Source organism: Urocitellus parryii, chromosome 1 (assembly GCF_045843805.1).
Source record: "Urocitellus parryii isolate mUroPar1 chromosome 1, mUroPar1.hap1, whole genome shotgun sequence".
In the NCBI taxonomy this organism is placed as follows: Eukaryota; Metazoa; Chordata; class Mammalia; order Rodentia; family Sciuridae; genus Urocitellus; species Urocitellus parryii.
In genome coordinates, this window is record NC_135531.1 from 41,034,516 (window position 1) to 41,178,694 (window position 144,179).

General features: G+C 36.8%; 2 protein-coding genes across 2 annotated transcripts; one reads left to right on the forward strand and one right to left on the reverse strand.

Moving 5' to 3' along the window:
- Positions 1–7,144: 7,144 nt before the first annotated feature.
- On the forward strand, positions 7,145–103,266 carry Itga2 (integrin subunit alpha 2). Its single transcript, XM_026385944.2, has 30 exons — positions 7,145–7,214; positions 38,511–38,631; positions 52,460–52,569; positions 55,512–55,603; positions 58,952–59,066; positions 59,219–59,346; positions 62,085–62,233; positions 65,518–65,668; positions 65,953–66,118; positions 68,337–68,413; positions 70,060–70,198; positions 71,276–71,421; positions 73,274–73,417; positions 76,893–77,096; positions 77,668–77,804; positions 80,023–80,162; positions 83,218–83,369; positions 85,476–85,586; positions 85,797–85,879; positions 86,292–86,433; positions 87,703–87,795; positions 88,356–88,432; positions 88,511–88,594; positions 92,447–92,549; positions 93,818–93,928; positions 94,913–95,017; positions 96,728–96,841; positions 99,992–100,081; positions 102,487–102,603; positions 103,186–103,266. Exons 1-30 carry the CDS (start codon positions 7,145–7,147, stop codon positions 103,264–103,266), a joined length of 3,552 nt encoding a protein of 1,183 aa, XP_026241729.2.
- A 3,655-nt stretch (positions 103,267–106,921) lies between these two features.
- Positions 106,922–118,514, reverse strand: Mocs2 (molybdenum cofactor synthesis 2). The gene is given in 5 exon segments (XM_026385940.2): positions 106,922–111,262; positions 113,444–113,567; positions 114,439–114,589; positions 115,210–115,337; positions 118,417–118,514. Coding segments are annotated over 5 exon segments (570 nt in total). The 3' UTR covers positions 106,922–111,193.
- Positions 118,515–144,179: the final 25,665 nt, after the last annotated feature.

The following is a 144,179-nucleotide window of genomic DNA, read 5'->3' on the forward strand; positions in this document are numbered from 1 at the left end:
CTCATTTGTATGCAGAGACTGGTAAATACTCAGTTTACAAAGATATGAAAGTCACTATCTCTGGGATTATGTCATGGGACACAACAAGAAGAAAATAAACTGTGTTGTCATAGCTTACCATGGGGAAACTTCCATTCTCCTTAATTGTAAGCCTTAAAATATCTTCATTTACCTGCAAATCTAGAGTATTTGGATGGTACAAGCTACTTTTCATATAACTGTGCATTATAAATGGTTCATAATGAACCTAAAGAAAATGTGCCCAGAAGTTCTTTCATCCTAGTGGATAGCAAAGACTTCCATATTCACTAATCCTATGCAACATATGATTTTAGCTCAAGCAAGACTTTGAAGACAATGTTTGATAAAAAAGATTTCAAAGTCATTGAAAACAGCCATTGAGAATAAACCGTTCCAGTTTTCACCTTGGTGCTTAGTTTATAAACATACACAAGGAAGATGATAAATAAATATATAAGTGAACAAATATGTTTTAAAGTGATTATTTTAAGATTCACAACTTAAGCCAAGTGAAGGATCTTGGTAGAAATTATAAGAATTTTTGAGAGATAAAAAGTCTGGAAGAAAATTATGCAGGAAAGCTGGGATTAAATATTATACCATGAAATAATCCAAAATTTGTGACTCAAGAAGAGCTATTGCTTTTTCATGTAACATAGTAAAGGCGTAGAAGTAGAAAAGATTTACATGTTGATTAAGATTAAAATTCCTGGCAGAAGTGAAGTTCAGGATCTTTTGAGCTTCTCCCAGACTCACTGAGCTCATTCTTTTGATGTGTAAAAATATCTCACTGGTCTGCCAGTCAAATAAATGCTAATGGTAATATTGGCTCTGTTTGACTTTTTTGATGTTAAACATTTGAAATGCTTTTTCCATCTAAAAAACTCCAATCTTAATGGTAGCATCAAAATTAATTCAAAAAATAAGAGTTAATGTCACCCATGAGATGCACTAAAAGTTAAATAACAAAATGGCTGAGAGAGAAGTCTTGGTGTCAGAACAGAATTAAAATCACCTACAGAATCAAAGATTGTGCATTCTCAGTAGAAGATTTTAAGGCAAAAAAAAAAAATCATCTTGAGTGGTTTTATGAGTGTGTCAAACTGAAAAAGATCCTTTCCTGAGTTAAAGTTAAGTCTCACAGAATCCAGAGATAGGCCATGGAAAACTAAAAGCATTTACAGGATGAAGTAAGGCCATGGAAATGATAAGTAATTAAAGAAGTCACTCTACAGAGCAGAACAGAGCAGGTAGGCAGAGAGGCAAAGCCAAGAATTCACATTATCCTAAAGGAGCACAAAGTGGTTTTGCTCTTGTCTTTCCATTTCCTCTTTAGTACCTGACTCAAAAAAATTTCTTTATAATTTTTAAGTTCACTATTCTTTGACTTGAGCTAGTTGAAGTAGGATTAATTTTTTCCCCTTGAATTAATCTCTAACTGAAACATCCAAGTTTTCCAGAGAAAGCAGACATAAGCAGCCTTGATTCATCATCTGACACATTTCTTTAAAAAAAAAATTTAAAGTACATATGGAACAATGTTTCCCTTTCATTGAGCTTTTCCATGTTCTAAGCCATAAACTTCTTAAATTCTTTTCTCGGGTTTACCTTAAAGGAAGACATTAGGTGTTAGCTGAACAAATGCATTTATTTATTGGTAGAAGAGTTATTGGTTATCAGCTCAGTGTCAGGCCTTGTTTTAGGAGCTGTGAGTTAAAGAAGTTAATGAGACATATTCATTGCCCTTAAAGATTTCCCACAGGAGAGAGCACTGTTCAAGGAATATAGTCCAGTTCAAGGAAGAGAAGCCTGCTCACACTAGATTAAGAGAAAAAGAGAAGCTCTTAAGAGGATACAGGGAGGCATCATAGAATTAAAAGTAGGAAGGGCAGCTAAGGCTCCGAAATAACTGGAAACAGAAAATAGAAGAGACAAAGACCCCAAAACAATCTCAATCTCTTTTTATCACCCTGACCTCAGTTCCTTGTTAAGAAAAGAAAGCCTCTCATCTCTGTATCTCTACATCCTATAAATAACTGCAGATTGGCTCTTTCCATACTCATTAAAGAAAACTGATTGCCCCAGGAGAACACAAATTCTTAGCCCATGTGGTCAGCAAAGACTCTAGCATTTCTAAATCCTGAATACAATTTCTTGGAAGAAAGAACCTGATAGATTCAGTCTGGATCAGGTGACTCCCCCAGTCAGTGGGAGGTGCGGTTATATGACTCAATAACTACCAGAGACAAGTTGCGGGGGACTCTGAGAAAGCACCATGGGTAGACCTGGCAGATTTCTTGACATACATTTAAGAGATAAGAATAGTCAACCCCAGGGGGAGCTAGAATAGAAGCATGAATGAAATTTGTAGATGGGGGACATAGAATTGTATTTTTGTTTTTCATTTGTTTGTTATAAATGGAAGCTCTCTTTTACTTTGGAATATTTTATGACTCAGCCAGTACCTGAAGGCCTGTGGGTGCGTGGAGCTTAGTGGATTCTGAGCTTTCCTCAGTCATGTCTTACATTTATTCAAAAATAATTCAGGAGTCACTGGTTACTTCATTTCTAGTTTTCCAGGACTTACATAGAATTTCACATTCACTATCCTTTTTTTAGGTCTAAGGAGAAAAATGTGAAACTGTTAGGAAATTCCCTTCATAGTAGTAACTATTTAATAGGAATTTATTATTGACCAAGTATAGATTAGACTCGTGATTCAAATAAGGTTTCAGAGATTTAGTGTTTAAATGAGAAGATGGATTATACCCATATAACTAAATTTATCATACCATAATACATTTTAAAAAGATTATTTGGGGGAACAAAAGTTAGGGGAATCAAGAGGTGGGCAAATAATATACAATTTAACGAGAGCCCTAAAGTAGAATTTGAAGGAATGAAGTACAAGAAGAAGCCACTGTAATTTGTGTGGGGGGAGCACTGTTAAGGAATTAGCAAGGAAAAATGGGAAAGTGGCCAGTGAATAGGTGAATTGGGCTTGTTATGGCTTGGTGGCCCCATAAAGCTCACGTGTGAGACAGTGCAAGAAAGTTCAGAGGAGAAGTGATTGGGTTGTGGGAGTCTTAACACAATCAGTTACCAATCAGTTACCACTCAGTTAATCCCAGAAGTGGTAGGGTATAGCCTGGAGGAGGTGGAAATTTGGGGTGGTGTTGGCTATGGGCTATATATTTGCATCTGACACATGGAGACCTCTCTCTCTGCTTCCTGATCATCTGCTTTCCTCTGCCACATTCTTTTACCATGAGGTTGTACCTCATCTCGAACCCCAAGGAATGGAGCTGACCTTCTATGGACTGAGACTTCTGAAACTGTGAGCCTTCAAATAAGCCATTTCTCCTGTACAGTTGTTCAAGTCGGGTCTTTCAATGAAAGCAGTGAAAAAGCTGACTAAAACAAGCCTACACCTTGTATGCCAGAGGAATGCATTGACAGAGACTGCAGAAGTAGGTTAGGGCTCCACTGGGATCTTAAGTGCTAAGATGCTTGAATTGATCCTAGAGACAGCCAAAGATTTCCAGAAGATCAATCCTGCATTTTAGAAAGAAAATTGTGATAAGAGGTGCCAAAGGAAGACTGGAGATGGGAGGGGAATAACCGTAGAAAGATTATGTAGAATGTCATTCTGAAATATCGAAAAAGACCAGGGAAAAGAGGGTGCCACAGAGAGCCATGGCAGAGACCAAGGATAATATGTGTGGTGGCAGCTGGCCTGCTGATGGCCCTGTGAGGAAAGAAGAAGTTTCTTGTTTAGTGATTGTCACATGGGAATAAAATAAGCAAAGACCAGCAGGACATGAAAATAAAAGAGATCAGAAAGGGATTCTGGGAAAGACTGACCTAACAAAATTCCTAAGAGCTAAGAGAAGGAACAGATTGAAGGCCCTTGCTCCATGCCTGAGTGCTTTCAGAATATGGTCTCTGGTCTCTCAAGACCCTTTCAAGGCTCAATGATGTCAAAATTATTTTCATAACAATATAGACGCATTATTTGCCTTTTTCACTAAGCAGACATTTGCCCTGAGGATGTAAGCATAATGAGGGGTACTGGAAATCATACTTTTTGTGCTAGTCACTCAGACAAAAGTGGGGGTGGTCAGTAGGCTAATATCTTTTAATGCCACAAAGTATAAAAAGTTATTGATATGGTTTCTTATCCCACATTGAAACTAGTATTTTGGCAACAAATATTTGTTGAGCTTTGGTGTAATATTAGAGATTCATCTATATTGTCCACTGTTTTCCCAAATATACATCTTTCCGACTCTATATTAATCTGTATGATTTGATCCAAACTACATATCACAACATAATGAATGCCAAAACATATATGAAAATCAATATGTCTATTTTTAAGACATATATTAGAAAGATTGACAAAAATGTAGAACAACGCACTCTTTTCATGTATTATTTTATTTTAGGAAATATGGTTTTTATAAAACTATGATATTTATGTTAACATGTAATGGGCTCATTGCTATTTAAAAAATCAATTAATACATAAATATCTGAAAATTATCTGTTTTAATGTCTCACAGGATAAACATCAATAGAAATAATTCACAGAAGCAATTATTTTTTAATTGTTTGAAGTGTCTAATGCATCACTATGACCAAAACACCTGACCAAAAAAAAAAAAAAAAAAAAAAACTTAGAGAAGGCGAAGTTGATTTTGGTTCATAGTATCAGAGTTTCAATCCATGGTAGGCTGACTCCATTGCTCTGGATCCAAGAAGAGGCAGAACATCATGGCACAAAGGTGTGATGGAGAAACACTGCTCCACTATTGGCCACCAGGAAGCAGGAGTGGAGGAAAGAGACACATGAAAGGTGACCCTTCCAGGGCACTCACCTAGGGACCCACCTCCTCCAGCCACCTGCCTATAGTTAACACTCAGTCCATTCAAACTAGGATGGACCAGATGGGTTATAGCTCCCATAATCTAATCATTGCATCTCTGAATATTTCTTCATTAACACAAGAACTTTCCAGGAATACCTCATACCAAACCATAATACCTCCTTTAGCCTTCCTTACTTCTTGTACAGAATGTGGTGTAAAACTCAACTATACCTAGGCAGGTTAGCTCCAAGGTGTGTGAAGCAGGGGTTCACAAACTGTGTTGTCTGAGGGACCCTTTCTGCTTTTTAAATTCATGGGAGGCAGGAATTTGTCCCTTTATTTTCTAAGAGTTATGCTTGCTCTGGAAAAATATAGCTCTAGATCTATTTTGTATTTCATGGCAGTATAATGTGAATATGTCCCGTTCTGAGATCAAAAACAAAGAAGGGTTCATTTGGGTTTCCAGCACCCAGAGACAAAGAACATTAAAGGAACCATCCTGCCTCCCAAACAAGGGTCTGTTCCAAACACTTACTCACATTTCAGTGAGTCAGAAGGAAACAGACAGATATTCATCTCCCTGAAACCTGGCTGACTTCCCACAAGACGTCTGTGAGGAGCTGAGATTGTGTGTCAGGGGCCACCTAAGAGCTCTCAGGTGGTAGCTGGCATCTTAGTAAGCAAGTAAGTACCACAGACAGGGGGAAAAAAAACCCACCTTTACTGCCAGTCAGGATTAGTAAGTAACATTAGTAAGTGACAGATTAGAAAACAGGAAAGGAAAGGATCTGAGGCTATGTATTTTTGGGTTCAAAGGTGAGGAATTAATACTCATGATCGTAAGCAGTAGCATCTGATGAATATCAGTTTAATACTTTAATAATTCAAGACTTCACCCCCTATTGTGATTATTTTTTTATTTAAAAAGCATTTTATTTTTATCAAATAATTAAGACCTTCCTACCTGGAACCACTTTGCTTCTGGTGGTAGTATCCCATTCTTCTTATAGTATTGCCCCACAAAGATTTGAAATGGTGTTAATAAAAATGATTAGGTAAATAACTCTAATTTATGAGAACATTTGGTTACTTCACAAAACGTAGTTACTGGAAGAATTCTGTTTTCATCAGTGTGCTGGGAATTTATGGGTGGACTTTTAGGAAGAAAAAGAGATTTAGAGATAAAAAGTGAATATTCTATTTCTTAGGTTTGTAAGTGAAATATCTCAGATACAGTTATAGAACGTTCTCATTCCAGGCCTGAGACTGAAAGAATGGAAGAAAACAGTCATGGTGTAACATAGAGGAAGAGCCATCAGTTCATATATGGGTTCTCACCCTTCCTTTTTGTCTTGAAATAAATCATTTAACTCAGTAATCGATTCAGCTCGTTATCTCGGGAGAAATGAATGGTGATATTCTCATTCTCTCTCTCTCTCTCTCTCTCTCTCTCTCTCTCTCTCTCTCTCTCTCTCTCTCTCTCACACACACACACACACACACACACACACACACACACACACACACCTTTGTGGCATTCCAGCTGCAGGTCTAACTTAAATAGCACCTGGGATAATCATAACTTGAGAGCAGATCTTTCCCGATGAGTTAGTTTCTAACCTGGTCATTCTGCACTTATTTTCGTCCCGTTCTCCACCCACTTGGAGAAGGCAGAAAGCCACACACCACTCAGCCCACAGTAACTGTAGGTGAACTGTAGGTGTAGGGTTAGAGGTTTCCTCCTGGTAAGACTGAGAGCCACAGAGGGCTGCAGAGGGTGTGGGGTGGTCCTGGGGATCTGGAGGGTTCTCTGATGGGCTGACAAGTCGTCAGGGGGGCGGGTCAGCGCGAGGACTGGCGCTCTTCAGTGGGATGTGCAAAGCGGGTCTTGTCCAGGGCAGAAAAAGGCGCTGGGTCCCCATTCCCACTTCCAGGATGGCAAGGCTGGGGGATGTAGGGGAATCAAGGTGTGGTGCTGGGGGTGTGGAGAAGCGGAGGTGTAGCCTGCGGGGCCACTGGGCTGGGACTTGGCGGGGCGTGGCAGGGGCAGATCCGGCGTTGGCCAAAGCGGGAGGGGCGGGCCGGGGCGGGTCCTTTCGCTGCAGGAACTGCCAGGCAACTTTCCCCTGCTCTTACCCTGGCAAGTCGAGAAGCCCTCGGACAGCTTCTGCAGTCTCCCGGTTCTCCTGTCCCTGGATCGAGAGTATTCTCTGCAAACTCAGAGCATCTACAGTCCCCAGAGCAGACCCAGGATGCGGCCAGGACAGGCAGGGGGCGCGCCGCTGCCGCTGCCGCTGAGGCTGGTGTTAGCGCTCAGTCAAGGTAAGTCTGCAGTTTGGGGCTGTTCGGCTGCAGGACACCCTCACGGGCCTGGCGGTGTGAGTGAGGGGTTATGTGGGGCCAGGGAGTTAGCAGCGTGAGTCGCGGCTGTGATTCCACGTGGACCTGGGCTCCCAGCCATCAGGAGCTGCTTGGAGAGATACACCCTTATCCCACTCCACCTCACAATTGGGGTCGTGAGACATATTTCACCCTGTCACGAACCTTCTGAAGAAGCACCAAAGTCATCTTCCTGACCACTTTGGTTTGGGGAACACACACACACACACAAATTAGGGTTTTGTGGGTGGTCCGAAGACCGCGCATCCTGCAGCCCAACTTCCCCTGTTAGTCAGGTACCACACCTTCCCAGGACCAGGGGAATAAGGAATCCAGTACAGAACAGCAGCCAGGAGCTCCCTAGCGCGATGCCAGTTAGGTCAGCAGAAGACTCCAAAATGCTTATTTTTCAACCCAAGAGTGTGAATAATTCCCCCATTTCTTACTTCAGAACGCAGTGCTGGTGTTTCTTTCCATTGGAGACACAGAAAAACACCAAGTGCTTCTTAAATACTTGGCAGAGGGAATTTCTTCCTTCCCTTCTGCCTTCCTCTCATTGTTGTAACATCATCAGTGCAAAGAATGTAAACTTAGACCAGGTTTTTCCACTTTCTTATCTTGAACCCCGCAAGGCTAGAAAAAAGTGAGAGAAGAAGCACCAACTTCAGTGCGGTGGGAATAGGGGCCACTCATCGCCCTGACTTCTTTTACACTAAGTAGGGAAATGAAGGCGGGGATGCTGAGCCTCTGTGAGAACATGGTGGATAATTTGTCCTGACTTTTTTCCAGAGCCTAGTATGTACCTAAATGTAAGAACTTTAGTTTACTTGAAGGGAGAAGGAATCATAATTGTATCTTATAGTTTGGAAAATTACAAAACAAACAAATGTGGTCTCTGATTTTCAAGTGTTTTCACAAAGAAGGTAAATATTTCCTTAACTATCCTTTGATGCTGACCTTCTGCCAGTCATGAACTTTATGGTGGAAGAAACTTAGTCCAACAAAGTTGTATTCTACATTGAGAATTGGTCCCTGGAACACTACACCTTCTGAACAGTAATATAAATATAAACCAGAGCTTTTCATCTCTCTTCAATTACCAGTATTAAAAGAAGCTAAGGAAACATAACATCATTTTGAAATGTCGAGGCTTGTTCTGTAAAGAGTAGTGAAAAACTTTAGAGGAATGTATTGCTGCAAGGCATAGAGTCAGGAACAGAGATTATAACCTGTGGTTAGCTAATAAGTCAAGCAGAGGTGATTTAAAATGACATCTGTTAAAATATTCAGTGTATTTATTTGTTCCCTCCCACTGCTCCAGTCATTTGAATACTCAAGGAACAAGCTTTTTCATGATTTGAAATGATTATAATAAAGCTTTGTCATTTGTGATATAAATTAAGATTCTTAGGAAAGTAGCATTGTTTTTTTGGTACTTTGGGTATCTGAGGTTAATATAAATAATTAAAATCTCTTGGCCAGACAAAATTATTATGGCATTGACCTCTATATCAACTAGGTGACGAACATTCTTCATCACACCACATATGTGCAATTGTGTAATATAAACACATACCAAATTAAAATTCCATAGGTATGTGTCTATTCATCTTAGATTGTCTCCAGTATACACACAAACTACTTTACAAATATATGATCTGAGAATCTCATTTTACACTTATATTTCAATCTGCTTCCATAAACCTGCTCACAAGTGCTTAAGAGAAAGTTGTATTATTTATTAATCATACTAAGTCCCATATTCATCACTTTGGATTGTTCACAGGCAGGTTGAGGGTAGAAAAGAGACCCCAGGAGGCCAAGATAATCTGAAAACTAATAAAGTCCTAGAGAAAAGCAACTGTAACTGAATGAGTGAAGTCACATTTTCTCCAGTGTGTTAACAGCTCATTCCTTCCACCTGGATGCTGGATCACATTTTACTGCCTCTAGTAGGGTCTGAGCAGTTAGCCCTCTCTAATGTAGATCTTTAAATTCTCTCAAGAATGTAAATTCCCTTCAATCTGTAAATATTCTAATTTCTTTCATAGTAAAAAAAAAAAGAAAGTCTTTCTCCTCCTCCTCCTCCTCCTCCTCCTCCTCTTCCTCTTCTTCTTCTTCTTTTGCCTTACTGGAGATGGAACTCAGGGCCTCAAGCACATGCACACTAGGCAAGTGTACTACCACTGAGTTACATTCCTAATCCTGTATTTCATTTTACTTTAAGACAGGGTCTCACTAGATTACCTAGGTTTGCCTGGAATTTACAAACCTTTTCCCTCAGCCTTCTGAATAGTTGGGATTACAAGCATGCACCCCTGCACTCAGCTTCCTTTTAAGATTGAATTTCCTCCTGAAACACCCTCTACCTCTCTGACTTTGGTTCTCTTTGTTTTTTCTTCTCTTTTCTTGTACATTTTCTTTGTCTTCTGCAGAGACTCATCCATGTGCCCCTTATCTGGGTAGTGTTTGCAGAGCTCCACCTAGGAACCTCTTTTTTTTTTTATTAGTTGCTCAAGACAATACAATGATCTTGACATATCATACATTTGATTCAAATAGGGCATGAATTCTCATTTTTCCATGTGTACAGATTGCAGGATCACATTGGTTATACATCCATGTGTATACATACAGCAATCCTAGTGTCAGATGTATTCTGCTGCCCTCCCTATCCCCCCCCTCGCCTCCCCTCCCCTCTCATCACTATTCTCTACCCATTCTACTGTGACACTTATCTCACCTCTTCTTCATTGTATTGCTGCTTGCTGGGTCAGCACCATGCCCAAGTCAGGATCTCCAGCCACACTCCTCTCCCAAATTCCAGATTAGTATTTCCATCAACCCCCCCAAGTTTTCTGTCCACCTGTCCTGTAAACATGTCAGACTCAACATTGCCTAAATTGAATTCATCACCTGTCCTTCAATGTTCTCCTGTGTTGTCTACTAAGGTTTAATGGTAGTACTGTCTTGCAGAGACCCCAGAAATTTGTCCCCATGTTTTCAATCTCACAATCAACTTTGAGATTCTGTTGGTTCTTCCACCAATCATCTAACTTCAGCCACCAACACAGTTCTGGCCCTCTTCTTGTGATATCTGGACAACTGGGGCTTTTAAACTGACTTTCTTATTTTACTTTCTTATACTTCCAGTTCCTTCTCCTCATTATCACCAGTGTTGTCTTTTAAAACACTTATCTGTGTCCAATCATTCCACACTTGATGACTTTCCCTCTGACATAGGGTAAAGTTCAAATATTTTTGGCATGTCATTAAAAGTCCTTCGCTGTCTGAATGCAACCTACCTACTGTCTACTCCTTCCTGCACAAAAACACACACTGGTACACACTACATACATGTATACACACATATACTCCAAAGCCTTATACATACATCTGTATGCACCATTGTGTATTCTAACTACACCTGATTCATCCATGTTTGGTGTTAGAGAAGTATTCATGGATTGGGGCTCAAGATTCTATATTTAAAAGCCATTACTCATGTATTGCTGATGCACAGTCATATTTGGAAATGACTGTCTACATATATTATCACTGCCCTCCCCCTACTTCCTAACAAATTAAAATTCCAGTGTTTCCTGTACCACCCTGTGAGCTGGCCACCAAGACAGGTAGATTTCAACACCAGGAGTCAATGACTACATCACTTTAAATTAATCCATTCTAAAACAGATGATGACTGTTCTCTTTTCATGTGCTAAAAGCCTTGAGCATATTAAAAGAAAGAAGCTTTTTAATGTAAAGAGATGATCTTCTAATGATGGAATTTTAGATATCCAGCAAAATAAAGACAAATGTTCAGTCAGTATGTAAAAACTAAAAAAAAAATTTCAGGAGAAATATTTAAGGCCCAAATCACCTAATATCATGCAAATGTAATCACCAGAGCCACAAGCTTTAGTCTTAATTACCTTCCCTATGCAAATTAGGATATTCCTAAAAGATTCAGCACAGCACAAAAGAAGAAGAACTTTGTAAGTTTGTACCTTTCATCAAGGTGCCAGAGACTTTGTCCTGATTCTTCCAGTTGTCATGGTGATGAGTGCTTTTCCAGGAAGAATGCACAGAAGAATCCCTCTGAAGAGAAGAGTTCTTATATCACAAGTCCTGGGACAATGAATTCTGTGTATGACAGTGATTTCTCTGCCCCTTCTGATGATTCACAGAGGCTGAACTCCATAAAACTAATATTTGATCTTATCTTTATGAAGCACCTACTTTACCAGAAGCGGTGTGGTAGGCTCAGTGTCAAAAGAGAGAAAATCTGAAACATGGTACAGAGGGGTTCCAATCTATTTTCAAACAGATCCAAACATGGGGAAAGGAAATTGTCTCAGCCCTGAAGAATGCCTAACCAATTTCTGTCCCCATCATCCTCCTTTGCAGCAGAATTCCATTTATCTAGCTTTTACCTTCTTCTGCCCAACTAGAAGACTCAGAAGAGATAGTGGGTGATTGCCTTGAGCCAATCTGGTGGCACAACACCACTCACCATCTGATGCAGACAATCAGCTTACCATGCAATGTTGGTTAATGAGATATGGGGGCTGGGATCTGCTGTAAGACTTCTGAAGAAAATTTTTCATGTACAAGAGAGATATTGGTTAAGAAACATTGTCAGGTGCAGATGTAAAGTTCAGAGCAGCTATTTTGCAATGTTGATGTCTGTTAACTTTAAAGATAAAGACAATGTATTATGGGTAGCCTCATGAAAAGAAGGAGAGAAAGAGTCCCTGATTTGTCTTTGAACTTATAAATTATTTAAATTTAAGACCATCTTTCTCTTCAGTGTCTTTAATTTTTATATAACTTAAAAGTTATCTTAATATAACTTAAGTTACAGCATAATAAACATCATATGTTTGCATATAATTAATCAGTGATACAGAACTCAGCGTTCAGTTTAGAGGATGGAGATAGAGCATTGTGATACACTGGTATGTCAAGCCTCTGGAGTCTGGAGCGGGGTGCTCATTAGAATATAGGTCTGCTTTGAAAGATCTTAGCAATTGTGAAATCCAATGCTCCATCATTTAAAATGCCTGCAAGTGATCTTAGAGTAATTTAACTAGCAGCAGGATGCAAGTCACCTGGTTCCTGGGTCAGACACTTAGGTTCTTAAATGGGAAACTGACACCATAAAAGCAGAAGGTCCTTATACCCAGAACAGAGTACTCAGGGTGTTCACTGAGAATGAAAAATGAAAGGTAAGGAGCCACCAGGCTATGAGACCTTTAAACATGACAAGGAGTCTGAGTTTTACCCTCTGGACAATGGGGAGATTTTGAAGGGCCTTGAGCAGGGGAGTGGCATGAACAGATTTGCTGCTGGGGTTAATCACTCTGGTAGCAGGGAGGAGGGCAGATGGATCCAGGCCATACAGAAGGCACCAAGACTATTTAGGAAAGAACTGGTTTTATAGTGTTTAGTGAGATAAAAGATAAATGTAAAAAATTCTCAGCAGCAGTAGGGAACCAAAGTAGGGGACTAACTGGAAAGGTGTTAAGGAAGAAACATAGACAGGACTTGATGACAGGAAGCAGATGCATAAGTCTCTGATGTAGAAATCTCAATTAGACATAGTGCCATTTATGGGGCAAGAAGTGTTGGAGGAGACCAAGTAGGAGGAAAAAGATGATCAGGTTTGTCAGCACAGGTTGAGTTGAGAGATCCAGTTACAACTGGAGTAGACAAAAGAGTGAAATGGGGACAGAGATTTAGGGATCATCCACCTCTAGAGAATAATAGAAAACATGGCATTGATGAGTCAAGTGAAGAGACTGGACCAGGTCTCTGGCCACAATCCAGGAACTATTAGAGGGTCAGGTGAGAAAAAAAGGGATGCAAAAGGAGCAGGGAAAAAAGAGCTAGAGAAGTAGAAAGACACAGCCATATGTGGGTACCACAGAAATATTTGGAGAAAGAAAATTTGGTCAACGGGGTCTTCACAGAAGTCAAACCTGGACAAGGGCAATCTCCATGAAGTGCAAAAAATAGCAACCAGAATGGAGTGAGTGGGCAAATGGAAGCAGTAAATGTAGACAGTGTAGTAAACTTTGGTAGTAAAAGGGAGAAAGGATTAACATGAGGGAAGAGATGGGAATAGCTACCTTTAAACAATTAAACAAACACACATGGAGAGACTTGTGTCAAAATTATCATAGTGAGATTTTTAATGTCTATTTTTATGGTGCTACATCATATACTTGTAGTTGTTTAAAATTACATTGAGGCATCTATAAGAGGCAGAGGACCATAACATAAGAGAAACTGAGGGCAGATGAGGCACCTTTTATGTCTATGGAAAGAATATTAACAGAGAAAGGGAGAGGGAGAAATATTGATGACCAGAAACAACAGCCCTGACCAAAAGGAGGCCCTGACTAGAGGCAAAGTAGGTTCTAGCATATAAACTGGAGAGGTCATGTTAGATGATAAAAGAAAGCGGTGCTGATTCCAGTGTGCTAAGAGGAAATGGAAGCATAATTATGGAAAAGTAAAGAAAACTTTGGGCCATTGGTTGGACTAGGGACATAACTCAGTAGTAGAGTGCTTGCCTAGTATGCAAAAGACTCTGGGTTCCACCCCTACCCCAAAAAGAAGAGCTCTGAGAAAAGGAACCTCCCACACTCCAATGAGGTTGCTTGGAGGAGCATTCTGTATATTTTGAGGAGCGTTTTTGTTTCTTTTAGGACAGAGTTCCCACACTACTATAGGCGCAATTAATATGCTGCTTTTAGGGTGTGTGATATAGAGTGACATTCCAATTCTGATGTCAGGATTGATATCATTGCTTCAGTCAGATTTCCTTAAAAAAAAAGTTCTTTAGAGGTATAGATTCATATTTCTTTAGTTAATCTTTTAATTTCTTATTTTTATCTGCTATAATAAAACCCTCCTAAATTATCCTTTTAGTAATCAGTCTCGTATATCAGAGAGAGTTAGTGCTGTCTTTGGAAGGTTTTATGAGTAAAATAGTAAAGCCCTTTATTCTGTGTAACTCATGGCTTTTTTAAAGCATTTTAAAGCAATGTCACTTAATCATATAAATTAGAAAAGAAATGGATGTCTACTCTTAATTTTGTTAGAGTTCAAAATGATTGTATTCAAGTGTTCTATCCATTCTATGCCTGATGATTCTTGTATATGTAAATTACATTTACTAACTTTTACAAATTTAAACAGCATATATTGTTAATGTTTCACCTCCACAGGATATTGAAACTGTTAATAATTTTCCAATATATTTCATTTCCTTTGAGTCATTTGTCTCTTCTGTTGTCCAAATAGTCAATAGAAACTGTATAATTTTGTCAGCAAAGACTTGGGGATTAATCTACATTTTGAAAGGGTGACTGCAATTCTTCCTTTTATTGGTTTAAAGTGACTAGAGACAGTTTTTCCTACAGAAGCCATACATACTTGAGATCACTGAAAGGCTTTCTGTATAAAAATGAGGTTAATGTTTAAACAGAGCAATGGAAATAAAAGAGCGTTAGACACTGTATTGTCAGTGTTAGAGATTATTTCATCGTGTTTTGAAAAGCAGGAGCAAAGCTATTGCATTGATTGGGTGCCTTGAACATTGTCAGTTGTCATTCTCCCTGATTCAATTGAAGGTGGCCTTTGTTTGTCTTTGTGCAAGCCTGATCACATTTCCATGGATACCATGTAGAAATGCAGACTGAACACAAACCAGCTCCTGGTCAGCTCACTTGGACAACTCTATTCCAAATTGTTTGTCAGTTATGTTCAGTTTCTTTAACCACATTGCTTCCTGGATGCTTGACAGAAGATGAAACTTCTTGAGTTTTATCTCCCCTTCTAAGTCATATTTTGAATACTAATGCATAAAATAGATATTCTATAAAAATCCACTTAGTTTTCTATGTACTTGTTAACATTGTTCCCTGGGTGGGAAAAAAGAAAAACTTAACCCAGGAAACTGGAATATTCTTATGTGATCCTTATTTTTCTTTCAACATAAGGTAATAAATAGTCCTGATTTAAAAAAAAAAAACAATATAAAATGCTCAGTTGGTAGAATCCTTGCCTCGCATGCATAAGGCCCTGGGTTCAATCCCCAGCACCTCAAAATAAATAAATAAATAGACATGGTTAAGTAATTTATGCAAATGTCATGGTAATTAAGAAATTTCTTTATTATTAAAGTGTTTACTTTTTGCCCTGCAGATACATACTGGTGTCATTATTTGTTATTTTTTCTTGTGGTTCAATGAGATTCCAGTGTGTTATGACTCAAGTGAACTCTTTTTAAGAATCCCACCCCACAATAGCATGCATCCACTTCTCTTATTCTGAAATGCTCTAGCTCCCAACTCCCATTCTGCACATCACTTAAATCTCAATTTTGTTGAGGTTCATGCACACTGGGAAGGATCCCTATCCCCTAATCCAAATTTAGGTGGATCCTTTCCCAGCAGTGGTCACATTCTATTTTGATAGCCTGGTTTTTCTTCCTATAGATTGCAGACACTATGAGAACAAATTCATATCTTCTTTATCCAGGCAAAGTGCCCTTGGTACTGTTGTTTTGAATGAATGATGAATGCATGAGCCATAAATGACTGCTACAGGATTAAAGGCACAACTTATGAATAAGTGCCAAACTGAAAAATTTCTAGTCTTTTCCAATCAGCATATGCAAAATCACAGTTTGCAAGTTTATCTGAATTTGCTAAAATATTCCCTTAATTGATAAATCAGTTTTCCTTTTTTTGACAGAGTTTGTTTGCTTTTAACACATTTCTCCTTGTCTCAAAATGTCTAACTAGCTCCACTGACTAACAATATTAATAAAAGTATTAGAATAGTGAAGACATACATTTTTTTCAAACACCCTTTCCTAATCTCTTTTTTTCTTCTCATAAAACAGCACCATTACTCATCTTTGGACTGCTTCTTTCTGTCACTGAATATATTCTGTAAGATCATGTCCTCCTACTTATCACTGTATTCCCAGAGCCCAGCATACAGTAAATACTCAGAAAATCATGGGTTTTTAAAAAGAAACATAGAGAAAAATAGAATTTAGGTAAAATTTAGAAACTTTTCATTGTAAAATATAACATGTACAGAAAAATGCATCAAGAAATAACTGTACAGTTTATCAGGGCTTGGGTTTGATTTTTGCCTCCACTTAAAATTAATGTTTGCTTGCTATGTTTCATATGTGTTGGCAGAAGACACAAGACTCCTGGATGAGGGACCAAGGTCTCTGTCTCTTTTTTTAAAATGTATTTATTTATTTTTATTTATTTATTTTTCTGTAGTTGTAGATGGACAGCATGCCTTTATTTGTTTTGTTTATTTTTATGTGGTGACAAGGATGGAACTCAGTTCCTCACACATTCTAGGCAAGTGCTCTGCCACTGAGCTACAAACTAGCCCCAGGACCAAGGTCTTTCTTACTCATGAGACAGCAAACAATATAAGCAGCAGCATATTTATGTTTGTCACAGAGGGACAATACAGAGGGCCCAGATGGATGTCAACATACACAGGAGATTTCATTAGTTAAATTTCAGGAAAGAAACACTGAGCTTGGTGAACTGGCTGTTTTATAGCAAGCAGTCAACAATCCTTCTCTTTTTCTCACAGGGAGACATTACCTCATCCCTCAAAGTGGCTTAAACAGAACCCTGAGAAGTTGCATGGCAGAGTGCCAGGTGGCTGGGGATGTAGCTCAGTGGCGAAGCCCTTATCTGACATGCAGGAGACCCTGGGTTTAAATCCAAGTATGCCAAAAAAAAAAAAAAAAAAAGAAGAAGAAGAAGGAAAAAAAAGAAAGAAAGAGAAAAAAAGAAAACAAATAAAAAGAAAGGGGGTGGGGACAGTGGTCTCTCTTGCATCTTCTACATACTCACATACTCAGCAGAAGTGTGAGTATGTGACATAGCCACAAGTGTCTTCCACCACAGCTTACAAGTTGTTATTTTAAAAAATTTGTATAACCACAACTCAGGAAAAAAAAATGACAGCACCCCAGATGTCCTCTACCTAATTTTTCCCATGAACAAATCATTCCCTCCTCACTTTTTTGGCAATCATTTATTTGCTATTTTTTTCACTTGTACTAGGTATGTATACATTTTTTTTGTGAACTCTGGTTGCTCCATTTTGTTAGGTTTTAAAGACACACACATACAGAGTACATATTCTTCTGTGTCTGACTTTTGTTAACATTGTGTTGGTGGGATTAATCTGTTGTGTGTACGTGTAGCACTTTTGTTTTTGCTACTTCACAGTATTCTATTGTATTCTATTGTATGACTTTATTGCAATTTATTTATCCATTCATTCTAATTGGTGGATATTTGAGTAGTTTTCATTATAATCTAGTATAAGTTGTCTTGCTCTGAGTGTTTTTGTAACCATCTTTGGTAAACGTGAGGACATATTTCAACTGGGATATATCTAGGAGTTCAATTGCTAGGCCATAGGGAATACAAATATTCTTCCTTCGTAAATTCTGACAATTTTCCAAATTCTTGTACTAAATTAGTGCTATCAGTAGTGTATGGGCAGTCCTGTTGCTCCAGTTTACCTCTATCTTAGGTGATGTAGGAGTTTTAAAATTTAGCCATTTGGTTTGTGTGTGTGTGTGTGTGTGTGTGTGTGTGTGTGTGTGTGAGAGAGAGAGAGAGAGAGAGAGAGAGAGAGAGAGAGAGAGAGAGAGAGAATCTCATGATAATTATAATCAGCATTTTTTAATGCTATTGTAGTTTAGAATATTTTCATGTTTATTAGGCATCCAGATTTCCTTTTCTGTGGAATATTTAATATAGCCAGACACAAATGAATACAAGAGTTCAATGGGGTTCCTGCCTCTGTTGATTTGCAGTGGTAGTTCTTTCCATATTCTGAATATGAGCCAGTTGTGCATGTTGCAAGCACTTCTTCTTATTAGGAACAATTTAATCTTTCAATGATGCATGGTGATAAAATTTTTAACATTAATGTATTCAAATGTATCAAGTTTTTGTTTTAAGTATTATGTTCAAGGAATAGTTCTCTAACTCGAGGCCATAAAGATTTCCTCCTGTATCACCAAAAACATACTTACATTGTATTTTAGTTAGACTTGTGTTTTCTTGCAACTGATTTTTAAGAATGAAATGAGGTAAGAGTCAAAGATCTTCTTATGTTCTATATAGAAAGCTAATTAATGCAATTTATAAAGAAAAAAATAGTTCATTCTGCCATGCTATCTTGATCATAAATCAAGTGTCATATATGCTTTCATCTGTTTCTAGTCTCTCTGGTGTGTTCCACTATCAGCCTTTCTTAATTACAGTAGATTCCTTAGGTTTGTAATAAATTCTAAGAACTTCTCCACTTTTCCCCTTTAAAAGTGTCTTATCCTTTGCATTTTAATATAAATTTTGGGATAAGCTTGTTAACATTCATGACTTTTAAAATCTCAAAATGTTTAAAAATATTAATTTCATCAACTCTATAAATTAATGTTGGGGGAATTTACATACTTAGAATATTAAGTATTTCTATCCATGAATCTGATAATCTTTCCATTTATTTAGGTCTTCCTTAATTTCTTTCAGTGATAATTTGTAGTTTTCTGTGCAGACAACTCAACTAGCATCTTTATAGATTTATTTCTAGGAATGTAATACCTTTTGAAGTTACTATAAACAATGGATCTAAACTTTTCTAAATAAAATTTAATTGCTGGTACTTTGAAATGCAAGTTTCATTATTTTATATATAGCAGACTTGTTAATCTTATTTCTTCTAATATTTTTTAATCTTCTTGGATTTTCCATATACTTTATCATATCATCTATAAATTAGCAGAGCATTATTTCTTCTTTCCCCAACTTTTTACCTTTTATTTTCATTTTCTTGCTGCACTGAACCACCAAAGATGCCAGCACTGTGTAGAATACTGAATTAAAAAGGTGAAAGGTGCAGAGGTGCATGTCTGTTATCCCAGTGGCTCAAGAGGCTGGGGCAGGAGGATTGTGAGTTCAAAGCCAGCCTCAGCAACTCATCAAGGCCCTTAGCAACTCAGGGATACCCTGTCTCTAAATGAAATACAAAAAAAAGGTTGAGGGCATGAGAACCAAAAAGCAAAAGACAATAGTAGGCATCCTTATCATGCTTAGAATCTTTAGTACAAAATATGATGTTTGTAGTGGGCTATCACCATCTATCCTAGCTGGCGACCTATGCTGTGTTCACAAATCTGACTATTCCAATAACTTAAGAAAACAGCAAAGAAAGCATGCGAACACACAGAAGTACCTTTTCAAAATATCTTTTCAAAATCTGGGATAGCTCTCCCACCTTAGAGGTCTGTGGAAAGACAGAGAGAGCTACTGAAATTCTTTATTCTTATATAGGGGACACACAAGGGGAGGTTCCATGGAACATTCTATCCCAAAAAGGGCAAAGGGGTAGGATTACAAAGAAACAGGTGAGTGTAACTCAACCCCATGGGGTAACACCTATTTCTGGAACCACGCCTCATTATCTGAAGGGAAGTAAAGCCCAAGTTATTGTAGGGTGCAATGATTATTCAGTATCTCTTGCTCAGGACTTAAGGGCATGTATTTGCAGAGTGGCTCCTGACGTGTGCTGTTCATGGATACATTTTTATCACATAGTTTTACTTTTTTTGTTTGTTTCCCAGGAGAATTTTTTTAAAGTGATAATGGAACATTGACTTTTATAAATATTTCCTGCATTTATTGATGATCATATAAATTTTCTCCTGTAATCTATTAATATGGTTCCTTACATTGATTTTCAGATGTGAATACAAGATTGTATTCATGTGACACACGCAGCTTCATCAACAGCTTTTGACAGGTTGCTGGATTTTGACTAGAATTCTTATCTTCACGTTTATGGTGAATTAGCCTGTAATCATCTTTTCTGTAGTCTATTATTTGTGTTACTTTTCACATATGTTGCCTCTCTACCCTGGTGCCTGCTCATCTTTGCTGAACTTTAGATTAGAAAAAAATTATTTGAGAAAATAATTTGAAGCATTGGATGATCTCTCTCTAAGGAAAATGCTTTCATTTCCTTCTACTGAAGCAACGTTCTAGAAATGCTAGTAATTCTCCTCTCAGTTTCCCACAGTTTCAGGGCTGGACATTTCATAGGCTGTCTGGTCATCGCCCTCAAGGACTGGTTTACTTCTAGTTCACTTGTCATCTGAGGGACTGTGGTTTGTGTATGGACTTTAATCATGAAGAAGTTTATCAGGTATCCCCTTTCAGTTAGGTCTTGGGTTTCAGCTTTTCATTTCTGTTTGAGGATTGGAAAATTCCTTTCTCCCCACCCCTCACCAAGGCAAAAAGTGATACAACAGCCTGAGTCTCTTCTTTGAATTTCTTTCTTCTCCTGTTGTAGGAAGAGTGCTTAAATGTGAGAGAATTGATTCAAACAGCTAACCCCTTTATTACCAAAAGAGAAAATCCAGAGTAGCATTTTAAGGGTCTCCTGTTAAAAAGCAAATATTGATTTTTAATTTTCCAAATTCCTTATATACTATCTATTGATGTGACATGTTAACTGATGCAAGAGTAGACTTTTTTTTTTTTTTTTTTTTTTTTAAGCCATGAGAATTTAACCCAGGGGCACTTAACCCTGAATGACATCCCCAGCCCTTGTTGTTTTTGTCATTTTGAGACAGGGTCTCATTAAGTTGCTGAGGGCCTCGCTAATTTGCTGAGGCCGACCTTGAATTTGCTGCCCTCCTATCTCAGCCTCCCTCCTGAGCCACGGGAATTACAGGTGGACACCACTGTACCCAGCTAAAATAATGCTCATATTGATCAGTATTGTAAAATTTCAATTTTATAGTAGAAAATGTTTTTACTTAACAAAATTTAACTCACCTTTAATTTTGTAAATCTATCTATTTGCTTATATTAATTATTCTCTTTTCTTTAACTGTAAAGTGTCTATTGAAATGATAAATTTGATTAATAATTTCAATTTATAGAAGTTATTCTTTATAAAGCTATTTTTTCCATGTTGATAGAGAAATGATACATACTAACATTTATCTGAACAAAATATATTTCCTTATTTTGATATTTAGAAGTATGAATGTAAATTTTTCTTAGAGATATTCACGATTTGCATGCAAAGGTATACTTTGCTTTTCTCACTTAATATGCCATATATATATTTTTTCCATTTGGGTTTCACATTTATAACTTTACATTGATACATCCTGCTGTGTTGCTGTTAACTATTGTCCCATTGTTAGATATTTGGGCTGTTTCCTGTGGGATATCCCCCCCCAACTGTAAATATTGTGGCTATAAAAAATCATTGTACAAGAAGATTTTTTTCTTTTTCCTTTTGGATGCTTTCCAGAAGGGTACTATTATTGTGTCAAGGATTATGTGTATTTTTTTAGTTCTTATAGCATATAGAACAGTGTAAACAGCACAGCCCTCTGTAATGTGAGAATTTACTCATTTCACCAGCATTACATTTTCATTTACTTTTTGCAGTTAGATGGATGTAAAGCAATGATACATATTTATTTATTTTTTTATTCATGCATCATTTATTTTTTGAATAATAATATTAAAATGCTTATCTTTTGAAAAGTATTTATAGATGAACATCAAGAATGTAGGCTTAAGATCCTAGAATTTAAGTCTAGAGGAAACCTCAAGAGATCATCTCGTTCTGTGTTCCTCCTCATTATTTATAATAACTGGCTTGTGAGATGACTGAAGCCCAGGCTGTCAACCTGATGTCTGTCATTTTGGGAAGCCCTTTGGATCAACCTCTAAAAATCTTGCAGACCTCCCTCTCTCTCCTTTCTTTTATATGCTAAATACGTTCCATTTCCATTTGAGGAATGGCAGTCTTTGCACTTCCTTGTGTTAGAACCCCATAGGGGGAAAGGGAAAACATTCTATTCCTCAGAGCCCTTGATTTTGAATAACTGAATCTGTACCTGGCTCTGGTTAGATAACCAGATGAGTGCAGCAAATCATCCCAAAGCTTGGTGGCTTCATAATGACTTGTTGTTTATTATCTCTCATTGTTGTTTGGACTGGGACCTTAAGAATGGTTGGGCCAGGTCCTTCTAGCTCTAGGGCTCCTGAGTGGTGTCCCCAGAGGGTAGACAGATTTCCTTCCTCTATTCAGGTGGTATCCTCCAGTCTCTCAGTCATGGTGCCGTCAGAGAAGGCTGACTTCTTGTGTGGTGACTCTCGGGCCAAGTGTTACAAAAAGAAAAGGAAAAAATTGCTTGGCCTTACCTAAACTTGACTCAGAGATCACACAATTGCAGATGTCCCACCTAGATTCCAGGGAAGATTCTGCCTCTTGACTAAAGGATATAAAAATATTCCCAGACATTTTTTAAAACCACTACAGGAAATTGAACAATTTAATAGTCCTTACAGGACTACCCACGGGTTAACCTAGGATTTAAACATTGACATTATTGACATCGGAGGCTTGACCATTTCTTCTGGGGCCAGTTAGAGGGGTCTAGTCTGTACATTGTAGGATATTGTACAGCATCCCTGGCCTTTACCCTCTAGATGTCAGCACCCCAATGTGACAACCAAAACCTACATCCTGACATGAGCAAAATGAACAAAATTCCTCTCAGTTGAAACAATGACACAAAACAAACACATATTAAGCACATTTAATGTTCGTGGCAACATAGAATTCAGCTCTGAAGAGTAAGTTAAATGCCATCATTTTTCTAGCTCACTTTAAATAAATCACAAGCAAATTATTCCCTACCTTGTTGGGTCACTAGAAGTATCAATGGAACTATGAAAAGTATTTTTCAGATTGTAAAAGCATTCATAATGTTATTTTTTTTTAAATCCACATACTGGGTGTTCATCAATTTTTATCATCATTCATTTATTTAAGGAACTTTTTAAGATGGAGTGCCTGTAAGATGACACTGAGTGTCAGCACTGGAGAATGATAGGATCTAAGGCACCCCCTGTAGGAGTTCACCTTTCCATTTCCAACATCACCTGTAAAGGGCAACAGTAGCACCTACATCTTTGTCTTATTTTTTTTCTTCTCAGTACAGAAGATTGAGCCCAGGGGTGCACGACTTCTGAGCTACATCCCCAACCCTTTTTATTTTTCATTTTGAGACAGGGTCTCACCATGTCCAGACTGGCCTTGAACTTGTGATCCACTGACCTCAACCTTTTGAGTCACTGGGATTACAAATGGATTCCACAGTGACCGGCTCCTGTATCTTAATTGAATGTGAAGATGGATACTTAAAGCAAAGACTTTTTAAAGAAAATTACTTTTTTTTTTCACTACTACATTAAAAAATAGTTGTAGGAATCGTTTTGTGCTTTTGCTTTTTTCACTTTCTAAAAGTGCTTACAGCTGTAAATCAAACATTTGAGAGCTTAACCCTGTATGTGGTATGTGACCCTTTTCAAAGAGTCTATAGTTTCTAAGTTTAGATGCATTTTTTTTTTTTTGTGAAGGGAAGTGCTTTCTACCTGCATTATTGTCCCCTCAGCCAGAGACAATGCTATTGAAAATGAGACTTCCTGTGGTTATCTATGTGTTCAAATGATCTTATGTGACCTATGACCATTTCCGTTACCATACATATCCTGGGTAATGATTAGCTGCACTGTAGAGTTGGGAGTTTGTTTGCTCAGTTCCAGAATCAGAGTCTGAATAATCCCATTTCCTGTTAGGCTTCCTGGAGGGTCCATGGACTGATAATATTTTCTTGGCTTTTATGGTGTGCCTTTTGTGTGCCTCAGCAAAAGCAGCAATGCTGTCCTCCTATTCAATACACAGCAGTCATCAGAAATGTAAACAGAGTCTATTCAGGATATGCTTTCTATACTAGCAGTGGAAGTAGGATCTCTAATTGGCAAGCCTTATTAAACTTCTCAAGAAGTGTGTTATCCTCTGTAGCACATAATTATATTAAGGGCAAAAAATAGTCTGTTGTTATTTAGTGAGTGCCTGTCATTTTTTATGCACCTGGTTGAGAATGTCATATGCATTACCTGATAATGAGGAGGGAGCCACACACATATCTGTTTTGAAGATAAGAAAGCAATGACTTATATAGAATGAGAAACTTGCCTAAGGTCAAATCTCAGAGGCCAAGCTCTTAGATATTACATTGTACTGTTGCCCTTGCTTGATAAATAGATTTTTGGTTAAAAAAATGCTGTATTTCCATCTCCTGTATACTTCCACCCCCATCATCCCCCTATATAGTCAGTTTTCTTTTTAGGGTTCTCCTAGAGCTAGATAAAAGAAGTTTAATGTCTTCTAAAATTTTAAATAGAAAATAAGCTGTAAGTATATTTACATGTATATGTGTGCATCATATACATATAAATGTGCAGAATACATTTATTTATATTATATATGTATTTATAATTTTATACTTATACATATATAGTGTACATTTATTAACACATGTATTGAGCCATCTGTCTTTCTTTGTATCTGCACAGTATTCTACATTCAAACATCTTTCCTTTGTACCAGCCCAGAACTTTATTTAAATCATACATATATATCTTACTGTATAGTGGAACTGTGAAATAATTAATTTCCCTACTTGTTCAGTAATTACTACTGAATTGTGAAGCATTGTGCCTGATGCTATTCTGAGTACTGAGCATTGTGGCTGTGTTAGTCAGATTTCCTTCACTGTGACAAAATACTGGAGAAAATTAAGTTAAAGAAGGAAAAATTTATTTTGGCTCATACTTTTCAAAGTCACTTGGCTCTTGTTTCTGGGTTTCTGGTGAGGTAGAACATCACTGAAGGGAGCATATGCATGATGGAGCACAGCTGCTCACCTCATAGCAGCCAGGAAGCAGAAAATGTGGAGGGGGAGGGGCCAGGAACAAAACATGGCCTTCAAGGGCATGCCCCCACGACCTACTTCCTCTAACTAGGCCCCAACTCCTGAAGTTCTTGCTGCCTTTCAATATCCCATTGTATGGATCCATTAATGGATTAATCCATTCATGAGGTCAGAGCTCTCATAAACCAATCACCTCCCAAGGACCCTCCTCTCAACACTGCTGCAATGGGGACCAAGACTCCAAGAAATGACCTTTTGGGGGACATTTGAGATCCAAACTACAAAAGTGGCCGTTAACAGAACAGACACAGCCCCTACTCTTAGAGACAAATACATACTTACCATGAAAGAAGTGAAGCTTAAGTTTCAGGGACCTCACTGTGCAGGTCCTCTATACACAGCCCAATACTTTTATCAAATTTGCAAAAGCTATGATCGTTGTTTATTTTTCACCCTGATATATTTCAACAAAAAAGACATCCATAGTAAACTAATTGATCGATTTAGTCAATTCCAGATTTCTGGATTAATCCCTGTTGAAGAAAACTTGAGGTGCCTTGAATACTATAGCTCCTGTATAAAACTGGGAAATGATCCTTAATATTGTCTTGACATTGAAAATATGGAGGTGTGAAAATGAAAGGAATATTTCTTAACTGAAAGTAACCATTTTAAAATTTAATTTATCATGCTAGAAAAAAAATGCATTGTCTTATTCTTTTAAGAGAATATAATGTTATAAAATTGTGGTCATGTGAAGGGGATCAAAAGCTGTAAGAAAGAAGGATACAGAAGAAGTGTTCTAGGCAATTAGTGAAATATGGGATTTTTAAATTTGTCAGCTTTTGAAAATGAGTAATTTGCAAAACATTGCTTTTCTCACTTTAAGTAAATAGTTAATTTTATACCTGAATTTATTAAGCTATTTAATTTTTTAAAAATTTTACATAAGAAGTCTTTCTTCTTCAAACTTCAGAAGCTTCCATTCCTACAATACTTGGGCCCTCCTATGGATTTTAATGGGAAGGCTGTCAATAAAAAACAAATGTATGACTTAAGGTAGTGATGGGTGCTCTATTAAGAAAATAAACATAGTAAAGGGGACAGAGAATGACAGGGTTGAGGGGGAGAGATATTTTTATGCAGGGTTCTATTGCAGAATGAAGAATTATAATACACGAGGTGATGCAAAATGATATTTATTATCTTAGTTTCTGAAGGTCAAGAGTCTTGACCTGGCTTCATGGGGTCCATTAGTTCAGAGTTTCTTGCAAGGCTGCCATGATCATGTTGGTGAGTGCAGGGTCTCATCCATTGCTGGACTGGGAGGGGGCTCCCTTTTCTGCTTACTCAGATGGTTGGTAGAATTACTTTCTCCCAGGCTGTTTGACTGAGGCCCTCCCTTCCTTGCTTTCTCTCAACTGGAAGCTGCTCTGTTTCCTTGCCCTGTGGGCCTCTCCTCTTCATCCAGCCCAGTAAGGAAGAGCATACAGTGGCAAGATGGATGCTGCAATCTTATGTAACATCCCTGCTATTTGTTTTTATTTTTTGAATCTTAAAAATCTATCAGATAATATTGGATCCTGCCTTCTCCAAAAAGGAAGATATTACACAAAAACGTAATTATCTGGAAATGTGAATCACTAGGGGGTGCCCTGCGGTATGCCTACCCCAGGTCAGGGAGGAGGCATCTCTAACAGGTTAACTTATGAGAGGAGTTGGAACGCAGTGAAAATGAATATTCATATCTCTGGGAAAAATTCAAGGGAATCAGGTACAAAGGGCCTGAAGTCAGTGTGTGTTGGAGGAGGAGCCATAACTGTAGCTGAGTGAACCAAAAGGTAGAGTCGGACTGGTGAAGGGAGGGTGATCATGCAACTATGGAGGCAAATCTTATACCTGAGAGCAGCAGAGTAACAATTCCAGGTAGTACACTACTGTAAGAGATGAAGTGGAAAGTATCAAGGGAGTTGGAAGAAAGGTGTGAGCAGGCCCAGATGGGCCACAGGTTTGTGCAGAAATGGCCTGCAAGCAGAGATATAGCAGAAGAAATACTAATGCTAATCACACCTATTTCTTCCATGTGTTGCCTGAAGACAAATAAAACATAGCTTGTTAATTAGCAAGTTGGACAACAGGAACTGACTTGCTAACTGTGCAAAAGTGGCATTTTGAGAAAGAGAGAGAGAGGAAGGGTTTTCTTCTTTTACATAGAAGGAATTTAGGATGAAGTGGAAAAATAGAAAGTGAATCCAAGAGATGGTATTGCTCGTCATTTTCCTGGTAACTCTTGGGCCAACATTCTTTCTCCTGTATTTCACTGTCTCTTTCTCAGCCACAGAGAGCCAATGGGTCTGCCAAAAAGCAGCTCACCCTCCACCCTCTTTATGTAGGAAAAAAAAAGAATCTATTGAGTTGTTAGGAGGTTCTAAGTCATGGTAAATGGATGTAAGAAACAAATACAGAGGGCTTTTTGAGACATTTATTGCCTTCAAGATCGAATTATTGAAATGTGAAATGGCCTTGAAATGACCTAACTATGTGCCACAGTAATCTCTGACTGAATGCAATCTGGCTCCCTCGCACTGTGCTGTCTCTCTCTCTCTTCTCTCTCTCTCTCTCTCTCTCTCTCTCTCTCTCTCACACACACACACACACACACACACACACACACACACACAGACTTCTTTTTCCACACAAAATATGAACCTTAAGTTAAACAACTAGAACTTGTACATACCTCTCCTTGTATTTATATAAGTGCATGTATGTATTGACAGAATTATCTTTTGAAAGCTGGATTATTATTTTTTTAAAGAGAGAGAGAGAGAGAATTTTTTTTAATATTTATTTTTTAGTTCTCCGCCGACACAACATCTTTGTTTGTATGTGGTGCAGAGGATCGAACCCCGGCCGCACGCATGCCAGGCAAGTGTGCTACCGCTTGAGCCACATCCCCAGCCCTGAAAGCTGGATTATTAAGTTGAAATTCTGGTAAATCTGATTTCCCTCCATATTGGCTGTCTAGGGTTGCCATAAAAAAACGTGACAGACTAGGTGCCTTAGCCAACAGAAATTTGTTTTTACTGTGGTGGAAGTCTGCAGTCCAAGATCAAGGTGCTTTGGAGATTAGTTCCTAGTGGAGGCTCTCTTGCTGGCACGTAGATGGCCACATTTCCTCTGTGTCCTCCCAAGGCCTTTCCTCGGAGCCTGTGCTGAGATTGAGGTATCTCTGGAGTCCTCTTATAAGGAAACTGGCTGTGTTGGATTAGTTAGGGCTTCACTTTTATGACCTCATTCAACCTTAATTACTTTCTTGTAGCCTCTGTCTCCAAATAGAGCCATTTTGGAGGGTAGAGCTTCAGTATATGAATTTTGAGAGGAATAACTCAATTAATAACATTGCCTTAGACAAAAAAAATATTTATTTAAGAGTTTATGTCCAACTGTGAAAGTGATGCTTACATTTCTTTGATATGAACATAGAGTAATTGTCAATTAATTATACATTCATGCTGAGGTTGTGCTCAGTGGTAGAATGCTTGACTCACATGTGTGGAGCATGGGTTCAATCTCAGCACCACATATAAATAAATTAATAAAATAAATGTCCATCAACAACTAAAAATATTTTTTTAAATTATACATTTATTCACTAAAAATATTGTTTGCAAATCATGAAGCAGTATATTATTACAGTCTGTCTCTTTGCCTCTTAAAACCAAGGTAAGATTTCATTCAAATTCTTGTATCCCTGTAAGAAAATATAATGCATTCCCAAGATTTTTCTGAACACCCAGGAAGTATATATTTTCATTGTTATTTGACTCCAGCTTCCTGACTGTGGGTATTTGTTTTATACTCTGTTAAGTCTGGTATTTGCTCTTACCCTGTGTGCAAGCTCACCCTTTAGCCTGTTACTGTGTTATAGATGTTGAGAGATGGAACAAGATTTGTAAGTCAGAGAAGAACTTTTTCACTCACAGCCCAGCAAGTATCATGAGTCTACTTAGGCTGGGTCCCTTTGCCCCACTGTAATCTCATAGTCATTGCATAAGGAGGCACAGATGGACCTGTGCACATACAAGGTTGCACTGTAGGAAAGATACGGTGAGCTTGGTGAATCTGCTATGTTATTGCAAGGGTCAGCCAGCCTGCTCTCTGTCCTGGGGGAGATACTGACTAATCAGTCCCTCAGTGTTGCTCACTATAAACCCAACCCTAAGAAAGGGCCCAGATAGAGAGAAGTCAGGATTTTACATTCTCAACATAGCTATAGTATTGGGTTGAATGGTGACCTTGTCAAAAAATGTCATCACCATGGTCCCTAAAATTTATGACCATATTTGGAGAGAGGTCTTTGTAGAATGCCTTGAGGAGATTATTGACAGAAACTTGAGTGAGTGTTCCAGCTGTTTCTATTGAGGATTTGGAAGAAAATACAAAAAAGTGCTACTCGAAACTGGAGGAAATGTAATTCTCATTGTATAGTAGCAGAAATTTGGGTGTCATTATTTCCTATAGTTGTGTGGAAAGCACACAACTCTCAAGCAATAGACTTGGATATTTAGTTGAGCAGATTTCCAAACAAAATGTTGAAGGTATAAACTTCTTTTTCTTTACAAAATGTAGCAAAATGTGATAGAAAAGTGGCAACCTGAAGAAGGATCAGTTAAACCAAAGGAACCAGTCTATCATCAGCCTTGATGATCTGGAAAATTTTCAACCTATTCAGATGGAACAAAGAATGGTTGCATCCTTCCAAACTTTACATGTTGAAGTCTCTGGTGTGATAATATTTGGAGGTGAAGACTTTAGGAATTAGTCTCTTTATAAGAAGGTAGAGGGCTAGCTAGCTCTCTTTTGCCTTGGGAGGATACAACTAGAAACTGGTCATCTTTAAACTCAAAGAGGACTCTCACCAGAATCCGACGACATTAGAACCCGAACTCAGAGTTCCAGCCTTCAGAATTTTGAGAAATAACTTTATGTTGCTTGTATGCCACATAGTCTGTGGTACTTTGTTTTAGTAGCCCAAACTAAAACAGTATCAGGAGATTCACTGTTAGGAAAGCATGCCTAAAAAGGCCCATGGTGTGGGTGAACAAGCTTTTGCTGAACAGATTGGGTATGCGATTCATGAATCCTCTCAACCACCTCAGCACAGGCCAGGAATAGAGATGAGGTTATCCAGGAAAGATTTATGGAAAACTCCTTTATACAGTGGCACAGGTCTCCATGACATATATTGGAGACCTACAAGGATTTTAAGAATGTTGCCTTAGCAGAAACACTGCACATTAAACTAAGGGAGATACAGCTGCTTTGGACCCAGAGGACAGAGCCATGAACAACAGAGATTTCTCCTCAGAAAGTTAAAGAGAAAATTCTAATGGAATTTTATGTCCTAGGTGTCAAACTTCTTTGAGATTGGAGACTTCTTTTTTCCTTCCAATTCCTGTCTTTTACATTAAAATTCTCTAAGATGTGCCTGCCACACTATTCCATTTTGGAAGTAGGTAACTTGTTCTTCAGGTTTTCAAAACCACAAATAGAGAGGAATTTTGCCCCAGGACAGATCACCTGAAATCTCATTCATATCTAAGTTCAGAACTTTTAAATTAATAATATTTAGATGAGTTTTGAGGCTCAGTCAGACTTGGTTCTGGAATGGGTGTGTGTATGTATATATATATATATATATATATATATATATATATATATATATTGTTGTTGTTGTTGTTGTTGTAGATAGACACAATACCTTTATTTTATTTTATTTATTTTTACACAGCGCTGAGGATCAAACCCAGTGCCTCATACATGTGAGGCAAGTGCTCTGCCTCCCAGCCCTGGGTTGAGATTCTTAAAGAAGTGAAGATAATATGTTTTGCATGTAACATGGATGTGAATTTGGTTTGGGGGAGGGTGGTCAGCAGAGTGTAGTGGGATTATTGGTGGTTTCTTAAAAGATATATCCACATCATAATCACTAGAACTAGTGAGTGTTACCTTATTTGGAGAAAGAGTCTTTGCCTATGTGATTAAGTGAAGGTTCTTGAGATGAGAACATGCTGGGTGGCCTGGGTAGCCAACAGAATGTGTCCTGACAAGAGTGAGTCAGAGAGACATTTGACACACAAATAGAGAAGGAGATGATGTGACCACAAGACACAGAGTGTTACAGACATGAGGTTAAGGAACACTCATTGTCCCCAGAAGCAAGAAGAGGCAAGAAATAGATTGTCCCCTGGAGTCTCCAGAGAGAGCATGGCCTTGAGAAAACTTTGACTGCAGATTTTTTGATATCCAGAAATGTGAGAATAAAATTTTGTTTAAGCCATTTACTTTGTGGTAATTTGCTGCAGTAGCCACAGGAAACAACCATGTTCATTAAAATGTGTACAGGGCAAAAGACCCATGGAGGTCTCTCCTGATGCTAAGCCTCCTGTAGTTCATTCTTACTGACTGAGAGCTGGCATGTTCAACTTCCCCACAAAATCCCGCATACCAGGCCTTTGTGAATGTGGATAGGAGAGAGAGGAGGCAAGTCAATCTTACAAATGCAAACTCCAGTGTGAGGCAGCCTGTTTCTATGAATTTTCAACCACACCCTGTGCTGCTGACCCTCATTTATTTCCTTCCTATCTTCATTGTTCTCTTTGCTTCCCCCAAAGTCCTGTTCAGTTTTCTCTTTAGCAGCCTTGCCTCTTTATCTGATGAGAACATGCTGGGTAGCCTTTACCTCTGTTTAGCAAGGAATTTTCCAATCAAAGAGAATATAAATATAAAAATATACATGTTAAATATTCCCCACATAAAAGAGTGATCAATTTTATCCATGTAATATTGTTTAAAAGAATGTTAAGAGATCCAGAGTAGTAGCATACATATGTGAGACAGGGTGAGGGAGAGGGAATGATAGTAAAGGAGGAAGGCAAGAAAGAACCAGGAAATCCAGGAGTCAGAGAATCTCAGAATTAAGAACAAGAAACAGAGTTGTAGAAGCATGATCTCCCAAGATAAGACTATGGTTCCATCCATCCAGACACAAAAGATATAGAATGGAAGAATTTGCTCACTACAAGTGCAAGTAATAACTATGATTGCAATTGAAATTTATAAAAAGCTGTCAATCCTAATGTTATGCTCAGTTTTATGACTCATCTGCATGGATTCCGTGAGAAGCTTAGAGAAGAGATGGTATCTTATAATTATCATCCCTACTGTAAGAACAGAGTCTACTAGGTAGTAAATAGTAAATGCTTGTTAACTCAATAAAAAGTGAATAAATGAGAAAATAAAGTCTGCTTAACAAATATGTATGCATGTGCATATGCATTGTGTATGTTTAAATTAATCTACTTTGTATTATAGACAGTTATGAGCAGAGTGAAGAAAATCATAGAATCATGGAAGAAATACCACAATATCAGACAAACATGGACAAGTTCACACAAATAACATATTAGAAACATAGACTTTTGGGGCTGGGGATGTGGCTCAAGCGGTAGCGCGCTCGCCTGGCGTTCGTGCGGCCCGAGTTCGATCCTCAGCACCACATACCAACAAAGATGTTGTGTCCGCCGAGAACTAAAAAATAAATATTAAAAATTCTATTAAAAATTCTCTCTCTCTCTCTCTCTCTCTCTCTCTCTTTCTCGCCTTTAAAAAAAAAAAAGAAACATAGACTTTCATAGAATTGAAGTGTTATCATGTGGCCATTTTAGACATTTATAACCATTGCCCTTTCAAGTGCATAAATAGAGATATTTTGATTCTTTGTACTTGTCTAGCAAAAGAAATTTAGTCAAATCTAACCCAGTGAACTAGAGATTCATTTCACATATTTTAAATGGTATTTGAGGAGTGTGATCAAAAGATTAGCCAATGTAAATGAGTTTGAAGTGAAGTTGCTTATATTGATAGTTCTACTAATCTAGAATAGAAGTAATTTCTTTTTTACTTATTTTTTTTTATCCTGGAAAAATATAATACACTAATAGAAAATTTGAAAGCAGCAAATTATACTCACAATTGTACTGCTTGTTATGTTAGTATTTTATAGATTTTTCAGTTTTTATTCTATTCTGAATATCATTTTTATATTTTGTTTTCATTATTTTCTTCCTACTGTACAGTCTTCACAATTACTGTTTTACAATGACAGTGTAGAATTCCATCTAGTTTGTATGCTATGATTTGCCTGTTCAATCTCTTCCTATTGAACATTCAATACATTTTAATTATTGTTATTAAGAACTAACTTTAGACTACTAAAAATCATCAAAGTCATTTAGCATGCATAAAATGTGTTTTCTTTGGGCACCAAAGACTGAGAGATAATATAAAATCCTGATTAACAAAATAGTTCTTCTGTGGCTTACTCTCCTACTTCAAAGACAGTGAAGCCTATTCCTAAACACTGCTTTTTCATTCTTTGGGAGTAGTGAATATTCTCCTGGATTCTGAACATGATGTGGTCCCCTGAGTCCTGGTCACTGCTGCACTTGCTCTGGGCATGAAGTCTTGATGCATAGGTGGTTCTCCTCTGGCCCTGCTCCTGCCAATACTTCTGCAGCTTCTTGGGTCCAGTCTCCTCAGACAGGGGAGCACCATGCTCCAACTCTTGACACTCAGAGCTCACAATTCATAGAGATCAGGGCCTTAGCATTCTTAGGTTTCTGTTGACTATATAAAGGAGATAATTTTCCCCTGAAATACCAGTGTATACCTTCAAGAAGGGGCCAAAGTGCAATCTGACGAACCCTTGTTCAAAGCACTGCTCTCTTCCTAAGTCCATCTCTCACTTTTAGTCTTTACCCTCTTCTCTTCACCAGAATTTATTCCCATACATGTCCCTGAATCCTTCTGCATGAACCCATTCTGTGAAAAGCTCTCCCCGTTTGTCCTTCAGTGAACACAGATATCTCTATATTGGCATTGACCACATAGATTAGACCCTCCTTCTGCTAGTCTTTACTACCAACGTGTTTCCTTAAGCTTTGGGAATGATATGGGAGTCAATAAACTTCCCTGCTAAATTTTTGTTCTTGAATACAGGTTAACGCATTTTTGTTTTATACATTTATTTGTTTATATTTTCATTTTCGAAGCACATTCTTTTTTTCATTCTGAGTTTTACTATGTCTTGAGAACAAAACTAGATTAACTATATCCAATCCACAGGCATATATTTCTATTTTGATTATAACTTAAAAATGGATTCCAGAATAAAGCAAGACAGTAGATTCTACATTTGCAGAAACTAATTCTTAAATGACTAGAGTTTCTTAAAAAACCCTATTTCAGAGATGGTCAGGAACCTTCAAAGAAGGAGGTCCTCTAAAATGTTTAAATGAGTAAAAGAAAAAAAAATACTCTGCATAAACTACTTTGTACTTAACTCTATGGTTTCCCTATGAATACTAAAACAGCAATATTAATCAAGGATGAAACAGTATCCAATTTTCATTGTGAAAGTAGGAGAAATTAATTAACTCTCCAGGAGACACATGTTTATATTTGCAGTAAGTTTTGGTGGGATTTACCAGAATACTTTAGCTTGGTTACTAGAAACAAATGTATAGCAAGGAAACCTTTGATAAAAACTTGGAATCTGTGACTCCATTACTGCATTCACATGAGGATAAATAGGGAAGACTTACAATCTGGTAATAATATGCTCCTGGCAGGGCAGAGTTCAAGCCTGTCTGAAATGCACTGAATCTAATGGAGAACAGAAGTGTTTACTGAATCTAATGAAGCCCTTGAAGCCTTGCTTTGCCAAACTTTTGACCATCCCCACACCTATGCCTGCTCCCCAGGATGCTCCTTGTGTCTGAAATCACAGAATTGTAGTGATTTCCAATTCATCCTTCAAGAGCCAGACTAATTGCCACCTCTACCGTGAAGCCTTCAAACTTAAACTGCCCTTTGTCCCAGCCTTTGACTCAGTATACCTCTGCATTTTATACTCATCACACTATGATATAGCTATTTTTTTCTAATCAAATTACAAGAATGAAAGATCAAAGAGTGTAGAAATATTGTCCTTTTTGTTCATTTCTTTCTAGATACGGTACCCTTGGGACCTAAAAAACAATTCCTAGCACAAAGGAGCTACATAAGTACTTGTTGAACCATCCATTTCTTAGTATGTATAGACATATAGGTATGGCTGGAAGGAAGGAAACAAGATCAAACATAACTTGTATGATCCACATGGTCCAATTAGCACTGGGATTGTGAAGAATAGATGTTCAGTTTGATGAATACTTCATATAAAAGTATTAAATTTGTGTAATTGACTAGGTATCATATGCTAAGTGTGGAATGTTGACATAGACATTAAACTGTAAATATTTTTGGAGAGAAATAAGTTGATGAGTTGAGATTGTCCAAATTTACCAAAAGAAGCAGGGATTTATAGCAAGAAAGAAGAGGTTGAGGATCAGCAGACTGAAGGAATAGGAATAAGAATGACATGTTTTGTGAAGAAAATAAGCAGACCATTTATGAATGGAAACTCTAAACAACAGGTTGGAAAAGATGAGCCCAACCAAGACTCAATGCTCAGCCATCAGTTGTGTGGTATTGAGCAAGAAAGACATTTAACCTTCATGAGTTCCACTTTCCTTATTTGTAACTTGGTGATATAACTAGGCTTTGCTGTTATGCAAAGTTATTGTGGAGGTCAAATGAGTCAGGATGATTCTGACACTGGCAAGACATAAGCACTAAGAAATAGTGGGATAGAAATTGGAATATACATTATGGTTTAGACTATAGATTATAGAGGAAAAAAACATTGGGAGGAAATGTATTCAAATTAATTGCACTTAAGAAGAAGGTTAGGACTCTGAACTTTCTCTTCTCCAATTTTCTCTGTATTCCAAAGCATCATTGAGAAATATATATTAATTAAAAATTGTTATATTTGATAAATAATATCTTAGAGGATGAGAAAATCACAGAGAATTTTAAAAAACAAGGTCTCATCATTCAAGGAGCTAGCATTTTAGCAAGTAGAGCTAGACACAAAACAATGTAGATATGTAAGACAATTTCATATAATAATTTTTAGAATAATTGTATATTTATGAAGCAGAGTGTTGTGCTAGATAGAGGGGTCAGGGAAGACTTATCTGAGCAAAGACCTACATGGTGAACAGGTGCCAAAATCTAAATGCTGAGTTGGGAGTATGTTATAGACTATGGGACAAGCAGTTGCAAATGTTGTGAGCAAAATAAGTTAGATGTATTCAAAGAAAAAAAAATATATATATTACATATACATTAATTATATATAATAAAATTAGACTATCAGATGATAAAATGGCCTCCAGTTTCCTTATTTGTGTCAATTGATAATAATAAAAATATACATATAATATTATACATGTACTACTTATATGTGCTGCATAACAACATTTTGGTCAACAATGGACCAGTAGCATTTCTCAAAAGATAGGCCTGTTGTTAAGTGAGGCATGACTGTGTATACAGTATGTAAATGATAACACTTAGCTGATAGATGATAAAATGAACTCCATGATGATTTCATGGCATTACATTATTTGCCAACATCCACTTAATGGGGGAAAACTGGAGTCACTGAATATACAGTCATATATGTTCTTTCTACCACTAAATATTTCAAAAGTATGTTTGGCATCATCTCAGCAAGTTTTTACTAGTATGTTTGACAGTGGTTAAGTACTCAAATAGTATTTATAGAGTTCCGTACAATGGGGTGAAAATAAATTGTTGATTGGAAACATCAGTATTCTAAATGTCAATTCTGATTTTCTGCTTTATGTGCTGTTATTTTCTTTTGTATTTTATTTCCTCAAAATGAAAAGAAGCAGTGGTACCTTTGGGAAAATATATGTTGGGGATAAAATTTGTAAATGTTGAGCTGTGTAGATTTCACTGTGAGGTATTTGAAAATTAGTATTTGTACTTTTTTCCTGGCAACACATACTTCTAAGAAATAATGAGCCAAGCTTTCTTGAGGGAGCAAATCCCTGATAGAGTGATTTGGGCACTTAGAGAGGCACATTGACTGCTTTAAGTCCCCAGAGCTTCATCATTGACTTCATTTTTCCTTTGAAGCACTCTACAGAATCTGCTTCCAGAAGTTTTGAGGTACAATGGACAGCAGGTCATTTTCTTCCAGCCTTTCAGTGCCTAGAACAATAGACTTCTGAAATGCTGTGCCCTTTCAGTGTTGTCCAGATTATGGGCTATTCCTTTGTGAAAATACTATTATTAATGGAAGTTTGATGTTAATTTTAAAGAGTCCACTCTGTCTTCTGTGTCTGCAAAGATAAATGCTGACCCTAAGCCACATGAAACATATTCCATCTCCATTTAAAGCATTCATATCCACAAAACCTTTTTTCTATAGAAGGGAACACTGTCAGCATTAATGCTGTTCGTGTCAGAGAGGAAACATAATACACCTCACTCTTTCCCTTGTTCCCCTTTCCATCAGAAACACAACTTTAAAAAAAAAAAAAAAACCATCAAGGTGTTATTCTCCCAAAGTGTTATTCTCCTTGGCTTGTGTGTGTGTGTGTGTGTGTGTGTGTGTGTGTGTGTGTGTGTGTTTAATGGCTGTCATTTCTTGATCATTCAGACAGAAGCATCAAAAAGCAAAACTACTTTTGACAGTTCCCATTGGGATAAAAAAGATATGACACCTACTCCTACATTTATTATCCTCCAAAATGATCTATTCTGAAAGAAAATGACACAAATGACACAATTTTCAAGGAGGTATGATTTTTCTACCTCCTTTGATACAGCCAGCATTGCCTTTCAACAGATATTTCATCTGGAGACCATGTCAGGATCTCTAGGGGAATCCAGAAGAGATAAAATATGTCCTTCAGGTTCTGCACTTTGAGTATTATTGTGTTGGAGGACAAATGGAATTCAAATTACTTAAGAGTCCTTAGAGGTATTACAGTAGATTAAGCATTCAGGATCATGAATTAGTTCATTTTATGCCCAGTACTTGCATTTAGGATTATCATTCTCCAGCTATGAGGCACACTTACCTCTTAGAACCTCAGAAATCTCCATAAAAGAAAGGTAATATTGGTAACCATTTCCTAAATTTCTCTGATGATAGTAAGATTATGCATATGAGATATTTAGTGTGGTTTTTAGGACCTTGAGTAAATATTTCAGGCATAGGTATTACTTCTTGATAAATACTGAGAATTTATTTAAATTTAAATAAGGAGAATAACTATAAGCTCAATTTTTTTCAAGTGGGCTTCAACAATTATATTGCACAGATTTTAACAAATTGTTAATATGGACTATGTTTTCATTTTTCTTAATAGGCATTTTAAGTTGTTGCTTGGCATACAATGTTGGTCTCCCAGAAGCAAAAATATTTTCCGGTCCTTCAAGTGAGCAGTTTGGCTATGCAGTGCAGCAGTTTATAAATCCAAAAGGCAACTGGTAAGAATATTCTTTTCTTTATGATTTGAATTAAAATACTATGTAAATTTAATATTTGATTCCAATTCTTATTAAAACGAGTATATGATTAGAAAAGTAATGGATAGCCCACAAATACTTTTAAATGAAGGATCTATCTTTGAGAGTGACAATTACAGATTGATAATTAGTGGGATGGCATAATGATATTTTTTAAAAATACCTGGATAGAAAATTTTCTCTAAATATTTCATAGTAAATTTATAATACCAGTGTTGAGCATTGGATAGATCATAGATATTATCTTCATTTCCTATTCTATAATTCATCTTTTAAAATAATGAGCTATCTAATACTATGTTGGGGTCATTTCTAGGTGGTAGAATTTCTCCCTAAATTTTCTCCTTTACGTGACTTTGTCCACTTGCTTCATTCTAAGTTAGTCTTCCTCATGCCATGTTGTAAAGAATACTCACAAATAATTTTAGAAAGTTTACAAAGGTGTCTTTCTATAGTGTATTTAGGGCTTTTGTTTTTGCTCCCAAGCACCCCCTTCCAGTCTTTTAATGCCAGGTAAGGGTTACATTTATAAAACATAGTTTCTCTCCTTGATGCAAAACAACCACCTTCATAGAAATAGAAAGAAATATATATCCCCATTTGCCAGTTCAAGCTTCCCATAATAGCAAAGTAGATCAACTCAGGGGAAATCAGATTTTGAATAAAGTTTTTCCTCTGCCTGAATTGATGCCCACTTATGAACAGAGTAATCTCAGCAGGCAGAGTGGCGTCTGATAGAAAGCTTATCTCCCTGGAGCTTCAGTTTCTGATCACCCTCTAAAACACTTTATATATAGGGAATGCTATTGGCTTATCAAATAAGAGCTACAATGTATAGCCTTTTGCATGTGAACTTATATTTGATGTTGTAAACAACTGAATTCAAATAAATAGTTTAAATTCAAGTTGTTTGCATGTTGGGGTCTGCCTGACTGTGTCATGAGGAAGCAAAATGAAATTAACATGAGAGAGGAGAAGTGTATTTCAGAAGGCAAGTTGGAAGAGGTGAATGGTGAGGTAGATTTAAGTGATGGTGATGAAGAGGCTGCAGGTGAATGTTAACTAATAGGAAGAGACTTGGAAAGCAAAGTATGCTGGAGATAGTGTGTCAATCAAATTGAAGGATAAGAATGGTTAAGTTGGAAAGATTAGTAATTGATTATTTAATCATTTGGAATATGACAGAGAGTTGCATCTCAACCAACTACTAGATTTTGCTTTGACAATCATAAAGCAGTAAGAAGGCTAGAAAGATGATATGGTCAGTGTATTGATCTTGGAATATAGCAAATGAAGTTGCTAATAACCTGCAATTTTACATGCCCAATCCTGTTCCCTTCTGCAGAATCCCATAATCCAATCCAGTCAACATCTTCACTTTAATACCTAATAGACACATCACACTTAAGTAAGAAAACAAAACTATTTAATTTTTTGTGCCAGCTAAAGAGACCACAACACTTTGATTCCTTTCTCTCTCTCATCCTACCTCATCCATAACTGAATCCTGTTCACCCATTACCAAAATGCATGAATGTCTGGCCATTGCCAACCATCTCTCCTGCTGCTAACATGATGGAAGCCAGCACTAGCTTCTGCAGATTCTACTGTAACAACTTCTGGACCTGTCTCCTGCTTCCTTCTCACCCCTCTTTATTCCACACTTCTTTCTACAGCCAGTGTGAACTTATGTTTGTGTTTTTTTTTTTCAACTTCATTAGAAAGAATTAAAATTCCTTAAAGTTCCCTTCATGATCTGGTTATCTAACCGGAATCTCACTCCCTGTCCCCAATGCCAATTAATGCCAATTTAATAATAAGGATATGGTTTTGATAAAAAGGAAAAAGAAGGTTTATTGCTTTGCTAGCAAAGGAGAAACACAGGGGACTCCTGTCCCAAAGGCTGTGACTCTCCCAGGGTGCTTTGATGGTGTGTTAGGATTCACTTGTTAATTTGTCACTTCCTCTGGCGGACATCTCTTCCTGTGGAGCATAGATAATTCAGGGTGATCTTGTTCTCCACCCCCAAGTTAGGGACAGCGAGAGGGAGAAAAGGAAAAGGGAAAAAAAATGTCCCTTTTAAAAATAAGCCTCAGAACTGTATTCAAAGGTGAAGTGGAGGACTGCTACAGTGCCAGCCTGCCTTTCCTACGTTTTCTTCAGCCTTTGCTCCCTGTTTCCTATGCTTTGTGGGCTGTCTTTTGTTCCTTCAATACACAAAGATCATTCCTGCTCCAAAACTTCTGCACCTCCTTCTCTTGCCTGGAGAAGTTTCCCTCCAAGATCTTCATGAGCTGGTTGGTTCTCATCTCTCAGTCTCAGTTGAGGCAACTGCTCCTCAGAAAACTGTCAGAGTACACCTATGTATTTAGCACTTTCCCACACTTCAAAAGTGTGGCTGGTCTGAGGACAGCCTGGCATTGAGTTTGAGGTGATTCTTCGTCCCTGGGACAGGGAAGCTCTAAGAATAAAAGCCAGCATCATTAACAGATATTATCAGAGATAATAAGCCCATCATGGATTATAAGGGAACCAAACCACGGGCCAAGTAGTAGGATGGAAATTGAGTAAGACCAGAAGGGACAAAGAGTTAAGAAGAACTTTTCCAGTTCTGGGAAAGTAAGAGGCAGCCATCTCTCCTTTCCCTCTGAAGGTTTCTTGCTAACCATTCAAGACCTGGTTAAAAGACAAGCCTGTTAGGAGTTTATAGTGAGATTCTGGTGCAACAGGATGATGGCAAAAGCCAGGAAAACAGATATTTCTAAACCGTGCCTTGGCTATCCTAGAGCACTCCGAGGGATAGAAAAACACAGGACAATGGCTACTGGGAGACAAGGATCCCCTCTGCCATCGGCAGGGCTAGTGCTTTTACTTCTAGAATGGAGCTTTCTGGTAAGGTTCGACATTAAGCCTCTATCTAATTACCAGCTGGTGTGAGCATATCCCACCACACAAGAGGGGGAGAAGGGCAAGCAGCTGTCTGTCCTGAAGGGCTGAACCACATGGAGGTGAGAAGATGGGAGGAAAGAACCAGAGCTGACAGGCCTGTGAGTCCGTTCACTGATCTGGTCTGGAGACAAAGAAAGAGGCCAAACCACAGGGCACAAGCTTCTAATTCACTGTGGACTGACACTATGGGAGGTGCAGAAATATAGACCCTGACTTTGAGGAAGACAGGAATAATACAGAAGACAGAACTTAGTCCCAACCCCTTGTATCAATAGTGCTGGTGTTATTTTGGTATCCCTAGCTACATTAATTTAATAAGGCCACATACACCAAAGGGACAAGGTTTCCTCAGGATCCGTGTTATTAGCCCTGCCCTGCCAGCATTCCTTGTCCCGAGGGCAGAGCTGGGGCCAGGATCTAGGTCAGGGGGTGATGCCGTTCCAGCACTGGAGCGGGCCACTGCTAGGACAGGCAGCACTCGGAATGCCCAAGGAAAATAATGTGAAATTTGGAGTCCAGAATTGTCTGTTTGTTTTGACAATTGGCACTGTTCCCTTCCCCACTGTTAATTTATGACAATTGCTCAGACATTATGGAAGTAGCAGATGTGAAAAGGACTGTGTAAATATTAACTTTTCTTCTGATACTAATCAGGTTAACTTTGGGCACAGAAAGGGGGATTACCATGAATTCCTTTAATAAACTATGTGTCTTTCTTCCCAGAATGTTTGCATATTATACGTGAACAGTGCAAGGGTACACACACACACACACACACACACACACACACACACACACACACACATCTTTATTTTCTTTGCTCTCCTGTTGCCTGTTTTGAGCTGTGATTTTGCTTCCCTTTTTCCTTTGCCTTTATAAACTGTCTTGAGCCCCAACTCTGTCTCTCAGCCCCTTTCTTCCCTCTAATGACTCGCTTAAGGCTCTAGTTTTAAGTTTTTTTTAAATCACACTCCGTTGTGTCTAAAAACTAAAATTTTAATTGTTTTGTGTCCTGTGTTTCTAAGAATTTATAGGCATATTTTAGATCAAGATCTACCAGATTTATTTTAACAAAATAATCTTGACTCTTTTACTAGTTTGGTTTATTAGGTTTTATTACACAGTGAACTTCTACTCTAGAAATGAAAATAGTTGTGACATGGGTTTGGTCATTCTTGAGCCCTTTCAACAGTTTCAAGTGAGCTGGATAATATTAAAAGCAAGATGACCTCCAAAACTGAGCCTAGGAGCAGCCCCCTGGCTGTAGGTAAAACTGTGGTCTGGTCCTCTTTCAGGTTAGGCAGAGGCTACCATGCCTCCCCACCCCCAACTCCTGCCCCCAGCCCTTACTTTACATACAGGATGTTCCAAGGAGAATGATGCAATTGTATCACAAACAATCTACAAAGGATTGTGATATGTTTAAAATCATTTCCTGGAGCTTTTGGTGATACACACTGTTTCAGTCTGTGTAATCTGAAGGCTGGTCCCAGGAAGAAGCTGAGTTCATTATGACTCAAAAGCCACTGAAAACTACAATCACTGGTGTAATGAGGACTGACTGAGAACTAGGGGTATTTCCAGATGAAGAAGTGCATTTTTCTTGTTCTGGCACAGACTGGTGCTTTCTAGTTCCTTAAAAAGAAAGGAGAAATATAATGGATGTGTGTCATGGAAAAACAAGACAAAAATCCAGCTATGTATGGACTCACATTATAGTTTTAACTTTTGAATTGAGACAAGGTTAATAAAGTTCTGTATGTAATACATGTAATACATAGTCTTCCACAAATATGTCTAGAAGAGAATTTAAAATAAAACATGTTCAATTTTATAGCAAACATCAAATATTATGTCATTTGTTATCTTGATAATAATAGTACCTAATATTTATTGAGCACTCTTTCTTGGCAAACATAACACTCATAATGACACTAGGAGCTTATAAAATTATTATTCCTTTTGCAAAATAAGGGCTTATGAAGTTTAGGTTGTTTGCTTAAGATTACAGAGCTAAGAAGTAATAAAGGTAAAGTAAATTAATGCACAACATAAAAAAAGATGTGCCCAATGAACACATTTTTGTTTTTGTAGGTATCCAAGGAAATGACAGAATGTCACTGGCATATATAAATAATATCTAAATTATCTAAATATCTAAATCAACTTCATACTGTAAGATAGAGTTTCAGAATTTTGTATTAACAATTCTGTTACTCAACTTATCTCATTAGTCTTCCACCAGCTTTACTGCTAGGTGTTGCTTGGGCAAGGATGCTGGTTACCAGGTGCATTTGTACTCTCAGAAACATGCAAGTCCAGGTCCAGAGCAGGAGAGTTTTTCCTCATCTTCCTCATCACTCACTGGGCGACTTTGGAAAAGTCACACAACCTCTGTAAAGTACAAGAATGCCTTCTTTACCAAATGGGAATATTATAAGCACATTTTGCAAGAATAAAAGTGAAGCACTTCAACAACAAAATCCTCCGCACATATATGAGCTACTCTTTTCAGCACTATGTAAAACAGAAAGAAAATCAGTTTTTTTGTAACTAGCTCCTCCTGTCTCTTCTCACCCTTTGCCCCTCAGCCATTTCTCATCTGTCATGGATTGGCTTCCATGAATATTGGATCTGTAATAGTCCATTTATTCTTGGCCAAGAATGCTATTTGATCCCCTTTCCAAAATAACCATGTCTTTGTCTTTCAATGTGACCTTTAAATATTAGCCAATTACATCCTTACCTTTCTTCCCAAAGAGATACAATCCTCTTGGCATCAGATTGTCTTAGCAGTCCCATTTAACATGTTTACTTCACTTAATCACAGGGTTTGCTTTTATTTTAAATCCATAACATATATATTCCCATTAAACTTTAGTTATTTTTTTACTAACATAACTTATTCCAATTTTTTATTCTACAAAGGCATTGGTATTCTGAGTAGAATATATTCTCATAATTTTAAGTTTGAAAAAATATTATCATTTTTAATAAATGATTATTATGCTATTACTATGTAATTAAACCACCACTCAAAACCATCCATATTGGTATACAAAATAGCAAGTCTCCTATCAACAGTAATTTTCACTTACCTGGCAACAGGTGTAGGGTAAATGAAGAAGCAAGTACCTTTCAGAACATAGGCCCCATGAACCACCCTACATTGGTTCACCTATACTTAGTGCATATTTAGCACACCACGCATTTATTTACAATATACTTGCTGATTATTTTTTCACAAACTTTAAATAATATTAATGAATAACTTTTAAAATGCGTTGGGCTAGTCACCATAAATTTAAAAATCTATAGCAGAGAAAAACACATTAAATATTCCTTGCTTTGACTTCCTTCTCCCTCCCTTCATTCTGAACACAAGTTTGTGTGTGCACCTACAAACACAACACTCGTACACACCCATGTTGTGAATTGTATTTGGAAGAGAGTGGCTGCAGAATTCTGGAGCATGTCAATGATCTGTGAAAATCCTCCATGCCCATTAGTTGTATAAGTTTAAACTTTCCTCTGTAGTGATGTATGAATGCCTGTTTCTAGAATAAGGTTCATGACAAGGGAGAAGGGGACTTACACACACACCCTCTGGTGTATGCTGACCTAAAACATTCCATCTATCTAAGTCCATCTAAAGAGGAATCGAGGACATGCTAAGTGGCACAGGTGGAAACTACTTGTTAATTTTTTGATAACCCAAATGATGAGGAAAACAATGAGTACGTCTTCTCTGGAAGACTTTTAAGTAGACATTTTATGGTAGCAATAATCAGGGATTTGAAATGAAGCAGCACTGTTACCTACCTGGGTTTTGTAGCCACGAAATCACTTGGAGTCAGTTTCATTTTATGACAGCAGAAATAGTTATAACACTTCACCTCACAGAGTATTTACAAGCAGCATCAAAGGAGAGAATGCACATAAAAAGTGCTTTATAAACTGTAATGCTTTATAAACGATGTTGTTGCTATTCCAATTTTTATCATGGATTAAAAACAACCGTCTGTCAAAGCACCTTGTTGAAAGGTACTGACTCATGGGTTTTGATTTCTGAAATGTGGTGGTCTTCAAATCAAACCTCTCTCCCCAGGATAGGCCCAAGAATGATAATTTGTATCATCACAGTGCTTTATAGTGATCAGTCCAGCTTTTGATTTTAACTTCAAGAAAACTGCATATTAGATGTGTTGACATAATAATCAGTTTTTATGGATTCAATTGGCTTCCAAGGCAAAAGCCCATTTTCAGGTTTTTTATGAGGCAAAACAATAGCTGAAAATGCTTTATCAGTAATAAGTGTGGTGGATTCTGCATGGAGACCCTGAAAGACCTCCAGGGTGTAGCCATCCATTCTATAAGAAGGTGATTGACAGCCTAGGTCTGAGGCTTTTTTTTTTTTTTTTTTTTTTTTTTGGTACTGGAGATTGAACTCAGGGGCACTTAACCACTGAGCCACATCCCCATCCCTTTTTTTGTATTTTATTTAGAGACAGGGGCTCACTAAGTTGCTTAGGGCCTCGCTAAGTTGCTGCGGCTGGCTTTGAACTCACAATCCTCCTGCCTGACTCAAAATGATGCTGTAAATACTAAAACTGCTTTTCAACAAATGCCAAAGAGTTAAACTATTAAAATTGTAGTAGCAATATTTTCTAACGAAGACGCAAAAGGTGAACTCTCTTTACCCCATTCTCATTCTTTATAGATGAATTCTTTACAAAGTCCTTTCATATTTACTATTAAGAAACAGTAGCCACCTAGGTCTTAATGGACACTGTGTTGGCAAATTTATAGTTATGCTGTAGGCCTGAGACCTCTGACATTAATTCAAATTAGTTATCTGCTGTAGACTTCTAAGCTGATGTAAAATATCCCCTTGAATGTCTGACAGACATCTCAAAATTAAAATATCTCCCAGTGAACTCCTGGGAGTTCCCTTCCAAAATCTTGCTCTGCTGATAATGTTTCCTTCATCTGATGGTCATGGCTCATTCTTTTTAGTTTCTCAGACAAAACTCTTAGGATCATCCTTGACTCACTCTCTCTTTCTTTCTTTCTTTCTCTTTTCTTTCCTTCCTTTGTTTCTTTCTTTCCTTATTTACTTACTTAAGTTATTTACTTACTTAATTTTCAATTCAAAGAACAACCCTACTTGTCTTCCTTTCACAATTTATCTTAAATAATGCCACTTCCACCAGCCTGCAGAAGCCCTCCAGCATCTCTGGCCTACAGTAGTACAGTCCCCTTCTAGATACTTCACTTGCTGCTCCTTTGCTCCAAAATGATCATGTTCAACAGAGCAGCCTTCAAAATCCCCCAGCTTGGTCTGTGTCTGATCACATGACTGCTCTACTCACAACCCTGCAAAGGCTTTCTCATTTCACTCAGAGCAAAAGCTGAGGCTTCTAATTACTTATGATCTCTATATGGTCTGGCCCCATGACAACCCGATTCCATCTCATTTTATGCCTCTGTTCCAACCACAGGACTTTTGCACTTGTCATTCTCACAGCCTGAAGTACTCCTTCATTTCTCTTATGGCCATTCCTTTACCTCCTTCAAATCTTTACTTTAATGTCCCCTTCTCAGGGAGCCCTTCCCTGGCCATTTTCATGAAGATTACACCATTCTTCACCCTATACTCATAGTTTTTCCATTCTTATCCCCCTCCCAAAAGCACCAAAGTCAAGACCACACATAATTTATTTACTTATTAGATTTACGGGCTAACTTCTCTAACTAGCATATAAGTCCATGAGGCCAACAATAATTTATTCACTAATATATCCCTACTGCCTAGAATCGAGTGTGGCCCATAGTAAGTCTGGCTCCCATGTATAGCCTCACAGGCTGCATACTGCACAAGGTGAAGTTACTCAGTTTACATAAGAATAGTGCCCCTGGAGTTATATGACATATCAACCCCATAGGAAATCAATAAAAATTGTTTGACTTGAATAAAACAAAATGTTTTGCCATACTATTTTAAGTACACCTCTGTAAGTAATCTCTAAAAAATGTCTAGTATTGAAGGAACACTTGGCGAGTTTAGGGACCCATAGACCAAAGAAAGATATTTATAACAGCTCTTGGATTGTAGGTTTAAAACTACCCTACCTATACCACCATAAATACCACTTACCAACCAAACAAAGTATTTTGAATTCCACTGGAGGTGGGCAAATTGGCTATGTTTGGGGAGTCTATATAATCACTATTTTCCTACAAGATAATTGAACAGTTAGTGTTATTTAAAGTAGTCTTGGAAGAATTCCCAGTTTCACTGTAGGAAAAGAGTTCATATCTTGGGATTGGGTTTTGTTTTAAGAATCAGCACACAGGAACCATTCATTCAGCTCTTTTGTGTGGTTGAGATTAAATTCATTGCTTCAAAGAAGTTTTGCCTTATTTCAACAGAGTTTACCCACCAACACATCCTACTCCTCGCCGTTCTAACATTCTGTCCTGATGCATCTATTCCTGCTACAGCTGATTGCGTAAACATTTACAGATACTTATACCAGACTCCCCCATTTCCTGCCTGTTCATTCAAGAATGCTGCAATTCCCTGGCAGTGGCCTCAGGCAGTGTCATAGTCTCCTCCTTAGAATGAGTTGTGAGACACCAGACTTCACCAAGGCCTCACGGTGGGAAGAGGAGACTCTGCTGGGACCTTTCAGTGAAGGGTGTGTCCGGTGGCTTTGGAAACCTCCAGAGTCACGACCATGACATGGAGGCTGCTTTTATTTATTTATCTTTTTAATTAATTAATTAATTTTAATTAGGTATATATGACAGCTGAATGCATTTTGATTCATTGTGCACAATTGCAGCACAACTTTTCATTTCTCTGGTTGTACAGCATGTAGCGTCACACCACATGTATCTAGGGTAATGATGTCCACTTCATTCCACCGTCTTTCCTGCCCCCATGCACCATCCCCAACCCTCCCTCCCCTTTGCCCAAAGTTCCTCCATATTTTCCATGCACCCTCCACCCCATTGTGTATCAGCATCCACTTATCAGAAAGAATATCCGGCCTTTGTTTTTTGGGGATTGGCTTACTTCACTTAGCATGATATTCTCCACTCCATCCATTTACCTGCTAATGCCATCATTTAGATGCCCTTCAATAGATGAATGGATAAAGAAATTGTGGTATATATACACAATGGAATGTTACTCAGCATTAAAAGAGAATAAATTTATGGAGGCTACTTTTAATGGGCTACATAATATTTAAGGGACGAGTTGTATATGGGGACACCCTTGATCTTTAATAGTCACTGGAATAGCCTGGTTTTCCACTGTTTCCTGTGGTCCTGTGTTAAGAGTTTATGGTACCATGATACTATCAGAAATTTATTCCTACTTATTTGAATTCTTTCAGAGAATTTCAAGAGCTTTCCCGTCCTCCTTGCTAAATGGTACACATTGTACAAATTCTTGCCTTTCTCATAGTCCTGTCTGATTAACTTAAAAGGGCCATGATTCTCATAGTGGAGTGGCGATGTCATAGCCTCTGGAAGTTCAAGGTTACCAGATCCTGAGTTTCTGGGTGAGGTGGGGAGAGGTGAGAAGGGCAGTACCCAGGAAATGCTTGGTGCACAGGAAACAGCCAATGCAGTATAAGTCACCAGTGGAGCAGTCTTACTGCTGAGGCCCTTAGGAACAAAATGCTTAAGTCTCCCATCAGAAACACTTGACTTTTGTTTCTCAGTGTGTGTCTCTTTGGCTGTGGTGAGGACGGTGGAAAGGTAGTCACCTGAATTATCACATTTGTTATTTTCAGAATGTATCCTGTCTTTATCTGCCACTATGCTGATGAGCCCTCACAGGGTGGCCCTAGCAGGTATCTGGTCTACAACCCCCTTCTATTTCACACAGCCACATATTCAGGCTCAATAAGTGTGGCCTGACTGTCCTTCCTGGTTTCTACTCCATGCTAAGTTCTAGAATCCAGCTCCTCTGTTTAGATTGGCTTCCCTCTCTGGGCCCTCTGTCAGGCCTCCATGCAGCCAAGAGAAAGAAGAGCCTAAAACATTACGAATTTGGGCTTCAGAACTGGGCATACTTGGCTCCCACTAGCCATTTGATCATGAATAAGTTGCTTGTCTCTTCCTGTCTCAGTGGTTGCACCCATAAAATGGAGATATAATTTCAGACTAACTTTGCAGACTAAATCAAATAATGTGTGGAAAGCCTTGCACCCACTACAAAATGTTGTCAAATTTGCTGTAATTAATAGGAAGTCCCAGGATCCCAAGGGGCAGAGTCACACTTCTTTCTATAAGTTGCTATTTTCTTCCCTACACATACATCATAGTCAGCTTTTGTCAAAAACAAAAACAAAAAACTCAACTTTGCTGCATAGTAGATATGTGGAAGCCGAATCAGGAACAGCTATCAGAACAGTAATGCTGTGTACCTTCCACTTGACTGGGTTGATTTTTTTTCACCTCTTTTTAAAAATGTTTTGACTTCACTTTGGGGGGAAAAATGTCATCACCTGAATTATCACCCTTGCTATTTCTGGAATATATCCTGTCCTTAACTGTCATGGCAAATTGTAGCCTGGGCCCCACCATGTGATGAGCTCTCACAGGGTGGACCTGGCACATAGAAAAGAGAGAGAGAGAGAGAGAGAGAGAGAGAGAGAGAGAGAGAGAGATAAGATGTAAATTACAACAGAATTAAGAATTTTCTATTTTACCTCAACCAACACAAAGTTCCTAATAGTGGAAAATCATTTATTTATTGGTATATTTTTTCATTCATTGGATCCCACGGTAGTTATTCAGTCCTATAGTCACAGAATGCCCAACCCTCTGTACCTTTCATTTCTGACGAGGGATTTAATTCTCAGAATTGGAGGGGCCAGAAGGACATCCTGGAGGAAGTAGTGTCTAATAAGAGACCTAACTAATGAGTAGAACTTACCAGGCAGGAGACAGCATGTGCAAAGGTTTGGAAACAAGAGAGAACCTGATGTGGAGGACCTGAATTCAATATGCCTAAAACATCAGAGCTTCAGGAGGTGCAGGGAAGATACAGGGTTGGAGAAGAAAGCAGGAGGCCATTCTCTCTCCTCCTTACACTTCAGCATATACCCAGCACACAGTCAGAGGAACGCTGTGCAGCTCCACCATCAACGGACCCTGAGGAAGTATACTGCTCTGCTGGAAAAGAGTTTTCACAGCGCAGAGACTTTATGAGATTCCTGGTTTCCTCCAAATGGTCATGACTTTGAAGAACACCAGATATGCTCACACATGCATTCCAAGCCCTGCCACCGAGTCCCTTCCTTCACCAAAGTAAATGTGGAAATTTGATAACATCCAGCATGAAGATTTCTATCTTTCTCAAAAATCTTAAAACTATATGCCTGGGACTGTTGTAATCTTGACCATGGGTAATATTTTAATAGATAAATTATGCAAAATTGTTTCCTCAGAAGACAAAAATGTTTCAGTTCTAACCTAATCAAATTTAACTGAATTGAAGTATCCAAGAATGTTCTGTTATTTTATGAGATGAGCAAAGCAAGAAGCTTATGACCAAACTGAAGCTCTAACCCTTGAATGTTTTTTTTTTTTTTTGCATCCTTTGACCATTCAAAAATGTATTCCACAAGGGATCTAAGTCTTATCTTTCAGTTCATCCATATGATATTTTACTTGTCATGTATTTTGAGCAGGTTTACTAGCTTTTTGAAAAAAAAAAACAACTTCTATAGCACTTAGGATGGGACCATGTTTAAATGTTACTGACAAATTATTCAGAAGGCTCATGAAAGAATTTAAATTTCATAGATAACCTAATTCTTCCCAGCTTTGACAAAAACAAAAACACTGAAGCAAATTATGCTTTCTTAGTAACTAAATGAACAATTAACCTGTTATAGTTTTCTAAATATCAAAATATTACATGGGCTCTTTCTGTCCAATTATCTGTTGTCAGAAACATCAGGTGAGGGTTTCTGGAGGGAAACACATACTCTCTAGTTGGAGAAGCTCTGCAGGAAGTGAAACTAACCAAAGGAAGGATGTGAGCACCAGCTTCATCCTGCATTCTAGATATACACACTTTGTTAGAGTAGACCCCCATGATACATTTGTTCTGTGTTTTTGCTAAATATCCCATTATAAATAAACATTGTCACCTAGATAATTCCTTATCTCCCTAAATCAGCTAACATACAACAGAGCTTAGGGTGTGTAAAAATTCAACCAATGTTAGTTGCTCTTAGATTTTAACATGACTTCATTCTTGAGAGCTCTGCTATCTGATATGGCTGCTTCTATCACCTGTGGCTGTTTGGTATTTAAATATTACTTGTCCATATTGAGATGTGCTCCAAATAGAGAATGCACACTGAACATCAAAGACTTAGCAAGGGGGAAAAAAAAGAACAAAAAATAACTCATTCATAATTTTTTATAGTGACATGTACATATTGGGTTAAGTAAAATAGAGCATTAATTTCACTTGATTTTTAAAAATCCTATTATCATACTACTACCAAAAAGTTTGAAATGACCTATGAGCTCACATTTTGTGGCTTGCATTATGTGTCTCTTGGAGAGCTCCCCTCTGGAGAGACCTCCCAGGTGAGTCTTACAGCAACCATATTACACACATTCATTAAGGATCTTGAGTGGCTAAGAAGAAAGAAAGCATCTCAAATTATAGCGAACGTGAATCTTTATAAAAATTAAAATTAAGTGGTTTTATTTTTGTTTTGTTTTTGCTGATTTGTGGTCAGTTTTATCTGTAAGAAAATAAATGTGTTATGATTACTGAAAAACAAAACCCTGTTTCTAGGTTACTGGTTGGTTCACCCTGGAGTGGTTTTCCTAAGAACCGAATGGGAGATGTGTACAAATGCCCTGTTGACCTGTCCACTGCTACCTGCGAAAAACTGAATTTGCAAAGTAAGTTGTAATTAGCAAAGTTATTCTCCATAAACAGAAAAATATTCATCATAGACTCAACTGAAAAATGACAGCAAAAACAATCATTGTTCTGCCTTAAAGAGAAGTGGGCAGCTTTAGACCTTTATCTCTTCAGTCAGTTAAGGCCCAACTGAATCCAAATTTCCAAAACAGTTTGAAGACCTGATTTAACAGTATGCATCCAAAATGTACAAGCACCTCCTGGATCATTTATCCCAGACCATAGGCAAGTTTCCTTCAATATTTAGGATTATATTGCTGATTACTTTCGGAAATCTGAGACTCTTCATATCTCTTTCCCTCCTCTTTCCAAAACAAGCCATTCAATATGGAAACATCAGTTCTAGGGTTGATGGGAACTTCTAAGAAAAACCTTGTTGTTATTTATGTCTAAGTGATTGCATTCTAATAGAAAACTCATAATATGGAATTATTTGTTGTTTTAACTCTCCATATCGCATAATATTAAAAAAAACACTAAAAATGCAAGGCTACAAAAGTAAATGAGTGGGCTGGGGATATAGCTCAGTTCGTGCTTAAGGCCCTGGGTTCAATCCCCAGTACCATGAAAATAAATAAAAAATAAATGTAAATGACTGATATTTCCAGACAATAGTTTCTGAAGCAAGTAAAAGCCATTCAATTTGATCATGATCGTGTTAACAGCAGCATCAAAACAAACAAAAACAGCACAGAGGAACATAGAGTTGTCCTGGAGGATTAAGGGATGAAATGAGAAAATAAAGTGTTATGAAAACCAAGGGAAAAAAGTTTCAAAAATAGCAAGTAAGATTGAAAAGCAAGGGTGGGTGGGTTTCTTACACATCTGTGTTTATCTAATTTCTAGTGTAATTTATAGAACATAGTAGGGACTTCAATGAACATATCTCCAGTGGAGTGGGAGGGGTATCAGTGGTGTCAACACTCCAGAAGTAAAAAAGGACTGAGGACTCAGGAAACACTTTCAGCTTACTTAAGGAGGTCGTGACTGGTGATGATCAGGGATCTCCAAGCATTTTGAACACTTGCCATACTTGTATTTTTTAATAATCAAAATATATACATTATTAGTGAGTTTTAAAATATTTTATTACATAGTTAAATAGTTTAAGTATATCACCTTTAATGTGTCATATCACCCTTTACCCTTAACTTTGGAACACTTAGCCCTGATGTGTATGTTTAATATGCTTTCAAGCTACACACATGTGCTACATATTATCTTAATAATGCATTTGCCTAAAAAATACATTTAAAGCATAAAAATATATATTCAAAAATTTCACTATTTTCTTTCTGTACTACAGCAAATTAATTATATTTTGTGTGCCTCCTTCACCTGGACTATAAATCCAGCAGCATTGAGGGGAGAAACAGATAAAGAATTAAGGAGTGGATGAGTAGTAGACCAGGACCAGGTGTAAGTTAACCTGCTTTTCAAGAGGTGAACACAGAAGGATCACTGGGAAAAGCAGTTCTACAAGATAGTAAGATTGAAAGATCCTTGTAGTAAAAAAGAGACGCTCTTATTTATAGGAGAGTGTCAGGAGGTAGCAAAAGGGAAATGATTATTATTTAGAAATATAGTTAATTGAGTGGGATAAATGGTACTTGGGGAAATGAGTCTTAGAATGTTTTCTTCTCTAAGCAGGAGGGAAAAAGTAGGAGTTCTAGGATGATTCTGTGTAAGGATGAAGAAAAATGGAAGTTACCCTGCAGGTGTGATTCCTCCTCTCTGTAGTAGACATGTTATTCACTGAGAGTGGCAGGATGGGGCTTGAAGTTGGAGGCTCCAGAAGATAGGAGAGGCTTTGCAACAGTCACCTGGGAAAGAAGGAAGGAATCCCGTCGGGAGCCGCTCTGGATAGGAGCTATGTGCACACCTTTAAGTCCTGAGTAAAGGGGTACTGAACAGTTATTGCACCCCGCAATACATTGGACTTCACCTCTGCTCCAATAATGAGGTGCGGCTCCAGGAGTTGGGGTCACCAGGTGGGGTTGAGTTACACCCACCTATTCCTTTGTAATCCTACTCCTTGACCTTTTTTGGATAGAATGTTCCATGGAATAGCGCCCCCAATAAAAGGTGAGCTTCAGAACGTGCCCCCTCTCTCTCTCTCATCAGCCTCTCTTGTCTTTCTCTTGCCCCACTTTGTGGGAGCCTGAGGCCAGGAGCTGGGGAAATCGTCCTGAATCTCAGAAAAGGTATTCCATGTCTGTGTGGTCTTTTTGTGTCACCCCAAATTCACTCGAGTGACTTTGGTTCAGTAGGGTGCGCTGGACAAGGGCTACAGAATCCAACTAAGATTAAATGAAAGTGGTAAAAATGGCTTAGCCAAGATTGGAGAACATAAGCAATGGACATTATTATAGACCATTGCAAAGTTCAGTATTTCAAAACTGGATCCAACAGGTGACACCTTAGTTCAGAGAGAAGAGGTTAGAGAGATTCATTTATTATTTTACCTGTCTCACGGTTTTCTTTAAAAATTCACCCACTCCTTTGAGCCAAATTCTATCAAATGGCATTCTCTGATAACACTTTAAGGATATTTTAACAATCCAGAAATTAAAAAAATAAATAAATAAAAGCATCAGATGGAGCCCACTTGACTTTGGAAAGGTAGAGTTGGCACATGAACAAATGATATCCTTGCATGTATTTTGTTTAGTCAGAAGATTGTTTGTAAAACACTTGGATTTAAAAGGCCCTCCCTGATAGCCTTCAGTCTCACACACTAAAATGAGCTGTCAGAGCTCCAAAGGATTCTCATTTCCTACACTTCATTACATAACACAAACTCTGGACATATAATACTAAATCCAATACTACATGTAAACATGGGTGTGTCTTTTTTAAATAATCTTAAGTAAATGTAAAGATTTAATCACTTTTTTAAAAATCTCTTTCCCTCTAAAAGCTTCAACAAGAATTCCAAATGTTACTGAGATAAAAACCAACATGAACCTCGGCTTGACCCTCAAACGGAACATGGGAACTGGAGGGTTTCTTGTAAGTATTTACTTCTCAGATCCTCTTTCCTCTTGAAAAAGTTTGTAGTCAGTGTCTTCTCACATCCCCCACCATCAAGTCAAGTCTTCAGATTTAAACAGCAGAGCTTGCTTTTGGATCAGTTATGCTAATTGAATATCCAGTGCAAATAACTGTCTGTTGATGTGTGAACCTCTTAGATAGTCAACAAAACCATTATCACAGGATGTTTGTGTTTTTTTTTTTTTTAAAAAGGATTTTCCCCCCTTGATTCCTTACCCTTGGTATATATGCTTAGTACTCAAAGATAACATCAAAATCCCACGTCTCATTTCTGCTTTCTAAAAGAACCTTCAAGTTGAGTGCTATTAATTCAGAGAGTAGGTTTCAAAGCTAATGAATATTTTTGTTTTCAATCGTTTACTATTGGTTGGCTCATCTGATAATATTTAAAGAATGGTACACTTTTTGTCATATTTTATGTCTTATTTGGTTTCTAAAATGCTATGAAAAATATAACTTATCAGTAAAATAAAATGTCATTTTAGGGCTGGGGCTGTAGCTCAGTGGCAGAGTGCTTGCCTAGCATGCATGAGGCACTGGATTTGATCCTCAGCACATCATAAAAATAAATAAATAAGGGATCTGGGGTTGTGGCTCAGTGGTAGAGTGCTTGGCTAGCATGTGTGACTGAGTTCAATGCTCAACACTTCATATAAATAAATAAAGGTCCATCACCTCCTAATAAAATATTTTACAATAAACAAACAAACAAAAAAAGAAGGCATCCTGTCCATCTACAACTACCAATTTTTTTAAAAAAATGTCTTTTTAAACAAGTGGTCTGATGACAACTAACTAGTTAATAACTTTAATATACCAAAGGGAAAAAAAACCTATCAAGTGACTTTAAAGAGTTAATATTAAAGAAAAACTCGAAGAAAATGGAAATTTTCTTTAATGGAAATTTTTTGAAGGAGAGAATTTCTGAGCTTAGAACTAATGAAGAAATAACAGAAAATTGTTGAAAATTTTAACTATATAAAAATTTAAAATAACACATACAAAAAAAGTAGAAAGGAAAATAAAAAGTCAATCTTATTTGAAATTTCTGCTTTCTCATATAAGGATAACCTACTTGCTTAGCCCAGTTAAAGTTGGTTTTGAAAGCCTAATTTAAATTTACATTAATATTTTTAATGCCATAACTTGCTAACTTAAAAGCCTGCTTTATACTTGTATTATTCTAAAAATGTAACCAATTTTGAACAATGTCATTCTATTTGTAATGATAGATATTAGTTCTCTACCATCTTTGCTACCACTAAATAAATTAAATGTTGCTTATAATAATGTATTACAACTGTACATAAATAATATTTCAGTGCATCTCCATGGTTTATGATATTCTAAAATCTTTATCATATGGCTGTTTTCATATTTTTGTTTCTTTGTTTTTCAGGTTGAGTTAGTCAGAAAGAGGAACATATTGAGAATCAGGGATTATAGAATGTGCTTCAAATTTTTTAAAAAAATTTTTCATCTCTGATTCCAGATAAAGTAAAAGTGAAAGATAATCTAAGAGAGTAATCGAACAGTCATTGTAAAAACCAGCAATGCAGAGATGCAGAGAGAGAGGAGGAGAGAGAAGGGAGCGACAAAGAAAGAAAGAGACAAGATTGATCAAAGTTTTTCTTATATACCTGATAGGTCAAAATTATAAGAAACTCTTCAGAATTACATGGAGAAAAACTGACGATAGTCACTTTTTTTTTAAACTTCTTAAATTCTGGGCTTAAAGCAAGAATGTTCTGGCATTAACAATTGGCATATTTTAATTTCAACTTCTTATACTGTTTTCCAGTGCTCATGAAAGAAAAAAAAAATCCGTTCTTGAGTACATCATAAGCTATTTTGCAAGGTGATTTTTAAAAAATGCTTTAGAATGCAGATAAGAATCAATAATTGGTGTCTGTTATTTCATAAATTAGTCAGAAACATTGATAATGACTTTTTTCTAACAAGTTGGCAAAATGAATCAGTTTTATAGAAGGAAAACTATGCCTTATTCATTGAGTATGAAATATGATCACAGCTGCTTCTATTATGCTACGAACAGTTAAACTGGGTCAAATAAATTTCCTTTTGTTTTTCCAATTGCTTCTTCAATTGCTTCTGTTCAGTTTTAATAAATGATCCTCCCATAATATCAACACTTTGCATAAACTTTACATATCACCCACAGCTTTACATAATACTAAATTTTGTAAAAATTTTTAGGTTCTTGGCTACACTTCTCATTTCTTCTTTTCTCCTTTTTCATCTGCTGATTTTAATATTATTTAATATAATGTTTCCCATATGCTCTAATCATGATTGAATCAGAAGTTCCTGGCATTTATTAAAGGTCTGATGCAAAGGAGAGAATGGGGATTCTGTTGATGGAGATTTTAGGAACTGAAATGTGGATGATAAGGGCAAGGAGACAGTGTCAGTCAGCTTTGGTGACAAAATAAATTAGAAAATGGAAATAAGGAATTTGAGAAGATCTAAAAGTAAATAAATACTTAAGAGCAAAGGAAAAAAAAATCACCTTTCAGTCCTTAAACCTCATTTGTGTTTGGTTAACAGAGTGTTTGTTTTTTTTTTTAATTGTGAATTTTCATGCAAAAATTTCCCTCTATGACTCTCAGGAAAACAGAAAACTCTCTTTCACAGCAATGATGGGAGGACACAGTAGCAAGCCTGTCTCTGGATATAAGAAATAGGTTCTTCATGGTTTCAGTTGTCTCTACCTGGCCCAGCCACTCCTCCAGGGTTTCCACCTGGCTCTCAGAGGCACTTGGGTTTATGGTTTCTGTACTTTGATTGGAAGGGATAGGAGTAAATTGATGATCCATCATTCACACTAAAGATGCTAGCCAACAGGTACAGAGTGCTTGCTATTTCCCTGCACTGTAAAGTGTTTTAAATCTGCAGACCATACTCTTCAAACAACCTAGACAGAAGATAGGTTATGCTAATTTTATAGATGAGGCCCAAGTAACTGAGACATAAAAAATCAACTTTGCACTACTGATTCTAGGTGTTCTCTAGCATAGTTGGGGGACCTCTTGGGCTCCCCTTCACTGACACCTGCCCCTGACAGTACCAATAATTCTTCTTCTTACTGAGCTGCCACTGGACACAGAAGGTCTGCCACTTTCTTCTCCATCACTTCTGCCCTCTCCAGTTTTTCACCTGTTAAAGAACTGAAAATCCCCAGAATCTTGGAAAAGAATAGAAACAATTCCTTAGTTCCAAAATGGGGCAGTAGAAGGTTAGCATTTTCCATGTGTTTCCATTTATGATTTTCTCATTTCTTTGAAGACATGTGGTCCCCTGTGGGCACAGCAGTGTGGAAATCAATATTATACTACTGGTGTGTGTTCTGACGTCAGTCCTGATTTTCAGCTCTCAGCCAGCTTCTCACCTGCAGTTCAGAGTAAGTTATAAACGTGTGAAGGATCTGAACAAGGCTTTTCATTTAGAGGAGGGGGGAGGTTATCAAGTCCTACCCAATCCCTCCATAAGTCTAATTTCTACATGGCTGTGAAACTTGACTTATCTATGGAAATCTTCTTCTATCTTTTCTAGCCTGCCCTTCCTTAATAGATGTTGTGGTTGTGTGTGATGAATCAAACAGTATTTATCCATGGGATGCAGTAAAGAATTTTTTGGAAAAATTTGTGCAAGGCCTAGATATAGGCCCCAAGAAGACACAGGTATGCATATCAGTAAACTAACCCATAGCTTTCTTTATGAGAGAAGAATGATAAATATGAAGTCTTAATTTTTGCATTTGCCAAATCCCCATATTAAATGCATTAAATGTTAATCTTGAAAGTTAATTGAAATTTAAACTACTCTAAGTTATTCTTCTCCCTATCACTCTGTCCAATGCTGTTGACCTTAGAGTTTTGTGACACAGGTATCAAGACTTTGGGAAGTAACATTTTATTCTCTTTCAGTGGCCTATTTTAACCTCTGAATACATGCATATGTCTTATTTCTTCATGTCTGTATTAATAATGAATTTCTTATATTTATTCCTTGCTGTATATTCCTTGAATTATGGAAATTTTAGAAATGAGTCACTAAGGGCAATTCTACCATCTCTTATTTTATATTCTTTTATTGTTTTCTAGTCTAGCCAGGATTTTTTTTTTGAAACATAAAACCAAGTCTTTTCAATATTTTGATATAGCTCTCTATGTCTTCAGAAGTTTTTAATTTGCTTTTACATCTTCTCAGGGCAGGCAACCCAAATTCAGGAGCAGAAGTTTCATGATCTTATAAGGAGACTGAAAAGCATTTATGTTAAAAGTGCTACTTATAATTTCAGCTACTCAGGAAGCCGAGGCAAGCTTATCCCTTAACCCTAGGAGTTTTAAAAAAGTTTCATTTCTGTTTTTTCTTTTTCTTCTTTTTTTTTCCCCTCATTTTTGTTTGGATCTTCTGTTCATTCTAGTTTTAACTGCACAGTGAACCAACCTCAGCAGAGAGCTGTTCACATAGTTACCAGTTATGTTCTTGGGTTGCATCTGATACCCCAATATCCAACATCTAGTAAAAATTTTGAAATATTTTCCTCTATAGGCATTGCATCTGTTTTTATTGAAATCTGCTTTTTCACTTCCCTATGTAGCATTATAAAATATTGATGTTACTTTATACCACCAAGAGGACATTAATGCCTGCTGAGACCTTGGAAGTTTCATTGTGGGCTTTTACCAGAAATTTGTGTTAACCTAGACTAAGTATAGCACAGATTCCTGGAGAGAAACACTGTCAAAGTCTCATATGAATGCATCTTGCCTCAGATGCATTCAAAGTCTCAATGAATCTTATTCCTCTCTAGGAGAGGTATAACCCAGTCTCGTTTCTCACAAATGAAATTGGGCCTTTCTATAATATCTAAAATACAACATGTTTTTTAATCCCCTTCCCTATTCTCACTTAGAATGTTGGGGCTGTCGAGAGGGTTACTGCGCCACCATCAACCTCTCATATCAGACTTTGAAATCCTCCATTATTTTTTATCCTTCCCTTCCTTTCAAACCATACATCCTTTTCCTAAAGAATGAGGTCCAAGATTATATTTATCATCATGCTCATGGGGCCCAGCATACCCTCTCCCAGGCAAAAATCCCTGATTGAACTCAGAAATCCAGGCCTCCCTCCTTCTATCTTCCTTACATACTGACCTCAGAGAGTCTTTCAGGGAGCCTCTTTCCACTGATCCCTATTTCTCTGATTTCTATTTCTTGTTCATAAAACCCCATCTTTCAGTTTAGATAGTGATTCCAATGCCTGAAAATGAGGACATTAATAGAAGTGTGTGACCTCCTTGAACCCAAAGATTGAAAACAATGTCCCCAAACATCTCGTTCAGAAGTCTCCTTTCTTTCATCTCTCTCCAATAAGATTCTCCCTAATGGTATTTTCCCTTGAAATCAGCCCAAAATTCTCTGTTCCATATGCATAGCCAACAACTTTCCCCCAGATGTGTCAAAACTGAAATCCAGTGCAGTAAATAAATCTAAATTGACTCCATACCTTAGGGGTACACTAACTTATCTTGTATTCAACTCTGATTTTTTTAATAGCATGATTATCCTAAATGATGTAGTGTTGCCTTGTCTATGATTGCTTATAGTTGTTTGCAAGTCTATGTCTGCTGATAATTACAAAGTTTGTTTCTATTTTAATCTTCCTGTTTTAACATTATTCTAATATTCATCCATATTAATAGCATAGGGTCATGCATTAAAAATCTTTATGGTTTGTCACCAACTATCCTAGTTGGTGACCTAATGCTGGGTCCACAAAATCTGACTATTCCAATAACTCAAGAAACGACAAAGAAAGCATGCAACCACACAGAAATACCCCTTTCAATATTCCAGAGATGGCTCTGTGACCTTATGGAAAAGAGAGAGAGAAAGAGAGAGAGCCACCAGAATTCTTTATTCTTATATAGGGAACACACAAGGGGAAGTTCCATGGAACATTCTATCCCCAAAAGGGCAAAGGGATATGACTACAAAGGAATAGGTGAGAGTAGCTCAACCCTCGCAGGTGATGCATACACTGGAGCCAGGCCTTGCTATCCAAGCTGGGACAAAGCTCAAGTCACTATGAAATATGGTGATTGGCTCTAGAGCCTCCTGATTCAAGACTGGAGGGCATGGTCATTCAGAGTGGCTCCCCATAATGGTTAAATCTAGATAACCAAGTCATAATCCACAGCACATTCTGTTGCTTGGCAATCAGTAAAACTGTTATACACAGATATCATTCCATCCAAAGAAAAATAACTGCCAAGAAAAAAATTTGAAGTGGTTCCCTTAAGCCACGGATACATGTCTAAATGCATTTTTTAAACTTTTATTATACTGGTCATATAGAAATTGTTTATTATGTGATGACAGTCCATTAATAAAATTTTGCTCTTTTGAAGGTGGGGTTAATTCAATATGCCAACCGTCCAAGAGTTGTGTTTAACCTGAATACTTTTGCAACCAAAGATGAAATGATTGCAGCAACATCCCAGACATTCCAGTATGGTGGGGACCTCACAAACACCTTCAAAGCAATTCAGTTTGCAAGGTAAGTTTTATTGCCAAAACACCACTATTCTGACAATATAAAAGTGCTGAGAAGTAAGAAAAAGGAAATAAAAGACAAAAGAAGAGTAATATGTCTGGAACCCACACTTAAATCGGGCTAATAAACAAAAGTCCCCGCATTCTATAATTTGAATACTTTAAGAAGACATTTAGAAAATGTCTTAAAAAAATCTTTGACTCTGAGATTTTTTTTTTCTGGTACCAAGGATTGAACTCAAGGGTATTTGATCACTGAGCCACATCCCCAGCCCTATTTTAGAAATAGGTTCTCACTGAGTTGCTTGGCACCTTGCTTTTGCTGAGGCTGACTTTGAATCCCCCTGCCTCAGCTTCCCGAGCCACTGGGATTACAAGCATGTACCATAAGGCCCAGCTCATTTCTGGGGATTTTTATAAGATGATTTTTCATGAATTAAATTTTTATTTAAAATTTTATTCTGTTATTAAATGTTATTTTATTATTAAAATTTAAATTTTGCAACGATTAAACTTTTATTTTATAATTTTTCATGAATTAAATGAAACAAGATCTTAGCTTCAAATGCCAGCATCATTATTTGTTAATATGTATCATAAATTTTTACTAATTAAGTTTATGAAGCACTTCATGCAAATTAACAAGAGCTGTAGAGTCTTAAACATATGAACCAAATCACATGGTTCATTATATATATATAAAATAATCTGTGGGAAGTATGGGTTTTACACTATGCAGTGTTTTTCTCATTCTTATGTCAGTTTCTATATTTTTCCAGGTCCATGACCTTCACCTTTACTGATTTAATCAGATCCCTTTACAAAAATCCTAAGTACTGCCCTGTTGTTAAAAAAAAAAAAAAAAAGAGAGAGAGAGAGAGAACAATACCCATGCCTTTCCTTAAGCCTCCTTCCTGCCCTTTCATCTTGTGCATAGCTTCTTCCTGATACCAGAATTCCATTTAAACAGGGTCTGTACCCTCTCCTTCCACTTTCTTGAAACCTAGCTCTTCCCCTAGCTATGCAGGCCTCTAAGCTACCCCTCAAGCCTCATCCTCTTGGATTCCCTTGAGTATGTGATAAGGATGAACCTACTCTACTGTTCTGAAACACTTGTCATGACGTGGCCAATATCTGGATCCCTGACAACTTTTTGTGAACAACTTTTGCCTAGTCACTGGCTTATTTTTCTTCTTTAAGCAGAGCCCTTCCTTCCGTATAGCCCTTCCTCTTAGGAATTGTGTCCCCTCCTGTGGTGTCAGCATCAGCTCTCTTGATGTCACCCCACTACTGAGCAGTCATTCCTGAATTTTCCTCCCAAAGCCACATGGGCATCAGGCTGATGCTGAATATCTTTATTTGGAGTGTCAACTCACTTATCAAATTCAGCATGTGCTAAACTGGTCATTCCTTCCCCAGAACTCCTCGTGACTCTGTCTTTTTGATTCATGTCACAGTCTATTTGCTCAGTCACTCAAAAACTTGTTGTTTTTCTGTATTCTTTCTATTCCTTCTTAGATCAAACGTCTGGTCAGTCACCACATCCTGTCATTTCTATTTCTGCACTTCCCATTACATCTGTCCTTTCTTTTCTTTTCTTCCCCCACCCCCTCTGTGTGTTTATTTTAGTTGCTGCTTCTAGTAGTGGGTGACTCCCTTTATCTATCTCAAAGTCAGATTCCCTATAAGGGAAGATAGGATTGATGGGTTTAATTTTTCTTGTCTCTATTAAGATGTCCTGTAGGGCCAGGTCATCTCGTCAACTGCTGGCCAGTCAATAGGGTCAGCTGCCATAAGGTCAAGTGCCTTTTCTGATCCAGACTGAGGGGAAGAACTTGGTTGATACAAAATGGCCTCGTTAGAGTTAGAAACTGCTGAGGGTCCCTATTTTCATCAAGAAATACAGGTGTGGCACTTTTCCATGGGAGGCAACCAGGGCCTTGAAAAACTGTCCTCTCCAAGATAATGGTCACTGTCTACTCAGATGAAACTTGTACAGTTTAATCAGCTTTTCAAAACTTGGGTTTTCTTCCCTGTGCCACCATTATTTCTGTAGCTAAGAGAATTTAATCCTCCTATTGCTAGAAGAATCACCCAGTTTTCTGTACCACTCAAACTATAATTACCTCTGTTTCTCTCCCCTTTCTCTCTCTGTCTCTGTCTCTCTCTTTCCCTCTCTCTCTTTCTTTAAAACACTGACGCTTTTTTGCATTAATTTTGTTGTCCTGTTTCCTTCAACTTATTTCACTGTCTGTCATTGCAATTTGTTGTCACAGGCATTGCAGGTCATCAAAACTAAACAAGGCCCAGTTTCTCTTCTTAAAATCTTCACTCATACTTGTGATCTAGACTATGTCCTAGACGATATACTTCACTCAAAAAGGTTGGATGTGAAAAACTATAATTCAAATTTATCTAGCTGAAAACTATGGAACCGTTTTGTACTTTTTTATATTCTATGAAATAGAGTACACAAAATATTTTAGGAAATAAAATGATAAGCTTCATTTTACATACCAATAACTTGAAGAACTTCTTACACATTCAGGTAAAAATATGCAGCACACATTGAATATGTAAATTTGAAGATGGAAGAGATGAATTGAGGACAGATACAGGTGTTAAAGTATCATTAGATAAATGGTAGTTTATCCAAAGGAGTAGGTAAAATTATGTAGAAAAAAATGTGTAACAATATGGTCCATTTGACAGAGAGAAATAGATTATTGAACAGCTAGTTAATCACTTAAAAACAAAATAAAGCTGAAAACCTGCCTTGCTCCTTGCATCAAAATGGATTTCATGTTGACCAAAAATTTAAATCTAAGAAAATGGAACCATTTTAAACAATTATAGAAGTTGAGTGATTTAGTTGGGTGCCATGATGCACACCTGTAATCCCAGCAGCTCAGGAGGCTGAGACAGGAGGATCTCAAGATTAAAGCCAGCCTTAGCAAAAGAGACGCTACGGTAAGCAACTCAGTGAGACCCTGTCTCTAAATAAAATACAAAATAGGGCTGGGGATGTGGCTCAGTGGTTGAGTGCCTCTGAGTTGAATCAATTTCTAGTACCAGAAAAAAAAAAAAGCTTTATACATGAGTAGTCTGTAAAATACCATGTCAAATATGAAAAATACAAAGAAAAGGGTTAATGGATTAAAACTGAAAAAGATCAATGAGCTGAGGAAATTATTTGAAATACATATAGGCTGGATTTTAATTTTAAACCAGAGGTCTACATATTAACTTCATCTTTTGATAACGAGTCTTTAATTTTATTGGCCACAGAGATTTTGCTTATTCAGCAGCTTCTGGTGGACGATCAAGAGCTACCAAAGTAATGGTGGTTGTGACTGATGGGGAGTCCCATGATGGTTCAATGCTGAAGGACGTGATTGAGCAATGCAACAACGACAATATACTGAGATTTGGCATAGCAGTAGGTGGCTTTTCTTTTCATGTGTTTTGTAGTTGATGGATAAATGTTCCTTTATAACAGCATTTTCTTATTGACTGTTCAAAGTTTATTATTGAAAAAAGTTTTTACTGTCTCTCTGCTCCTTGCTGATTTTCTGTCTTGTCGACTAAATAAATGGGTGTGGAAATGTTGCTTGATTTACTTCTCCAGAAGGTTTTTGGTGTTGGGAAGTAGACTAGAAGGTGTTATTAGGAAATGTGGAGAACAACAGGAATGACTTTTTTCCTTCTTCCTCTATTTTCAAGGTTCTTGGGTATTTAAACAGAAATGCCCTTGATACTAAAAATTTAATAAAAGAAATCAAAGCCATTGCCAGTGTTCCAACAGAAAGATACTTTTTCAATGTGTCTAATGAAGCAGCTCTTCTAGAAAAGGCCGCGACATTAGGAGAACAAATTTTCGGCATTGAAGGTAAAAGAGCTCATTTTAAGAACTTTCTTCTAAAACTTTTTGAAATTTTTATTGTATTCACAGATTTGCATTATTAATGTCAATTAGTATAGTTTTGTAGGAAAAAAAGCTTCTATACATCAGTAAGAAAAATTTACAAATATGAACAAATACTTTATAAAGGATAGAATATAAATGATTCATAAACATAAAAAATATTCCCAACTTCAGTAATTATTTAAAAATAGAATTTCCATCACTTTTATATTTTACCTAAATGTGCACAATAATGTTTACTATTACAGAGATTATTGAGAAGTAAAGAAGCTCATACATTGTTGACAAGATGATAAATTGATGAAAAATTAGCAATATCTATTACATTCCTAAATAGTTTTATCTTTTTATATGATATTGTATAATTTTTGAAGAAACATTTTATTATGAGATCTAAAATAATTTACTTATGTGGACTTAAGAAGTCTAGTCAGTGTAGAAATATTACATATCCAGGCACTCACTTAGAACATACTTTAAATTTCGTAAAGAGTTCCACACTACCCAAATCCTGGTTCCAGATAGTTAATGCAACTCTCTGCAATAAAAAGGGTATTTTAAGGGAAAGAGAGGTGGGAATAGCAAGGATAGTAGAACAAAACAGACATTATTACTTTATGTATATATGTAACTGTGAACAATATGATTCTACAACATGTACACTCAGGAAAATGAGAAATTATATCCCATCTATATATATCAAAGTTCATAAAGCATTCTATTGTCATGTAAAACTAATTAGATCAAATTTTAAAAATTTTTAAAAAGGGTATTTTAGTGATCATCTACATATCAGGAACTACCTCCAAATCTGCATCCAAGGGGATTGCATAAATTAAAAGTTCATTGCTATATTTACATCTTGATCTCCTGATTATTTACTGGAAATTCCTAATTAAAAAAATTCTATTGCTTCTTAAATATCCTATGGTGCTTCTAAGTGACTAGTCATCATCAAAATCTCATGTTCCCTGAGATAAAAAATTACTAAGCTGTCCGTGCTGATAATTTTGTGCATTTGTAGTGGCATGAATAAGAATGACCACGATGTAATCTAAAGCTAACTAGAAATGATTTTGTACATTATCTACTACTACAGATTTTTTGAAGAGCACTCTTCTATTTTATTAAAATTACCTCTGCTCATTCTGTGTAAATCATTACTTCTTCTAAACAACACTAGGTTATGTAGTATAGTTTCTTCTCTTTATTAAAATGTTAGTCCAGGAATTTAGCTTCCTTCTTGTGAAGATTAGTGAAATGGAGCCATCTTGATCTTAACACATGGAAAATGAGCACTAGTGCTAGTGACAGGGGTAAGCACCACATGTGAACAACTTCCTCCTTGGTAAAATTCCTCCTCAATATTTAATCTTGGTTTCTGGTAGCTAACCCAAATATCTCTCAGCAGAATCTTCACCACTGGTCAATTACCTAACTCATCCAACTGCATCTGAGATATGTGTGCATTTATTGAGACATACTTAAAAGTTAAAAGTTCATTTAGTTTTTCAGCTAGTAATGAAAACTTTTTTAAAAAAACTGACATCAGGACTGGGGTTGTGGCTTAGTGGTAGAGCGCTTGCCTAGCATGTGTGAGGCACTGGGTTTAATTCTCAGCATCACATATAAATAAATAAAATGAAGGACCATTGACAATTTAAAAATATTTTTTTAAAAACTGACTTTAATTTTCACCTTGCCTCATACCCTTCCTTTGTGAAAGGGTCTTTAATATCAGGAACTTTGTAGGCATGTCATTAAATGCATTAATCTTAAGTTAAAACCAACTATGAACACTACTTTGGAGGTATTATAGATTTTCATAGTCTGTTAAAACACTTTCTTAGTCATTTCCTTTTTCCAGGATCTTCCAGCTCTTTATTTTTGGGTGAATGTTGTGTGTGTGTGTGTGTGTGTGTGTGTGAGAGAGAGAGAGAGAGAGAGAGAGAGAGAGAGAGAGAGAGAGAGAGAAGAGAAGAGAAGAGAGGAGAGAGAAAGAGAGATGCATGCACACCTATGTTTGAAAACTTGATTTAAAGGGAATTGAACCCAGTCCCTCACACATGCTAGGCAAATGTTCTACCTCTGAGCCACAACCCCAGTCCCTGAAGTCAGTTTTTTAAAACTTTTTTCATTACTAGCTGCCAATAATACAATTTTGAAACTGATTATTTCCCAGGTACTGTTCAAGGAGGAGACAACATCCAGCTGGAAATGTCACAAGTAGGATTCAGCGCGGATTACTCTCCTCAAAACGTGTGTATATAGATGACGTCAAGCCATACTGCCATTCACCCCTATGCTTTCAGACTCAATACCTTATACATGAAGTAGAAAAAAACAACCATCTAGAGACCGATGGTTCTGGTTCCTAGCCATGCTCCTTAGCTTCTTTGTGTTGCTCCTTTATCACCTCAAAAATGAAGATTAACAATGCCTCCCCTTCCCTATTTCAAAGGGATTTTCTATGGGGAGGAAGAGAGATAATATGCAAAGAAGACTTTCACTGCTCCAGAGCTCAAGCCCCATATTAATGTGAGATATTATCCCTACAGGAATGTCCTTTCAACCAATTAACAAATTCCGAGTTGCAATAGTATTTTTCTCTAAAAGCAGAGACAGAAAATAGTTGAAAGAGTTTAGGAAAGATGTGAGAGAAGATTGGAATACACCAGTGTTTTCTTAGCTCAGAGAAGCCTAGTCTTCTTTCTCAGAAGCATCTGCCTTCAAGCCTCTATTCTAATTCTATCTAGGATATGAGTAGGTAGTGAAAGGGGAAAAAATATGTGACGCCCTGAGAAATAGTCAGGATACAGTGTGAACTCAGGGGCAGACCAAGGACCAAGAACAGCTCCTTGTATGTCTAGAATAGAAAGTGTGGACTGTTTCTGGGGCACCAAATCTTAGAGATGCTGAAAGTTATTCATCTTTCCCATAGAAATAAATACAAATGAATCTATACACAGAGAATTATATAACAATTCTGTAAACCCGTCCATGCTGATCAGAGTCCTGATCAGAGTCCCTAATACTACATTCATTCACTTTCACACTCTCTAATCCTCAAAATGGCACACATTGTTTCCCTGGCTACTATTTTATGATCCGGAATCATACCTTTGATGTTTTCTAAGATCTAAGGCCAAATACTTAAATATAAAGTTTCCCGTGTTGACGAAACCTGCCTTCAGTGATGATTTATAGCTTTTGATATTCAAATTGAGCTTGATCCAATCCACAGTAGCCTGTCCCCCTCTACCCTTCCTCAGGGCTGGCCCATGTTAATTTTCCTTCCAATAGATCAACTGTCACAGCTACAGATGTCTTTTGTAGCTGTACTGTCATCCCACAGATGGGATATGGGGATTTGAGAATGAATCAAAAAGAGAGAGGAAAAAGTTAAAAGTAATAGGTCAGAAAAGGGACCCCAGGACATGCCTGAGAGAGAGGAGCATGCTCTTCCTCCTCTCAGGTCAGCACTCTGTGACTCAAGCATGTCTCATTTCCAGTTGTGAGCTTTTCCTATGAATATGTGGGACTGACATTCTACTATAATGCCTTTTTATGGGCTCATAAGGACTCAGCATTTGCAAATGTGTGTGTTTTGTGTGGATATTTTAAGATGACTAGGTACCTGTTTTATACCAGAGCTTATTACAAAAAATTTATCTATGTAACATGTCAAAAGTATGGCCCAAAATAAGATAAACCATGATAAGATTTGTTCTCCAGTGCAATTTATGAAAACAATTTTGAGGTATATCAAGATACATTAATATATTTCCTTTCATTGCATTTATTTTTCTTAAATATAAATAGCTTATTTCAATATTTGCCCTACCCTGCCTTCTCATGCATTATATGTGATTTGTTTAATGATCTTCAATTTTCAATTACTTTAGGATATTCTGATGCTAGGAGCAGTTGGAGCTTTTGACTGGAGTGGGACTATTGTCCGGGGGACATCTCATGGATATTCAATCTTTCCTAAACAAGCCTTTGACCAGATTCTGCAGGATAGAAACCACAGTTCATATTTAGGTAAGGTATAGAAGCATTTGGCTCAGCAGACTGAAGTTGCTTTCCTTTAAAACTAGCTTCTTGTTGAATCTTAGGGTCAGTCAGTTCAGCAAAGCCTCTGAAATGCCATCATATTTGTTGTTCATACATATGTTGCCTCTTTGCCAATCTGGCTTTAATTCACAACTGCTTAATAAAACATTTGCTTTGCACTCCAATCCCTATGACTGTTTAATCATTGTAATCATGGAATATGATCATGTCTCTCTAAAATATAAATAGTGGTCGGGTGCAGTGGTGCACACAGGGGCTTGGGAGGCTGAAGCAGAAGGATCACCAGTTCAAAGCCAGCCTCAGCAACTTATAGAGGCCCTAAGCAACTTAGCAAGACCCTGTCTCTAATAAAATACAAAAAAGGGCTGGGGCATGGTTAAATGCCTCCAAGTTCAATCCTCAATATCAAAACTAAATAAATTAAATAAAATAAAATAGAAATAGTTTCTAAAAGCCAATACACTAAGTGGTAGTTTTATCCTGTTTTAGAGTTTTCCGTTTTTTGTTCCTATGATAAACAACCACTGACTTAGAGGACCTACTATGGGGCAGTTCCTGGGATGGCTATTCTATCTATATAAACATTTAAATCCTTCTAAAACCACATGAGAGCCATTTTACCTCTAGGATCCTTAGAGATCCTAAACAACCTAGTGTCAAATCCACACTTTGTATCTAGAACTATCTAACTCCTGTGGCCTGTGGCCTTTCCTCTGTGTGACATTACTTTTTAACTCCATTCGCTCATTCATTCAAGGCATATTTGTTGAGTGCCACATTCATAGGTTGTCGATGAGGACAACCTTGAATCTAGAGCCAGATTTGTAGATGGAGAGAGACCCATCTATGCTGGATAGTGTGAAAAGTGGAAGGGCAAGAGCAGTTCATCTTAGAAATAGAAAGATGTGTCCTTGGTGACATACCCAGGAGCATGGGGAACTATGCTCTATATCTAATTAAAGGATCTCTGATCATCTCTACTAACTGGGCAAGCCTTATCTGGCTGAGATATTCATTGACACCCTGTGTTTCCTTCTCTCCTAGGTTATTCTGTGGCTGCAATTTCTACTGAAAAAAATGTCCACTTTGTTGCTGGTGCTCCTAGAGCAAATTACACTGGCCAGATAGTGCTGTACACTGTTAATGAGAATGGCAATGTCACAATTATCCAGGCTCACAGAGGGGACCAGGTAAATATCATTGTTTATCAGGTGAAAATAATTTTATGGACAACTGGGTACTTAGGGAATTGGGCAGGTAGAAATGAGAGCTAACATTTATTGAGTACCTCCTCTGCATTTGGCACTGTGATCTTAATTTTGTACATTCCTTACATTTTCACAGTAATACTAGAACATCTGCTCTCCACTTTGACATGGTACTGAGAGTTTAGCCGGATTTTTAAGAAAACATAATTTTAATGGTATTAAGTTACTCTCACAACTCAATCTTATCTGGCCTCAAAGCGTGTGATGTTTAGTAATATCCCAGTCCATATTTCTGACTGCCCACATGAACACTAGGTGGCTGTTGTTTAATCATGGTGGCAGGCACTATGTCTTGTGAACAAAGCCACGTGAGGAGCCAAGAGTCTAGAGGAGAAATGGTTACACAGGAACAGTAGGTTATAATAGGAACTGAACGGCACCTGAGCCTGTCGAGGTGTCCTGTTGGCCTTCATGTTCCTAAAAGGTCAAACAACTCCCTTCCATTTTCTGTTGGTGGGTGGTCATTTGGTTATTGAACCCTATGGGGAATCCTGGTGTCATGCAGGAGCAAAGGCCAGCTTATGGGCTCCTGTTTCAGTTCTGCCCTCTGGTCTTGGCCATATGTGAAATGTACATCCCTGATCCCCAGCAAACAACAGAAAGTAGTTTCCTTCCTTGAGTCAGAGAAACTAACCACAGACTTCTGTTCTCTGGAAGTAATTCTGATTTTGCTGTTGCTGTGGATTTTCTAAGAATAAGGAGACCTGCTAGGCACGATGGCTCACGTATGTAATCCTGGCAGCTCAGGAGGCTGAGGCCTGAGAATTGTGAGTCCAAAGCCAGCCTCAACAAATTTAGCGAAGCCCTAAGCAACTCAGCAAGACCCTGTCTCTAAATAAAAATATAAAAAATGCTGGGGGATGTGGCTCAGTGGTTAAACACCCCTGAGTTCAATCCCTAGTACCACACACACACACACACAAAAAAAAAAAAAAAAAATCACACACTTTTTCATCCTCTTTAGTATTTTTATAAGAAGGGTGTTGGATATTTTAAAGAAAATGTTATGGAAGCAATCTGTTTTTATTTATTTCTAATCCTTAAAGAGGTGTTCGCTTAGGCATACAATGAATATGGCTGGGTGGGATAAATATCCAAATTCCCAGCCTCTATTTTTTCACTGTATCTCCACCCAGCCCTCCTATACTTGTCAATCTGGCAGCTACTCAGCTGTCCCAGACCAACCATGGATATTTATGTCATTCATGCTTCCCCATTTCTCTCCACCTGGAAAGTCCTTAAGATGGAATTCAAATAATGCTTTATCCTTTTAAGCCTTCCTGATGTCCATACACTCCAATCACTCAACGTTTGGGGCTTGCCCGTATTACTGTATATTTTTTATGGAAGTACAATTGTTTATTCCCCTTGCTTCTACTCCTACCTTTCTCTACAGCACCCTTTACATAGTTACTAAGGATTTCTCTTATAAATGTGGCCTTTGGTTCAAGATCATTAGAAATACCAGAGACACTTATTTACAAAAATTTTTTTTTTTGGATCACATTCCAGACATTTCATCAGAAGGCTTAGTAATAAGTTTAAAGACACTTCCTTAGCGATTCTTGTGCACCCTGAGGTTTAAGAATCAAGTAGCTAGATGGTGATTTAACCTGAAGGAAAGGAATCTGCTCTCCATCTTTATATTCTAGCATCTTTCAGGTTGTAAAAGCTCCATTTCTGTGCATTTTAAATAAGTTAATTAAAGTTCAATGTGATATTCAATGTATAAGAACCCTAGAAATCCTAAGATTAATATGCTTTATTACTCCAGATTGGCTCCTATTTTGGTAGTGTGCTGTGTTCAGTTGACGTGGATAAAGACACCATTACAGATGTGCTCTTGGTCGGGGCACCAATGTACATGAATGACCTTAAGAAAGAGGAAGGAAGAGTCTACCTGTTTACTATTGTAAAGGTAAAAAATAAAACAAGCAGTTTAATTTGCTTTAATATTGACAAGTAAAAGATAATCTGCATTTTGAAAAAAAAGTTATTATTGGATGATAATTGATTTGCATGTTGAGTTTGGTTTGTATTTTATTAATTTTGAGGATGTCACCATTAAGTAATGACCTTAAAATCATGTTAAAAGGCATAATTGGAGTTTAATGCCAATTTACAAGAAAAGTCTTTGGAAACATTTCTCTTATAAAAATGAAGTCATTATAAATTAAAATCATATTTGAAATATACACACAAATGTTAGTGCATTTCCCAGGTATCTCATACATTTTTATTAGTGCACTATGGATATACATAATATTGGCATTCATTTTGACATAATAATACCAACATGGGATATAGTTTTCTCCAATTCATTTCCCAGTACTTCCCCTTTCCCTCCCCTCCTCCACCCTCCCTTCCCCTTCCTCTATTCTACTGGTCTTTTTTCTATTTATTTATAGTTTTTTTTAAATTAGTGCATTAGAGATATACATAAAGGTGAAATTCACTTTGGTCAGTTTCATTCCACAATTCCTCCCTTTTCCTAAACATCCTCTCTCAGATTCAATCCCCTTCCTCTATTCCACTAGTTCCCACCCACCCCCTGTTTTTGCCCTTATTTTTGTGTAGCTTCCACATATGAAATAAAACATTTGACACTTTATTTTCTGGATCCGGCTTATTTCACATAGCATGATGTTCTCCAGCTCTATCCACTTACAAGAAAATGCCATTTCATTCTTCTTTATGGTTGAGTACAACTACATCATGTATAAATACCACATTTCCTTTATACATTTGTCTGTTGATGGACATCTGGGTTGGTTGAATAACTTGGCTATTGTGAGTTGTGCTGTTATAAACATTGATGTGGCTGTATCCCTGTAGTATGCTGATTTTAGATCTTTTGTATATATACAAGGAGGTCATATGGTGGTTCCATTCCTATAGTTGTAAGGCATCTCCATAATGCTTTCCAGAATGGTTGTACTAATTAAATGCAGTCCCACCAAAAATCTATGAGTGTACATCTTCCCCACATCCTTGCCAGCATTTATTTTTTATTTGCATTCTTGATAGTTGCCATTCTGACTACAGTGAGATGACATCTCAATATACTTTTTCTTTGCCTTTCCCTGATTGCCAGAGGTGTTGAACTTTTTATTTATATATTTGTTGGCTATTTGTGCTTATTCTTTTGATAACTGGCTCTTAGTTCTCTTGCCCATTTATTAATTGTGTTATTTGGGGTTTTGTTGGTTTTTTTTAGTTCTTTATATATTCTGGATATTAATCCCTTGTCTGAGAAGTAGTTGGCAAAGATCTTTCCCATTCTGTAGGTCCTCTCTATATGTTCTTTATTATTTCTTTTGCTTCACAGAAGCTTTTTTATTTGATACCATCCTATTTATCAATTCTTGGTTCTACTTTTTGCACTTTAGGAGTCTTGTTAAGGAAGTTGGTACCTGTGCCACCATGATGTAGTGTTGGCTCTACATTGTCTTCTAGTAGTTTCAGAGTTCTGTTCTAATTCTTAGGTCTCTGATCCACCTTGAGTCAGCTTTTGTGCAGGAAGAGGGATAGGGATTGAGATTCATTCTTCTACATATAAATATCCAGTTTTCTCAGCACCATTTGTATTTTAAAAAAAGGCTATATTTTCTCCAACATGTGTTTTTGGCACCTTGTCAAATATCAGAAGACTCTATCTATGTGGATTTTTCTCTGTGTCTTCTATTCTATTCCATTGGTCTTCTTCTCTGTTTTGGTGCCAATCAATACCATACTGTTTTTGTTACTATAGCTCTATAGTATAATTTAAGGTCCTGTATTTTGATGCTATAAGCTTCATTCTTACTCAGGATTGCTTTGGCTATTTAGGGTCTCTTATTTTCTGAATGAATTTTAGAATTATTTTTCCTAGTTCTGTGAAGAATATTATTGGTATTTTGATAGGGATTACACTGACTCTGTGTAATGCTTTTGGTGATATGGCCATTTTGATAATACTAATTCTGCCTTTCCACAAACATAAGAATTCTTTCCATCTTTTTCACTCCTGGGATTGAACCCAGGGCTTCATACTTGCTAGACATGCACACTACCACTGAGCTAAATCCCCAGCCCATTCATTCATTTTTTTATGAAAAGATAATAATAACACAACAGTGCTATTTTGTTATCAACTTGCAGTAAAGAGACAAATTGTACCAGCCACTTTAGAAAACTCCATAAAATCTTAGATGCTTTCTACATTAGTTTGTCAGGAAATTCCATTGCTTAATGAAACATTTAGGTGTATGTCCAACGCTTGGAATTTCAAATCCTTGCACATAAAATTTAGTTCAATATGACATAAAAAGCACAATTTTTCCAAATTGCAGACTGAACTCTCTAAATGCATGTATAGAAGTATAGTGGACTCAGTGAAATCAGGAAGAAAATTAAAGGCACAGTTTGGCATGGAAAATTAGACAAGTATAGAGAGAAAAAGAGAAACTGAAGTTAACATAGTCAAGATTATGCTTAGCTGTTGTGATAGTTTATCCTAGCTCATTTATTTAAATTAATGTAAAAATTAACCCTTTCATAGAAGCAATTTAAATAATTCTGATTATACCTATATAATCAGAGTGTATAATTATACATACAATAAGGGAAGCACACATCTACTTATTTGAAAATTTAATTAATCCTCAGTTTTTAAAATGTTCCTTGCTTTTCAAATATTCTGAACTATTTCATTAATTGTTAAAGATGTAAAAATCTCTTGATATGTTATCAAACTCAGTAGCAAATTCATTTCCATGAGATTACAATAGAAGAAAAAACAACACTGACCCAGTTTCATGGTTGAGGAGCATGACTTTCTTGCAAAGTCATGAAATATTTCCTTAGTTGATTACAAAATCTGAAGGAAAAATCTGTGTCTTTTACAAGGAAATGTCTTTTCCACTGGGCAGAATTACTTAGTGTTTCTTACAATGGAATATTAACTATTTCACTTTCCACTTCCTATCCCATTATAAGTATGCCACTGTTTTGTGACTTTTAAGTAAAACCTAAATCATCACATTTTATTTTGTTTTGCATTTACCTTAATTTCATCCCAGACATTAGATTTTTCATCAGAATGTTTTAAATTAAAAATTTGGAAACAGGTAAAGATCTTAATATGAGAGGAAAAGGAGAAAAAGGAATGAATACTTTTTTTAGGTTGTTCAGCTAAAGAGAAGTACCTCTTTTAATCTCGGTTTGTGAGCAAATATGCAGTGATATTACTTATTAAAGTTTTTATTTATTGTTGTCATCATAAATAGAAAATTTTGAATTCTAATTCAAGATATTACTTATAAGTAACATTTTGTTTTGGACATCAGTTGCTGTGAATTTTAATTACACATGTTGTGAGATTTGCTTTAATCATCCTTTATTCCCTTTTTAAGGGCATTTTGAGTCAGCATCAATTTCTAGAAGGCCCCAAGGGCTTTGAAAACGCTAGGTTTGGTTCCGCAATTGCAGCTTTGTCAGACATCAACATGGATGGCTTTAATGATGTGATCGTCGGTTCACCTTTAGAAAATCAGAATTCTGGAGCTGTGTACATTTACAATGGTCACAAGGACACCATTCGCACAAAGTATTCCCAGGTAAGACATGAGCTACCTGATGATGTATTTATATGCGATTGTCATCATGTCAAATTCTGCTCTCCGTGGATTATGTATTCTAATAGAGGAGACAATTGGAAAACAGATAAATAAGATGAAGAATTTCCAATAGTAATAAATGCCACAGAATTCAAAAAAGAAAAGAACACTGAATTAGGGAATAAAACTTCAAGTGAGAAATACCAGTTGGATAAAGGTTAACTAAGCAACATCCTTAGGCAGGCAATTTTTGTGTAAGACCTGAACAAGGCAAGCTGGGGTAGGAATCTGGACCTGAACTTGAATCAATTTATTCTCTGTCCACTGAACTTTTCACTATTTTGTGTTGGTTTGTGGTTTTATATTGTAGATGCATGCTGTTTTATTAATGGAAATGTGGGTGCAAAAGTGGTACACAGGCAAATAAGAAGTGATTGAAAAAACAGCGGAATTTTGTGGAGAATAAAGATAACCTGGAAAATGACAACATGGGGCATTAGAGGACAGAGGCTGCCATTTGTCCGGCTCCACTGTTGTGCAGTGTCATTTCATATCAAACTTGCTTTTACAGAAAATCTTGGGATCTGATGGAGCCTTTAGGAGCCATCTCCAGTTCTTTGGGAGATCCTTGGATGGCTATGGAGACTTAAATGGGGATTCCATCACTGATGTGTCCATCGGTGCTTTTGGGCAAGTGGTTCAACTCTGGTGAGTCAGTAAGTGCCAGATGCAAACGAGCTCACTGAACATGAGCTGTTGTGCTGGAATGGAGAAACGCTATGTGCATTATGTAAGATTCCGGGGAATTTGCATAGAAGAGGACTATATTTTTCCTGGGAGCAAATATATATTTGCTCCACATTAGCATCAAGTTTTTTTTCTCTACATTGTAAAACCAAACAGTGCATAGAAAAAAAACAAAGCTGTTGGACACCCTGATATTTTACCTTTCTGTTAACAGCTTTATCTCAGCTTATAGCAAGGAAGCCTCATGAACAAATTGAAAATACTGAATGTTCAGAACACACAAATAAAGTGAAACTTCTCATGTGTGATTAATAGGTGTATTTTAAAATTGTTAGTCATACAAAGGAAGCCACAGTTTAGGCTTAGCTGACCTCTCATTGACGTCCATAGGAGTTGAAGGTGAGGGGGAACAAGAATCACATTCAAAGGCCTTGTGATTCAAGGTCAAAAATAAGTGCATGGACTTGTGCAGGATTGGAATTATAAAGAAATTGATTATTCAAGAGTCCTCATTCATTCATCTCTTTTAAAAAAATGTGCTTTGAATGAATATCAAGAACACAAAAATATTAATCATTGATGTTTTTAAATTTAATGATACTTTTTGCAAAACTCAGTTGTTCTTTAAAGAATAAGTACATTTCTTTTATTGTAGAATGAAATTGTTACGTGGTAGAAATAAAACACAAGGATAATATTTGAGACAGAAAGACAAGAAAATATATTTCCAAAATAAAATTTGTTAAGGTTGTTTATAAGAAGGATGCCAAGAGTAAATGCAAGGTGTGATATAATTATATGGCTGAGTTTTAAGTGGTTTAATAAGAAATCTCTCAGTGAACATCACCCTCTACACAACCTGGTAGGCTTTATAATTTATACTTGGTAGGCTATATATTCACTATACTATGTCACTTTTTAAAATATATTTAGTGATAGTCAAACTTTTCCTTACTGAATACAATTTTGATTCTTAAAAAATATCAAGATACATTAGTCAATGAATATATGGAGATAAGAGTCAAGCTAGGTTAAGATCATTTTGTGGTCACATTCTGTAAGTTTTCAGGACTGTTTTTTCTGTTTAACTCCTAAGAATATTTTTTTAAATAAACTTACAAAATATGTAAATCAGTGACATCTGTATTGAAATAAATACTTGTTTTCTCTTAAAGAGTGCCTTAAAGAAAACATCCACTTAAGCATTTCAGATCTTATAAACTTGAGGATAAGTTGCCTTTTTTTAATTAGGTGTTTTATGACTATTCATTAGGAGGCCTAATAGACATTAACTATTGAAATGATTTTTCCATTAACTGGAGTCCTTCAGGAGGTACCTGATATTAAAAGGAAATGTTTTATATGTCTTCTTGTGATACTTTTCAAAAAAAAAAAAAAAACAGTGAACTTACTTTGTAAATAATTGAGGGTAAACACCACAGGTCACTGTGATCAAGTGTAAATTCCACTGTAGGGGAATTAGGAGACTGTGGGTTCCAACTTCTCACTAGCTAACTTGTATCAAGTAAACTGGTAAGTCCTCAAATGTCTTTTGTCTCAGACATTTCCTTTGCTAAAATGAAAATAATATTTGTCCTACCTATTTCATAAGAGTGTTGTAGGGAGCAAATTAGATCAGTGCAAGATATCAGAAAGTCTTTATCCAGGTCATAAGGTTACAGCGATCTGCTTGAGGTGACTCTACAGCCTTTTTTTGGCACTTAGCTAGTTGCTACCCTCATGACCATATGCCACATTTCAAAGAATTGCTGCTAAACTCTGAGGCAGTAAGGAAGTAGCCATGACCACATTCCTCAGCCCTGCCATCTCTACCTGCTCACCTTCTTTCTCCCCTACCATTGTGAGAAGGGTGAGTGTCACTACTTCTAGCTGATGAAAACCAAAACCATGACTTGGCTTGCAAAGAGGTTGCAGACTTCTATCCTGTGCTCATGCAGCTATTCATTGAATTTAAAAACAAATGTATGTGTGTTGTGCTGATGATGTAGTCACAATCAAAAAGTCATTGTCCCACCTTAGGTCTTTCAAATGGAAAATACTCCAGAAGTGTTCAGATGCAAGATAGAAAAAAATAAATGATGCTCGTACTGGGTTCTCTGTGTAAAGCTCATGATATGTATGCTTGGTAATAATATCTGTTTCCATTTGTATCTTTCAGGTCACAGAGTATTGCTGATGTGGCTGTGAAGGCTACATTCACACCAGAAAAAATCACTTTGTTCAGCAAGAATGCTCAGATAATCCTCAAACTCTGCTTCAGTGCAAAGTTTAGACCTACTAGGCAAAACAATCAAGTGGGTGAGTAGACCTGAAATTACCTGTACAGAGATAGGTTTATTTATGGTTTTAGTCTGTAAGCTATGCTTTGATTTGTAGGCAAAAAGAAAGAAGCATCTTTACTTGCAGACACTTAAATTGCCACCCATTTGAGGTACTTAAGAATGGTTCATTAGGCATAGAATGTTTGTTTAGCTCTTCCTTCCTCATCTCTGAAAGGTGACATTCTGCTACAGAATGTTGTAATCTCATGGCATAATTATGGCTTCTCTCAACTCTGTCCTTTGAGTTTCTCTTACCCACAATTCTCTTATTTAAATCTGCAGGCACACACAGATTTCACTGGACTGGTAGTTTTAAATGAGGGTGCCACTTGTTGGCTATGCCCTGTTCTAGATACAATATATGCAGTGAAACATGAAATGCTATTCCTATTCTTGAATAATTAATGAGCACTAAATAATGAAAGGAAGCATGGAATCTGTGCCTATTGTTTTAAATTTTCTAAACAATCCAGAGAAGCAAGTCAAGGTCTGCATGTGTTTCACCAAATAGCAGAAAATAGGAAAAGCACCATAGGCCAGTGTCAGCAGGAATTGTCATCCTCTGTCCCCTCAACTGGCCATGTCATCTTTCTAGTCCTGGCTAAGGTCCAGGATCCTCTTTGACACCCTTTCTAACCACTCCATCTCACCTCCAACTTTTATCTCAGCACCTTCTGTAGACAGCATGCAATTTAACACTTAAAACCACCTTGCTATTTCATGGGTTCTAAACCCCCTTCCATCAGATTCTGGCTCTACACTTCAGAACCTGTAGTTCCTACAGATATTTAATTAAGTGGACAACAAATAAACTAGCTTAAAGCCTGAAAATAATCAGTCAGGTTGTTTGCCATAATATAAACCAAGAAATAAATAAGGCCAGAACACAAAGCCAACATTAGATTCATATCTGGCACAACTTTCACTACCCTTAGTTCATAATCTACCAGTGTAAAGACTATTTCTTTATTTTCTGGAACTTAGACTTTGTGTAATATGACAAAACTATGCAAGACTTCATATCCATCTGGAAGTTTTCTTTCCAGGTGTTCAAACATTGACCCGACTTTGAGCTGCATAACTCACAGACCTGCCTTGGAGCATACGTCCATCTGAGTAGCCATGATAATTATATCACAAATCACTACTCTATGAACATTGTTACTATTCTGCCTAAAACATTAAATTGGAAGGTATGTTAGTTAGCAGGAATACCTGACTGCTCATCTTTCCTGCCTAAAGCAAAAATGTGTCTCAAGCATCTTCCACATTTTGACCATATTTCATCTTTTCTATTGCTTCGCATCAAAAATTCCACTGTCCGAAAATTTCCTGGGCCATTGATTGGCTGCTGAGGGTCCCTGGCTTTCATGCTGTCACTCACCTTTTCCTTTGAATCTTTCACCTTGATTCCCAAGGTTCACACTGATAAGCCAGTCGTCATTGTCTCTCACTTAATTGCTTGTCAATAATAGTGTATAAGGCAAGAATCCCATCCTCTTAATTGTGAAAAGTGAATTATAAAGCATATGGTTTATATTATTTATTACATTGGGCACATGTTCCAGTATGAGACTGTATATCAGTTTCACCCATTTGCTTTAAAAAATTAAAAGTATTAAAACATGTACAAACTTTGTCCTAACTACAGTGACCTCCCTACCATTCTTTTTTTTAATACAAATTTTTTGTTGTAGATGGACACAATACCTTTATTTTATTTATTTATTTTTTGTGGAGCTGAAGATTGAATCCAGTGCCTCACATGTGCTAGGCAAGTGCTCCACCACTGAGCCACAACCCCAGCCACCCACAATCCTTTTTTTAAATTTTCACTGCTTATTTTTAGTTAATTTTGTGTGTGTGTGTTTTAGCCATATTTTTTTATCTCATTAAGTAATTAGAGCAAGAAAAAATTATGCAGTATTGTCAATAGATACTTTAAAAGACACATAAAGATTTAATGCTTTACGAAGTATATTCAAAGCATTAAATCTTTATGTGTCTTTTAAAGTATCTATTGACAATAATGCATAAAATACTGAAAGAAATAAAATCTGATAGAGTATATCCAAATAAAATAGTTGATAATCTATGAATAGCATGAGATATTCACTCTAAATTTCCAACAGTGGACTTTAGTTGAAAGTAATAGTTCTGATAGTTTAGACACTTGGTACTATCATCAATTTTCTTACACAGTGTTTTTTTTTCATTTTTAATTCACTGAGATGATATGATTATCTTTATTTGATAGCTGAAGAAGCAGAGGTTCAAAGAGATTAAGTTGCCCATAGTGACAGAGCACAGACTATGGAATTATAATTTAAACCAAGTCTGACTTGAACCTGATTGTGGCAGTGTGGCATGTCTTTCCCCATGGAAGATTGTAGAACATGCTGGCAATGTACACATTCTTCCAGAGGACCTTAGTTAGTCCTTAAGGGGACATTTGTCCCTTAAAATGGCAGAGAAACAGAAAGAGCACAGAATTTATTTCAAAAATATCCAAGTGTTATTTCTTACCAAGTCTTAGCTGTGTAAACATAAGTGAATTATTTTATCTCACTGATTCTATATCATTATCTCAAAACTAAAATAACAATATCCATTTCCCAGATTTATTGTAAAGCTTGTATAAGGTAACATGAGAATGTGTTTAACTGTAGGCATTCAATAACTGTCCCTTTGTTTTCCCTGTCTCCACATCAAGGAGAAGGAAGCCGAGGCAGGAGGCAGTGAGTAATCAGACCAGGTTTATCTGTAGATTTACCAGTGGCAAGTCCAATGTTCTTTCCACAGCTCCCAGCCACATTTGTCTGAATAACATTTCTTTGTACCAAAGTCAGTTATCAGAGCTAGAATTAAAAAATCATATTATGCTACCCTTAGTTCATAATCTACCAGTGTAAAGACTATTTCTTTATTTTCTGGAACTTAGAGAGACTTTGTGTAATAAGAAAAAACAATGCAAGACTTTTTTTCCTTAGAAGTTTATTTATAATAACATTTCTTTATGATTTTTATCACAGCTATTATGTATAACATCACACTTGATGCAGATAGATATTCATCCAGAGTAACCTCCAGAGGTTTATTTAAAGAAAATAATGAAAGGTGCTTGCAGAAGAATATGGTAGTAAATCAAGCACAGAGTTGCTCTGAGTACATCATTCTTATACAGGTGAGGCCTCATGGTCACAAAAGTTCTAAAATGGAAATTTGTGTTAGAAAATGCTTGCCTTCCTAATTATTTCCTTTCTTGTCTAATTCTATGAACAGGAAGCATATTTCCTTGATCTTTATACTTATGGTCACATTTTATTATTATATAAATTAGTGGCATTAAATTTTATTTGGGATTATTACTAAAAGGGTTAAAAATAAGATTCTTAAAGAAATCAAAGACAGTACTTTCTTTAATGTTCAATATTGCAAATTTACAGTGGACAAAAAATTTTATTTTCATATTTTCCCATTGGGGAAAATTTTATTCATTTTAAACTACTGAAATTCCAATTCTAATTGTGTTTCCACTATTGATAGGAGAATGATGGTAAGTTAAAGATTACATGTTCTAATCTTGTGCCATAATTAATATAGTTCTCAGGGTTCTTGAAAAACTCCCAGGTAGGAAAAATGCTTCTCAGGAGAAAATTTCCAAGAGGAAATTTATTTTATATGTTTTATGAAATATCTCCCCTTAGCAACTACATAATGATATTTGAAAGCGTGATTTACTCAGGAAAACACTTTTAAAAGAACTGCTTAAGTATTCTATCCTAAACACAGTTCTCAGAGGTTAAGGCACCTAAGAATTGTCAAGGAAACTCATATTAAATCCACATTCTGGGTTCCCAACACCATAAATTGGGTTTGAAGGGGCAAAGATTATGCTGATTTAAGGGACATGCCGGCTATTCCCAATGTGGATGGATGGTATAGAGATCACACTTCAAGAAAAGCCAAGCATGAGATTTGGAAAGACATCAACTTCATGGTTAGATGAATGAAGTGCAGTCAACTTGTTTAAGTTATTATTTCATTTTAAAGTTTCTTGTCTGTGAAGGCCTGGATTTTGTTGTTGCTGTTGAAATCCTAATTATACAGATTCTTTAAAGGAAACAAAAGCTGACTTCCATTCTCTCCTGTCTGGTGTCACCTAGTGACTCAGATTATACATGTAATCCATTGTGGGGAGATGAGGACAGCCAAGCTGTTTTTCTTGAAGAAAAAAAAAAAAAGAAGTCCTATTTACTATTTGACATCAATACCATATGAGACCACCCGATATACCAAGCCTGCTGCTGACTGAGGAAGCTCAGAGTCAAGCTGTCCTCGTATCAGGATCCCAGAAAGGACTCAAAGACTTGAGAATAAGTCCTGCTGGTGAAATGCACTCAAGATAATGAACATACTGTGCCTGAGGAGAAGGGAAATTAGATTTTTAGGATTGTTTTCATTTGTATATACATAATTCTTTCTTGACAAGAACTGGAAAAGATTTGTAAGAGGATTGCTAGATGAGTTTTGCAACTGTTTTGGCATTTTACATGTTTCATCAGACAAGAAGCCTCAAAACTGGAAGGGACCCAACCCTCCTGTAATGCTGCAAATCCTCTACTCTGCATACAGAGGCAGAGCAGAGTGTGTGTACAAGGCTGACTTTAATAAGTATTGAGTGACATGTGCATCACCTTCATGTACAAGGAGCAACAGAGTTTCTAAAAGTCAGCTCAGGCCAGAGGCTAAAGAGCTTGACTTTGGGCATAGGAATCTTTATCTGGTTTTGTAGAGAAGGCTTAGATTCTGACCAAGGAAGGAAGTTTTCTTGCCCCCTCCTTAATAGCCATCCATGAGCTGGGTCATGATAAGCCCTTCCAGAAGTTTGATCTGGACACCTGGGGACTCTTTAGTCTTGAAAATAAGAATGAGAAGGACATAGACATCAGCTCAAAAGCAAGGTACTGATTTAGAAGTCATTGGAAGATTGTCATGTTATAATGACTTATGCATATATAATGAGATTATTGATGAATTCAACTAAGAATTGCTCCTTTATATTTTTACTGTAATCAAGACTCTTTAGGTTTCTTAGTAGTATGGAGGCTGACAGCAGAAGTAGGATGGAAAAGAGGAAGCAGAACCTGATCATTGAAAACAAGCATATGCTATACTACATAATCGAGTGCTGATTCTTAATCATAAACACATTTGAAGTCATTTTCTTGTTTTAAAGCTGCTGTGCCTTAACATGCTGACTCTGTGGTGTGTGTGTGTTCTGTGTTAGAAACCCTCTGATGTTTTAAATTCTTTGGATCTGCGTGTGGACATCAGTCTAGAAAATGCTGGCACTAGCCCTGCCCTGGAAGCCTATTCTGACACAGTCAAGGTCTTCAGTGTAAGTGCCACATGCCCTTTCTCCATTGAGATTGGCTAACAAAGGTTCACAGTCACTGCAGTAGTGTTTAAAAATACCCAGGACAAAGTCTGAATGACTTAATTTTCTAAAAAAAAATGCTTCAAGTTATATATATATATATATATATATATATATATATATATATCACACAAACATAGATATACATATATATATATCTTTTTTTTTCAGATCCCTTTCTATAAAGATTGTGGTGATGATGGACTTTGCATCTCTGACCTGGTTCTAGATGTCAAACAACTACCAGCTGTTCAGTATGTTCTATTTTAAAGCTCAGTATAAAATGTGTAAATGAAAGATGCAGTTGATTGTTTCATTCAAATCAATGTTTATAGAGGTTGCTTTTTTTTAACCAAAAAAATTCACACTAGTAAAGACTAAATTATAATTTCTATCATTCACAAAAGAATAGAGCATAAGAAATACAAAATTGTTGGTATTGGGATAGTTGTCCCTGCCATGTAAATAAAAGCAACAAAGAAAAAAGTCTCGTAGCTAGCATTTACTTATGTATAGTAGCATTTTTATGTGAAGATAATTTATTATTATTAAGCAACTTTCTCACTTTCCAAATAGTTTATTTCTTAAATATATGAAGTTTATGAATATTTGTCTTTTTTATTTTTAATGCCTTTTTTTCTTTTTCTTTTTCTTGACTTTTAATAGAGAACAACCCTTTATTGTCAACAATCAAAATAAAAGGTTAACATTTTCAGTAACACTGAAAAACAAAAAGGAAAGTGCCTACAACACTGGAATTGTTGCTAATTTTTCAGAAAACTTGTTTTTTGCTTCATTTTCCATGCCGGTATGTGAGGACACCCTGAGCACTGTGTTTCGCACTTGCTTTAACTGTCTTTCTTATACTCAAACCTCCCGCATCCTCTGGTAGCAGAATACAACAGTCACTAATATGGCAGTATGTAAAAATGTGGATGTGTAACCGATGTGATTCTGCAATCTGTATTTGGGGTAAAAATGGGAGTTCATAACCCACTTGATTCTAATGTATGAAATATGATATGTCAAGAGCTTTGTAATGTTGTGAACAACCAATAAAAAAAAAAAAAAAAAAAGAAGAAGCCCTGTTCCCCTGGGCGTGATCAGTCCTGAACTGTGGCTTCTAACTGGTTAAGCCACAGGAGAGCTGTCTGGCTGTGTATCTAGAGCCAATTCTGCTTTGCAGCTCCGGTCACTTTTTCCTTTACCCCGACACTTGGCAACAGTAGCCAGACACTCCTGTAACTCTTCCCGAGCCATCTGTGTGATGAGATTGCTGTGGTCCTGCACAGATGTCCTGCACTTGCTGTGAGGCATCTGAGACGCTTGGCTTAGCCAGGGCTTTGCAACACCAGGTCTTGTTGCTGCCAAGATGATGCATTCCAGCAAAGCCAGGCAATCAAGTGGACCTGATCACTAAACAGGACTGCCTTGACCAGGAGGGCCCCTTGGTCCCTCCTCTGCCCTTAAGCCATGCAAAGCAAAGAAGGAAAAGCTGTTTTCCGAGGGAGCTACTTGATTAAAGGTTTAAAAAATGGTTCAACCAATTTAAAGTTAATGTGAACTCACAATAGATTTAGAGTTCTTAGCTTATTCTGACCTTAGCATTTAATGTTCTGTGCCAAATAGCAACATTTTACTTTAAAAACAAAATGAAATGAGGAAAATTAAAAAAGAATATTTGATTGATTAAAAACATGGATAAATAACATAAATATTTTTCTCTTGAAAATATAAATTTCAAAAATATTAAGAGAATGGTATGACTAAAGATTTCTGAATATTAGATTAAAGCCTTTTGTGCTTCCAAAATATAATAACTGATTTCCTTCTTAGAGGGAAAATCCAACTTTTAATCTATTCTTTGCTTTGTCCATATATATCTTTAGAGTTAGTAGTAAAAATAGTATATTAGTTAATTGCACAGTACAAGGTTTTCAAGTCTTTAGAGACAATAATCTGTATGAATATAAACCAATCTTACTGCTAAAATGTACCTGTACATTTTTCAATATGTATGTACACATACACACATTATCAAGTAATTGATTGTCGTTATTCCCCTGGTCTTGTTCAGGCTGATGGTACAGAAGTAACATGTGAAGTTGATTCATCTCAGAAGTTTCTTTCCTGTGATGTGGGCTACCCTGCTTTGAAGAGGGAACAACAGGTACAACTTGCATGTCATCCTCAAATCCATTCCAGGCACACCTCAGCATTCATGTCAATTCACCAACATAACATCTTCTTTATTAGATATTATCATTTGATAAGCATCACAAAATAACCAGGCTTCATGCTTAGAAAAGTTTCTTAATAGCTGATTTTTTCTTTAAATTATTAATAAATGAGAGATTTTTCTACATGTAAAAATACACACACTATATCAAAAGTGCTTTTTGTCTGAATATGTTGATCAATATAGGTCAAAGCATTGAAGTCAGAGTCACAGAGATCACCTGGTGTTTGTAAACAAGTTTCATGTTTGCCCAAAGATTTGCAATTCAGACAAGTATATGAGGCTGGATAACTTCTATGTCAGTTGAAATTTAAGCTCTCCCAATTCTAAAGTAAGCAGGTTAAAGCAAGGTCAACTAAAAATATTCTTCAAATGTAAAAGCTTAAGGTGTATAAAATTCAGAATCAAACTAGAATGAGTTTACTTTATGAGGAACATTTTTTCCTGTGTATAAAGCATCATAGATTGATCAATTTTAATTTTGTGTATAGGTGACTTTTACTATTAACTTCGACTTTGACCTTCAAAACCTTCGGAATCAGGCATCTATAAGTTTCCAAACCTTAAGGTAAAACATAATGAATTGAAGATGAATGGTTTTTAGGATAGTTCTCTTTGAGTGATTTCTTCATGTTTGTTCCAATAGTGAAAGCCAGGAAGCAAACAATGCAGATAACTCAGTCAACCTCAAAATTCCTCTCCTGTATGATGCTGAAATTCACTTAACCAGGTATGTAAGAGTATATGGGTGGATAGCCTGTTGCCATTGGCACCCCCTGGTTTTTAACACACTTGGCTCGTGACTAGAGAAGCTGTCTGTATGCTCAGTCTTAACAAAAGAATTAGTTATGAGACTTAGTTTCCCCCTCATCAACTAAAAGAGAAGTCCATAGACAACTTGGTGCCTAGGAAAACTTTAAGTGATTCTTTGGGTTTATTGACTTAGAGCAGCACAGGAAGGCAGAGGACAAAGCTTTTGCCACATGCCATAGAGAAACTCCCCTGCAGGCCCTCAGAGGGAGGACAAACCTTACCAAGGTATTGAAACAGACTCTTAAGGGCTCTGAGAGCTGCCAGAAGTTTCTTCTCACTGCCTACTTCCTAATTTGCTCACGAGAAGTCAAGTTACATCTCTGCTTCTGAACACTGAAGCCCCCAAACCTATGCTTTGCACTTGGGAAGTCACAACAAATTCAGAAATGGAAACTCGGCCAAGTCCAGCTTCTGAGTGGAAAATTCCTTTGTGTGTGTGTGTGTGTGGTGGTGTTGGGGATTGAACCCGGGGCCTTGCGCATACGCATGCAAGGCAAACACTCTACCAACTGAGCTATATCCCCAGCCCATGAGTGGAAAATTCCTGACAAAAGAGATTAGGGTTTTCTTCCAACCAGGAGGAAATGAGGGATTTTCCAAAGGAAGCCATTCACGAAGAAATGCTTTTGTTCCTTTTCTTGCCTTCCCAAAGCAAGTAAACTTGAGAGCAGTGGTTAAAAGTTATAACTATCTTGAATTGTTCAGAGGAACAGCTGTCTTTGAAAGTGAGTAATATACAAATCTCACAGGTAAAAATAGGTTGACAGCACTTTAACTCACTCAGAAGTGAGTCTGGTTCATGGAACAGACCATCTGAGGTCAGTGTTTTAGGGGCATGAGCCAGAGGGATGCCCACCTCTAAGCCTGCAATCAGACTTCTCTGCCCAGTGAAGCACAGACCAGTGACCCAGGAAAAGACACGAGGCAGTGTTTCCCCAAGAAGTCCAGTGACAACAGTTTCTCTAGCTCATCACCCCAGCCCCTAAAAGCATGGAATATGCAGATTCTCTAATAAATCACTAAGCAAAAACAAAAAGGAAAATATGTCATCCTGTCTGGAGCTTGAGACGCATGAGCAAAGATGAAAAGAATGCTTCTGTATCAAGTGAATCGAGAATACACATGAGTGGGAGACTAAATTCAGTCCAAGTCATCCATCCCTGAAGAATTAATCAATAACAACAAATTTCAAAGATTCACAGTTCTTAAAATAAGATATTGAAGACAAATGCAGCCACAGAGATCAGTATTAGCACGTTGTCTGAATATTTTTCTTCTCACCTACATTGATTCTTTCTTCTACATACTTATTGTTAATAAAGACTTTTGGTCATTCCATTCTACCCATAGCCATTTTTTTTTCAGATATTTTAACATGAAATAAATATAACACTGAAATGGGACTTCACTTTTACTAATTGACAGCTATGTATTTTTATGTTGGTGATTTGGACTCCAATACATCCCAATAAATGTATAGCTAAAAGCTTAATGTGGAGAATTATAAAGAACAAAAGTTAAAGTGGCTCCTAATCCTACAACACACAAATAATTCTCCAGATGTTTTCTAGAAATAAAAACATTAAATGTCTTTAGAACAATCTAAATATTACAGGAGGATATACAATGAAATATGAAGTACACCTTCCCTCTCTCCTCAATGGCACTCTGTAGGAGACTCACAGGTGTAATTTGGAAGAGCTCCTAGGTAGAGTTTGTTTATCTACATTCCAGTAGATAGCAACCACTCTAATACTGTTTAAATATATAGTTATATTTTATAAATATGATGGATGAAAATAGGTAGTGACATTAGAATTATTTTTGGAACAAGATCCCTCTGAGCATAGCTAAATGCCGCTATAAATATATTAATCAATTAAGTAACTTAGGAAAAACAAGTGACGAATGGGCACGTGTAAGATCTCTTTAAAATTCAAAAAGCTGAGCATATTAATCAATTTATAAATTGGCCCTTTTTAGGAGCTCACACAAACATCTTCAAAAAGGCAAAGAGAATAATCCATACACACATAGCCAGCCTTTCTGTTTCAAATCCTTGTCACTTTTCCCATTTTCCATGTAAGGCTCACCAATCATTGTTTCCCCTCATATATATAACCTTGACAAATACCACATCTATTTAAATCTTCCTATGACATATTTTCCTTCTGAGATTTTTGGAAAAGCGTTTTCTAAGGCATAAAAAAGAGAAAGACAAAGTTTCAGTAGAGAAACTAAAAAAAAAAAAATCTGTCTCAGAAAATATCCAGCCCAATTTATTTTTTTTAGAAAATGGGATCAACATCTTATAATTAAGATAAACTATCCATTGGAAACAAAGGGAGAGGATCTGCATAGTGCTTTCCAGACTGTTTCTCCTGCCACCTGCTCCTTCATATTCTGCAACCTGAAGAAGTTGCCCTGGCTGGAAGCCAGCCTTAGAGACCCAGAAATAAGCACGAAGATGGGAGATGTCAAGCTTCATTCCAGTCTGAGTGCTCCCCTGGGTTTGCTCTGACCTAGACTCCACTGTGCTTGCAGCTGTTAGTTGGCAATCCTAAGCAAAAAAAAAAAAAAAAAAAAAAAAAATCAAGATCAGTCCAATACCTCTAGTCTAGTCTAATAAAAACTCTGGATCATCCATCTTGAAAGTGATTCCACTACTGGTGAAAACTGATTTGATCCACCCCAATTTAGACCTGAACCATTAGAGTTGGCTTGGAACTAGAGATGAATAGGAAGAAGAATTAATAAAGAAAATTTATGTCCTGTTTCATAGGCTCCCAGTAACGAATAATGCGGGAGCTAATACCCAATACCCCATTACTGTATTCCTGCCATCCAAATGAAAAAACCCTGGCTTATAAATACATTCATGCAATCAACAAGGATGATACTAACATATATTACCATAACTGTCAACAGCCACCTTAAGAATAGTTCAAGGATCCATTCTAAAGTAAAACTGTACTTACTTTAGAAACTTGACAAGTGATAAGCATGTAACAGAATCTCAGCAGAAAGACAATGAAGAGACTTAAAAAAAAGAGAGAATTTGTTTTAGTCTTAGAAATACACATTGGACCATAATATCATAAGCATTTATTATCATTAATACCTTTAGAAATTTTATTATAATTGTAATTGTATGTTATGTATGTATGGATTACAGAGTGATAATTCAACACATGTATACAATATGCAATGATAAAATCATGAGTGATTGACATTTCTACTTCCTTCAATTTTTTAAAGTTTTTCATTGACATGAAATAATTATACCTGTATTTATGGGGTATAGTACATTTCAATACACATATGCTTTGTGCACTTATCAAGTCAGGCTAATTATCATTTCTTCATCCTTATCATTACTTAGTTTTGAAGGTTTTAAGCTCCTTTCTTCTAGTTATTCATAAAATATATAATAGTCATTGTAGACAATAGCCACCCCACTGTGCTGCAGAACACTAGAACTTGTTCCTTCTCTCTGCTGTTTTAGTGCACTTTATCCAACCTCCTTCTATTCTCTCCCACCTCAGATCTTCCCAGCCTCCAATCAGACATAGAAAGACAAGGTCCCCATGTTCTAGCTCATATGTGGAAGCAAAAGCAATCAATCTGAAGGTGGAATAATCATTTTACTGCTTTTGTAACTAAAAGTAAACTGTTTTACTTGTAATATAAGCTACAAAAAAATTTAAATATGATGCTTCAAGACAGTATCAAAACTGAAAATACTGACTTTATAAATGTTATTCAATAGATCCACCAACATAAATTTTTATGAAGTTTACTCAGATGTGAATGTTCCTTCTATCGTGCACAATTTTGAAGATATTGGTCCAAAATTCATCTTCTCTCTTAAGGTTGGTAAGCCTATCATAAGGTTGGTAAATCAGGAAAAGGCATGGGGTGGCGGGGATGAGTCTTGGAAGAGAAGAAAGGGAAATGAAGTTGAAATACCCCCCTGGTTCTCAAACTTGAGCATGCATTAGGTTTACCTGGAGGGCTTGTTAAAACAGGCTTCATTCCCAGAATTTCTGAGTCAGTAAGTCTAGGGATGGCCTAAAAATGTGTATTTTTGACAAGTTCCCAGGTGATGCTGACACTGTTCCAGGTCCTATATACTTTGAGAGCTACTGGGATAAACAACAGATATGTAAACAAGTCTTTGTGTTTAGTTATATGTCCTGGGTAAGAGATAATGATATATCTTCAAGGTAAATATTCAATGGAAATCAATAGGATATTACTGTGGCAAACATCCTCATAATAGAATGATGTTGCCAGCTTATTCTTGGAGACCACTTCTGTTTTAGAAGCTTACAAGTATGGGTTTTGTACAGTCATTCCTGGTAGTATCTAAAAACATTTTTGAGTTAAATTCTAATGTCTATGAACAGGCAATTATATTCTAAAGACTATGATCAGTCTTATGAAAAGAAATTAAGTTGTGAAAAAAATGGCTTTCATAATAATATTATTACATGGGAGAAATTTTGGAAAGTAGAAAAGCATCCATCCTCCATCCTGAGTCAGTATCGTTTTATTTTTTGTACATTTCCTTCTAGTCTATGGCATGGCTGCAACTATCAAGTTTTTTGACTTCAAAAACAATCTATAAAAGAATCTTGATTTGTTATACAGATACTGGAATTTATAAAATATGGATGGTATTCGGTAGCCATGTTTTTTAGGAAATTTAATCAGTTCATAGTAAAAATAAAATAGCATTCATAGTGTACTGAGTATCAGCCACAGTATTAAGTGCTTTAAATATACACGTTACCATGTTTAATTTCCAGATAATTATGAGATTGGTACCGTTATTATTCCTAGGGATTTTTTTTAAAAAAATTATAGAACCAATAAGACATAAGCACTGTCCACCTAGAACAGAAACCCCACGGATGAGAACAGATGGTATACCACCGCATGCCCACGGTGTTTCTGATTATCTTTATTTCACATATAAGAAAACTGTAGCATAAGGAGCTTCCTTACCCGAAATTCTGCTACTCTGTTGCAGTTGCTTACTATATTATAGTTGTCCTCCATCAACACAGAGATTATTGATAATTTCCCTTGTGTCCATGAATCATTTCGTGACAGGAGTGTTTTCTTCCCTATGTAGGTAACAACAGGAAGTATTCCAGTGAGCATGGCATCTGTAATCATTCACATCCCTCAGTACACCAAAGAAAAGAATCCACTGATGTACCTGACTGGGGTGCACGTAGACCGGGTAAGGACCACAACATAGCCTATAAAAATGTGCACTTTTAAGATGGAGATAACCCAGGAGTTCTGGGCAGCTGTCTGACATTTTGTAGATGAGAAACAAGGAATAACCTCTCTGTATCCCAAGGGCCAATTACTTAGCAGTTAATTGCATAAAGATAGCTCTCTAACATTGGTGGGTTTTTTTCTGAAAGTTTCTCAGTGGTTCTCCCATGTAGCCTGGGCCAAGACGCATTGCTATAGCAAAACACCTTGACGTTGGCTCTCTTTGGTCCAGGCACTTAGCTGGTTTTACAGTTTTGTTCTTCCTACACTGTGCACGGGAGACTATCGGACATAAAAATCTAAAATGTTCCACAGACAAGAACCCTGAATTAAATCATTTGCAATATATTTATATTCCAAATTTATCTCATCACTTATGACCTATGTATTACCCCACTTGGCAGTACTACAACCAAATACCTGAGGCTAGGTAGCTTTTATAAAGAGAAGAGATTTATTGAACCTACAGTTCTGGAGACTCAAGGGTATGACACCAGCATCGTTCGAGAACCTCGTGGTGAATGCTAGGAGGCAGAGAGAGGGGTGGGGAGAACACTGTCAAACAGGAAACTAGACAGGGACTGGAGTTCCACAATTGCTTCTGAGGACACAACCCCATTTAGGGCCTCCTGCTGGGTCCCAACTCCTAAAGGTCCTGTCCTCTCTGAACACTGCTACCCTGGGGATCAAGTTAATGATATGAACTTTGGGGGACAAACCACCTCTAAACCAGAGCAGGCTATAAGAACCTAGACCACCTCATCAATTCACCTCAGAGGATTTGAATACTGTGGTTTTACTTTAGTGGCCACCAGAAGTCTGGCCAGGTAAGCACAGCAGCAAGGAGCCTAACCACCCTCCCTAGCAGGACGTCCCAACATGTTGAAAGGAACATCATCAACCATTTTGCTTCCTAAATCTGATTTGGTGTTCTTCCTTGTAGGCTGGTGACATCAGCTGTAAAGCAGAAATAAATCCTCTGAAACTAGGACAGACTTCTTCATCTGTGTCCTTCAAGAGTGAAAATTTCCGGCGCACGAAAGAGTTGGTGAGGACAGGGGCCCCAGCGGAGTTTCCTGCAGTGATTCAGTGTTTGCTTTGCCTGGCATCTCGGCACCTCCCTTCTCCACCAGTTCATATCTTAGACCGTCCTCATTTTGCCTTCAGTGGCATGTGAGAGTTGGGGTTTAGAGAGTACATTCTCAAAGAGAGAGGTTACTGGAATTATTAATTAGGCCATTACTTACAGAATGCACATCCAGGGCTCCTGACATCAAAAGGACACTTGTGACCATTGTGTCTCTGTGCTGCACACTTTGGGAAAGTTGCAAAGAGCTGCAAGAGTTGGGTGTGTCCTCTATAGGTGGTGTCCTTGATCCCTTTCCACATAGGCACGGATGTTTTTCATTGAGCTTCTTCTAAGTTTGCTACCCTCTTTGTTTTTCAGAACTTCATCTTCTGCTCCCAACCTATGCCTTTATCTTTTGGAAAGAGATTAGTCTAGCATGGTGCTTGACATATATTAAGCATTCAAATAAGCAAACATTTAGTGAACAATATACCCTGAACAAACCACATCTCTCCAGTCTGAATAATATTGAAATTCTCCTGGTTTTCTTTATTGCAGTTGTTTTATTTTGTGAAGGATGGGAAATAAGGGAGAATGAAATTTTGTCTCTTAATGAGCACTAGACCACATACAGATTTGTGTGTGTTGTTACTTAAATGGCATTGCTACCTTTTGACCTTTGACATATACCAATATGTCATAACTGTTTATGGGTGTGTGTGTGTGTGTGTGTGGTACTGAGGATAGAGCCCAGGGCCTCCTGCATGCTCATCAAGTGGTCTACCACACAGCTACATCCCCAGACCCCTCATAATTGTTTTTTAAAATGTTTTAAGGTAGTTTAAGATTCACAGCAAAACTGATTGAAATCTACTGAACTTTCCTATATGCCCCATCCCCACATTCTCATGGCCTCCTCCACCATTGAAATCCAGAACTCAAGTGGTATATTTGTTACAATTAGTGAACCTACACTGACTCATCATTATCATCCCAAATCCATATTCCACATCAGGGTTCACTATTGGCATTGTCAAAATCCATAGTGTGGATTTTGACAGATGTATAATGACACGTATTCATGATTATAGTGTCATACAGAGAAGCTTCACTACCAAAAAGAAAAAAAAAAATCCTCTGGGCTCTGAATTCTTCCCTCTCTCTCAAACCTTGACAATCATTAATTCTTTCAAATTAAAAAACTTCAAGTCTTTCCAAATTTCAAAATCGAAGAAATTAATTTTCATTATTAGGATTAATGCCTAGATTATACTAAAATTTGTTTATGTTCAATAATTTACTTAGCTAGTACATTATTGATAAACAAGTTGGGTTTGTTGATGTTGTTGTTGTTGTCATTGTCATTGTTTTTACTCTCAGATCTAGTGGTACAATAGACAGGGTTGGTGTACTTTAAATCCACACACTTTTTCTTATCTCCTGAGGCTATCTGTAAACATAGGAAATGGCTGGACACAAAGGGTATGCAATTTTTACATTTTGAGACCTAGTTAAAAAAAAAATCCCTTGAAGAAGAGTTCCAAGTACTAATAACTCATGAGATTGTTTATTTCCCTAGATCCTTCCCAGCACTACGTTTTATCTATCTTTGTATAATTTTGGCATTTATTCTTTTTTACACCTGTATTAACACTCTCTTTTCTTTTGCTATTGACTCCAACCTGAAAGAACTGCAGAACTGCCTCCTGTAGTAATGTCACCTGCTGGCTGAAAGACCTTCACATGAAAGGAGAATATTTCATTAACGTGTCTACCAGAATTTGGAATAGGACTTTTGCAGCAGTAAGTATCAATATTACCCATTGGGTTCATAAATAACAAGGAAACATAGGCTTCATTATCAAGGAGCTATTAGGTTGATTCAAGTTTATGATAGCCACTTTACTCTGAAAGGAAGTAAGGTTCCATACCTTTCCAGTGCTCCCCCAATCTGGCTGTGCCTCAGAATGATCTGGGAGCTCATGCAATGTTCTGCTTCATGGACTCCATGCCTACCTATGATACCTACAGGAATGAAGTCTTGTTGCCCTGGTTAAAGATAGCATGTGCATTGTCTCCTTCCTCATGTGTCCCTGCATTTCCATCTTCCCAGTCTCCTTCACCACACCCATATAGAGATGCATTCGACCCTGTCTGTCTCCTTGAACTCTTAACTATTTCGTCTTAAATCATCCATAGATGAATCCAGCATAAAGGTCTGTCTCCCCATATTACAGCAGGTAATATCTGCTATCCTATTTGACTCTTCCTCTGGTAAGAGAGCCCAGTGACCACACAACTTTTTAAGTCATTTCAATCTCCAAGAAAAATTCAAAGAATGTGCCCAATGTCAGTGTCATTTTCCCCTAAGGCAGGTATGAGTCTACCTAGCAGTGTTCCAGCATGGTTTGGGGTAGCCAGAATTTCAATGTAGTATTAAAATATAAGTATGAACGGGCTTCCTTAAATCTGACTGCTGGAGTATCTAGCCATTCCTTTTGCCAACCATGGCCCTGATTGAGTTGATAAAATATAAATTAGTATGAAACCTCCTGGGGCCTGTGTGGATCTCACTGTACTTTTTTTTTTTTTTTAACAAATAAATCAGTTCCCAGAGTGCTTCCAACCAGACTCCACTCTCTGTTTTTTTCACCCTGTCATGGACTCTTCAATAATCCCCACTTCCTGATGTGGAGTTTTGTGTAAAAGATCAGACAACTGAGCTCTTCTAACTTGTGTCTGGAATCAAATATAAGCAAATATTTTCGTACAGAGACATAGTATAAAAAGGAATACTGAAATGTTAGGGAAAATACAGAATTGGGGAGTGGGGAAATGAGGAGTTTGGTTTTCTTTTTGCTTGCTCTTATGTGTTTTCTTGTTATCTGCATTTGCTTCAAAGCCCTTGGGACAATTCTAAGTCCCCTGAGATGCAACATAAGCTGTTAGCTGCACCACCTTCTAGCTGGGGCAGTATGATGCTCAGTTTACCAGTAGGTCCTTGGCTCCTTGGATTTGAGGAACAGATGTTTCAAAGCAAACCTTGCCAACTGGGAAGGAAAAGTGACTTTTGGACATCCAAATGCAGTCACGCCAGTACTGTAAAAAGTGTTTGGTTTTTCTTGAGTTTGTTTAAAGCTACACCATTTTAACTATGAGGTTTTGTTTTGTTTTGTTTTGTTTAAGTACCTTCCCAACAGTTTTCAGAAACAGTAGTTTCACTTCTGTGAGCAAATTTCTTAGAAAGTATATTATTTATTCTCCTGCAACATGGTTATGATGGCTGAACTGAGAAAATCCCCTGAAGAGGTATTCTATGTCAATTCCCACTCATATCCCTCTTTCATGAAAGGTCAAATATTTATTCTGTACCCTGTTTTCAGCTATTTCAACAGCAAAGTGGATGTCTCTCAGGCCACCTGAGAGATCCAGTCTGAAATGTAGATCTCATTTCCTCTATTAGAGCACATTAACGCACTGCCTTGTCTTGCCACCTTGTTTTCCTGATGTAATGCAAGTCAACTTTACATGTCAAGTAATTTGTCATGAAGTGGTTGCTCAGGCTTCCAAGCTGATGGGAGCACAGGCCGCCATTGTAAGAAAAGGCCTTAATGCTTGCTGGCAGGTGTGCTGCTTCCCTTTCCCAGATGTGCAAGTGTGCCTGCTTGTAGTTGTTACTCTTCCAGAAAATTGTGTTCCTGTAAGAGGGGCCTGCTTTGAAAATGCAGATATCTCAGAGTTGCAAGAAAAATTATTTCTGCTTCACAGCGACTATTCAACTAGCATTCACTTAACTGCTACTTTTTTTTTTTTTTTACGTAAACCATTATCAATACTCAATGTTTCCCCTATAACATATGTTTAAGAGACCAGTGATCAGGATTAACTTCTGATGCAATCTTCCATCTTGAGAAAATTAAGAAGAACCAAAGACCGAGCCAGTGGAAAGGAAATAAATTGCTCACTTTTTGGAATTATGTTCCCTCTTTCTGGCTCCTAGAGATAGTTTAACAAATTACCTCATGGAGTATGTTGAATCTTGTGCCCTAGTAACCAGAAAAACTGAGTCCTAGTAGCCAGAGAATGTGAAAACAGCTCTAAAATCTGAGCATTGTACTCTATTTCATATGAAGTGTCAGGCCCAAATTTTGCAGTATAGTGAGAACACATCAATAACAATATTCTTAATGAAGAATAAATTTGTTTGACTAGATTGGAGAATGAATACAAAGTTATTTATTTCATATAAGGAAGTTTCTAGTAACTTGAGCATAAAATATATGTCCTTCCTATATGCCTACCTAATATCCAGTATTGTTTGATAGAAACACTTAGATTATGAAACCTGAAACTGTTCCTTACGTTATGTAATATGCCAAAGGATCAAGTTATCTGCTGCTGACATGCATGGTTAAGTTCAAGTGTACTTTGAGACAGCATTATTTTACAGGTGCACCCAAAAGGAAAATTGTCTTCTCTTATAAATGTTGGCTTTTCATTCCATTATGTGACTTGCTCAGGTACATACATAAAAAGACTATTTGTAATTTTCTCTCATGTCCCAAGTTTCATTAAATTTTTATTAATTTTCATTAACTTTATTTCTTGACATATTAAAAACATGTATTGTAAATCCTGGCTTTTCAACCATTTTCATGTTCAAATCACACAGGGAGATGTTTTAACTGGCTCCTGTCTGGTCCCACTCACCATGATTGGGTTTAATTTGTGGTGGCAGGGCCCAATCAACCAACATTTGCAAAGTTGCCCACCAACTCCTAATGAGCAATCCCATTACATAAGGCCCATTCAAGCACACAAACATTCTTGAGTCTTCATAATTGACATTCGCTCTTGTCACTTTCTACTGGCAAATAAACAAATAATAAACATGCCAAGTTTTCTGCATTTACTGCTGTTAGGATAAAATATTTTCCTTTTTCTATTTTCCAGTCAACTTTCCAGACAGTACAGCTGACAGCAGCTGCAAAAATTGACACCCATAACCCTCAGATATATGTGATCGAAGAAAACACTGTTACGGTAAGCACCACACCCCTTCCCATGATTGGCAACCTATTTCTAAAAATGCAGAATATTCATTCTTCTTATCCATGTGCATATGGAGGTATCTTACTGAAACTCTGAGAGTCTGATGATTATTATGTTGAGCTTTAGCAAAGGTGTTTGCTAAATTTCAGAGATATACATTTCCTCCTCCAGGCGCCCATGTTGGCAAGGCTGGGTTTCCTAGAAGTGATGATCCACAGAAAGGCACAACATGGGAGCTCATCTTGTTTGGGATATCAAGCTATCCTTTCTCCATGCCCACATCAGCAACACCAGTTTTCCTTTCTCCTATGTTTACACAAAACCATCTAGACCTTAGGTCATATAATCCAAGTCATGCTTATTAAATCATAAATTGTATTTTGGAATACTTCTTATAGAGAACTGTTGAAACATAGCTACTAAATAAGGTATTTATTAGAAGACTTTTTAAAATAGTATGTAATACAACCAGACACTGTCACTGTGTGGCATGTCCATTCATAGTCTTACATTCTAGAAAACTATAAATGCTCCCCTTGATACAAATGATTCTTCAGAGAAATGCATTTCCACAGAAAACAAAGGTTCTCTGTTCCAAGAGCTGGCATGGATAACTCTCCTCTGCACTGAAACTCTGGTTAGCATATGCCATTTTTAGATATAGTAGGATTTTTATGCCCAGCTAATCTTCTGGCAGAACCCTGAGCATTTTCTTCCCAAAGCTTTTGTTAGGAGTTGGAAGCCAGATCACAACTTTGCCCCCAAGGCAGCTGGACGGCTGGCCTGGGTCCATTGCTTCTGCCCACAGACTGGTGAAAAAAACAATGGCCCATGAACTCTGGGCCTCTCAATGCCTGAGATAGAGCTCACAACACTGCTGTGGCTCTCTTGTCCCAGGGGAAATGATTCCACACAATAGAGGATGCTTTTTCGCCACTGACTTAGGAACTTCAGTGAAAGTCCACACCTTCTTTTCAGAGGCCAGCCATGGAAAATTAGAAACAGAGCCAAAGGAAATGCAGACTTCAGATTCAGACTGCTATGAACTTAGCCTAGGGGGAAAGTGCTATAGATTTTTCTTAAAAGCTCACTTTAGAAAAATGCAGTGTTCAAACAATATGTAAAACTCTGCTGAAGTCTTTGTTTTTTAGAAAGCAGACTTAAGCATATTAATTGAAAATTCAAATTAACAATTTTCATGAATGTATTAGTTTCTCCTTTCTTGGTTTCCTCCCAGCAGCACTAATAAGTAACAGAGATCAACTTTTACTTGTGTCTACGAAAGTTTACTTGAATCCAAACAATAATGGGATAATTTTGGAATAATGTTTTAAGCCCAAATAATAAATCAACACATCCCTCTAGGTAAATAAGTGACTATTATATTTATTTAAATCCCAGGCCACATAAAAATCTAATATGCACAGCTTTGCACTCATGGGTCAATAGAGATCCATGGGCCCCAGGTTAGGGAACTATGGAATAGAGAACTAGGCATATGACTGTGATTATGCTGTGTACTATATGAATTTTTAGGTACTTTATTCATAAATTTGTGAAAATAAGAACCCTGATTTTAGCTTTTGAAGACACAAATGAGGAGAAATACAGTCACCAAGGCCAGTTTCCAGTTTAGCCCAACCCCTAAGTTGCATGACAAGGAGCAGCTAGCTCATCTGCCACCTTAACTTAATATTGTGATGTAAATAGATAATACCCCTTTATTTTGCTCTAAAACATAGCTAAGGGTATTTTGTGAAGGAAATTGCTGATTCTTTCACCCATTAAAAAAATTAAAAGGAAGTAGAATATGAAGTGTCACAATAAAACTCTTAGGACAGCTGTTCCCATGCAGTATGACAAAGATTGCCAGGAAAATGGTCATAAAGAGTCATAAATGCCCTCAAGGACAATTTCATCACTGCAAGGTCACCTTGAGCCCTGAGGTATTATATGTAGTCTTCCAACAACTGACACCAACCTTGACTGAGATTTAAGAGAAATCAATTAGTTTAAAAACCTGATGCCAACTTCTTCTTGTTGAATCAGGAAAGCTCAATGGATCGTTCTCTGACTCCCTGGCTCAAGGCTGCTTTCAGTTGGTGGGAATGAAAACTAAATGAAACTGAAATTCTGATTTCATAAATCATTAAGAGATCTGAGATTGTCATGCATTACGCAACCATAAAATACTGAAGCAATCAAAAAAGAGAAACTAGAATAATTTGGATTTTGCAGATTTTTCTCTAAAAACTGTCTACACACTGCTTGAGGAATGTCATCATGTCATTTCTAAAGCTGAAGACCTTCATTTACAGGATTACAGAATTGAACTAGACCATCTCCCTGTTTTCAATGCTAAAATTGAATACTCAATTGTGAACATGTATTTACAGATCCCCCTTATGATAACAAAACCTGACGAGAAAGCTGAAGTACCCACAGGAGTTATAGTAGGAAGTATAATTGCCGGAATCCTTTTGCTGTTGGCCCTGGTTGCTGTTTTGTGGAAGGTAAAAAAAAAAAAAAAAAAAATAAAAAAATCATATGTTAAAATACAGGACCTTAAAGCTTTCTGTCTTCAATTTCCTTACAAAATAGCAACTTTAAGCATTATATGGCACTGCCTCTGTCATGGGGAAAAGAAATGCAAGGCTGTTTACAGTTTCTCACTCTGTCTTTGAAAAATCTGATCTTATTTTTTTTTAACTTCCATTCATTCAGGGTGCTGAAATTTTTTTCAGCTTCAATAAGTTTACTCTGAGAAATTTAACTTTATACAATTCAATTGAACTGTCTAGAACTAAATTTCCTCACTAAAGGGGTGGGAGATACCAAATCAGCAATACGCTTTCCACACTTTCACTCTCCAGAGCCTTGGGGACTCCAAGAGGTGCATCAGAGGAAGTGGGCAGCTTAGGGGCCAAAAGTACCATTCCAAATAAGCCATGGGTAGAAAAATTATTTTTTTACTTGTGCATGTTCATTGGGTACAGTGTAATGTTACTATATGGGATATTCATGGTATAATATTCAAGTCAGGATAATGATCATACCCAAGGAATGGTAACATTTTTATTTTGTCGCCTTTACAGCTTGGCTTCTTCAAAAGAAAATATGAAAAAATGGCCAAAAATCCAGATGACATTTATGAGAACACAGAACTCAACAGCTGAACCACTCAGCAGATGCTTCTGAGGTGGGAACTGGCAGCATCCCAGCTGGGGTTTTCTGTGATGGTGAATGGGGTTCTTCTTAAGTCCGAGTTTCTTAATATTTAATAGGTGAACTAGCTTGATATTTGAAGAGAAACTGCTGGTCAGTTTGGAAGGAAGAAATTGTGGGTGGGGGCTTGGGATATAAAGGGTAAAAAACTTATTTTCTACACAGAAGAAAAAAGCAATCTTTAAACTGGCTGGTCCAGGGTTTACATTCTAATGTGTATATGTCACAAAGATGATGAAATGCTTCCAGGCATGACAAGTCTTAAATAAATTCTAATATTTTCTCAGAATTTGGGGGGTGGGGAATGCTATCTTTAAAATGATTAAGTAGCAACTCTAAAAATGGAAGTACCCAGTATATATATTATATATAATTATATATTATACAAAGATTATATCATATAGAATAATTGTATATTATCTATATATCAAATGTAATTTTGTATATTATTATATAATGTATAGTACTGTATAGTATATTATACATATTATATATAATATATATTATATTAGGTACTTCCGTGTGTGTGTGTGTGTGTGTGTGTGTGTGTGTGAAATTATCATGTTAACAAGAGGGCAAAAAAGCTAACACATTGTTTTTCAATTTATGCTGCTCATCCAAAGTTGCCAGAGAAGATACTTTTAAGTGATAATTTTACTTATAAACTCAGTAAAATATGCCATTGGTTCTTTCCAGTCTCAGACTCCAGCTGCCTCTTCAGAATCCTATCTCACTTTAATTGTCAAAACATGGCTGAATAACTAAAAGCTTAGAATATACCTCCTACAAAGAATATCTCCATTTAAATTGGAGAAGGGAACAGTGTAAAGTCCAAGGCACAAAACTTTGCTTATATAAATGATTATATTACAAATTTCTTTTCTGCAATCATTAAAAGAATTATTTATTAAATTGTAAAAACAAACATTAAAATGACCAAGTTTGAACCTGGGCTGGATGGTGTGAGCATATGAGGGACATGGGGAACTGTCCATCAAGCTCCAGCTGTAGTCCTGGGGCCATGATCCTCTTAGAGAGCAGTGGTCCTGACAGTGCCTCTGGAGATGACGCTTACCTCACCAGCTCCACATTTCAGACTTGGAATTTGTCTTTCACTTTTTATATTGAAGTGTTGCATTGTGGGTACTGGGCTTCCATCCTCTTTTCTTTTCCTTTTTTTTTTAATAACAAATGTTTGGTAACACTGTTGTCTGATGGAGGCCCAGCCTGTGCCAAAGGAAGGAGGAAATGTCCTTTCTTTTAAGATGCACAACAGTTAGTACCTAGTGAATTTTTGAAAAAGGAGCAATTTCTTTAGCATCCTTCCTCCCCCCTTTCTAAAACATTCCCCCACCCTCTGATTCCCAGTCTGGTACGGGTTCCCTGCAGCTGCCTTCCTCTTCCATTGTTGTTATCCATCTTACTTCACCCTTCATCCAAATGTCCCATGCCCTGGATAGCTGCTCCATACCACATGTTAAGAAGAAAAAGTCATTTGTTCAGTTTACACATCTGTGTGAATTACTGAACAAGCTCAACGTCAGGGAACTATTTTTGCTTATTGCTAAATAAGAAAGAAAAATAGTCTTGAGTAAATTTCTAAATATTGGAATTTCAGGCAGTATAAACAAGGTAGAGTAAAACAACATTTTGGGAATTTGCAAGAAATCATAGAGGCATTGGAAATTACCATACTAGAAGGTGCATCCTCTGTGCTTGTCTTGTTTCTACAAGAGTCATCTTCACATAGGCAACCTTGTTCCAAATATTGGTTATTAAGCCCCAATTTCTGAGGTTCTTATTTGATCAGATTGGAATGAGGTCCGATAATCTGCATATTGATAAGTACTCCATCATTACACTGTAAATGGACCACTCTTTGAGGAAGCCCACCCTTTTCTACCTTTTGTTCCCTTTTTTTCTCCATTTCTAAGCCTGCATATTCTCTAGACTTCGAAGACTTAGATGAAAAAGCATAGGCAAGAGCAGTGGGGACCATTACATGCCCAATGCTTTGGACAAGTCTTCAACCTCTATGACTTCAGTGTCCTCATTATAAAATTGGAAGACTGGGCTGGAGCTCAGCAGTGATGCTTCAGATTTTAAAACTATATGATCCAGACTTCCTACAATACAAATAGACAATCTTCCATGAATTTGACTTGGAGGAGATGTCAAAGGAAAACAGGAATTTGCCCTTGTGCATATGGTGGCCTTGGCTGCCTTACTGACCTGGCCAGAGATAGCTCTGGACTACTTAATGACTTACTTTGTATTTGACAAAGTAAAACAGACAAGAAAAAATATTTAGCCATAAAATGTCAGGGGTTTATAGCAAAAACAGCATGGTTTTCTCTAGTGAAGCATGCCATAGCATCTGATTCTTTTAACAGCTGTGTGGACTGTTTCATTCCAACCAAATTTTTATTAAAAAAAAAAAAAATGGAGGAACTAGTCCTTAGGCTGACAAGGAGTATTTAACAAACCATGTAACTACTGCATATATGCATACTATTTTTTTTCAATGTGATTTACAAAGAACAATGGCACATCATTCCTTTGATTTCACTCACCTTACCTTCCTTAGATAAGGGTAAGCTAAGGTGATATCACACATTGAGCTTGAGAGCTCTAACTAGCCTTGGCTTAGGTAACCAGCCTGGATTACAGTCTCCATGGAGTCAGTAGACTACCAACTAAAAATTAGCCACTTGTCTCCGCATATATCACTCTAGGGCAGGGTTTTCAGCCTTACTACTATTGTTTGGGGCCAGATGGTTTTCATGGGAGTGAGGTGGTGGGCTGTTCTATGTCTTGTAGTATATTTAGCAGTATCTTTGGCCTCTATCTACTAGGTGCCAGGTAGCATCCTCCAGGCACAGCCATGACAATCATAAAATGTTTCCAGACATTGCCCAATGACTCCCAGGAGGAGTGAATTTCTCAAGTACTTCTAAACAAACTGAGTATTCATCCAAGAAATTAAGGGAGAAAAATAGAAGTTGTGTGTTCCATTCAACCACACTTTTGCTTTAAAAGTAAGTAAAGTATAGGCTTAAAAGATGTCCTGTTAAAATTTCCATTTCATAAATGGTACATAGACAGGTGTATAGAGTGTCATGAAAACAGAGTTTCATGCTTGGCTGCCACATAAGCTTTATAAAACAGTAACATAGAAAAATAGCTTAAGGAAGAAACTTCATTGAGATTTAAAATGTACTTTACTCATTTTAGCTGTAAACTGAGAACTCCTAACTGGACAGAAATCTTTCCAGCTAGAAGTGTTATTTTTATAAAAATAGTGAAAGATATCTATTAACTGTGAAAAGTAAATAAAACAAAGAAATTTATTATAATTACACAAGTGATTATAGATTACTTAAACTGAGCTTTCTGATTCCTCCTTAATATTTAAATTTGTATACATTAAACAATTACAGTATTATACCCAATATAGTACATTCAGGACTATTCATTTTAATCAATTTGAAAAATTAAAACTTCTAGAGGTGAAAGATAAGAAAGGGGCTAAAGTTTGAAATAAATAAAAATGTTAATTACTTCTTTGAATTTTAAATAAAAATGTAGCCATTATGTAAATATAAAAAGTATAATACGTACTTGATTCATTTTGGCAGATGAAGTCAAAATATAAATGTATATATTGCACGACTATGTTGAAACTGTATATTTTTTAAAGAAGTTGTCTTAGTTCCTTTATATAAATGTTTGCTTTTTATAATTAAAATGTTTTGCCTTTTTCCTTTCCACCAAAACTATAAAAATGAATGTATACATTTTGTACATAAAGTTGCACAATTCATTTGATTTAATCAGAATGGTAATCAACAAACACTAACTAATGGCTTTTCTTATATCAAAGCATGAGGTCAGAACAGAAAACCACTTTTTTCATACCACATTATAAAATATCATTTATTAAAGTTGTTTTGAATATAAAGCTATTTTGTTTTGGTGTTTTACACATTATACATTTCACAGTATTTGTCTTATGGACTCACTTTGCCTCAGAACACATTAAAGGTTCAATTTAAAAAGACTAAGAATATTAGTAGCCACAGATGTCTGGTCTTATAAGAAAAAAACCCAGCCAAACTGCTGCAACATCCAAAAGCAGAGTCATAAGTATAATTAAAAGGAAAAAAAAAAAACTTTGGAGTAACCAGGACGGGTTAAGTATTTTTATTATAAAAGTTAAATATGCTGAAGCATTAAAACAAGATATGCATTAGTTTAACAGACTGCCATCATTGCATAAAATGGTGCACTAGTACAGAGTTTGGGTAGAACATCCATTTGTGCTGCCATTTATATCAGTGCACAGAAGTCTCCTATTCCTGTCAGGCATGCTGTCACATGCCTCCATGACCACCTCATGGTAATGAAACAGCTATGGACAATTTACTGCAGAACAACGACCAACACATGTGGCATCTCTCTCACATTAAATTCAATGTTAGAAAAAAGACAGCATTAGTAGTTTTTAACACAGCAAGTTAGCAAAGATCTGTATTAAAGCTATCATTTTGTCCTATGAAGTTCACTGGAAAATAATTTAATATTTACTCATTTTTAAGGGTAATTCCTTTTACTTATTCTATATTACCTGTTAAAAACTATAAACAGCATTAAAAAAAATTCTTCTCTCATCCTACCATAACTCTTTTAATTTTAAAGTAAAATACTAATGAAAGATTGGACATCATCTTACACAAAATAGGGCCTATTTTCACTGATGGACAACTCCCACCTTATATTAAAGAAAATGGCCACTAAACTGAACTTTTTCATGCAAAATAAAACTGAAGATTCAAAGTTGTTCTTACTATACCCTGACTCTATCACCCTCTGCTGGATGATACACCTAACTACAGCCAAAGTTCATCACTGCTGTAAAAGAGATCCTAATATTCTAGATGTTATGGTATGAAAGTAGGAAAAGGAGTGGAAAAGTCAAGTTCATCTACCCATTCAGTAATTTATCCAGATGTTTTTTCACATTTTTAAAATACGACAATTATACATGCTTCAGGTATGTTTAATTTGGGACAGAATATATAACACTGGTAATTCATTCACCAAATATTTGAGTGGCAGACATAGTACATCAAGTATCACTAAGTACCACAACAAAATAAAAATCAGAGTAGGGGACAGTTTTCCAGTTTCTAAAGAGGTAGCCAGAAAAACTCTCTGTGGGAGGTAACATTTGATCAGAGACTGAAATAAAGAGAGGAAGCTGACCATGGGGATGTCTGTAGGAAGAGTAATCTAGAAAGAACAAGTGAAGCTTCTCAAAGGTAGAAATATTCTACCAGCACCAGTCACCACAAAGCAGCAAGATTTGAGCAAGATGGGGGGTGAGGGGCAGGCTAGGGCCCCACTGCTCGGGACTTCAGGCCACGGTGAGAACTGTGAGGTCTGAGGATGTGGTTAACTATGAGAAGGCCCTTAGAGATCTACTTTAGGGAGGGAAGCATGGCAGCAGGACTGTCAGCAGGCCAAGCAAATCCACAATCACAAGAAGTAGATTGGAGGTCTGGACCATGGAAGGGGTAGTAAAGGAAAGGAAGAAACAACTAGGTTCAAAATATATCCACCTTCTAACTCTCAAATAGGTTTATTTTCAGGGATCCAAAATCAAGACCCAAGCTACTGCCTTCTTAATCGCCAATTCTCAAAAAATACTGGAAATATACTGGGATTCTAAACATCATATTCAAAAGACAAAAATATCCACAGAATACTTCACTCATTGAATATCAGCTGTTACTTTCAAATATGATGAAATCTTTCCCATTAAAAATACTTGGAGCATAAATATGAATTTCCCAATTCTTGAATGAATTCACCTACTAATCAGTCAAAGCTTCAAGGTGACCTTGAAAACCTTGCAGGCAATCCACTTAAAGGCTTATTTTTTGTTTGTTTGTTTTAGGTTACTCTTCTATTAGTTGTGTAGTCAAGTTGCAAAGGCTACATGTCAGAATGATACCAGCCCCTTAATATCTCAACTACCAATTAATTCAGCCACTCCTAAGGAAGTAAGGATTAATGAAGATTCTATTTAGGTTCAGTATAATGCATTATAAAACTTTAAAAATTTTTTAAAATTTTTAAAAATTTTAAAATTCAGATTCAGCATGCTCCAGGTGAAATATTTCACTTCTACATATATCTCATATTAACATTATACATTAAACATAATAAACATTATGTTAACAACATAGGTAAATCCTAGAAATATCTACAATGGCCCACTAACTTTAGAATGCTTTCAGATACAGTGCAACTGACTTCATCCAATACCTGAACCCTGATCTCCAGTGGGGTCAGGTGACAACTCTAGGAAAGGAGAGGAAGGCATTGAGCTGAAAGGGTAAGGCTGAGACCAGAAAGACTAACCTAACCAGTGAGGAATTGGTGGACATTTGTCTTTCTTACCAGTGTCCTTCTAGCATACTCTCTCCATACAGGCCAAGGAATAGGAGCTAAGTAACAGGAGATTCCTAAAGTGGATGTGGCTATCTTATAGTTCCCAGCCAGAGAGTACATGCAGAATCTTCCTTGTGATATTTCTTGGAAGACAAGGATGGATGTCTGGCACAGAACAGATATTCAATATGTATTTACTGAATAAATGAGGTCCTTAGGTAAGAATTGTTTTCAACAGATAGGTTTTTCTTTTTGTCACAGAAAGTAGGAAAACTTTTAACCTAATTGTCTGAAACTACAGTTTTTGTTCGTAACAGGCAAATGCTAATTTTATGATGATGCCCATTGCCCAAAGTAGGCCAATATTTTATTACTTTAAGAACTGCAATACCTCAATAAAGCTGGAAAATCTTTCATAAAAAATTGTATGGGGGGCTGAGGATGTGGCTCAAGTGGTAGCACATTCGCCTGGCATGCGCTGGGCACTGGGTTCGATCCTCAGCACCACATAAAAATAAAATAAAAGATGTTGTGTCCACTGAAAACTAAAAAATAAATATTAAAAAATTCTCTCTCTCTCTGAAAAAAAAATTGTATGGGATTTATACTCAAATCTATCAAAACACCATATGTAGGTGGACTAATCAAAAATTCGATCATTGTTTAGTATAAGAAGGAAAACTATTCTGAAAATGCTTTAACAAATAATCATATAATTTCTCTTACATTAATTTGTTTAAATAGCTATGGGTCAAATTTTAAAAATCAACTAACATATTAACACAAACATATTAACCTGGTAGTTAGGTTCAATAATTTTATATTGATTTGTATATTAACAAATATTAATAACTAATAAGACAGAATATTATGGTATAATTACAGATTCCAAAATACTAAAAGTCTTTGCAATGTAAAATATTTTAGGTATTATTTAATTTTTAAAAACAAAAAAGTACTATTTTTTTACTTTTGAAAATCATGGGTTTATTTAGGTTTATTTTTTTAAAATATGTATGTTCTGAAAATATTTAACATACAATATCAAAACTGACAATGACTTTCCAGTTCGACCAATATTTCCAAAATACACCCTGATATTAACACCATCAATGCAATGGCATGGAAGTAGTGAGGAGGGGGCCATACTTCAATGAGATTTGAGTTTCAATTGAAAATTAGTCATGAAGGGATATGATATATCTCCACAGACATCTCTCAATTATCACGGTTCTTCCCTATTGCTAGCCCCAAGTAATCCCTCATACTACATACCCACGTATTTTGCTTTCTTTTTTGTCATTTGTCCCACAGGTATAATCTGTGCTTCAGTAAACTTCAGTAAACTGTAGAGAAGAAAGATCAAAATGTGATCAACAATAGAACTTTACTAAGATTTAGTGCTCGAAAAAACATAAGTGATTAACTGTTGGTTGCCCAAAAGCATTCTTTGTTTCTTTTCCAAGATGATGATGATTCTTCATATAGTTCCTAAAAAACAGAACCAAAATAGGTACTCAAAATAGATCATTTTAATAAATAAAAATATATTTGAATAAATTAGACAAATGAATAACATATCTATTTCAACCTGCTCCACTTTTAATAATCCAATCAACATTTTTACATAAGGCACTGAGAACAGAAAAGTGAATACACGTGTTCCCTACACTTAAGGACTCCCAACCCTAATTGGGAGAATGAGAGCCCAGAAGCTCTATCAAGACAAAGTACAACTACAGGAGGAAATAAGTAATTAATTCCACTCAGGCCATGACAAGAGACATCAGTTTATGCAAGGGAAGATGGAAAGTTGTTAGTTTTAAACATTTTTTATTTCCAACACACCTACTACCTTACATTGCTAAGCAGTACACTTTTCCAAAGGGAAATGGGATATTCCATTAGTTGTGAAACCAGCTAATGCACTCAGGTGTAAAAGGCTCAGTACAGTATGAGCCTAACTGCCGGCTACTTTCTTACATCTCAGATGATCTCCAAGCCTAGAGGCTAGACTGAGACTAGATTTCAGATCCCTGTAGAAGGAAGGGAGCGAACACACTGCTTTCTTTTCCCACCCTTGTCAGAACCCTTATGGAGGAGATTCCAAAGTCAATTGACTTTAAGTTCATTCACTGTAGTTTTCAGCTCCAGGATCTCTCTCTTTTTTCAAAATTGTTTTCATTATTTCAATTTCTTTGTTGAATTTTCTGATCAATTTCTGAATTGCTATTCTGAATTCTTTTGGAACTGAGTTTCCTCAAAACAGCCATTTTTCTTGGTCTGAATGGCCTCTCAGCTCCATCTAATGAGGATTGGGCACTGGTATCCTGTTGGTTCCATTTGGTGAGCTTATCATTCCCTGTAAGCTCTTAACTCTCATGGACATAATCACTGAATACACTCAATTCCCCCAACCCTCTACAGAGAGAGAAAAGCAAATAGAAAACCCAGCTGGTTCTTAAAGCCTAAAAATGACAGTATGTCTCAACTCCTGCCCTTTGCCCTTACTTCCTGGGGCTACCCTCTCTTCTACTTTCTGTTGGCTCACTGTGAACTCCTTTATCCTTGGTAAAGAAAGCCATCCCTGCTGCCTAGGCTGGAAGCTCATTTTGAAATGCCTTTCCTACCTCTCCTTCTTCCAGGGCCTGCCTTAGGCTCTGTAAAAAGCCTATGACTGCCTTATTCATAGCAAAGCAACAATACATCTGGGCTTTACTAAGCTTCCTTTCATATATTCTATCCTCTAATCCCCAATTATTTCCTAAAATCTGAAACCTAATAATACATTTCAGATTTTATTCAGAAAATTAGGATATGAAACTCCTTAGGCCCTGGTTCAGAGTCCTACTTGCTCATCTTTCCTACTGACTGAGGCCAGAGGCTCCTGAAAGGACAGAAGATTCACCCTTTAAAGCCTTGGCCCTCTCCTCTCCTCTGCTCTTCTGATCCCCTGAGCTGCTCATTAATTCCTCAGCTTTGCCAATAGCCATACTGCTATGGGCAACTCTGTGGTTAGAAGTATAATTACACGTGTTTATAAGTACAGAACAATGCCACTGTTAATGCTCCAAAACCAGGGGAGAAATTAGAGGAGTTTAGAATGCTCTATTTAAAAAGAGAAATGCTTGTGCTTGACTTATTGACAAAAAATAAGCTATGATTTTCTATTTATGCTTTTAAATTCACTCACTACGCATTTCTCAGAGACAGCAATATCTAACCCTTTTATTTATTTCTTTCATATAAAGAAGCTTTAGAAAAAAGCTCTTTTGCCCTGAGGAATTTCTATTTTAGCCATTGCCTAAGTAGTCAGAGACCATGTACAACTCTGCAAAAGAAAGATCCTCTAATTGAAGGGGATTCTCCCAAGGGAATACTTCACCCATGAATCCCAGAGAACACTGCCGTCTACAAATTCTAACTGCTTCTGCTTGCTGGGCCTGCTTTGTGCCATGCATTCTTTGGGGCCTGTGTTTGTCAAGCTTAACAAACTTAGAAGGGAGATATTATATAAATGTGCTGTTTTACATATAAAGAAAACAAGATTCAATTATTAAGGAAAGTGCATAAGTACAAATTGTGTATGTTCTCCTATTCCCCATGCTTTATCAAAGAATTCCTAAGAAAAATAATGTCCACATGGCAAAATGAGGCAACTTCTTAACCTACCTTTTTCCATATGGGCACCCTGGCTTTTAAAGTGTCAATGGCATAGGTGACAGCTTCAAGGGAAGCAGCCCTGTGGGCTGAGGACACAGCAATAATTATGCTTGCTTCAGACACTGGAACCAAACTTGAAAAAGATGATGAAAAAAAATTACCATCACCTCCTAATATACATGTAGGAAAAAATCCAGTTATACATTAGAACATATGGTAGTTCTATTTCAAACATCCAATTTAATTAGAAAACAGTAATTCATTCCAGTTGCATTCAGCAGAGGGGATGCTGAGGCTGATCTTGTGGCCAATTTGTTAGCAACTATCCACAAATCCCCTTTGTTAGGGACTAAGAAAAAAAAAAGAGTCCTTTTGTTGACCCAATAAATATCTGACTCTAACAAAGCACACTGCCAGGTAACTCCTAAAGCTACAAAGTTGCAACATGATAAGAATAACATAGAATTTAAATAATAAATAGCAAACGATATTAAGGAATAGGACTGATCATGCTTGTTATTAATAAAAATACTGGTTATTAACAAAAGTATAATTAACAACAAAATAACAACTAACATGACAGATATAGGCTTAACTGCTGATTGTTTTTAAAGTTTTGCACTCTAATCTTTTTAGTTTTACAAAAAGGCAAATTACTTCAATGATTCAGACCTATAACAGATTCTTATATAAACAGAGTACAGACCATAAGACAATTCTCAAAGACCTCAAGGACTTTAACATAGGCCCTTAGCCCCAGGGTCTGAAAATCTTGGCACATTTGCACTTTGTTACAGCAAAAGAGACAGTAAGGGCTCTCCAAAATTACAACCCAACAAGTAGCCTTTAAGGTACTGGGAACTATCTTCATTGTCCTCCAGAAAAATATTCAAACCTTCCTCTTACGGTAACATAGGATTCCTAAGATTACAGAAACAGCATTCATTCATACAAATATGGAAAACAATCATGCTCAACTTCAAGACTGGTAAAGAAAATCATACCCAAGTCTATGGAACACTGCTATGTGCTTGACTGGCCATTTTTGCCTAATGTCACTACAAATTTTTCTGATTTCATTTTCTGCCATTGGTAGATATGCTTCATATTCTAAGCTAATGACTTTTTTTCCTTCAAAGTTATTTCTTGTAGTCCCTAAAAAAAAAAAAAAAGAAGAAGAAACAATTAGGCTATCCCCCGACAACAGAAATAACACACTAACAGAATTTAAAAGGATTATGGTTGAGTTAAAAGGATTATATTTAAATTGTAAATAAACAGCATAAATTTTTGTCTGAAAATTGCTTTGAAATTTCCTAAGAACAAAACTTGATTAGGAAAATCACAGATAATTATCCCAAAAATGTTAAGGAAATAAGAGAACACTGATTAAGCAAGCTTACTGAAAACATTTGCATGACAAAACAGGCTATATTACTTTTCTGAGTAATAGCATTTGACATTTAAAAAGAAAAATATTTTTGTTTTTAGAATTATAATCAAGTATATGTTTTACTCAACATTTGGAAAATATACAACTTTCTCTCCTAGCAATGACTTCCATCATACCCTTTTAATGCCTGGTAATTTGATATAGGTTAATCTGAAGGTTACTAAAATAAACAAAATGAACACTAAAACAATTTCTACCCACTTTCATGGGTAATCGTGGTTTATCGCTCAAAGTCCTCTGACTATTAATGCTGAAGAGGGACAACCCTAACTGATTTCTACTGCCACATGCAGACAATAGACACTGTTAAAATACAACTTACCTACAAACAGGGATATTGCCCCACAGAGAGGAGATGTCACTAACTGGGAGACATCATCCACAGAAAGTTTCTCAGCAGTAAATTTTATTATGTCTTTAGATGTCTCTTCAACTTTGTCCATATCTTTTCTGGAAATAAGATATTAATGAACTTTAGTACAAATACTAGAAGCAAACCCCTCAACTTATGAACTGTTTATATTTTCTCTACATCAGATGTGTTAGGAGACATGATTGATCTGGGTGATAAAAACAAGCAAATGTAAAATTTTAGTATAACTGCTATATTCATAAATAGCCCTAATGAATCAGGCATGTGTAAAAAGTAATTCAATATTAGCATGGTCACTGTAATGTAACACAGCTCTTCTGTCAATTTATTGCAACTCTGCAATTACTACCTGTATCTCCCATCATGGTATAGTTGAAATATTACCACCTTTGCCTTCATTCAATTCACCTCTAATCACTATGTAACCAAGCACCACACCCAGACTGCCTTTTCCTTTATCCAAAAAGAAGACTGGGAAAGCAAGAATGACAGTGACTTCCACAGGAACTAAGTTGCTTTCACACCGAGGTATGACCCCAGTCAAGTAATAGAAGAAATAGAGAATAAACTGTACACCTTTTAACCAGGTGTTGTACAAAGGCTTTTGCATGTATTTTGCATTTAATTCATCAAACAGTATTACATACTCACTAAGTGTCAGAGACTGTGACATTAATTACAGACCCAGGGGTTGGGGGATCACAGGCCCAGCTGGGTGTGCTAGCGCATGCCTGTAATCCCAGTAACTCAGGAGGCTCAGGCAGGAGGATCACAAGTTCAAAGCCAGCCTCAGCAACTGGCAAGATGTTAAGCAACTCAATGAGACCCCGTCTCTAACCCGTCTTTAAATAAAATACAAAATAGGGCTGGAGATGTGGCTCAGTACTTGAATGCCCCTGAGTTTAATCCCCAGTACCCCCCAACACACACCAAAAAAAATCATAGGCTTCTGTCATCAGGGTGTTGTATTCCAAGGAAAGAACAAAGCAATAAAGAAGAATCATAAATGGGGATAACTTACGGAAATAAACAGGTTCTGAGACAAAGTGTGAGGGCTATTAGAGAAAAGGGATCCCAAAGGTCTCCCTCAAGAGGGAAGATTTCAAAAAGAGACCTAAAAGACAAGAGGGCAGCCATGTGATGAAATGGGATAGATCCCCAAATAAAGAGACGGGACTAGCAAATGTGAAGGTTCTGGAACAAGAAAGAGTTTGACACATTCAGAACCTCCAGGAGACCTAAGCACAGTGAGCAAAGAAGAGAGGAAGACCTGAGGCCGGACAGGAAGGTAAGACCTTGCAGACCCTAAGAAGTATGATTACAAATCCTGGAGATTTCACCTTAATTGAAAAATGAAAGGAGGCTTAGAGAAATTATGGACTCTTCAAGGTGCTGAAATTCTAACAAAGAACTCTTAGTAAATCTAATTTATATTACCTTATCTCCTTCTAACTTCTGAAAAGTGCAATTACTTATATATGCCACTAGTTTCCAGGGCATTTCAAATGCTGTACGTGCCACAGAAGCTTCTTACACCTGTTCTTCTTGCTTTTAAACAGGTAGCCAAAATGGGGTATCTGTGCTCCAAATCATAGTACACTCTCAAAATTTTTTACTGTACAAGACTACTAAAACCTAACTAGCAGATTCTAAAATTTCATAACATAAATCCTGACAAAAGTATCCACATAATATGCAATGCTGTTGAGTAATCTTTCTAATCTGTCCAAAGAACAGATACAGTCATTACACACACACACACACACACACACACACACACACACACACACACCTTTCATGGCAGTCTATTGTCTTCTGAATAAATTCCAAGCTCTGAAAACCAGCATTTTAGAATCTTCTGAAATCACAATGGTGATAAGGTAATTACAGTGTGCATATAAAACTGAGATGCATATCTAACAAAGAATTTCCAGATGATAGGTATGAGAAAGGTCCCTAAATATAGCCATGCTGGGCAATCCACTGTACAGACTAATTCTGCAATTTTTTTGTGGCACTGCCCTCTGAGAAAGTTGGGAAAAGTGGACAAAAAATTAAATAGGGAGTTCTTGGCTTGCTCCTTTCTCTAATGGAATCAAGGTTTGCCATTGAGTATGATGTTTACTATTGATTTTGGATAAAATCCCTATCAAAGTTACATCTTTTTTTTCTTTCCAAAGAGTTTTTAATCAGGAATGATTGATTTCTACCTCATTTATTATTCAGTTGGCAATAAAGTAAGCTTCATTCTGTCTCTTTATACGTAAGAAAAGCATGATATCTCACACTATATTGAAGAATGTTCTTACACTTCAACCTACTTCAATATGGATTAAGTTATTTGGAAAGACTAACATCTAGCAGATGTCATGGATACACCTATAACACAGCTATAACAATAGAACTACTCCTTTATACTTCCACAATGGTAAGTTTTCTTTTCAGGCACAGTGATCTTTTGATCTTCTAGCTGTGTAATTTTTCTACATTTCTCTGCACCCCACAAAAGCTATTATCTAGTATTATTAAGTACATTTGTTAAAAAAAAAAAAAGTACAGAGTTCAATAATATGAATTCCAATTTGGCTCTGCAACTTATTAGATATGTGACCAAAGGCAAATTTTTTGTAACTTCTCTAAATTTCAGTTTTTCCACCAGTAAAATATGTATATCAATACTTCAGTCTAGCACTGTGCCCAACACATAAAATATGTTAAATGAATATAATGATCACATGTAAACTGCTTAAAATAAAGCTGATGCAAGGATGGTAGAGAGGTATTTAAAATTGTATCAAGAAAGAGCAACAGTATCAATAAAGAATTGGTACAAGCCAGGCATGATGGTGCATGCCAGTAATCCCAGCAACTTGGAAGTCTAAGGCAGGAGGATCACAAGTTCAAAGCCAGCCTCAGCAACTTAGCAAGTCCCGAAGCAATTTAGGGTAACCCTGTCTCAAATTAAAAAAAATAAAAAGGGCTGAAGACTTGGCTCAGTGGTTGAGTGTCCTTGGGTTCAATCCCCAATACAGGGGAAAAAAAAATAATGAACTGGTGCAATTACAAAGAATATACTGTAACAACAAACCACATACAAGTTATCATCTGTTTGACCCTTCCCCAGAAGACTGATTAAGAAAAACAAATCTCACGTACCTAGATAGTTCAAAAGCACTACCCTCCACTAATGGGGGGGATAATGGCAATTTCGTCTCCTGGGTGAAGGAGGAGGAGCTGGTCTCCCAGCTCTACATATTCTTGACGAACTGCAAATATCACTTGATTTCTAACATCAGCCAATCTGGAGGAGAAAAAGTCTGGTGAGAAGTATCAAGGTGTGATAGGCATCAAATCTCTTCAGCTGTATTATTAAAGACATTGCATAAATATCACTATATGAAACATCACCTGCAAAGTTACTAATTAAGTCATACTCTTTGGAGAAAGGATCTAACCACTGAAGAACACACTTATTCGTTGCAAAGAACATGTTAAAATGCTAACAACTCTTTAACAAATGCTGTGAACAAACAAAAACTACACTAGTGGCAACATTCAAACCAAAAATTTTCTAATCAGAACATGGGCTTTCCATTGGTCTTTGGTCTAAGTATACTAAGTAGAACTAGGAAGTTTCCTATAAGATCAAGTTTCTGCCCACAAGCAGGTTAAAGGTAAAATAGTACAGAGGCTAATTACTGATTTCACTGAATGAAGGGCAATTTAGGAAATCAAGAAAGGGAGGTTTCCTTTTGAACACACAATGTCCAGTCTTTGTGTATACTGTTTATGTTACTGGCGATCAGACCCAGAGCCTCATCAAGCTTGATGAGCTACACCCACAGACCTCTGAAGTCTTTTTTTAACATAGCCCTAGGACTTCCAAGTCTATACAGACTTCAGTGGCACTACTACTATTTCCAGAACATCCTCAAATAAGTCACTTTCATTTTTTTTGTTCCAAAAGTGATTTGAGGTGAGAATGACAGCAATAAAATTACTGGCTTTCAAGAATCTGGGAAAACAAATCAAATATTGCAAAACTCAATTCCAGTAGCATTTAGAGTTTGTGGTAACTCATTTTTCTTTTAATCTTAGAAATTTCTATTTGGAGTATTCTAAAGAGAGAAAAGGACAAAAAAGATTACAGCATGTTTTTAAACAATAAAATTTTCATTAGTGTTATAAAAATGCAGAATCTATAATTGCAATAAAATTGTAGATTACTAAATTTTTTATTATTACAATTGTAGATTATGAAAATAATTATAGATTATATAACCGTATCTGTCTGGAAGTATCCCAGTTTACTGTGACTTTTTAGTAAATTATCTTTAACTTTCCTTAAAGAATGGTGAATTTCTAAATACTAGAGTTTAAGTTTTCAGGAGTAGATCCAGAAAAATATAACAAAGAATCCCTTTTGATATTGCACATGGAAATCAAAATAAACCATTTTTACTTTTATCATTTATATTTTATTTACATAATACTTCTACAAAATATTTACATTTTACAATATTAAAAAGTATTAATCACATGCATTCTACAAATTTTTAATTACCCAGGATGCCGAGTTTCTATTTCATTCCACAGTTGCAATGCTTTTATTTCTTGTGGCACAGAAATGGTCTCTGAACGAACTCCTGTTATTTCAGCACTTTTTGCAAAATATAATATTTCAACCTGAAAGGAAAGAAAATGATTTTAATAATAACTCATAGTCCTTTTCTGACTGTTCATACTGATGTTTTCTCCTTTTCCAAATGTATTATTTAAAAAAAAATAATTTTTATGTTAGATAAAATTTGAAAACCCATAAAAAGCAGCATCTCTAAAAGCTCAAATTTTGGAAAATTTTTATGTTTTAAACACAACTCAGTAATGGATGGTTTTTGGTTTTGATTTCCATTAAGCCCATATTCAGTTGACATAAAAAAAAATCATTTTTTTTTCAAACTGAACAAATGTCTGAGTCAAGAGATGAATTACACAAATGACCGAATCAACAACTGAATGGCTTGTTTTCAAGGTTGCCAAATGACCTTTGATTCCATTCTACATTACACTGATCCAGCCGTCATGGAAGATCAAGTTATGCAACATACAAATCCTGACATTTATATAAAGCAAGCAGGTTTGAAATACCAGATAAACTGGTATTTCCTAAGAGAAACCTGTGCAATAGGCCCGGTACTAGGGGATCTGGCCAAGTATAGCCACCTGTCACTCAGCACTAATTATTCTCTATGAAATATTGACAGGTTTTGCCAACAATCTAGGGATTGTAAATCCATCGGTGAGGCGCAATTCTTCCCAAGAATTCTTAATTAAGTGCATTTTTAAAAATTAAAGATGCATCTTGGTCAAACTAATACTCTGAGAAAGAGAGCTGTAAAAAAAAAAAAAGTTCACGCGCCTTCAGAAACGAACGGGTTCTGAACGCCCTGATTTGTTTACCAACAGTTTGTGAAGTGGACTTGACTTTTGTTGGGGTGGCAGGAGCAATGCCCTCAAAGAAAGAGACCACCTTAGCGGTAGCGGCCCTGGACCCAAGGCGTAGGCCAGGTTGGGCGTCCGTTAGGAGCGAGGAATGGAAAAAGGTCATCCTGATCCAGCCAGGCTGGGTCTGTGGCGGGAGAGGGGGGGCAGACAGGTCCAGGAGAGCCAGGCACCCTGGCAAGTTCGTTCGCCCACTCTCCCCCCTTACCTGGCAACGCGGCACCATCCCGGCAAGGACACCTTGCTCAAACTAGACCCGCTAAGGCGGAGCCTGACCGACTCACGGCGCAGGCGCAACCGGATGGCGTCCCTCAAAGAGCATGCGCACGACTAGCTCCGCCCCGTTGTTCCGCAGCCGGGGACCCGGGTTCCTACGGCGAACTGCTCTGCAAAAGCTTTAGTTTCCTCCCGCGAAGACTAAGTGTGGATGTGGTGAAAGAGGTGGCCCTACGTGACCTTTTCTCCGGAGAGAGGTCGTGGAGCAGCAGAGCAGACGCTGTACTCGCCCGGACACTTGCCATAGCCCAGCAGAGTTCAGGTTTCGCTTTGACATCTTCATACCGCTATTCAGTTTATGATCAGTGTTTCTTACAAACTCAGAGCATTACCTTATCAGAGCCTTCGAACCATATCAGATTGGTAGTTACTGCTCATTTGCTGCTCAGGTGACCCAGAGCAGTCCCAGGAAATGTAACATCTGTGCCTAGTATTATACTTGGTATACGGAGTTATCATTAATATTTAAGACTTTCCGTCCAGGACTGTACGCTGCAAGGGGAGGGACACTTACGTCACCTAACTGTAAACAATTTAAAGCAGAGTCCTTGTGGGAATGAAGTTGGGAATGGATAACATGAGGATAAATTACTGAGAGACTAATGAGCAGTAACTACCAATCTGATACGTTTCGAATGCTCTGATAAGGTAATACTCTAAATTTGTAAGAAACACTGATCATAAACTGAATAGTGGTATTAAGATGTCAAAGCGAAATCTAAAGGTGAACCTGAACTCTGCTGAGTTATGCAAGTGTCTGAGCCAGTACAGCGCCTGCTCTGCTGCACCACGACTGTGCTAAGTCTCACCAAAATGTTTGTGCCAAATCTACTAGAATTGTACAAGCAAATGACCTTGTCAGGATGAGAAATGAGGTCATTTCTTACCTGTGCCAAGTATATAAAGCAACATTATGAGTTCGCAGAAGGAAAAACAGTTTGCGACTCAGGTGTACCCTAGGCAAGAAAGGAGGTGGTGGGAAGTGAGACTGGTGATACCATCGCAGGAAAAATTGGCAGGCACTGACATACATACATATGTGTGTGTGTGTGTGTGTGTGTGTACACACACACACACACACACTTTTATTTTTCCGGGTAAAACTGATAAACATCAAGGATGATGTTTATCCATACAGAAAAACAAGGGAAAGATTGTTATGGGCCAGACTATATGGGCAATGACCAAACAGACTTCATTTTACCATGAGACTCCATATTATGTAAGAAATGCTTCTCCCATGGGAAAGCCCCACCTCTATACCCATTAATAGTTATCTAGCATAACATACTTGGCAACACAAAATAGCAATTCTTATAAAATGTAAAATTGTTCTCTTTGGTTTTCATTTTTCATGAGTGATAGACCTTGTCAGAGATTGATTGTCTAGATGTTAGTAACCATTCTCTAACTTGTACTCAACTATGGTCATTTTGACCCATTTCCCTTCTGCTTGTTTTCTATTGTGCCAACCTGGAAAATCCTGTGGGAAATACCAGTGTACCCATTGCATTGTCTCGCTAACTGCCCAATTCAGCTTCTGTACCTGCTTGCTTACAGCTACATCAACCCTGATGTAGTTTTTGTCATTGAATATCCTAAAATGCTCAGGCTTGGGGCTGTTCCTTGCAGAGACAGTTATGGGTCCTGCAGGGAGCAATCCCCGGCTTTTTGAGTTCATTCTATACTCTAGAGATTAGGGCTGTGTCTGATGTGTGAGGGATAAAACTTTTCTCCCAATGTAAGCTCTCTATTTACCTCACAGTATCTTTTGCTGAGAAGAAACTTTTTAGTTTGAATCCTTCCCATTTATTAATTCTTGCTTTTAATATTTGCGCTATAGGAGTCTTATTAAGGAAATTGGGGCCTACTCTGACATGATGAAGATCAGGGCCTACTTTTTCTTCTCTTAGACACAGAGTCTCTGGTTTGATTCCTAGGTCCTTTATCTACTTTGAATTGAGTTTTGTGCATGGTGAGAGATAGGGGTTTAATTTCATTTTGTTACATATGGATTTCCAGTTTTCCGAGCACCATTTGTTGAAGAGGCTATCTTTTCTCCAATGCATGTTTTTGCCACCTTTGTCTAATATAAAAGAATTGTAATTTTGTGGGTTAGTCTCTGCATCCTCTATTCTGTACCATTAGTCTACCAGTCTGTTTTGGTGCCAATACCATGCTTTTTTTTTTTTGTTGTTGTTACTATTGCTCTGTAGTATATATAGTTTAAGGTCTGGTATAGTGATGCCACCTGCTTCACTCTTCTTGCTAAGGATTGCTTTAGCTATTCTGAGTCTCTTATTTTTCCAGATGAATTTCATGATTGCTTTTTATATTTCTATGAAGAATGTCATTGGGATTTTGGTTGGATTGCATTAAATCAGTATAGTGCTTTTGAAAGTATGATCATTTTGATAATATTAATTCTACCTACCCAAGAGCAAGGTAGAACTTTCCATCTTCTAAGGTCTTCTTTGATTTTTTTCTTTACAGTTCTGTAGTTTTCGTTGTATTGATTTTTCACCTCTTTTGTTAAGTTGATTCCCAAGAATTTTTTTTTTTTTTTTTTTGAGGCTATTGTAAATCGGGTAGTTTTCCTCATTTCCCTTTTGGAGGATTTGTCACTGATATACAGAAATGCCTTTGATTTATGGGTGTTGATTTTGTATCTTGCTACTTTGTTGAATTGATTTACTAGTTCTAAAAAATTTTCTGGTGGAGCTCTTTGGGTCTTCTACATATAGAATCATGTTATCAGCAAATAGTGCTAATTTAAGTTCTTCTTTTCCTATACATATCTCTTTAATTTCTTTCATCTCTCTAATTGCTCTGGCCAGTGTTTCAAGAACTATGTTAAATAGAAGTGGTGAAAAAAGGCATCCTTGTCTTGTTCCAGTTTTTAGAGGAAATGCCTTCAATTTTTCTCCATTTAGAATGATATTGGCCTGGGGCTTAGCATAGATAGTCTTTACTATGTTGAGATATGTTCCTATTATCTCTAGTTTTTCTAGTGTTTTGAACATGAAGGGCTGCTGTATTTTGTCAAATGTTTTTTCTGCCTATATTGAGATGTGGATCAGTTCTTTTAAATAAATAAATCACTAAATCAATATCCCTTATTATAATTTGTAAGAATGTAAAAAAGACTGATATCAGAAAATTCCCATCTTATTCCAAAGGTTTTGGTTTCATTTTAATTATAAATTCTTTAATTAAACCAGTGAATGATCAGAAGAGAATACAATAAACTATTTTATGAATAATAAAACAACTTTAGAAGCAGTAGTTGTATTACACTTCAGCAATAATTTATGATAAACACATAGTTGAGGCCACCATTCACTCTATTATTTTTTACCAGAAGGAATATCATTTGCTTTTAGAAGTATTAAATTTGTCAAAAACCCTTCCATTTTATTTTCAGATTTTAAAAAAAAGACTAAATTCTGTGAGGCTGGAAATATAAGAGCATTTCAGACTTTTACAAAAGTTCATTAAAAGATCAGGAAGATCTTTCATGAAAAATAATTTTCCCCAGAAATGCCTGGCAAAATCAGAATTCATTGATGTATTTTTCTATCAATTTTTTAACAAATAGGTAACAGTTTGGGGGATGGATATTTTTTCCTACTCAACAAAAATAGCACAATTACTTTCTTGCCGTGATTAATTCTAATTTTTCATGCTACAGCTCAACCTCCAATTGAACTGAGCTTAAAATGAGAATATTTTTTATAACCTGATTTCTAAAATCCAACTTATCTGCTGAGTTCACACATTTTCAAAATCTAAATATTTTATATTATCTTAGCATAAATACTAACCAGATCCTGTTTTTATTTCCATCCAAATATTTTCTGCCATTATTTTCACCTCCTAAATAGTATCTAATCCTACACCTATTGTTATAAATTCTTCATGAAATGCTACTTAGCACCAGTAATTTTAAGCAGGCTGAGGACTATAATCATATATGTTTAAAAATATAGGATGTAGGTTTTTAAGTCTCAGTTTATAAATATCCTTTACTTTTTAGTGTAGCAGAATTTATAATCAGTGAAAACATCTCAAAGGAATTTTGGGATATATGGTGTGAATTCTAGGTACTGTACTAATGTCTTTAAATTATTTGGGGTTGAATTTAAATTTTTCTTTGAAAAATAGAAGATCCACTAGTTATTTTTTGAAATACAAGTGCAACATATATACATCTAGATTTATGTATCTTATTTGTGCATCTTATTTTTGTTACCCAGAATTTCAAGCATCTTTCTATACAAATGACTTTTTAAAACAAAATATAACATGGTACCAATAAACAGCCCTTCATAGTGTCTTGTACTTTATGGGTGTACAAAATATTGTTGATTCAGTTTTGTGATTGAATTAGGCTATTTAAAAACACCATGTATTTCTTGTATAATTTTATTGCTTGGTCTCTTACAAAAGCAAACCTCAGCATAAAAGCTCTATTCTTAGTTTATTCAAGAAAATTTAGATAAAAAGCACTCCCCCTTGTGGTTAGTTTTTCCAATTGCAAATCCTTCACCTCACAAAGAAAGTAGGTAGCTATAAAATAGCTTTTTCGTCATTGATCATTTTCTAAAATTAATATGCAGTATTATTGTTTCAGATGGAAGAGGAAAGCTGGCTCCAAATTTTTTTTTCTGCCAAATCCAAGATATGCACATCTAAATATGCAAGACATTCAGAGTAGGAGAGAAATACACCACTCAGAAGTTGTTGGCCAATGAAAACTAAAGCTCTTTTAAAGATCATGCTGTAGGATCTAGAAAGCTTCTAACACTGACTTTCTAGAGCTTTAAGAAGGCGATTTACGGAAAGCAAAACCTGATAGTCTCACCAAATGGGTTGGTCAAGCATAATTCTTCATAGAAAGAGAAGATCTACCCAACTCAGAAATAAATAACAGAAGATCTGCGGCAGTTGCAGGTGAGGGAAGAGGCTGATCCCAGACCCTTGGGAGATAGCTCAGAAGAAGTCCTAGACTTAAAGATGATCTATAAGGAAGCTAAATACACCTTTCACACAACTTTCAGTTCTTTGTCAATAGAAACAGCTAATACCTGAATACAAGACAAGAACACAATCTGGATACCTCTCCTTAAAACTCTAAAAACCTGCAGAGATTCAAATATCACAGGAGACTGAAGGAGATCTGAATCCCAGGTTTCTCTCCTGGCATTTTAACATTCTATGGCCTGTTTTAATGTATAGACACTGTATGTCCCCCCACCGACCTCCATCTATTGTAGAAATGCAAACTACCAGACTGATGATATTTGAAGGTAGGCATTTGGGAGTTAATTAAGTCATGAGGGTGGATTATTAGTGCCCTTATAAATGAGAACCTGAGAGCTAGCTCAGGCTGCGACGATACATCAAGAAGTTGTTAGTATGTAACATGAAAGAAGCCCCTCAACAGAACCCAGCCAAGCTGCCAGTCTGATCTCAGAATCCTAACCACTAGAAATAAATAAATTTTTGTTATTTATAAGCCAACCATTCTATAATTTAGTCAACTTTCCCTATAATTGTATCCCCATCTGTGGATTCAACCAACTGCTGATTGAAAATATTTGAACAAAAATGGCATCTATACTGAATGTGTACAGACTTTTTTCTCATCATTATTCTCTAAACAATGCAGTACAATGACTATTTACATGACATTTATACTGTATTAGTTTTAATAAATAGTCTAGAGATGATTTAAAGTACACAGAGGATGTAATTATATGTAAATTCTATGCATTTCATATAAAGGACTTGAGCATCTGTTAATCTGCCTGTCCATGGAGGATTCTGAAACTCATCCCCTAGGGATGCCAAGGAATGACTCTATCTTGCTGTGGCAGCCCAAACCGACAAACACACAAAGTGAACCCAGGGTTTAATAAGACCTTTAATAAAACTGCAAAAAAAAAAATGAACACAGTTTGACTAATGCAGGCTTTACAACTTCAGGCATCAGCAAACTTTTCTGCAAAAGGACCAGATTGTAAAGAGTGGACTTCCAAAGTCCTGTGGCTTCTGTCATAGCTGCCCAAATCTTTATTGCAACATGAGAACAGTCAGTGGCAATAAGTAAAGCGGATGAGCATGGCTCTGTTTCAGTCAAATTATTCACAAAAATAAAGTGAGTCAACTTGTCATCTTTGCTAACCTTTTTTTTTTTTTTGCTCAAAAAGTAAAGAGAAAGGAAAAGAGGGCGAACTTGGCCACATTATAATTAGCATAAATAGACTCAGATAAATATTTGCATGTTAAGTTTCAGAGAAATGAGAAATAAACAAAAAACAAATTATAAATAAGCATTCAAAGGGCAATATATTTAAGCCCCAAGTGAAAAAAAAACTAATATGAAAATTTGTGGCATGCAAATGATGGATAAAAAAAATGTTATAAGAGAAAGCAAACCTTTTCCCCAAAGGAAAAATCTCTCAATATGCTTTACTCTACGAGAAAGTTTATCATAGTTCCCTCTTATCCATGATCTCATTTTCTATAGTTTCAGTTACCTGTGGCCAACTGAAGCCTCAAAATATTAAATGGAAAATGCCAGAAATAAACAATTCTTAATTTTGAAATCAGACCTCATTCTAAGTAGTTTGATTAAATTTATGCTATCCTGTGTCAACTTGCCAGGGATGTGAAGGGATCTGCACTAGCATATATACCTTGTATATGCTACCTACCCATCAGTCACTTAGTAGCCTTCCTGGTTATTAGATTGACATGGTATCACAATGCTATGTTCAAGTCAACCTTACATAATAGCCTAATGCTACATCACAAAGCCTACATGATTCACCTAACTTTACCTCATCACATAGACATTGTATCATCTCACAACAGTGAATGGTGAACACAGTGCAATAAGACAGTTTGAGAAAATCTACATTTACAAAATTTTAATTACAACAGTGCTACAATTATTCTATTTTATTATTAGTTATTCTTAATCTCTTATTTTGCCTAATATATAAATTAAACTTTATCATAAGTATATGTAGAAAAATTGTGTGCACATGTGTATGTGTGTGCCAAACTACACAAGATTTGGTACTACTTTCAGTTTCAGGCATCCATTGGCAGTCTTGGAATGTATCCCCCATGAATAAGAGGTGACTACTGTATAAGGACACAAATTTGTATAAGAAGACTTCAAGGATAAGACAAAACCACAAAATAGAAATGAAATGTTACAAGAAAACATTGAGAACTAAGAGGAACCATTAAAGAACCAAAGGATAAGTTAATATGAAAAAACATCAAACAGTAAAGGCTTAACTATGGCTCTAGAGAATCACTGTCCACTAGAACACTCTAAAATGATGAAAATGCTCTGTCGCTGTGCTATCCAACACCATAGCCACAAGTGCCTACTTAACACTTGAAATGTGGCTAGTGCAGCCCAGGAGTTGAAATTTAATGATTTTTAGATTTTTTAATTAATTCAAATTTATATAGCTACATGTTGCTAGTGGCTATTTACTGAAATGCGGCTCTGGAGGAAACACTAGAGACAACAATATTGGACATAGAAAAACAACGCAGAGGTTAAACATTTACAAAAAAAAAACATAATGAATATAGAGTAAATATATAGAGACCAAAAAATAAATAATCTGTGTCCCTAAAAAAGAATAAACAAATGGAACATGACATCAATTTTAAGTTGTAATAGAATACAACACTTCCAAAAAAACAAGGATGAATTCACACTATATGTTCTAAGAAAATAGTATATTCTAATAAAATCTAGCAGCACCAATGGACAAAAAAAATATTTTTTCATCTTTGTTGTATTTTAAGAAAAAAATTTCTTCAGCTATCCAGAAAAACTAAACAAAAATACTTATACAGAGAAAAAAAATTGAACTACCCTGTGATTTCTTCACCATAACATTTAGCATTGGAAGATATGGAATGTTATATACAAAATACTGAGGGGAAAGTTGATCCTAAACTGTCTTACATTCAGACCTGTTGACATTCAACTATAAAAGCATAGAAAAATATGAAATAATTTGGGAACTATAGTACACATAAGACTATCTTACCAAACGATTCTTATAAAAAAAATCTAATCAAACAGGAAATGAAAATAAAGCCATCATTAAAAAAAAGACTAGTGGCAATCAATGAATCCATTTAAATATACAACCAAGTTTAAATGTGCATGGAAACTATGATTAGAGAACATAAATACATTTAACTTAAGAGGTAAATACAAGGATTACAAAATTATCATAGGTTTGATCTTTCAGAAATATACCCAGATATTAGGATCCAAGTGCAAGTGATTTAAAAAGTAAATTCCCATTGGGAGGAAAGTGGGAGGTAAATGGGGAGAGGGCAGAAGGTAAGCAATTATGGTAAGGTGCAACCTCTGGCAAAATTTCAGCATAGCATTGATGATAAGTTCTAATTAAACATGGCAGGATGAGCTCATATTAAAGCTTACCCTTCTCCTTCTGGAAAAAAAATATGATTGAAAGAGAAAAATGCAAAATTCACAAGGATGAGAAGGGTAGGAGAAAGAACAAAAGAAAACTGTTGGAAAGTAGGTGGAACAATTCCAGTTCTGCTAATGATCCAGTAGCTAAATTTCACCTTTCTTCCTCAAAAAGAAAAGAAAGCTAGAAAGATATAAAAAATGTCTTCAGGCTTCAGATAGCAAAGCCTTAAAAGAAGAATGTACATGTGTTGAACCTAACACTCATTCCAACTTTCTCTTTGAAGGCATTTTTCAAATCCTGACACAGGGAAATCTTGCTTAAGAAGACAGCAGGCAGATTGAAAATAAGCAGATGAAAGAGAAAGATGTTGCAAACCCTAACCAAAAGAAAGCTGGTGTCACAATGCTCACTAAGATCAAACTAGATTTTAAATCAAGAAGTATTACAAGTGATAAGGAGTGACATTACATCATAATAAAAAGGCCAATTCAAGACGAAGGTATAACAACCCTAAATTAATATGTACTGTATAACATGGCTTCAAATATTGACAGAACTAAAAGCAAAGACAAATACACAATCATAGTTGGGAATTCTAATACATGTCTATCTGTAACTGATAAACAAGCATACAGAAGTTAGAAGGCATGTAGAAGATATGCATAAACAACTTATTTGATCTAATTGACATATAGAACACTGAACCCAATAATTTTAAGTTGTCAGGTTTTTTTTCTTTAGGTACTTAAACAGTGTTGTTCCACTACAGTCTGCTTTTTATTTCCTCTTCTACTATCCTATCTTTGTTGCTCTACTTATCTCTCCACAGAATGTATCTTTTTCCTTCTCTTCTACTTTTTAGTGTTTTCTCCTTATCACTTGCTCAAGTCACTTGAATATGATACAAATATCATATAGTTTTATTCAAAATCATATAGTTTTCCCCATGAGCTTGGTGCTTAGATTCTTGGGGTTTGAAAAACAATGGACAGTTTTCACCAGATTTAGAGTTTCAGGCATTGCAGTATTTCTTCAATTAATTTATCTCTCAACTATCCCTTTATTTCCCGTGGGGATTACAATCACATACATGGAAGGCCACTGAGGTTGTCCCTCTACTCACTAATACTCTTGTTCACATTTTTCTTCACTTTTTTTCCTGTGTTCTATTTTGCATAGTTTCTATTGATATGTCTTCATGTTAAATTATCTTTTCTGTGATGTCTAATTTACCATTAATAACATCTAGTTTATTTTTAATTTCAAACATTTAAAGTTTTCATCCTTAAAAATTAATTTGACTCTTTAAAAAATCTCATGTCTTATCTAAGAATTCTGTCAACTAATACATGTCTGCATGATTTGTTGACTGATTTTACCATCTTTATGGATCATATTTTTTTCTGTTTCTTTGAGTTATGGTTTAGCTATGAGTTGTTCCTGAAAAGCTCAAGTATTAGACAATGCAAGAAAGTTTACAAGTTAAATGATTGCCCATCATACCAGTAGACTATCACAGGAAGTCAGGCCCAGCAGCCCAGATCCACCCACTCCAACTTACAGAGGACCTAGATCCAGGATGCAGTAACATTCATTGAGGGACACCAGCAGGGTCTGGAAGCCCAACATCAAGGTGAGGTACAGAAAATCTACATGGGTACTACAAGAATATAGGGAAGAAACTGTAATGTCTCAGATCCACACTACAAGAAAAGAAGACACATAGACAACAGAAAAAAAACAAGGGAGGAAAGTGTTCCAAACAAACCAGGACAGGATAATTACAGAATCCATTGATAGCAAAGTTGATGAAATGTCAGAGAAGGAGTTCAGAAGGTTCATAACTAAATGATCTGTGAATTAAAGTATGACCTAAATGAGCAAATACAGGAAAAAAATTATCACTCCAACAATGAGATAAGAGAGCAAATACAGATAGCAAAAGCTTACTTCAAGAGACAGAGACTCTGGGGGAAAAAAACAGTCAGAAATCTTTGAAATGAAGAATACAATAAATCAAATAAAAAAACTCAATAGAAAGCATATCCAACAAACTAGATAACTTGGAAGAAATAATGTCAGATAATGAAGACAAAGTATACAATCTGGAAAATAAAGTTGATCACACAGTAAAGAAAGTTAGAAACAATGAACAGAACATCCAAGAATTGTGGGACAGCATCAAAAGACCAAATCTAAGAGTTATTGATATAGAAGAAAGCACAGAGTTTCAAACCAAAGGAATGCACAATTTCTTCAATGAGATAATATCAGAAAATTTCTCAAGCATGAAGAATGAATTGGAAAACCAAATACAAGAGGCTTATAGGACACCAAATGTACAAAATTAGAACAAATCTACACTAAGATACATTACAATGAAAATGCATAGCATACAGAATAAGGATAGAATCTTAAAAGCCACAGGAGAGAGGATTTAAAACATATATCAGGGGAGACCAATTGGTATCTCAGCAGATTTTTCAACCCAGACCCTCAAAACCAGAAGATCCTGGAACAACATATACCAAGCTCTGAAAGAAAATGGATGTCAACCAAGAATATATCCAGCAAAACTAGGCTTTAGATTTGATGATGAAATAAAAACCTTTCATGATAAACAAAAGTTAAAAGAATTTACAACTAGAAAGCCTGCACTACAGAACATCCTCAGCAAAATATTGCAAGAGGAAATGGAAAACAATGACAAAAATCAGCAGTGGAAGGTATTACCCTAAAGGAAACTAATCAGAGGAGAAACCAAGTCATGTTCCTCAAGCTGCTCTTCTTCCAAGTGTTCATTGATCTTTCATCCACTTATTTCTCTCTCCCTCTCTCCCATACAACCAGAATGTGTGTTGTTAAAGTTTCTTCATTTTAGTTTAAATTACCATGTGTTCCATCTTCCATATAGACTACAAAAACACCACCTTTATGTTTTGGACTTGCTTGCTTATTTATTTATCTATCTATCTATCTATCTATCTATCTATCTATCTATCTATCTATCCATCCATCCTAGGTATTGAACCAGGGGTGCTTAACCACTGAGCTGCATCCCTATCCCTTTTTATATCTTATTTTAAGACAGGGTCTCACTAAGTTGCTTAGGGCTTCACTAAGTTGTTGAGACTGTCCTTAAAATTGGAACTCTCCTGCCTCAGCCTCCCAAGCCACTGGGATACAGGTATGTTTCACTGTGCTCAGTACCTTTATATTTTTAATGCTGGTTAATTCTCTTAGCATCTCATATGTTTATTTTTACTCAGAGAATCAATCAAATTATTAAGCAGAGTTCTAAAGAAAGCAAGGCAATCTAATGTTTATTTTAAAAATATTTTTAGTTGTAGAAGGACACAATAACTTTATTGCATTTATTTATTTTTATATGGTGTTGAGGACTGAATCCAGTATCTTGCAAGTGCTAGGGAAGTGCTCTACAACTGAGCTACAGTCCCAGCCCCTCCAATGGTTATTAAACATTACACGGGTGTAGAATTTCTCATATTTCACTTAGCTTTAGTAGTTAATTTTGTCATTTGGTTTCCACATTAATTTCTGATCACAAAAATTTAATTATAGGGCTATTGACTTTCATGCACATTTGAATTACATGCATTTAAAGTCAGCATTAAAATCTATTCTGTGCAATATTTAAAACAGTTATAGATGAATGAAAATCAACATAATCAAAAATTAATTAAAGTTAATAAGAAATTGTTAATTGTCCTGATTCTGAGTGCATGCTATTTTTTGTTCTTGCCACATGGTGGCACCACTTTAATAAATAATTGTAAATATCACCCTCCAATACAATTTGACACATTGTTCATCATTTGAAGGCTGCTAGGTCTTCATAAATGAATCTGTAACTTAAGCTGTAATCACCAAGTTTGTAGAACTGATCTAACCTATCTCACCCATAAGTGACTTTGGACTATTGAACAGTCAGGGCTCACCTATCAAGGTCACTGGGGACTAGACACTGTTGCTTTCTATGTTTTTGCTGTCAGCTTTCAGAGATGTCCTTAACACAAAGGCAAAGAAGGTACAAATGGAAGTGTTCTTTTCTTGCAGATATATAATTTCAAGTCAGCTAAGAGTACTCACACTGTGTGACTCCAAATGCTGAGATATTAAAATGAGTTCCAATCAATAATCAATTAGAAGAAAAAATATTGTAAAAATATTAGGAAAGGTAGAGATATAGGTAAAATTCATGCCTAATTTATAAGGTAAAAACTACCATGGATAATCAGTGGACACAATTTAATAATAGACAAGAAATAATAGTTTAGTGTGCCATCTGCCACCCTTCACCTATTTAATCCTTAAATATCAAGGACCCTTTCTGACCCTACCTTTTATTTCTCCTCAATAAGAAAAGATAGCATTTTGGAGAGCCTTTTGTGTGCCAAGCACCACGATCTGTGCTTCTCATTTTTATGCCATTTATTTCTTACAAGATCTGAGATAAGTACAATAATCACTCTTATTTTCTAGATGAAAGGAACTCAGACACTGGTCTAGGGTCATTCATGTAGGAAGGCAGAGAGCCAGAATTTAAAATTAGGTCCTCTGTGCCCCAAAGCCCTATGTTGTCTTTCACCCCACAAGGCTCCCAGGCTTCCCTTGAGTGTGTGCACCTTCACTGCCCATTTATCAGTATGCACCCTTCACCCTAAGATGTACTTGACAGTTTTCTGCTGAGATGATCTAGTTATTCCTTGATTATTTGTAACTATTTTAAAATAACAGTGAAAGGGCCTCATATCTCTGTTATCATCCATTCCCTTGATTAATGTGCACTCCGAATGTCCCTTTGAAAATTCTGAGGGTTTTCTTGAAAGCTTACCTCCAGAGGAAGGTACAGATCAATGCTGCAAGAACCAGATTCAATACTTCATGACTGTCTTAGGACTGAAGAGGAATAACTGAAGTAAGTCGTTCATTCAGAGAGGCTGGGCATCAGATTAAATAGGAGAACTTTAGACTTCTCTAAAGGAAGGGACTATGAAGATTATAGAGTTCAAATAACCAAATGAACTTGAGTATATTCTGCCATGTGCCTACTGAGCAGTCAACCACCCTTTCCTTGAATATCTTAAATACCAGAGCACTCTGTGTAGCCCAAGAATGACTTCAGTCTTGGACAAGTATGACTATTCTTCTTTTCATGTTGACATATGGCGAGGGTGACCTATTATTAAGAAGGTGGAGGTGACAGCTAATGTTCCTGGAGTGTGTCCCACTTAGGCAAAGTTTTTTCAGACCTGGATCAGAAACTATCCCTGGGGAAGAGCCATCACAAGAACTTTGGCAGGACAGAAGGTAGAGGAAAAACACTACAGATACAGATGCCATAAGTTTAAAGTAGATAAAAAGTATTTTGTTTGCATTTTAATGTTCTTATCTGGTCAGTTTTTTAGGTGGAATATCCCTAAAGGTAGAATGGACCTAAAGAGCTCTAATAAAGATTCTTAGAACCATTGAATCAGAGGACAGCTAAAAAAAAACTTAAGGAAAACAAAAACAAGTCTTACAGCGCAAATCTGTGCAGATTATCATTCTACTTCATGTGAAACCTTTTTCTAGATTTTATGTATAGACAAAATCATCTGATTAATTTGAAGCCATTAAAATTGTCAGGAAACGGGGCTGGGGATGTGGCTCAAGCGGTAGCGCGCTCGCCTGGCATGCGTGCGGCCCGGGTTCGATCCTCAGCACCACATACCAACAAAGATGTTGTGTCCGCCGAAAACTAAAAAATAAATATTAAAACTTCTCTCTCTCTCTCTCTCTCTCTCTCTCTCTCTCTCTCTCTCAAAAAAGTAAAAAAAATAAAATTGTCAGGAAAAAGTACATCTCTGATAGGTATACCACAATGCTTTGCAATATCTAAAATAATCACTTCCACAAGAGGGTGCCAGTGGATATCTTATTCTCAGAATACTGATTTGGAAGCTCAGTTTTGAAATATTGGGTTGTTATATTTTGTATTTGTGTAGATACAACCAAACATTTCAACATAATTCACATAGTATACTTAAGAAAATTATCTTCATTATTACCGTCCTTGCCCTAAAATAACATTTTGGATTACAGAAAAGTGCAGTTTCTAGCTGATATTCAAAAAAGAAGAGCTTTCAAATTAAAATTCCATATATGACATTTAAAAATGAATATTTTTGTATTTTAGAAATATGAATTCATGATATTAATATTCTTACGATCTAATTAGGTATGAAATTTGAGCAATTCTGCTTTTCTTTAAACAACACAACAAAAATGTGCTTATTTCCCCATTTGGGGGAGAATAAATATAAGCATAAAAGGCCTCGGCAATGTCTTAGGGGGAGTTGCTAAATGCACAGGTGTCTCAAATTTAGCAGAAACTCCAAAATATCCTATGTTGCTCTTCGGAAATGATTGATGAATCTCTGCTAGCTCAATTCTAGCATGAACATTTTAGTCACAAGCATAAACCCATACATGCAAACACATACAGACATATATGCATGGGCACGTAGATACATGTGTGCAAAGAGACTTTTCATATAGTACTTAAGACAACTTATACACTGAGATCTCCTCCCCCTGCCATCTTTCCACTGTGCCCTGCACTTGCTATGTACAAAGAGTCATAGAAGAAATGGCAGTAAAATAGGCCCACTTCTTGAGATATTGGTGTCAAATTGACTCCTTCTAGGAAGTACAAGGAGCACCCTTTATAATTCATAGATTGCACAAGTTTTTCCAAAGTATTGATCTCTGAACATCAAGGAGGAAGTGTTTAGCAATAAAATTAATATTTATTGAACATATAATTGTGCTAGGTGTCATATAGTAATAATTTTACCCTGCATATTTTGTTATATTTTCTTAGCAACCTAATGACTTAGGTATTTCAATATTTCCATCTTAGAGCTGGGAAGACTGAATATCAGGAAAGTTCAATACTTACATGAGGCTCTTTGCTCCAACAGAGCAAGAATTTGGAGGCAACTCTGTCTTACTCCAAGTCCTTGAATGTTTAATATCTAGTCTTGGTGCCCCTCTACCCAGGAATAGTTCCATTACATCATCAAGTTCACATATTAGAGTCAGGCCTAGTGCCCACAGGTTATGTGTGGATATGGTTGGATTAAGTTATATTTGGACATGGTGTGGCCTTCTTTGACGGATATCATAGAAGGTTGGGAGGGATGGAGAGAAGTTACTTTCAAACTTCAACTGGTTTTCCTATTGACATCATTTGTCTTAGAGCCAGGAACAGGCACATGACCCAGGTGATATTCCAGGATGTCTTTTTGAGCTATTGGGAAAGCTGGCTACTAATGTTGTGTGTCTAGGAGACTCTGCACAAAGCCCTTGAAACTCTTCCATCTACCATTTCTTCAACCAGCAAAAATAGAGTGGAGCAGGAGACCTGGAGAACCAGGATTTAATATGACCTGAAGCCAGATCTTCCCATGCTGGACTTTTGAGATAAGTGAGACAGTGTACTTCCTCACTTGTAGAGCCATTTTTTGGTGGAGTTCTCTGTTGCTTATAACCAGAGGTACACTAGCTGATTGATCCAGCTGGAATGGAACAATGTAGCAGGATATTGAGCAGGGCTTTCCCAGATTTGGCACCAAGGCTTAGGACAGAGAACACACGTGTAATAAAGAAGTTTGCATTCTGAAGAGAGCAATTGACTACTGATCAGGCACCTCCCTTGGGGCCTACAAAAAGTCTGCAGAACTGAATCTACCACAAGTGACTGTGCCCACTTCCAGTTTTCAAAAACCAAGGACTTGGGAAAGAAAAGAGTAAGACAGTGGATTCCTTGTTGTTAGGGCAACTGTAGAGCTTGGAGAAGAGATGATTTCCCCCCTTTCCCTGGAAAGAAGAGGTGGTTCATTCCCTTCACCAAGGCAACTGACAGGAAGGCTACAAGAGAAGAACTCAGACTCCCACCGAGGGCTGTAGATTGACTCTCTGGGTGGAAGACAGATGGTCTTCCACTGGTGACATGTCTGCTGAGGTATGCTGGCCACTTTATCCCTGTGTCTAAGTGCGAAGAAAGCAACTAGAGAAAGAAAGCAGTAAGGATGGGGGTGGTCTTCCCACCACTGTCTGTGTCAAAGATGAGCAACCTGATTGTAAGCCAATGTCTCCCTCTCCTTGGATAGTGTCACAGAAATGCACCATGTTATAGGTGTCTTGACTTCCTGAGCCATTGGAGCCCCCTAACAAGAAACTGTGGAGGAGTGGCAGGAACTAATTGTAGGTGAAAGAAGTGGAGTCAGAGCTAGATCTTTCAGTCAAACAACCATGGAGTGGCTGGACCCTTCAGGACTCCCTGAAATACTCACATGGACCACACAAGAAACATCAGAAGGGAGGAAAGAGATTTAAATCAACTTTGAGATTGATGCTTTAAAGTAAGTGTAATGTATTAATGGCTCAAAGTGGCTTGAGGTTTATAGGATCTATCCCAGGTAGTATTAAGTGACAAGAAATGGAGAATGGATTAGGTATGGTTGAAGGCAGCAACTGGAAGAAATAAAACCTTTGTATATTTATATGGCACTGGATTGAGACTGCTCATTAACTCCCCAAAAAATATTGGAGAATTTCTCCTTTATCATACAGATATTCGTAAATGGCGCAACAGGCCACAGAAACTCGTGTTCCAGGTCAGAAGTAGCCATGGCAAATGCAGCACCTGGCTATCTGTCTATAGTGGAGTGGCACTGTCTGTCTTTCTAGAAATTGTGTTTCAGGAGGCTTCTATAGAAGAGATTCAGGTTGGGGAAGGCTAAGCCAATGGGAGGTCAAATGTGTGTTCAGTGACTACTCAGATTGCATTCTACTGGACAACTAGAAAACCAATTAGTTTCTTATTTTGAGATGATATGAGAAATTGGCCACTCTTTCCTAAATAAAAATTTTTAGTTTGTTTTGACATATTAGGAGATATGTCATTTTTATTTTAAGGTCTACTACTAAAAGATTGCCCACCCATTGTCCTATAAGTCTACTGAGGAATAATTCTGGAAATGATGATGTGATATGGGCAAATGAGAGTAGAAACCCTAGGTGTTTCACTCAAATATCTGGAGGGATCGATCCAGCAGGCAGGAACTTGATGGAGTAGGAACAGGGCTGGGGCTGTGCAGAACTGTCAAGCAATACAGCTGCTACTCCACTCCTACTGACTGTGGCCATGTGACCATGCATATCTGGATTAGCCAAGTATTTTAATTTTTCAAGAGAAATGAAAAATTGAAGTTTTTATATAAATCTAATCATTTTTAAGTGTTGGCAACTACTCAAAAATGTTTTAAAGCACTGTATGTGCCAAAGAAAATACATCTGTGAACTGATATAGCTGGTGGGTTTCCAGCAACCTCTGGCATAGGTAATGGGAGAAGGTGGTCTGAACTAAAATATGGAGAAAAGACTCCAAGCCTCTCAAACATTATTGCTGCTAAAATGAGCTCTGTACCAGAGGCATCTCTCGGACTAGAAATAGGAACATTGTAGGAGATCTGAGGAGTAAGGAATAAAGACATTATGTACTAGTGTCCCTAGGATAATGTCACCCACCATGGGAATATGTAAGCTACAAAGAGGCTCAGTTCAGGGACCATGGGGAATAGACAAAGAAATGAGTTCCAACTAAAGCTAGCACCTGCCTTGGTAACATAATGGAATGGACTGCAGGTAAGAACAAGAGAATAAGAATTAAGAAAATGAACCAAGGAGTGGAAGAGAATTTCTCAAACCTAGAAGGGTCAGAGACACCTTGGGAGAGGAGAAAGTTCTAAATACAAATTTTCTGAAGCCCATAGGAAAAAAATCTTTTAGAACCCAAAGACTGATGTCTCCCTCTCCTTCGATAGTATCATGGGACTGTCTTGGGTGTAGGCGGATTGGAGAAATACTGGTCCATATAGGATCAGAGCAGGTCATGTGTGGTTCTGAGGAAATGCTACATCCATAAACTGGCCACGAGCTGCACATCATGGTTCAACATCTAACCCAGACTGGGCTGGATATATACATTTCTAAGAGAAGAGCTCATCTAGTATTTGCACACTTGATTGCCTCCCCACTATTCTCCCTGTTTATGAATTTGATCTCTACAGTTTGTTCTCAGCACAGAAACCAAAGCGATCCTTTTAAAACTTAAATCTGATCGTATCGCTCCTCTGTTAAATATTCTTCCATGGTTCCCTGTCTCACTTGGCATAAAAGCCAAAGCCCTTCAGATGAATGACAAGGCCCTTCCTCTGTCCCCAGTTCTGCCTTATCTAATGTCATCTCCTTCAACCCTGAACACCTTGCCATTCTGCTCCAGCCCACTACACTGTCCCCAGCGGGGTACTTTCTGTTTCCTCTGCCTGAACTGCTCTTCTCCCTCTCTTCCCTCAGCTCTGACGCCACACAAACTCTCCTCAACCACCCAGTGCAAAACAGCAGCCCTCCTGCCCAGCTCTCTTTTCCCGTTACTGCCTATCTTCTCACATCACTTATCACTCCCTGGTAGACTGTTTTTTGTTGTTGTTATTGTTGTTGTTGTTGTTGTTTGTTTATCTATAATCATTTATTCCCACTAAAATGCAAACTACATTAAGGTTTTGTCCACTGATCTATTCCCAGAGCCCAGAACAGTGCCTGGCATATAGTAGGCGCTGGATAAATAGCTTTTGAATGAAGGAGTGAGTGAATGAATGAACAAACTAAGGAAATTTTTAATAACATCTGAGAAAATTAGCAGTCATAGACCAGGGATCTACTTCGACAATTTTGAAAGAGATTTGGAACCTTGGGCTATTTCCAAACTTTAAAAAAACATGATTCCCGTTGTCTGTTCCACCACTGTGATGAGTAATGTTAGTGACATGAAGTTGAAAGGATGGGTGGTTGCTTTCTGGAAAGAAGGAAGGCTGACTCCTTGAAACTGTTGAAAGATCAGAAAGGAGTAGATAGGATTCCAGGCCTGCATGAAAAACTTGGCATTGAACTTGGCTAGTAAAAGACCCATATGTGGGTTTACAACTGAGAGGACACTATGTCTAAAAACTGTTACTGAGATGGTGCCAGAATCTGTAATCAGGACCTATGACTTTTCTGGATTTCTTAACTTTTTAAAAAAGCCCATGATTTAGATATATTTCTTCAGAATGCTGGCTGTCATCAAGATCTAGTAGTGACAGCAGTCTATGGGGATTACTAGTGGACTTTCTTAATTTGCTGAACATTTTTTTTCTTCTGTAATACAGTTTTATAAAGCAGAATGAGGAAAGAGAAAAAAATATTTGAAATGTTTTCTTCTAAAGCTATTTTTGTCTACTTTCTCCCTCTTTAAGTCATAGATATGTCTGCCTAGACACATACATTGTGTATTTCTTCCTCCTCATAGAGTAATTTATCCTCAGCCACCCTTTGCTGCTAGAAGTGGGTGGAAGAGACTAGACCTAGGATGAGTAACTTAATTCATTACCTAATATTAGGCATTTAATGTCATATTAATCAAAGGCCCCAACTAGAAAAGGCCAGGGGACAAAACAATTCCCATGTCACTACAATAAGAGTCTATATTGTAATGGGCAAGATTTTACCATTTTTAAGACATAAATTTGCTTAATGTTTTGAATTTTAACTTTATTTAGTTTCAAAGGATTTTCAAGTTCCAGTGTAAAAACAGCTTTGTTTTTAGAATAATTTATTTTAATTCAAGTTTAATAAACTCAAGATGGGGAAATGACTCAAAAACAATGAAATGTGTTTTTCTAAGCAAAAATATTAAGTTATAATTCAAAGAAAGCATGTGAATAAAACCACAAATAATACAATTTTTAATTAGAATATCTTATTGGGCCTAGTTTTCCTTGGAAGATATATAGAATTATGTGCCCAATTTCCATTAAATGTAACAAAGCAATGCACAAAAATCTCACCACATATACAGCTAAAATGTGACTGGAGACCAAAGACATTTCATTCTTTATAATTGTCCCAAGCCACAATTAAGTTGTCCTGTGCTTCGGTGGAACTTTTCATCACCTCTTTGCAAGTATACAATACTCAGTGACTCTATTTGAGGAGTTTACTCTCCCTCTTTGCAGTAGTATTGCTTCTCATTTACTTTTTATTTTAGACACTTGCTACCTATCTCCTTTATTCATTTACCTACTCATCCAGGGAAAAAAGATGATTGGAAGCTGTGAGCAGTGAAGCACGCCTATAATCCCAGCAACAGGAGGCTGAGGTAGAAGGATAGCAACTTATCAAGGTCCTAAGCAACTTAGTGAGACCTTGTCTCAAAATAATAATAATAATAAATTTTTAAAAAGGGGGCTGAGGATGTGGCTCAGTGATTAAGTGCCTCTGGGTTCAATCCCCATTACCAAAAAAAAAAAAAAAAAAGATTGGATACGTGTATACCTAATTTCAATCCCTATCCAAAGGGAGATAATGACCCTTCAGTTGAATTTTAGCGACAAGTTCCACAGGAATTCAATGAAGGCTATCACCTCTGGAAGGATCAGGAAAGTTTTTAAGGAGGAGGCAGAATGTCAGATGAACATTGAAGGCTATGTAGAGACAAAGGAGGGAGGTGTTGGCTGGTAGAGGAACACACAAAAAAGGAATTCTTTGGGGAGGAAATAACACAAGCTATGTCATAGCAAAAAAAAAAAAAAAAAAAACAGAGGCCAGAAAGAATTCTAGAAAGAGAAAGTAGTGAAGATTTTTTTGAAACATGTGGTCAAGTTGCCAAGTAAATGTAGATGTATGTGGAGTGGCAGCTTCAGATGAGTTGTAGGTATTTGAATACCAGCCTGGATTAGTTAGGAACAATGGAATCTTCAAGAGAAAACACGACTTAAACATAAAGACATTTGCTATTTGATTAACAAGAAATTCAGAATTAGTCAGTGCCAGGGTTTTGTGAGCAGATCAATGGAGTTCTCATACTCCAGGATCTTTCTACTTCTGCTCTGCTATCCTTAAGGATTTTTAAAATTTATTTGTCTCCTCAAGTTTGAAAGATAGATGCAGAAGTCCCAGGAATCATATCTACATTCAAGACAAGAAGTAGAATGAGAGAATAACAACAACCATTTATGGATTTTTTTTAATCAGAAAAACAAAGTCTTTCCCGGAATCCTCCAAAGGACTTACATAGTCTTATATCTCATTGACCAAAAATGAGTCAATGACATCTGGCAACTGAGACAGAAACAGGGGAGAAAGTATTTGCTTTCCAGTTTTATAATGGCTATTGCCTATCTTATCCAACCTACCTGACCTTAAGGGTATTATGTGGATCTTGTAGACAACAGGCAATCATTACAGATTTTCAAACAAGAAACAGAGTGATGTAAGGTTTTGGAACCTTGGTTCCAACCTTTGATATGATCATTCCGGTGGTGTTTTAAGAATGAATTAGAAGGCTGAGAGCTTGGAGGCAAGAAAAAAAAAAGTGAAGAAGGTGCTTTTTTAGACGTGTAGAACTTGAGGTCCTATTGGAAACACATCCATTGTGGCTGAGAAGTAGAACTGCCCGCCTGAGCCTGGCCTAACTTGCCAGTCCATGTAGTTGTGAGCTGACTAATGGTTCTTGCTTTGGGCAACTAAAACCTGGGTTAGTTTGTTACTCTACAAAGCTAATGGATACAACTTCCTAAGACATCTTCTGCTACCATCCCAGCCCACTAAGTTCTCAGCCCAGCAGGCAGGAATAACACAAGTAAGAGTCACATCATTGTTTTGGCCCCCACACCACAATGGCTCATGTATGGTAGTCTGGTCTGTAAAGCTCTGATTATCTGGCTTCCTGTTATTGCTGTACCCATGTCTCCTGCTACTCAGTCCTCTGCACTCCTCAATCTAGCCACACTGGCTTCCTTGCTACTTTTTGAACATGCCAGGCAAGTCCCTGCCATAGGACCTTCACTTCAGTTAGTCGCTCTGCCTGACATGCTTTCTCCCCTTAGATACCTAGCCAACTCTATCAGTATCATCTGATCTTTCCTCACATCACACTCTCAACAAGGCCTTTCCCAACTAATAGGCCAGTCTTATTCCTGTCCCCAGCATTCCCAGTGGCCTTTATTCTCTCTCTTTGTCATTTATTCTTTTGCACTTGTCATCTTCTAACATGTCATACAGTTTACTTAATTGTATTGTTTATCATTATTATTTTTATTGTATGTTTTTCTGCATTACTCAGGCTTCTCCAGAGAAACAAAACCAATAGCAACCAGATTTAACTGTGTGTGACTTGTGTGTGTGTGTGTGTGTGTGTGTGTGTGTGTGTGTCAAGGGGGAGGTACACACACTTAAAGTTATTTCTTTATCTTTTAGAATTTGTTCATGTGATTATGGGGATTGGAAAGTTCAAATCCTGCAGAGCAGCTGGAAAGCTGGAGATTCATGAAGAGTTGATACTGCTGTTCAAGTCTGAAGGTTATCTGGAGACAAATCTCCTTATCCTCAGGGACCTGTCTTCTTCTCTTAGACCTTCTTCAATTGATTAAATGGTCCCATCCACATTAATGTGGGCAATCTGCTTTAAAGTCTACTAATTTAACTACTAATTTAAATGTTAATTCCATCTTTAAAAAATTTTTAAAAAACCCTTCATATCACCATCTA

Excerpts from the sequence above, each read along its gene's own strand:
- Itga2 (XM_026385944.2), top strand. The coding sequence starts at position 7,145 with ATGCGGCCAGGACAGGCAGGGGGCGCGCCGCTGCCGCTGCCGCTGAGG. Across the intron at positions 71,422-73,273 it reads AGGCTCACAGAGGGGACCAG|ATTGGCTCCTATTTTGGTAG; the intron begins GTAAATATCATT and ends TTATTACTCCAG. Across the intron at positions 95,018-96,727 it reads TCCGGCGCACGAAAGAGTTG|AACTGCAGAACTGCCTCCTG; the intron begins GTGAGGACAGGG and ends CCAACCTGAAAG.